The sequence below is a fragment of the Emys orbicularis genome, chromosome 10 (genome assembly GCF_028017835.1).
Source record: "Emys orbicularis isolate rEmyOrb1 chromosome 10, rEmyOrb1.hap1, whole genome shotgun sequence".
Classification (NCBI taxonomy): domain Eukaryota; kingdom Metazoa; phylum Chordata; order Testudines; family Emydidae; genus Emys; species Emys orbicularis.
The window spans coordinates 72,398,691-72,542,869 of record NC_088692.1 but is presented as its reverse complement, the minus strand read 5'-3'; the positions used below and the strand labels follow the sequence as shown (position 1 = coordinate 72,542,869).

At 41.9% G+C, this 144,179-nt stretch overlaps 2 protein-coding genes across 3 annotated transcripts in view; one reads left to right on the top strand and one right to left on the bottom strand.

Annotated features, from left to right (window-relative positions):
- The window catches only part of RAMAC (RNA guanine-7 methyltransferase activating subunit), a 3,310-nt gene extending 3,275 nt beyond the window's left edge, over positions 1-35 (bottom strand). For both annotated transcript variants that reach the window (XM_065412252.1, XM_065412251.1), the window contains exon 1: positions 1-35. This exon is cut by the window's left edge and continues 49 nt beyond it. The gene's annotated coding sequence lies outside the window, so the exon portion shown is untranslated.
- Positions 36-34,152: 34,117 nt separating this feature from the next.
- HOMER2 (homer scaffold protein 2) lies at positions 34,153-142,712 on the top strand. The gene is made up of 9 exons (XM_065412599.1): positions 34,153-34,265; positions 80,979-81,135; positions 104,546-104,677; positions 113,818-113,910; positions 120,298-120,437; positions 124,596-124,752; positions 127,708-127,818; positions 132,787-132,867; positions 142,524-142,712. The coding sequence occupies exons 1-9, from the start codon at positions 34,153-34,155 to the stop codon at positions 142,710-142,712; spliced, it is 1,173 nt and encodes a 390-aa protein (XP_065268671.1).
- Positions 142,713-144,179: the final 1,467 nt, after the last annotated feature.

Here is a 144,179-nt window from a genome sequence, read left to right as displayed (position 1 = left end):
TTCCTCTTCCGGGCCTGGGCCTCACCCCCCGCCCTGCTTCCAGCTTCCGCCGCCGCCGCCGCCGCGGGGGGAGGGGGCGCAGCAGAAGCGCTGCAGGGGTGGGAGGGGCTGTGACCCGTAAGGAGCGATGGGTTCTGAGGCTGGGCAGAGCAATGTTCTCCCGGGGCTGGGCCTCTGCGCTTGACGTGCCCGTAGCAAGGCCTGCTGAGTGTAGGTCATTCAAGACAGGTTAAAAGGCCTTTGGTTCGGGACACAGCCCAAGCCCCGTGTGTAGTTCCTAACATCCTTAGTCTGCAAACACCTGTGCAGGTGAGTGGGCGAGGTGACGCAGTGGGACTGCTAAAGCGCATGGCGTTACTGACGGGCATAAGTGTTTGCAGTTGCTAAAGACTTTCTTTGCAATTCGAGGTCTTGATTATTATTCAGCCAGGGCACCTAGACTAGTCAGCATCTGCCTCTGCTGTGCTTTACCTCCCGGTAAATCCTTCTTTTAAAACAAAGAACTAGTTAGTTGTTTCCTCTTCCTCTAGATCTCTGTGATGTGAAATTTCTCAGGCCAGTTCAACCAAGTGTGTTTCCGGCATGTGAAGGCTAGAACTGATGTGAGCAACTTTACATACTCTTTAGGAAAGGTAGTTTTCACTGTCAGAGCTTATTGAGTACTGCACATGCAACCTCCTCTGTATTTTAATGTATGGCTTTTATTTAGTATAGGATGTGGTATGCTTCTTACATCAGTGTAGTGTTAGTGTGTGTGCTTCTCTTCTGTAAAATAGTAACAATGTTCTAAACAAAAAAGCAATGCATAAGGTACCAGTATTTTCCAACTCTGCTTTGTAGTTCTCTATGCTGAGAATTTTGGAGGCTAACCCTTCTTAGTATCTCAAATTACATCAAAGGACATTCATTACTATTCAGAGAATACATATTTGAGGCTAAGGTGGGATGAAGTGATTTATCATGTAAAGCGTAGAGAAAAACGCTGCAATATTCGTTGCCTTGGCAAGTTTTGAAATCACACTAAATGAAGGGGAAAAAATAACTGGAGCCAAATCCTGCAAATGGTTATGCCCTTGATCACGGTTACCCACACGTGGAGTCCTACTGAAGTTAATGGGACTCTGCCTGGGAGTAACTACTCAGAGGAGTAACTTTGCAGGATTGGAGGTTATCTCCTAATTCTGTAAAGATTTATGTATGCGTTGTACTTTATACATTATGGGCTTGACTTGAAGCCCCGTGAAGTACAAGTAGGTATCAGAAATATGTGGCTTTTTCAGGGACTATTAGAGTGTATTTTATTTAAAGGGTAATATAAAATACTTGAGCTTTAACAGAAAAACAATATTCAAATTGATAAAATTCACACAGCACACTTTATGCTTACTGATACCATTTCTATCTAACTGCATATCTTTTAAAAAGTTGATCATTTTGCTCAATCCTACAGAGTTCAAAGGCAACTTGATTGCTTTATGTATAAAAGTTTTTGAAATTGTATGAAGTGTGATTCCTGTTTTATGGCTAATTTTGTGTTAGCACAGAAGGGTCTATTCTTTGTATTGTGTATACGGCCCTGCTTTAGCAAGCTACTTACACAACAACCTAAAGTTAAGCATTATGAGTATTGCATTGACTTCAATGTACTTAAAGTTAGGCACCTGCTTAAGTACCTTCTTGAATTGGGTCCTAAGTGCATAAATATTTCAGGCAGAAAGTTAAGCCTTGTCTTATTTACTAGCTGCAGTTCAAGTAAAGTTATCAGTACTAATTTATGAACTGCCATAAATTGACACTGGACTGTACAGCAGTTGGTCACTGCCACAATGATCATAGCTTCCTGTTCCTAAGGGTTTGCAATGTAGGGCTCTGATTTTGCTCCCATCTTTTAAGCATGTGATTTATTTGAGACTGTAAGAGACAAGAAATTGTGCCCGTTTCACTGTTCTCCACGCCATTCTGACAGTTACAATACAGTAACTCTTAGAGCATTTTCAGTGTTTACTATTAGTCATCATTCTTGAGCCCAGATTCTTTTCCCCCCCGCACTCTTTCATGCTCCATATGAGAAAGGGTTGGGTTTTTTTCTAGGACCCTGTTAGAAAAAAAGCAAGATTTTTTTTAAGTTTTATAAGTTCATAGACCCAAGAGCCTTATTATACTTGACCCTTTTCATTATTGCTCACAGACAGTAGTAAAGCATTGTTGCTTCAGCGACAATGATATTGCCACCTACCCTCCAGAAAGATCAGACTGTAGTAAAACTGTTCATGGTTTGATGTAAACAGAAACATCACATGTTGCTTTCCTGCATGAACCAAAGAAGGATTGCTCTCTCTGTCACAGAATAAAATGGATGACCAGGATCTTAGCCTGGGGTCTCTGGTTCTAAGCAAGGTGAATTTTCGTTTGAATCTGAAAGATTATATTCTTACTCTAGTGCAGGGGTCTCAAACTCAATTTACCTTAGGGCCCGTGCCAGTCCTCAAATCCGCCCAGTGGGCCAGTAATGTCACTCATGCCCCCCAGAACCCGCCCCCCCAACTCATCCCCCCCAAAACTCCACCCCCCACCTGCCTAAGGCTCTGGGAGGGAGTTTGGGTGGGGGAGGAGGTCTGGGATAGGGGATTGCAGTGCAGGCTCTGGGATGGAGTTTGGGGGCCGTGGGGGGTGTGGGGAGGGGGTGCAGGCTCTGGGAGGGAGTTTGGGAGCTGCGGGGGTGTGGGGAGGGGGTGCAGGCTCTGGGAGGGAGTTTGGGAGTGAGGGAGTGTGTGGGAAGGGGGAAGGGCACAGTTGGGAAACCATTGAAAAACTTGCCAGAAACAGACAGGAGTGGAGGAGCTTCATCACTGCCCTAAACACCAGAGATGTAATGGGTACTAACTAACCTTGATTAACCCATCTTCACACAGGAGAAAACATACAGATGATGGGATAGATCAGGATAGCACCAATATTTTAACACTTTATGTTGTATGTAGTTGGGCATTTGTAGTTGAATCTGCACTTCACGTGGTCTTGTTCTTCAGGCTACAAGAATCCATGAGAACGGACATAGCAGATGTGATCAAGGTGGCAGCAGGCACCTTAGAAATACCTTAGATAAATACACGATACTGATGCTCAACCTGTACATAGACAAGGTTTAAGGGCCATATTTTAAAGGTATCTAGGTGCCTACACGTGTTGATTGGCACCTAGTAGCATTTTTAAAATCATGAAGGTGCCTAACTCAATGGAAGTTAGATACCTAGGCACTTTTGCAAATCTAACTAGGCATCTGTCTGCATTTTGAGGTATCTAAATACCTTTAAGATCTGACCCTAAGTGTTTTCAGAATCAGGCCCTTGGCAATTCTCTTTCCATTCCTGCTATCGCCTTCTTCCTTGTAGTTGTCTCTAAATAACCTATGTGTTCTCTTTCTACAATCAACCTCACCTAATCAGCAATACTGCAATTTACTACCATGTGACAAAGCCCCCATCATTCCTGACTATTCTTTGAATTAATTTTAGCACATCAAACATCTCTTCTAAACTTTAACTAAGAACCGTTCCCTTCAGTCCATCTGTGCTTAATGGAACTCTTTCAGGAATGTGTTAAATGCTCTTTGACTAAACAGAGGAACATACACTGTAAAAAAAAATTAATAGTTCAGTTTATCCGGAAAATAATGGGGAAGGAAAATATTTCATAGAATGCCTAGTGTTGTTAACTCTTGCTATTTTATCATGAGTCTCATAATCGCTGGTGAGTCTCTTAAAGGCCCAGCTTCTGGAATCATGTGATTTCATGAGAATTTCAGTTTTCATTTAAAAGAAAAACTAAGTTGCTAACTCTCATGCTCGTGGAGAAAATCTTCAAAATGTGACCTAAGTGTGCCCTGATGACTCAAAAACTAAGAGGCAAATAAAAAGAACCTGAAATTTGATTGAAAATGTTATTTGTTTAAAATCTGATAATTTTTATGCCAATCTCATAAGTTATAATAATTATTATAATAATTAATGGAGATATCCTATCTCCTAGAACTGGAAGGGACCTTGAAAGGTCATCGAGTCCAGCTCCCTGCCTTCACTAGCAGGACCAAGTACTGATTTTGCCCCAGATCCCTAAGTGGCCCCCTCAAGGATTGAACTCACAACCCTGGGTTTAGCAGGCCAATGCTCAAACCACTGAGCTATCCCTCCCCCCAATAAGTTTTGGGGGCCTGACTCATGATTTTAGAACAATTGGGATGGTTAGCACAGGCATTTTAATGAAACGTTGACATGGTACCAAGAAAAAGGAAATTGCAATTTTTATATATTTCTTTAACTTCTAACAGGAGGAGTCCTTTTAATCAAGACTAATATGTACTTTGAGAAATCAACTAAAGAATTAACACCACTTGCAACTGTGTCCGCTCTGACCAAAGGAGAATGTGCTTATATATGGGCAAAGTCTATGCAAGCAGAGATTCCTCCAAGGAGAGCATCATAGATCATGTTGGTATGAGAAGGAGAAAGAAGAAAATGCTGCTTCTGTCAAATATTACTTTATCGTTAATTTATTTATTATGAAAACTAAGATTTCCTCTTGGTTTCCAAATCTTTTCACAGATTTCATGTTAGTTGTTTGAATGCTTTCATTTTCTTTTTCTCTGTTGTAGTCTATTTGATATTAAAGCTTTCTCTTTTTTGTAAAATCAAAAATGGACTGCTCAAATTATTTTACTATGGGAAAGGGTAGTGTCTAACATGTTAAAGAGAGCATGACCTTGTGCTCTGGCCAGAGGCAGGTAAAAGCGGTGGGAGTGAAAACTTCTTGCTGATTATGAGCTGAGAGAGGCTGGAGTTTCTGCACATGAGATACCATAAGAAGACCAGAGGGCAACTCAATGAGTAAATGACAATAAATTATAGTTAGCATCATACAGTCACAATGAAAGATAGCAGTAGTAAGGCTATTTTGTAGCCCAATACCACAAAAATACTCAGAATTGTATTCTTTCTTTAGAGCCTTCTGCACTTACAAAATCGGTTCTCATTGTTGGATGTTATTCTCTTGGCTAGAGAGGATCTTTGCCTGGATGATTCTTATTTAAGTAACAAGAAAAGCTGAGATATGGCAGATGTTACTGACAGATTTTTTAAAGTCTGTGTAGTAATTCTATCAGATCGCTACATTGTCTTCGTGTGTTTAAAAATGTTCTTTCCACACCTCCACGTGAGATTGTAATGTGGAGCACACTAAGGGTACGTCTATACCCAGCCGCTAGTTCGGCAGCTGGCAATCGAACTTCTGGGTTCGACTTATCGCGTCTTGTCTGGACACGATAAGTCGAACCCGGAAGTGCTCGCCGTCGACTGCGGTACTCCTGCTCGGCGAGAGGAGTACCGCGGAGTCGACGGGGGAGCCTGCCTGCCGCGTCTGGACCGAGGTAAGTTCGAACTAAGGTACTTCGAACTTCAGCTACGTTATTCACGTAGCTGAAGTTGCGTACCTTAGTTCGATTTGGGGGGTTAGTGTAGACCAAGCCTTAGGAACAGAATGCACGATTCCCATCAACTATGCTCAGCACAAGAATATTTCTAAAAGAGCACTTCCCTTAACAATGACCTTTTAAATGTTAATTGCCTTTAAAAAAGTTGTCTTTATAGTAAAACATACACATGCACACACACGCAAAGCAATTCCTGATGTCCGCTTTTGTTACAAAGTACCCATTTAGACTTTTGAGGGGACTGGTTCCTCTTACACTAGCTTTACACCAGTATAATTCTTGATCTGCAGTGAAGTTACTCCTGATGTACACTGATTTTGAGAGATGGATAAGTCCCTTCAGCTTCAGAAGTACTGTTTTCTTTATCAGTCTCTTCTAACATACCATCATAAAATTATATTTCTAGCATCTTGTTTCTGGTATTATTGCAGGGGTGGCCTTCCCCTGCTGCCAGTTTTTTATGAATATCACCAAAGTCTTGCTGCCGTCTCTAATTTTCACCTTTAAGATGACTAAGCCAGCTGTGCCCTCCTGGTTCTTTAAGAATGATTCATTTTTATTATTTTTGCTTTCTAAGACAGTAATTACGTACTGCAGCACACGGTCTTATTTTTTCTAAATATTATAGTGCCCGTTTAATCTCTGACGTAATACCAGTGACTTCAGTGGAGTTACACTACAGCTGAATTTGCCCCTATGAGACTTTTCCAAATGTTAAATTCTTTACTCAGTGGAGCTGTGAAGACAAAGGCAAGAAGATGGGTCTTTGACAGAAAGAACCTAGTTCAAACAGCATCCCTGTTGCTGCCACTCATGCTGCTCCATATGTTGCTCATTTGAGAGGGAGGTAGATTAGATCCAGTGCAGGCAGTGCTGATATGCACGCTGTGTCTGAAGGATAAGAAGAAGCATTCACCATAGCAAATCTGGGGCACGTTTCACGAAACAGATGGACTATCGACTGCTACTATATCTAAATGAAACTGAGTGGGAGAAGCATTCAGATATTCATGTAAGTATTATGCAGAATTGTTTGAAAGTTAGGAAATGAGGTAGCAGGTCCACAAACCAGACTTACCATATTTGTCAGAGATTTGCTCGAGTTCCAAAAATCAAGCTCCAGTTGCAGATTAGATTTCAGGAAACCCAAAGTTGGTTTTTTTGGGGTGGGGTGGGTGGGGGAGGGATGATCATGATATTGGATCAGCCCATTATAAAGATAGGAGACATTTGCAAAGGTATCTGGATTCATATTTTGTTCTTGCCCAATTTTTGGTTTTATTTGGAGTGTTGATTTTAGATTGGGCTTGTCTCTAATGTTCATATCCAATCAAATAATCTGCCAGCTCTGTTAGAATATGGAAATACTGACATTTCTGTTAGAGCCAGATTCATAGTATCAATCTGCATATATTATGAGTATTTAGAGAAAATTCCCCCTCATACTCCAAGAAGGCTGCTGGTGTATTTGAATGAGAAACTGAGTGGGAGGGCTCATGAGCCCAGATCTGTGGGCCTACAGGTAGGCCTCAGACTGCAGCCATGAGCCAGCAGCTTGCCAGTACTAACAGGGAGTGTGGACTGGTGGACCATAGTTCACCATAGGCAGAAGGAAGTTGTTTGCAAAACTAGGTGAGTTCCTGGATGGCTGCCACATTGGACCCTGCCTTCTCACCTGTAGCCTGATCTAGGGTGTACTGATAATATTAATTTGGATAATATGGGAATTTAATTTATTAATTTTATTTTATTTTAATAATAATATTAATAATTATTATTATTAATATTAATTAGTATGGGTTTAGGCTTGCCAATCTGTTTGATCAGCAGATAAAAGTTCTTGTCCTGAATCAGGCTCCACAGAATTTATAAAGGACCCTCGGGGGTATGACAGGAAGCTCACACTGAGACAGATATAGCCTTAAAGACTTTTTATTAAAATTAATAATAGTAAGTAAATGGTAAAATTTAAAAGAAATGTAGAAATCGGATAAAAAAAGTAATCCTAAAGCTTTCCAAAACAGAAAGAAAAGGATTGCTAACAATAGATCCTTTGTACAAAAAATATGCACCATTAAAATCTCAGGTGTATAAAGGTCCTTGGATGGCTTCGCAGATTGACTTTGTAGGTCCTTTGTCAAGGACTCAAAGAGGTAACCAATACCTATTAGTGGTTATCAATCCTTTTTTTTTTTTTCCAAAGTGGGTAGAGGCATTTCCTCTTAAAGCCAATACTGCAAAAGTCACCACCAAGGTCCTAGTAGAGCAAGTCTTCTCTCGATGGGGGATCCCTGCAAAGAAATCGAACCAGGGATCACATTTCACTGGACAGTTCTTTAGAAACTGTCTTAAATTAATGGAAGTCATGCAGAGACTACACATCCCATACAGACCAGTCATCTGGGATGGTGGAACAAACCTATTAGACTATAAAAGTGATGTTGAGGAAACTGGTTAATGCTAATGAACGTAACTGGGACACTCTCATGTCTCTAATTTTAATGGCGTTGAGAGCGACACCGGCTGCATCTACTGATAAAACACCCTTTGATGCAATTACCAAAACATCTAATTTGGTACACTAGTGGCACTCAATTAGAGGGCATCAAAATGGATACCTACCTGCAAAATCCGCAAAAACATTTAAATCGAATCCACTTGCAGGTAGCAGCCAAACTGGGAAAATCTAAACAAAAGGCAAAACCATACTTTGACAAAAACCAAAGAGAGAATACTTGGAAAGTTAAAAACCAAATAATGTTGTTATTTATGTTGATATTGTATAAATCACCCGAACATGGGCTGTGTAACCAATGAATTGGACCCTTCCGAATCATTGATAAACTCAGTTCAGCAGTGCATAAGATTAAACTAACAGGAGGCAAGTATAATAGACAAAATCTATCATATTAATCAGTTAAAGTTGTATAGATCATCCAGGTCGCAGGAGCAACTTCCTCCTCAGGACTTACGTGAACAGCATCCAACAGAATAGCGACAATTGGAGCCCAGCAAATTGCAACCATAAAATGGACATTGATATTTCTAATTTGCTACACCGTTATTGTTGCTCTAAGGGTAAGACTGAGCCAAAATCACAAATTTGGGACTGAACTGTTACAACCCCAGAAAACCAGATGACACAGTCGTGCTCAATTTCCTGAGCATGTGAAACAGAACATATCAACACAAAAGAAATGGACTATTATATTTAACCCAGAACTTATCCACAAAAAGAACAATTTACTGTTTATAATATGTATAACATAACCCAATTGTGTAATGAGACCCAATGTAAAGGTAATCAGCTGATCACTTTAAACAATGATCAGCACAGGGATCAACATTAAGGTAAATTATATGCTCTGCATATGGGGAATATGTCGTAAATGCAATCACTAATGCATTACGATCCTTAAAATTGGGAAAGGTTTCTAACTTAATTAAAAATGAACAACTATTAAGTTGGTACTGTCCCAAGTGTTTTCAAAAGCTGGAAAAGGAACAATCCACATGTTTGGATTCATGCCAGTATTTATCAGTGGGTGCTATGAGAAAAATGGGATCTGTGACACCTCACCCCAACTGAGACAGTTGTTTTCTTTCAAAAAATTGTATGATGGCACAATCCTTGTATGTCTCATTCACAGTCTTGTTACCAGTGTTTGACCCAGACAAGGATGTGTACAGGCAATTGGTTGCTGTCCATTCTATAGGTCACCTGGAAGACGACATCTATAGGGAACGCATTAATGCACCTCCCCTGGTGGTCTATCACACTCCAACTCAGACTTGAAAAGTGCCACAGATGTTGCTCTAAAAAGAGCCTTAGTACATCTGTAGGTGTAACGTGTTTGAAACAAACACTGTTCTGTGTGAACTACAGGGAGAGAGAGTACGGAATTCATCATCGCCATGCCTAAAGAGGCTGACCACGTGGAAGACTCCGATGTAGAAGATGACCTATGCTGGAAATAACCAATTTTGCATGGTTACCAAGCAAAAGAGGTACCAATATGGTCCCTTGGAGTGTCCTGTCACAGAACCAATTTTTGGTTTATTCAATAGGGAATTAAGTTATTTCACCTATTCCCACTTTTGAAAACATTACTATTATTCAGTCTAACCCAGCCGATCATCTTTATGAAAATGATGTTAAGACTGTTCCCATAAATGCTTAACCACCTACATCCTACCTGTGTGACGGGGTTTATTGGTGCAAACCACCCCGTCAAAGGGGGGCGTGTAGCCTATAAGACTAACCTGCTTGCTTGTATATATATCTATCTATCTTTTCTTATAGTTTAAGTATTTGATGTACTGTAATAGGTTTATAGATTTATATTAAAAGTAAGTTTGGCTGTAATGCAAAATCTACCTACAGGCCAAAACCCTGTATGTTAAGCTAATGTGAAGTTAACACCTTTTGAGACCCTCACCCAGAAAAGTAAAATTAGACAAAACACCCACGCAGATGTCTAGAGACCTTTACCTGGACCAATAGCCTTAAAGGGTGGAAACAGGGGTTTTCCCACAGATTTAACAAGTACACCACAAGAGACTGATGTGCGTACATACCTGTCATCAATACGCATATACATACCAGCCTATGGGGTAAGTGTACCCTAACATTTCTGTGGGTGAGGAATGAAATTTGGGCATAAGAGGAAGGAGGTCCGGCATTTGCCCTATAAAAGAGGTAACCCACCTCAATAGAGGCTCTCGCTCCGTTCTCTATTATCTCCATTTTCTCCGTTCTTACTTTACTCCATCTCTATCTCTCACTATCTCCATTCTCACTTTACTCTATTCTCATTTACTTCCTCCACTCTATCTATCTACGATGACTGCTACTATTTGTAGGCTATACTTGTTCTTCTTAAACGTTAAGTTTCAAGGGAACTAGGCTAAGTTTGGTTTCCCTAAGTTTTATTCTTAGTTTGTTTATTAGATTTTGATTTAAGTTTAAGTTAGTCAAGTAAACCCTAGTCAGCTTTGATAGCTCTTAGCATTTTCTAAGCACTGCATCTCTCACTCAAGAATTGAGAAACCTGAACTGCAAGGCTGGTCCTGTGTCTCTTACCACCAGGTTATCAAGGAAGGGTGTAAGTATGTTAACCAAAGCGTTGTTGCATATAATACTATATTATCATATGTATCTTTTGAATAGCAGTAATGCAATTGTAACTTTGTAACTCTGGGTATTTTACCATTTACTTACTATTATTAATTTTAATAAAAAGTCTTTAAGGCTATATCTGTCTGTGTGAGCTTCCTGTCATACCCCCGAGGGTCCTTTATAAATTCTGTGGAGCCTGATTCAGGACAAGAACTTTTATCTTCTGATCAAACAGATTGGTGAGCCTAAACCCATACTAATTAATATTAATAATAATTATTAATATTATTATTAAAATAAAATAAATAAATTAAATTCCCATATTATCCAAATTAATATTATCAGTACACCCTAGATCAGGCTACACACCTGACTCCTTATTCCTCCTGTCCTGTCCTGATCCAGGTATTTTAATGTCCCAGCAACAGTTATTTATATTCCATTTCTTTTTGTGTCAGCTGAAACTACATTTGCTTAATAAACAGGATCATTCATAAATGCCCGTCCTTGTTCCGAGTTCAGATACATTAGAAATGTGTGTACTGGACACCAATCAGTTCCCTCAGACACAGAGCCTGAATTTCAATCACTTAACAGTTTTCCCTCAGATTTTCACTCCACTGCTTTTTTATCCACCAAAGTGTTGATCTGAGGATTCAAATGTGGGATTTGATCATTGTATTAAGGGACCCCCTGTTTGAAAATAGGCCCTATAGGTAGATGAGTAGCAAGATTAGTTATGGGCGTACTCCAAACTGATATAGGCTCTAACCCCACCAAGTACTTAATCACATGCTTAAGTTGAAGACAATGAGACCTGAGCACATTCTTAAGAGTTTAACAGAATCAGGGCCTTACATGGGAGCAGGGCTGGCTCTAGGTTTTTTGCTGCCCCAAGCAAAAAATTTGCCGCCCCAAGCTTCGAGAGCGCAACTGCCCAAGCAAAAAAAAAAAATGAACGGGTGGCCGGAATGCCAACCCTGGAATTGTGCTGCCCTAAGCACATTCTTGCTTTGCTGGTGCCTAGAGATGGTCCTGAATGGGAGTAGAATTGGAATCTACATTTGCTTGAATAAAGCTGCCTACACTAACAAGTAAACATCACCCTCTCCAGCAGACTTTATTGGCAAATACTGTTAGCATAAGAATTTACTAGCTTCTTTTTGCTCTCCCTCTGTATGTATTTGAGGGAGACTTCCTGAGCATTTCCACAGAGTCTTTCTAATTTATAAAAAATAATAAGAGGACTGAAGTTGACCTGGTGTAGCTAAGGAAAGGTAAGTGTCTTCTGAATCTGAAGTAACTCCATTAAAAAAAAATAAATCATGTTTGTATTACAATACTCTCCAGAGGCACCAATCAGGACTGAGACCTCTCTGTGTTATATAAACACATTGACCGAGCTGCAGAGAAGCCTGTGGGGCTTCCATTGGACTGCAGATCACCACTTTTAGCAGAACCTAGGTATTTTGTACTGAGTAGAGCACTAAGTTTTTAAAAAGATGTAACTTTATATTTGAGCACAAGCAGTGAAGTCCTGGTGGAGCTGACTTCATTAAAAAACAAGCAGACAAAAGTGCGCGCACACACAAAATCTATATACTGGGGTTTTGGTGATGCTTTGAGTGTGATTGCTTCTTTGGATTATGCTGTAGCTGCTTATTCTAAAAATAATACAGGAACTTTTATCTTAAATGCTGCTTTGGGAGTATTGCAAACTTCCTGAGTAAACATTTCAGTTAGAAAGCAAATCTCAGAGCACTAGCATTTACAGCATATTACAAAGAAAAGACTTTGCCAACCTGAACAGTGAAGCAAAATTCTAATTAAATTGGAAAAAATGTTATAAACTAGTTATAAATTTTATTTAAGGATCTCGGTTACTAAAAAAATGACCAAGATCTCACAGTTCCTGTCAGATGAGAAAAGTTACTGTCAGATCCCACAAGCTACATGTTGGGCGTGAAATTCTTGAAGTCAATGGGAGTTTTGACATTTATTTCAATGGAGCTGGGAATTCCCTCTGGCACTGGACTTGGATAAGAGCAAAGAACAATTAGGAATTGCTGGAAGTGATGGTGATTCAGCAGTGAAATGAAAAAAAAACCAGCATGGTGTGAGCAGATGCTTTACTGCTAGCAGTGTCATCTTTCCAATTGGAGAGAAAAAAAACAAGGTCTTGACCATTTATGGTTATTAAAGATCCATGGCACATTTTGTAAAAGTGGAGCTGTTAATCCCAGTGTCCTGGCCAAATTCTATTTTGGGTCATTCCAATCTGGCTATCAGCATTCCCTCTATTGTTTCCATTGGCTATGGTATTTGCCGCCACATCCTGTTCTAAACTGTTGTGTTCATGTGTATTTTGGAATGGAGATATTTTTCAGAGACAGCTACTTTGCAGAGGTGGGTGAAGTGATTTCTATATATCCCTTAACTGTCTCACAGGAATGACATGAGGCTTAATTAATTATGGGTGAAGCCTGATCCTGTTGAAGTCAATGGGATTTTTTTCCATTGGCATCAGTGGGAGCAGGATTTGGCCCTGCATATGTGTAAAACGTTCATTCTGTGATGAGAGGTGTAGTGCTGCAGTGTTACCATATCAACATACCATCTATGACGGGTATCCAATCCACGGTTTATGAGCTGCATGTGGCTCTTTTACAGTTATAGAGCAGCTCACGCCCAGCACACACCTCCATTTTCCGCTGAAGCCCTGAGCTCCAGCAGGCGCCTCCCATGGGGCTGAAGCCCCGAGACGCCGCTCCCCGCAGGGCAGAAGCCCCTAAGCCCACCACCCTGCTGCAGGGCAGAAACACTGAGCCACAGGAGGTGCGCCCAGCTCTCGAACTTCTGAAGATTATCATATGTGGCTCGGAGGGTCAGTAAGTTTGGCCACCCCAGTCTATGACTTTGTGCAAGTGGGTGTATAATTAGAATTTCTTTAGCCAGACACTACATTGCACCCTAGAGGATTTTGTCCCCAAAGTATTTGATAAATATTTGTCACATGGCCCAGGACAATCAGTGAGGAAATCAGAGATCTTGGAATCAAGCTTTAAAGAACTGGTGTTAATTGGACTACTGTTTTGGCTTTGCATGTGTTATGCATTCAAATAATGATTCATGTTGCAGTTTAAGGGTCTGCTCCTGCTAGGGTGACCAGATAGCAAGGGTGAAAAATTGGGACAGGGAGTCAGGGGTAATAGGCACCAAATATCGGGACTGTCCCTATAAAATCAGGACATCTGGTCACCCTAGCTCCTGCTCTTGTCTCATTGAAGTTGATGCTGTCGGATCATATCCAAGAAGCCAAATTCTCTGCTGGTGTAACTCTTGACATAACTGAAGTAACACCAACAGAAACTTTGGCCTTACATGTTCTCAGAAAGCTAAATAGTAAACACCTATGGCTGTCAGGCTTGTTCTCTTAGATTAAGTAAAGGTGAATCCCTCTGGGAGAAAAAATATCTGGAAAATAGCCAGATCCCCTAACTCTGACAGACTTTGGCTAGATATGCAAGGAGAATATAATATATTCCTTGCTTACTTCTTCTGTCACATGCCATTTATGACTTGTGATATACCACTTGAGATTTTAGTCTGCTGACATGAGGATACAAGTTATATCCTTGAAATACAGATTTTAAAGGGTGGTCTAGCTTCTTCCATACAAATTTAGAAAAAAATAGCCCTGTAGTATTTTGGGGGGGAAATGCTAGCCAGATGCACATAGCAATAGGAGGGAAAAGCCAGGCAGCCACCAGATGGACAGAAGAGCTGGAATGAACATTCTTAAAGGTGAGTCTTAGTAAAGGTTAGTCTATTCCTGGGGGGGGGGAGGGAATATCAAATTAAACTTACAAAAATGTCAGTGCATACAATAATCAGATACCCTATATTTTTATATACTTTTCACTTGAAGAAGAATGTGACATTCATGCCTTATAAAATAGTCATGTTACTCTCACCCTTTTAAGTATCTAAGAAAGATTTTCAGTAAATGTGTCAGAATCTTACTCCATTGAATAAGGATTAATTTAAAGCAAAATAGTTGAAATGTGGTTAAATTTATGTTGTGCTATAGAATTGTATATATCTTTTGCCAGTGTTGGTCATAAAGAGAAGTTTAACTAGTTGATTAAAAATGTAGTTGTACTGAGAAGGAATCTTAGAAAAAAGCAAAAGCCGTATTTTCCTTTTCTTATTTATTGTTTATTCGAGACCAAAAATTTTCTGGTACACTGATGTAAATCTGGAGGAATACTAAATGGAAAAGTGAATAGAGTTACTCCAGATTTATATGAGTGTAAATGTGCAGAGTTTGACTCAATGGAAGTTTTGCCTGATTGAGGAGTGCCAGATATGAGCCTAATATATGAATTGCCTCTTTGAACAAAGGCAGCTTTTGAGTGGCACATTCAGCATTCTAAAAATAGCTCTTGTATTCTCTCTTTTAAAGGAGAAATCCCCATTTTTGCTGCCCATTCTGGGAAAGGGCTACTAGAGCTGTGATACCCTGAACCAACTGAAATTCAGACCTCACACCTCATGCAATCCAACTGGCTTCACTCTGCTTTCATGGTGGAGGTAAATTAGCATCAAATTTGGCCTGCTTAATGCAGAGTATGACTCCATCTCTGGCTATTACAATGACCCAATAAACTAGTTGTTGCCTGGTGTTAAAAGCAAAACATTGTCCCATGATTGACTGGGCACACTGACTATGGGATTCTTATGATGCCATAAACTTGCACTTCTGTCCAGCAGAGAAAAAACACAGATACTGTGCTTCTGAAGAATGGAAGATATTTTCTAGAATATTTATTCTAATTCTATTCTATTCTCGAATTTCTAGAATATGTGTCCTTTTGTGTATGTAATTTAATGTTTTATTGAGTTTTTGAAACTTTTTTTATATAGTTAGCAGAAAAAGAATAGAAAACCCATAACAATCTAGAAATCTAGGAGAGAATAAAACCATCCTATTGGACAGTAATTCATATCATTTTTCCACATTAGAGGAGAGAGAAGAAAGGAGCATGATATGGGAAACAAGACAGCAGGAAATGAATGAGGAAGAAAAGCATGACTATGTGGAACTTCACAAATTCTCATTGCTTATATGTTAGCCTCATATTTACTAGACCATTGTACCAGTCCTCCATGTTTTGAGACTATTATTTATTTATTATTATTTAGTAATGAGGACAGATATTATGGTAGCATCTAGAAGCCAACTATGTTGAGGCCCATTGTGCTAGGTGTGATACAATACATATAGGAACAACAAGGAGTCTGGTGGCACCTTAAAGACTAACAGATTTATTTGGGCATAAGCTTTCGTGGGTAAAAACCTCACTTCTTTGGATGCATAGAGTGAAAGTTACAGATGCAGGCATTATATACTGACACATGGAGAGCAGGGAGTTACTTCGCAAGTGGAGAACCAGTGTTGACAGGGCCAATTCAATCAGGGTGGATGTAGTCCACTCCCAATAATAGATGAGGAGGTGTCAATTCCAGGAGAGGAAAAGCTGCTTCTGTAATGAGCCAGCCACTCCCAGTCCCTATTCAAGCCCAGATTAATGGTGTTAAATTTGCAAATGAATTTTAGTTCTGCTGTTTCTCTTTGAAGTCTGTTTCTGAAGTTTTTTTGTTCAATGATAGTGACTTTTAAATCTGTAATAGAATGACCAGGGAGATTGAAGTGTTCACTTACTGGCTTATGTATGTTACCATTCCTGATGTCCGATTTGTGTCCACTTATTCTTTTGCGGAGGGACTGTCCGGTTTGGTCAATGTACATGGCAGTCCTTGTTGTTTTTGTAGATACAGACTAACACGGCTACCCCCTGATACTTAATACATATAGGAACAGTCCCTGTCCTAAAGCACTTACAATCTAAAAGACAAGACATAACAGGTAGATGGAGACAACTTTCAGATTTCTATCTTTATAAAACTAGAAACTTAGCCATCAACGTTGCTTGAAGTATCCAAAGTTTCTATTCCATGAAGCCCATTTTTACTTATGTTAGTCCCAATGGGTGCTCATCAACCCTGTGAAGATGATCAGTGCGAGGTTGATTCACCATTTGAGTTTTACTGGTGTGTGATTACCAGTGCTTATCAACACTATTTTTATACTGGGCTGACTCCATTGACTTTGAGGGAATAATGTCAACTTAAAACTGGTGTGGCAGCATAGTCAGTCCATCCAAAACTTCAGAATATGATTGAGACATAACTGGTGCATTGGCCCTGTGCTGGGATGAATTTCAGCCAGTATGAACATCTCAGATCTTAACAACATATATTTTTGCAAAATGAAATTGACTATAATAAGATACATCCTTCAAAAAGCCCTTTTACTTTGGGGAAAATCATGTTAATCAAGGAACCTAAGGTGTTCCTGGAAAGCCAGCGTTTATCATCACTTTTTGTACCTATTTTATATAAGCAGGATGGGTTCTTGTACAACCTAAATCTTTTGCTGGATGTAACGTAGGGCTCTGATCTTGTTCCCACTGATTTCAGTGAGAATTTTTCTATTGATTTCAGTGGGAGTTGGATCAAGTCTTCAATGCTGATCCAGAGCTGATGGCTTAGGGTTGTGTCCTATGGTATGACATTGTGAGGTGTATGGACATTCCAGGGTCAGCCTCCCAAAGAGACCTTGAGTCAGCTAAGTTCTCTTCAGAAAGTTTCATAAGATATTAATACATGACCTTGGCTGGCCTGTCTTATTTTTCTCTCTCTCCTAAAATCTGAGTAAGCACAATGGGGCCAAAGTGATGTTCAGTCAGACACTTCAGCTGCAAACATATCCAGAAAGCAGCTCTTGGACATTTGCAGAAGACTTAATGACTTTGAATCTTGTACATCTGCAAATGATTTAATGATATTGTGGTGGATTAATTGTGACAAAGTAATAATTCCCCCCTTCCCAGTTTTTTCAAAAGTAAGGGTTAATTCTGAATACAAAGTATGTAATTTCCCCATAAAACAGAAGTGTGGAACTTAAGTTTGGTGGTTAGGTATGTGACCATACTTGTCTAATAGTTACAATAGCAGGAAATTGGGCATAAGAATGTCTATAATAAATGAATCCTAAACAGCAAAAGATGGGGCTGGGATATAATAGTTTTTGTTCAATATGAACCCATCTGGGGAGGTTACTTGGTTTTCTGACATCAAAATATTGTTTGCATCTGAAGAAATGAGTAATATTATGCACCTGAATTAGGAAAGCAAAAACTTCCTTTGTATATAGGGAGGTAATTGTGTGTGTGTGTGAGAGAGAAATATTCTTTTTGGTAGGTTCTCACATTGACCAGCTCTCTAATGGATAGGTTGTGATATCCACATTGCTCTGCTTTATGAGCAGTTAGAGCACGTTTTCTTTTATAGACAGATTACCATTCCTCCCCTCCCACCGTCAATTGGCTTCTCCCTTGCTTAGCTGCCTCTTCTTCCCCCAGATTCGGGTGGGATGTTTTGGGAAGTTCTTGGCACCACTCGCCCTTTGAGAAGTGGGAGAAACTTAGAGTTGCTCCAGCTAAACTAATTTTGATAACCCATATCTAGGCAGGGTGATTATCTTTTGGAAAGACTTTTCCACTTCAAGAAGGAGCCCTTGATAATAGCAAAAGCTCCAAATATTCCTGGCATTTTGCCACAGATAGGCTGTCCAGGACATCACAGTCACCCAGAGAAAGAGAGAGAGGAAGGAAGACAGAGCTCTCACCTCCACCACCTGAGATTGCAGCCATCTGGGAGGAACTGGAAGTGGAGCTGCTCCCTCCCCCCAAAAGTAAGCCATATTCAGACCCTACTGTGACCATCATTCTATGTGATTTTTTTGTGTGTGTGGGGGGGGAAACAACAAAAACACAGGCAAAAGTAGCTCCAAATGTGTAATATACAGGACAAATACCAGCCTTTACAGGGGCTTGTGTGGAATTTGAACACTGAGACTTGCAGATCTGAAATGAAAATCATACTACTACGCAACAAGCCACTGTCAGGTGACTGGTTAATCACCATTTCACATGACTTTTGAAAAAAACACAGGCAAAACTAGTGCAACACAGGCAAAACTAGTGTAAGTCTACAGCAACAATCCAGGCATGTGTAAGGACTTGTCTGGGATTTGGAACAGGACCTGCTCAAACCTAAACCAAGAATCATACCCCTAGACCAACAAGCCATATTTGAATGCAGTGCATCAACCATTCCATACTATTTTTTGAAAAACAAGCAGGCAAAGGTAGCCCAAAAATGTAAAGGTAGAGGACAAAATCAGGCGTTTGCAAGGGCTTGTTTGGGATTTGAACCCAGGACCTCTCATGCTGTTCAGACAGAAGGACAGACAGTCACAATAGTATTACAGTTTGGTAAATGGGGCATCTGTGTCGGTATGGCAGAGTGCAGGGGAGTCCACTGAGAACTTGACTCCTGGTAGCACTGGCCCATGCACCATGTGGGCAAGAGAGAGGGGAGTCTCCCCAGCTGAGGGAGAGACAGGATCTGCAGAGACCAAAAAAAGGGTCCTTGACAGGGGACTGGAATTTGCCCCACTCCTCTCCCAATAAATATATGAACTGGAGCTACTGATTATTAGGTCTGTTTTTCTAGGTATTATGATTCCCAGATATCTGACTTAGTTATTAGGCCATTGGAATTCCCATCTAATAAAAATATACTTCAGCGTTCTCCTACAAATTGGGGGAATATCAGATTTGTCCCAATTCGTTTTAAATCCTGACACTGCTCCAAATACCTGTAAAGAAATTGTGGGGGGATCCATCTTACCAGATATCATTGTTCTGCATTCACACTGATGGATTTTGATTTCAGTTATATGTATAGGTGGGCATGAGGTGCCCTAGGCAGAGACTCAGGCAATATAAAGTACACATAAGAAGAAAGCATCTCTGTTGCATGACACAGGTTGGGGAAAAATATTTGAGAAGAGGCTACTTGTTCTGATGGATGCCTTGGGTCCTATACATAGTTTTAGACAAGATTCAAAGTAAGTAGTGAACCCATATTTCTCCAAGCCAAAGAAAGGGAAATCCTAGCCCACCTTATTGAGTGCTTCTTTGGCATCAAGTGATTTACTAAAGAATGGGTCTTGGTATAGAGTCATTAGAGCAATGAGGTTGGAGGTAGTTTGCTTGAATTGTATATGTTGTGGACAAATCACTCTTGGTTAGGGTGAGTGATATTAAGTGAAGTAATTTCTAGCCTTCATGACAAGACTTTTTCCCGTGTCTTGCAGGGTCATCTGGCTTTAATAAGACAGTAATCAGGGCCATTTAGAACATAGGAAGAAGTTCTCTCCTAGTCTTTGCTTCTGCTAGTCACCTTAAATAACAAAAAGAGTCTACTTGGTCTACACATGTTTGGTAAAATTCATCAAGGAAGCTATCTAAGGCAAGGACTTTGAGGTTTTGTGCTATTAATAGCATCTTTGTCTTCAGTATCAAAGGATGGCTCTAAAAATTCTTTTCATACTATGTTCATAAATTCAGTGAACCAGCTGGTTGAAAAGGGAAGTCAGATGTATGGTTCCCTGCAGAATTTTTTAAAATGAGTGCTTATCTGTTGGTGATGTGTGTAAAGTATTTCTGTTATTTGATTGTGATGCTTGTATCTTTATTGTGCTTTTGTCTATAAGATAACAACTTTCCTGCTTTCCCCCAGATTCTCATTATGACTGGTGAAGTCTAAATAGTGCAAATTCTGCTTGGGCTGCATGTAACTTATTGGCTTCATAACTATTATTAATTAGTTGTAGTTTAGCAGGGGATGAACTCAAAAATTGTTTAAGTCAAAGACTTTAATGTTATCTGAACAAAGTATAATATCAGCTGGGTAGGGTTTTTAAACTATTTTTTATTGGAAGCATAAAATATTATTCTGCCTCTCAAACCGGTCTTCATTGATTCCCATCAGACTGCCTGAGAGGGGCGTGTAGGAGCATGAGTCATCAAACAAAAATCAAGCCCTTCTTCAAAGAATGGTGAACAGCGTGGATCCCATAGCAAGGCAGTACTTAGCCTTACAAATCGGAGTTATTCCTATGCATGGAGGGTATTAAACTCCAGATATTCCTGAACTTGATGACTTTCCCCTCTTGGACAGTCTGAGAAGCCAGAAGTGGCTTCTCAAACTGTCCAAGAGAGGAAAGTCATCTTCTCGTGCTGAGGGCCCAGTCACATCCCCATTGACTTTAATCTGAGCTGTTGGATGCTGACTACCTTCGAAAAACAGACAGGTGTCTCAATATGGATTTTTAAAGCTGACATTGAAAATCCTGGCCATCGTCTCATTTTTCCATGGCACTACTCATGCATCACCTAATCCTGCAGGGAATCCATTCAGGAGTTAATACAGACTGGTCCCTTAATGGAGGGTTCCAGGTGCCACTGCCTAGAAGGAAAAACATGTTAGCACTGCGAGAGAGTCTGGAGATAGCTACAGGAGCCAGTACAAAGGCACAGAGTCTTGAGGTAGATGGTTCTGGCCCTTAGTGAATCCATGGGGATGCCATCCATTTTCTGTGAGGGGGGCAGGGAGGACAGTGACTCATAGACTCATAGACTCATAGACTTTAAGGTCAGAAGGGACCAATATGGTCATCTAGTCTGACCTCCCGCATGATGCAGGCCACAAAAGCTGACCCACCCACAACAGAATCCTCCAGCCTGCGACCCCTGCCCTATGCTGCGGAGGAAGGCGAAAAACCTCCAGGGCCTCTGCCAATCTACCCTGGAGGAAAATTCCTTCCCGACCCCAAATATGGCGATCAGTAGAACCCCGAGCATACAGGCAAGATTCTACAGCCGGACCCTCATTTTACCCGCGATGGCACGTTAATGCCTAATTGACTAAAATCACGTTATCCCATCAAACCATTCCCTCCATAAACTTATCAAGCCTAATCTTGAAGCCAGAGAGGTCTTTCGCCCCCACCGTTTCCCTCGGAAGGCTGTTCCAAAATTTCACCCCTCTGACGGTTAGAAACCTTCGTCTAATTTCAAGCCTAAACTTCCCCACGGCCAGTTTATATCCATTCGTTCTCGTGTCCACATTACTACTGAGCTGAAATAGTTCCTCTCCCTCCTTGGTATTAATCCCTTTGATATATTTAAAGAGAGCAATCATATCCCCCCTCAGCCTTCTTTTGGTTAGGCTAAACAAACCGAGCTCCTCGAGTCTCCTTTCATACGACAGGTTTTCCATTCCTCGGATCATCCTAGTGGCCCTTCTCTGTACCCGTTCCAGTTTGAGTTCATCCTTTTTAAACATAGGAGACCAGAACTGCACACAGTACTCCAAATGAGGTCTCACCAGCGCCTTGTATAACGGAAGCAGCACCTCCCTGTCCCTACTAGAAATACCTCGCCTAACGCATCCCAAGATCGCATTAGCTTTTTTCACAGCCACGTCACATTGCCGACTCATAGTCATCCTGCGATCAACCAGGACTCCGAGGTCCTTCTCCTCCTCCGTCACTTCCAACCTATGCGTCCCTAACTTATAACTAAAATTCTTGTTAGTCATCCCTAAATGCATCACCTTACACTTCTCACTATTAAATCTCATCCTATTATTGTTACTCCAATTTACAAGGTCATCCAAGTCTCCCTGCAGAATATCCCGATCCTTCTCCGAATTGGCAATACCTCCCAACTTTGTGTCATCCGCAAACTTTATCAGCCCACTCCTACATTCGGTTCCGAGGTCAGTAATGAATAGATTAAATAAAATAGGACCCAAAACCGAACCTTGAGGAACCCCACTGGTGACCTCCCTCCAACCCGACAGTTCACCTTTCAGTACTACCCGCTGCAGTCTCCCCTTTAACCAGTTCTTTATCCACCTCTGGATTTTCATATCGATCCCCATCTTTTCTAATTTAACCAATAATTCCTCGTGCGGCACAGTATCGAACGCTTTACTAAAATCGAGGTAAATTAGATCCACCGCATTTCCTTTATCTAGAAGGTCTGTTACTTTCTCAAAGAAGGAGATCAGGTTGGTTTGGCACGATCTGCCTTTCGTAAACCCATGTTGTAATTCGTCCCAATTGCCATTCACCTCAAGGTCCTTAACTACTTTCTCCTTCAAAATTTTTTCCAAGACCTTGCATACTACAGAAGTTAAACTAACAGGCCTGTAGTTACCCGGGTCACTTTTTTTCCCCTTCTTGAAAATAGGAACCACATTAGCTATTTTCCAGTCCAACGGTACCACCCCCGAGTTTACAGATTCATTAAAAATTATCGCTAAGGGGCTTGCAATTTCTCGCGCCAGCTCCTTCAATATTCTCGGATGAAGATCATCTGGCCCGCCCGATTTAGTCCCATTTAGCTGGTCAAGTTTGGCTTCCACCTCTGATACTGTAATGTCAATCGCCCCTCCTTTATTCCCCTCTGTCCTGCTCCCTCTATTCCTAAGCCCTTCATTAGCCTTATTAAAGACCGACGCAAAATATTCATTTAGATATTGTGCCATGCCTAGATTATCCTTAATCTCCACTCCATCTACATGCTTCAGCGGTCCCACTTCCTCTTTCTTTGTTTTCTTCCTATTTATATGGCTATAAAACCTCTTACTATTGGATTTAATTCCCCTCGCGAGGTCCAACTCTACACGGCTTTTGGCCTTTCTCACCGCATCCCTACATGCTCTGACCTCAATAAGGTAGGTTTCCTTGCCGATCTCTCCCCTCCCCTGGTCAAAGTCCACCTCCACTTATGGAAGAACTGGAAAGAAACTCTGCAGGGAGAACCTAACAGAAAATATTTTGCACCAGCATGGGTGTGTGATATAAATCATCCCCACAAATGCAGCCAGCTGAAGACTGTTGGAGGATAAAAGTGCTGTAACTTTGGACCCTTTACCCAGTAGGTACTGTAGCGTACACTTGAGCAAATGAATGGCCTTTAAAAAACTGATTGACTGCTCAAAGCTGTGGACCAAAATGTGACCGAAACTGGGGTTTGGCCATCACTCTCTCTGAACATCTCAGTGTTCAAAAAATTAGAAGATTACTTGCCTATTCAATTAAATATTAATATTTGATATCAATTAGACAATGCCTAATGCAGCATGGTGTCCAGTGCAGCCAGCACAACAGAATTTTAAATGCCCGTCTCTCATGGTTGCCAGGAAATGTAACCCAACTTTGGTATTATTTTAGAGATCAGTTTTTGAATCTAAAATTCTGTGTGATGGAAGAGAGGGGTATTTAAACAGATGTCTGCAATTTTTTAAGAAATAGAGACTGAGTTACAGATGGTGGTGAGGTCTGAGAATTAAAAACATCTGAGTTACATGAAAATTTACATGTGAGAAAAATGTTTTATTGAAACGAATGATCCTGAAATTCACTGTGTTTGAAAATTAAATTGCTTGCATCAAAAATGTGAACATCTTTCTCTTTCCATAGTATTCTCTATCTCATTGTTTCACTAAATCTTTGTGACTTTAAGACTTCACTAAAGTCTTGACTTCAGTAAGGCTTTTGATACAGTCTCACATGGACCTCCTCATAAACAAACTAGGAAAATACAACCTAGATGGAGCTACTATAAGGTGGCTGCATAGCTGGTTGGAAAACTGTTCCCAGAGAGTAGTTATCAGTGTTTCACAGTCAAGCTGGAAGGGCATAACAAGTGAGGTCCCTCAGGGATCAGTTCTGAGTCCGGTTCTGTTCAATATCTTTGTCAATGATTTAGATAATGGAATAGAGAATACACTTATAAAGTTTGCAGATGATACCAAGCTGGGAAGGGTTGCAAGTGCTTTGGAGGATAGGATTAAAATTCAAAATGATCTGGACAAACTGGAGAATTGGTCTGAAGTAAATAGGATGAAATTCAATAAAGACAAATGCAAAGTACTCCACTTAGGAAAAAACAATCAGTTGCACACATACAAAATGGGAAATGACTGCCTAGGATGGAGTACTGTGGAAGGGTATCTGGAGGTCATAGTGTATCACAAGCTAAATATGAGTGAGTGAACAGTGTAACACTATTGCAAAAAAAGCAAACATAATTCTGGGATGTATTAGCAGGAGTGTTGTAAACAAGACATGAGAAGTAATTCTTCCGCTCTACTTCACTCTGCGCTGCTTAGGCCTCAACTGGAGTAATGTGTCCAGTTCTGTGCACCACATTTCAGGAAAGATGTGAACAAATTGGAGAAAGTCCAGAGAAGAGCAAGAAAATGATTAAAAGTCTAGAAAACATGACCTATGGGGGAAGATTGAAAAAATTGTGTTTGTTTAGTCTGGAGAAGAGAAGACTGAGAGGGGACATAACAGTTTTCAAGTACATAAAAGATTGTTACAAGGAGGAGGAAGAAAAATTGTTCTCCTTAACCTCTGAGGATAGGACAAGAAGCAATGGGCTTAAATTGCAGTAAGGGCAGTTTATGTTGGACATTAGGAAAAACTTCCTAACTGTCAGGGTGGTTAAGCCTGTACAGTCCTATGATTCTATTTGTAGCCCTGGCTCTGACACCATCACAGTCAATCCACAATACTAGGGGTCTGTTTACAATACAGAACATCAGAATTTATTGGCTGTTACATTTTGCTTTTGACTTATAATACAGTTTGTTCTGACAGGGCCAAAAATGTGATCTCAACTAGGTTAAAAAGAAAACTATACTACACCAGCTGAAGAGCTAGTGCCTAACTCTGCCCTAACTTACATTGGTGTAAATCAGGAATAATTCCCCTAAAGTCACATGATTATAACATTGGGATGAAATCAGAATGGAACTCAAAATGCTAACTGTACCCTCCTCCCCCCCCCCCTTTTTGTGTGTGTCTATTTCTGTGGATTTGAAAATAAATTAACCAAAATAAACTTAGAGTAAAAATGCTGACAGCTTAAAAATGACACATGAAAATATAAAATGTGAAGTAATTCATGTTCAGGAGGAAAAAATTGAACAACTCATACACCGTACAGGGTTCTAAATTAAGTGTATCAACTCAGGAGAAGTACCTGGGTATCCTTGTGGACAGCTCAATGAAGACCTCTGCTCAATGTGAAGTAGTTGTTAAAAAAGCAAGAAAGAAGCATAAGAAGCAGATGGAGAATAATATGGATAATATTATAATGCATTATATAAATCAGTGTTGCAGCCTCATCTGGTGTACAGTGTGCAGTACTAGTCACCCCATCTCAAAAAGAATGTTGCAGAATTAGAGAGAGTTCAGAGAAGGGCAACAAGAATGAGTAGGGGCATGGACAATCTCTCATATGAAGAGAGATTGAAAAGGTTGGGATTGTTTACCTCAGAAAGGAGACTAATAAGAGGAGATATGATAAAAGTATATAAAATAATGATTGGTATAGAGCAGGTAGATGCTGAGCTTCTGTTCTCAACACACAAGAACAAGGGGGACATTCAATTAAATTAAAAGGTGGAAAATTCAAAACTGGTAAACGGAAATATCTTTACACAACACATGATTAGACTGTGGAACTCACTGCCACATTATGTTGTTGAAGCCAAGCATTTAGCAAGATTCAAAGAGGAATTGGACATTTATATGGATCAAAAACTCTAGTGTTATAATAGTTAATGCTAATGATTTTTTTTGAGGAAGGTTATTAGACCTCACATATCAGGTCTCAAATTAAACTCTAATTATTAGGGATTAGGATGAGACATTCATGGAGGCAATTTATCCCACACCTACTGTGGTGTTTTTTGCACCTTCCTCTGAAGGTGCCACTGCCAGAGACAGAATACTGGCCTAATTGGACCATGGATCTGAGGCATTATGGCAATTCCTGTGTTACTAAAGAAATCATAGGAGCTGCATGAGTCATTTCACATACAAAGCACCCAGACTAACCCTTGAATCAAAATCCTCTGGGAGCAACAGCTGAAGATGGACCAAGTAAGTTGGGAAACACTTTGTACTTTCAAATGATACTTCAGATTTTGAACAAACAAAGAGCTGAATTTGATAGCTAATATATTTATTACTATCCTTGCATGGAGGCTCCTCAGGATAGCCAGGGACAGGAGTGCATTGACTCCCCTGTTTTTGAGTCAAATACAGTAGTATCTTTAAAAACAGGTACTGAGCATGTCTCTGCCTATTGGTTTTGCCTAACCACGTTCAGATGCCATCAGCCTCCTCTGCTGTCTTTGGAAAATAGCATAACAGTAACATTTATACACTATGAATTTTCCATTGTACAGAGCCTATAAAGAAGAAATGACTTGACAAGAAGCTCGGAAACTCTCTCTGACCTCATCTATCTGTATTGTAGGGCACCCATCTCTGGCATATGAGCATAAACCACATGCAGAGTTAGACAGTCAAGTTCAGGGCACAATGCTTTCTCTAAGTATGGGACCACTTTTTAAAATGCTCTTTATTGATTTTTTTAACACCAGGAACAATGTATTGTAGAACTCTTTATATGTAGATATATTGCACATTTAGTATGCTTGGCTTTCTCTCGTTTTGTCAGGAATCTTGATCAGAAGAAATGGTCCTTTTCCCCCAACCTTCCCCAAATGTTCAAATGGTAAAACTTAAGCAATGTTCATGTTATCTCAAAAGAGGATACATTTCATAGAGATAAAAACTCTATTTGAAAATATTGTATCTGGCATTTCTGTAGCATCTTTTTAAAAGTAAAACAGTAGAGAAAATTGTGGCAATCCAGTTTCAGACTTACCAGGTTCAGCATGTACTCTATGATATGATTTAGTCTGGATTTCTATCAGGCCAAAGTATGGAGAATGCCTGGAGGACCTGTATTGAATTGTTTATTAATGCTGACAGCTGCTCTCTGACTATACTAGAATTATTAGATATTTTGGCAGCCTCTAACACTGTACTGTGTAGTTTCACTCCAGGGTTTAAAGACCTGTGTTGGACAATCTAGCATTATTCTGGCTCTACTGGATTATTTTGTGTGTGTGTCTTTTTTGTTTTGAACATCTCACTTTTTTTTTTTTTGGTCATAGATTTTCCTTCACTGCAAATGCATAGGGGCCCCAGGGGGTTACTTCAGTTCTTTATATTTACATAAAACTGCTTTGAGATGATATTTGCATATTTGTACATTTTCCAACATTACCTTTTGAACAGAGCTGGAAACCACTTTGTGGTAGCACTCTGAATTGGGAAACGCCGGGTGCCAGATGATTTTATATAAAGGATAAGATCTGAAGAATAATGAAAGAATCTCCTCAATTAATAATCAATCTCTACCCCAGGTTCCCTGAACTCTGACAAAAAAAGATGAGATTAAATTTTACAACACAATTAATCTTTAATTTGCTCTTTTAAGGATGACCTGCAAAGGGCTTTTAAAAAACAGGGTTGCCCTTTATTTATATATTTAATTTTTCTTTTATAGTAGGCCTGAATAATTGGTTTGTTTTTTAAAGTGGGGTGGTTTTTTTTCTGCTTGTTTTTACCTTAGAAATCTCAGGGATGTCAGGTCTGGTTTTCTCTGCTTTTGCTATAGGACTCATTGAAGGTCTCAGCTGTTTATTGTGAGCTCTGACATTTTAATTGAAAGGACAAGGCTGTTGAATCTTTAACAAATACATCCTTTGTCCAAAATATTTATTAGTCATTGGATTAAATAAATATTAACAAAACCAATCATAAACCAAAGTGTTTAAAACTATCTGATTTAAAATCCCTTCCTTTATCAGTTGCTTAGCTTTCAATCTTTTGTTTCTTATGATGTACTAATTTCACTTGTTCTCCAGTCACCAAAGAATCTTCTAGGAGAGACAAGAACTCAATTTCTGCCATAAAACACAAGAACTCTTCACCAAAACCTTTTTGACTAAATCTTTCAGGCCATATTTATACATCATAAATAAGGTTGGTTATTTGTCATCACAAAAAATCGGAAAAGGCATGGCTCTGGGAAATAATGAGAACATTTATCACCAAATACCTAAATAGACTCAAAAGCCTTAGCAGCACCTTTTATGGCATAAAAATATACATGTGAAGTAAAATAAAATAAAGCAAAACAGTAAAATATGGCAATAGTGAAAGCTAAACAAAAAAGGAGAGTAAAACAAATAGAGGTAGGAAAGGGATGAGCCATCTTTGAGCTCTGTGGAATGCAGACTGACTATGTATACTTATTTTTGCTAGGACAGTCTTGTGCAAAGGACATCTTTATCTTGGTTTACAGGAATCAGAAATAATATATTTTACACGCTCCCAGGAACAGTAGTTACTTTACTTTCCACTTGCAGAATTTGGATAAATTTGTTTCATAGTTTGGATAGCGCAGGGGGCTTCTCCACTTTTCAGCACCTGGAGTTTTCTTGAATCTTGCCACAGTAGTAAGGACACTCTTATGAATAATATATTGTGACTGAATTATCTCCAGCCTGTATAGGAGCCATATCAGAAGAGAAATATCGTGTCCTATGTGAAAGCTGAGGAACTAATTAATTATGACAGCAGATTTATAGTCCTTATTACAAGAGATCCCAAAGTGCTTTAAGAACTATGGGCCCAATTCTGCAGCTTCCTCCTCATGTGAGTAGTCTTTACTCATGAAAATAATTTCACCTGAAGTGTTTAACCCAGAGGTGGCTACATGTCAGTGTTGAATTAAATAATTTCTCTATATAGGGCCCAATCCTGCATCCCTTTACTCATCTGAAGAGTCCTTAACTAGATGTAGTTCCATTGACAAATTATTTTCATGAGTAAAGACTACTCACATTAGGAGGAGGCTGCAGAATTGGCCTCATAGTTCTTAAAGCACTTTGGGATCTCTTGGAATAAGGAAAGCAAGAATATGTTATCCAACTAGAATGATAGAAGGAATTTCAAGGAAAAATAATGCAATATCCCAAACTTAAATTTGGCCAGAATGCTGAAGTTAACTTCCCCTCTCAAGCAATATGTGTCATCGGACCTTTGAAAAGTCAGAACCACAGTTTTATATCTCTTCCAAAAGGGGGGTCTGAACTCTTACTACAAATAAAGCTTCATATTGGGGGAGATCTCTCCAAACCCAGTAATATACAGTACACTTGCTACCATTATGATAATGTAATGGCCAGCGGCAATCAGAGGGGGGCCCAGGAGGGCCATTTGGCCTAGTCCTCAAGCTCAAAGGGGGCCTCAAATTTAGACACTTGTTAATTTTTTGGCATTTGATAAGTTTCACAACTTGTTTTTATGCACATCCCTATCGGACCAAAATGTGACACAGTCTCTCAGCTTAGAGCTGCAAATTTAAGCAAATAAGAGATGTGATTTGGTAAAAGACATATTTTTTTTGTTAACTGATATATATTTTGTCATATTAAAGAGTTTAAAATGTTCATAAATATTAATAAAAATATATCTGTTCTGATGGCATAAGATTTGAATGTGTCCTCTCAGATCAGCTGATTATATAAACAAACCACTACTAGTGGCTGGTGCTGGATCAAGTGCGTGTTGAAAGGTAGAGAATTGTTACATTTTAGTGTCTTTATAGTTTTATGTCTAGTTGACTAAGGAATTATTTATGTGTGAGAATTCCTCATTATTATCTTCATATGGTAGCTAAAAGAGGTGACAGGTTGGTTGGTTGAACCCTAGCTTGGTAGCTTGGCCATCATCATTGGCTTTCATAGTCTATAGGCCCAGGTTCAAGGTGAAAATTTGTGGGGACAATCTTGTACAGTGAGTTTCGTGAGGACACACGTTTGAAATTTTTTGACATTATCCCTCTGTCTGTATCTGTGTCAGTGTTTACTATATATATGTCATCTCTTTGTCTTCAACTCAGCCTGTTATATTATACCTTTTGTGCTTGAGTTTTGATTCAGTGATAAGGATAATAACCTGTCTGACTGTTTCATTTTGTGTACTTAATTAGTATTCCTTCGTTTTAAGTCTTTTCAGCATTTGTGTACCATTCAGCATTTATATACGTTTACAGTACAAGATTTCAAGTGTAGATAAGCTACTTATTTACAGCAGAACATTTCAAATATGGTTGGCAACATGTTGCATATTTTTGTCAGTTTGCCTGCATCAGTGGCTTCAGGTGAACGCACCTTCAACGTGTTGAAGCAGGTAAAGAACTATCACTGTTCAACTATGGGACAAGAGCATTTGAATGGGCTCGCCATGCTTTATATCAACTGTGACATTGCACAAAAGCTAGATTTTTCCTCAATAATTAGTGCATTTGCACAGAAAAAGGCTAGAAAAGCATTTGTTAAATAAAAAAATATTCAGATTATGACTCACTCTTTTTTTGGTGCCTTATTTTGTTTTCATGTATCATCATTTTTTAAATTTTTATTATGGCTAGGGGCCTCAAAAGTGGGAAGTGGCCCGGGCCTCTCTGGACCTCTGAGAGGGCCTGGCAATGGCTGCCCTTTTGGCTAACACACCAGGGATTGAACCAGGGATCCTCTACAGATTGGCACCTCTAACACACACTCACCAGTCGGTTATATTGTCACACCCATCCCTTTGCTAAATTTGCTTGTGTGGCCTTAACATTTTTTACTGTAGTGCAGTAGTACCTGCTTCACACCTTATATTGTATTAGATGACAGGTTAGAAAAGGTGATAATTTTACATTAAGACAAATGCAATTCCAGTTTCCTTTTAATAGTGAAACACATAAAGCCTTACTCTACTTTAATAAATCTGAATTCCATTGGAAATCTGTAAAAGTTCCCATTAAGCCACCTATAACAGTAGCCCATAAAGAGTAACTGTTCACTGAAACAAACTCTTTGAATAGGGAGGGTGAATGATTGCATTGCTTCTATCATCTGCAGGATTATTCAGGGCAGGAGGGATATGAGCTGAAGGTTTAAAAAATAAATTGTGAGACAAGAATCTCAAAACTAACCTTGAATTGTGGTGAAAGCTGAATATCAGGATGAATTTAAAAAGTCTAATACTGTCTTCATGATTACCCAGGAGGAACTAGAGGGTTTCTTTTAATCTGAGATTGGGAATGAGGAGAAAAAGAGAGAGTGCAGAAAAGGAGATAGGAAGTTTTTAGGCTTTAGCTGTCAAATAAAGAGGTGTACAGCTTTCCTGTTAAATCTCCTTCAAGTAAGTTTAGTATCTGGCCCTCGCAAACTGGTAAAACACAATTTAAAATCTATAGTAGACATTTGGCTGTCATTATAACAAACCTCATGACAGTGAGAAAAGCCTTTGGAGTACAGCCATCCCGAAGTTTAGAATGATACAGCTGCTTATCTTTGTGACATTTTTAAAATTTGCTCTTAATTTTTTTTTAAACGTCCTTTTCCATTTTTTGAATGCTGGAAACGTCTTAGAAAGAGGCTCATACGGCTGTAATTCCATCTCAGGGTTTTAATGACATTAATAAATGACTCAAGTTTCACTTGAGTGGTTTATGATATCACCAGAACCCCTAGCTGGAATGTCAGCCTTATTTTGCACAGTTGGGACATTGTTCCTTATGTCATTGGTTAAATTTTTCTTCTTTGCTTGGTTTCTAGTTAATGCCAGATCGGCATTTACAATACAGCCATCATACAGAGCACCAAAACAAGTAAATTTAAATAATTTACCCACACCGCGAATCTTTAGGTTTGGGTTTTTTAAAAAAATATAAATTAATGTTCAGTAATAAAATGTTGAAGGTAGTCATTCTTGACAACAGTGTATATCTAAGCTGTCCAATCAATTATAATTCTGAATGGGAGGGGAAGTTAAAATTCAGTCGTCACATAGAAGATATCTTTGCACAGCATAACAATGTATGTGTGCAACACAGTGACAAAAAATGGAAGTGGGATAAACAGAGAAAATTAGCTTCAGAACATATTTGCAAACTTACATCTGCAAAATGAACATTTATTTATGGAATTCATAGAGAATAGTGTGTGTATGTGGTGATGGGGAGGTAAATTACAGTAACTCCAGTTACTGGAGAAGAGAAGTCACATTACGGTCACAAAATGACAAACCCAGGTAACTGAAGTATCTAGCATAATATAATTAGCAAATGTTAATGCAAGCAGGGTTGTGTATTTTTGGGATTGTCTTGATTTTAACAAGATGATCGTGTGTCCCACAAGCCATCCTAAAGCTGTTTCAGGGCCAGCAAAAGATCATCATATTGTGATTTTGCATCTTGATGATAGTTTGACACAATTTCATCAGACTATATTACGAAATGACAGTCAAACTCACAACAGTAGCACTCTGAAAGGACAAATATAGAGAGGAGGCGATAGACACGGCTAGAACTGTGCAAAACTCAGAAAAACTGGGAGGCAGCACTGTTAATGGAACTCCAGAAACCTGGAACCAAGTGGAAATGAGTGCAATTCCACAGAAGGATCAATTTGGACCATGGTGTCAGCTCCTGTCACTCACTGACTAATTAATAAGCACTTAGTCTATATGTGCTTTAGCTTCCCCATCTGTGAGAATAGTTTTCGAAGCTCAAAGCACATTCCCTGAATTTAGAAACCAACCTGCATGCTTAGAGATGGAGCTGAAACTTCCCCAAAATCTGTGGTGTTTGGTTTGTCCATTGGTACAGCTCGTGGAAAGGCCATAACTTTCAGAACCAGAGGGGATTGTTCCCAAACTTTGGGGTGCAGGGATCGGAGTGTGTGTGTGTGTGTGTGTGTGTGTGTGTGTGTGTGTAGGGGTGCAGGTGGCATTGGAGGAGGCTCCAATCCCTGGGGTCAGAGGTTGGCTCATATGGCGGAGCTGGCGTGGAGGGCTGCACAGTGGATCTCTCCCAGAGTCTTGGGGTTCTGGGGCCAGGGCTCGGCCTAGGCCGATCTCCGCCTGGGTTCCCTCCACAAAGCTTGGCTCTGGACTCGATTTGCCCCCGGTTCCTTTGGTCCAAGCCCACGTCCGCCAGACACTAAGCGGACAGGGTGTAGGGCTGCCCGCCGGGGGGGGGGCAAGTGGGGCAATTTGCCCCAGGCCGGGGCCCCCCATGAGAATATAGTATTCTATGGTATTGCAACTTTTTTTTATGGAAGGGGCCCCTGAAATTGCTTTGCCCCAGGCACCCTGAATCCTCTGGGCGGCCCTGGCAGGGTGAGGACTCAGGGCAGGGGCACGTTTGGCGGCAGGGGGCGCCTGGAGGGGAGAGGGAGCCCTGCCCAGCCGCTGCCGGGGGATCGCAGGCAGCATGGGCAGCAGCGTGTGGCTCTGCCCGCCGCCCTGCCGGTGGGAGGCGGCTGCGCGAAGCAGGTGGGGACTCGCAGCCGCCGCCTCCCCCAACTCCGCGGTGCGAGGGAGCTCCCGGGAGAACCCCCCAGCTCCCGCCTCCCTGCCCGGCGCGGTGTCTGCGGGAGGCTGGTCGCTGCCCCCGCCGCTGGGAGAGGAGGTTATGTAAGGGGAGGAGGAGGAGGAGCAGGACGGCTGCCGCCGCCGAGCAGGCACAGGGAGAAGCCGCCGCCCGCCCGGCTCTCGGGAGAGTCGCTGCAGCCGCCGGGGCCGGCCCGGGATGCGCAGGAGCTGAGCGCGCGAGCAGCCGGCGGCCGCATGTGCGAAGTTGGGACTCGCCCCGCGCCCGCCGGGGACAGAGGCGAGAACCCCGGGGGCGCGCCGGGGCTGCAGGCTGCGGGCGCCGCCGGGGACAAGTGCCGAGACATGGGGTGAGTGTCCCCGGGAGCCCGCGCCCCCCACGGCCGCTGCCTTCCCTTCCTGCCCCGGGGTCTCAGGTCGGGCTGTCCCCACCTGCCGCCACTCCCCCGGGGGGTCTCTAGCGAGCCGTGTTGAACTTGCAGCCCCGGGCGCGGCCAGACCCCGCTCCCGGGTGCCGCGGGGCGCTGTACTGCGTGTGGCAGTTTGTATCCAGGGCTCCTGTGCCTGGCTCCGAGCCGCCACCCTGCCCGGCTAACCGGGGGCAGCGCTGTTCCGGGCTCCTCTCCCGCAGGGGCGGTGAGTCACTCCACGGCACGGGGCTGCTGGAGGGGGCTCTCCGGGGACAGAGCCGGCTCTGCCACGGACAGTGCTGTCTGCACCCGCGGGGCTGGAGAGGAGCGTGGAGCGGGGGCTAGGGGAGCTTGCCCGCGGACGGGACTCGGGTGCGAACTGAACGAGCGGGGAAACGCCAGATCGAGCAGAGGCAGCCCAGCAGTGGGAGACGGAGTGGGGCTGGGTGGAGCGCGAGCAGGTCCCTAATACTTTGTGCGCTCTGGCTTCGGGGCTTGGTGGTTGTGGTTGAAGTAGCGCAGCAAAGATTCATTTCTGGCTGGTGGATTTAATCTGGTCCGGGGGCGTTTACACTAGTCCTAGGACTTGGCTTGGGCTATGTTTTCTTTTTGGTTCCTGTCTTGTTAGTTATTTTTGTTAAGGTTCTCGAGGCCTTTGTATGAGAGTTCCTAATGAAAATGTATTTGCAGTGTGGTTGTTGCCCTGCTGGTCCCAGGATATGAGCCTTTCTTTGTTGTTATTTTTTACGTTTTAAGTCTATTTTTAAAAAAGCGTTTCAGTTCATTAAAACACTTTCATGAAGTGCTTTGAGATCCTCAGATGTGCAAAGTATTATTATTCAGTTTAATGTTTTTAAATGGAGTTTAACTGATTTTCATGCTGTAAGTGATAAAATAGGATCTTGTACAAATAATATGGATAACCAAAAAATAAGCATAAATGTAAGAAGGGGGGCAAAGTTTTTTAAAATTTGAAGATGTTAGCTTTGCTGTTAGCTGTAGAATAAAACTTGAAGAGTGCAGAAATGTCCTTCTAGCAGATAAACACTGAGGTATGATTTAAATGGCTAAAATGACTGAACAGGTGCCTAAAATATAATGTGAAAGATTCTAATCTTGAAATGAGTAATCTGTGCATATGTATAAACTCACTTAAAAGCAGAGGGTTTATTTTCAGCGACTCCATGTTGTAATTCAGCCAGAGTACTGAGTCACAGAAAGCACACAATAAACTTGTCCAAACATTATTGTTTGTTATATTTAGATAATTGTTTATGAAAGTTTTCTCTGTTTAAATGCACAAGATTGTGGTCTGAGAACATGCCCCACTGGACAACTCAGTTTGCTATTTCAGAGAAACTAATAGTACATATTTTTCATATCTTGTAATTTGAACAAGAGGGTAGAAGGTAAATACTGTGCTTTAAGGAATTTGTAAACTAAAACCTTAGAAAACAAGAATATTTTTTTCATTAAAAAAAAAAAACATATATTTTCAGTGTGAACTATGCCTAGACTTGAAATCGTCTTAACAAGACTGGAAGGTGGTATGCTGAGGGGATTCCAAAACCCACACATCATTTAATTTGCTATATTTGCTGTATGTTCTCTTACATCTTTCCTCTTCTCACCCCCATGTGGTGAGGAATCATTCTTTAATTTCTCAGTTTACTTATGCCATTTTGTAACTATGCAAGCTCCCACTACAGAATTTATTACAGTATCACTGAAGTGGCATAATTTGCAGCAGTTATGCTAAAGATAAATAATATAAACATGAACAATTTAAAAATGCAATGAATGTGCCTGATTTTGATGTAGAGAACTTTTGGAAAGAACGTGGGAGGAGGAAGTAAGTATGAGGTGATATAAGTGGATATTGATCAGCATGCTACACCAGAACTTCTCTGATGGGCTCATCAGTTTCTTCATTAAATAAACATTCATTTAAAAACAAGATAGCATCTTGCCTTTCAAATTATAAAAGTAAGTTTCAGAATATGAACTGATGCAATGCTGTCTCGTTGCATCTATAGATGGACAGAAAAATGGGTCTGAAGAACTGCCCCATTCATCTCAATTGGGTGGCCAAACAATATTTTCATTGTCATCCTTGTTAACTAACTTTAGCGGAATATTTTTAGCTATTCTGGCATGAGAGCTTGAATAAAAATTAGAAAAACATATTTAAAAAAAATCAGTCTGACCTGGAAACAGGGAAGTCATATTCCACAGAAAAACTATTCTTTAAAAGTTCCAAAGGATTTGAAGTCCACTGATCCACTTGCAGAGTGCTATTTGTACTTCTTGTGTATTTATGATATTACCTAGGCTATTTTGCATTAGGCGAGCCTATAATAAATACAAGGTGTCTCCCCCAGTGTGCCTGATTCTCCACCCATTCCTGCACTAATGTTTACACCAATGAAGTTACTTCAGGCTTATACCAGTATAAGTGAGAGGTGAATCAATTCTACATTTTCATGGTGTTTGTGGGCTGAAGATTCCATCTGTATTATCAAAACCCACTGTCTTTGATATAGTTATTAGTATGGCCTCATGCACAGTTAAACTTCAGTTCACTTTTGTAGTGTAGACAGGATTGAACCATGTTATAAATAATGCTAAAGCAGCTGTGGCATACATAGTGCAGTGGTCTCTCCCCCCCCCCCCCCCCATCTGAAGGGCCAGTCCAACCCTGAGTGGCGCTGCGACTTCATGCACCAGGGGCCAGGTTCTAATGGCTGGAGTGGGGAGCCGAGCCTACTCAGCTCTGCGGGACAGTATTTGCTTCACTCAGGACGGGGTTTTGTGGGTCAAAATGAGATGGTCTTGTGACTCCCTAGGGGGTCACAACCTGCAATTTAGGAAATGCAGGTCTAGTGAAATAAACACAGGCTTGGGAGTGAAGACACTTTGATTTTATTCCCAATTTTGTCACTTGTATATTAAGTGACCTTGAGCAAATCATTTAACAGCTCTATGCCTCAGTTTCTCCATCTGGAAAATGGACATATTAGTGCTTTGAGATGTACATTTTTCCAATATAAAAGTGCAAAGTATTACCTTGCTGTTTATCAGGGTTATAGACAGTCTGTTTTGAGAATACTGTTCAGTTCTGTCTGTGGTGCAAGAACAAACTTCAAGTGCGTAGGACACTACTTGTTCCAGCTAGGTCCAGTAACATGGCAGGTTTTGATAAATTTACATGGGACCTAGTCAGGATCGTATGGAGGTGGAAGCTTGCTGTGAATGGGGGAGGGGAAGGATAGGAAGGGGAATGAAGGAAGCTACTGAGACTTGATGGGACTTGGGCGCGGAAGGAGCTGGTTGCAGGCTGGTATGGGGCATCCTGGTAGTTCCTACTGCTGTTCCTATGGCAGTTCTTTGGTGGCTGTTGCTAACTGCTTTGTGTCCGCCCCCCGCCCTCTGATCAAGTGCCAGTGCCTTGTCCCCCGTCCCAGTGGCCGGTGCACATGCTCCTGCCCATCTCCTGATCCAGTGTCTTGCCAGAGTGGCTAGAAGGTGGGTAGAGCAGAGGTGTTACTGCTGGCTCCCTTCCTGCCAGCCTGATCTCGTATGCTGCAACCATGGCCACTCCAGCCCTTCCTCTGGGTCCCACTCTCACCTCTGTGCGGTAGTGTGAGGGCAAAAAACATGGTGTGTGTGGGGGGAGGGGAGGGGAGGGCTGAAACACACATTGTCCCCTTCCCCATATATTGATTGCAAAGGTACTAGCACCATCTCACCACCTGGTTCCTCCGCCCCGGTTCCTCGTGTGTAAAGTGTGGGAAGAATTTGGCTCATAGCACTTAAAATAGTTTTTGTGTGGTTGGCCATTATTAATATGTACTGTCCCTGGGTTTGGCACTGAGTAACACTACAGAAGTATGAAAACTGACAGCTACCTGAACTGTGCAAAACTAGTTATTTAGCTCATTAGCGTAAATCTCCTGTGAAGTGAGAGATCTAAAGAAGCATGGGGTGATGCAGTTCAGCTTACTATACTGCAATACTTTTTTCAAATTTTACAAAATTACTAAAAATGTATGTTCAGTTAATCATGAGAATGCTGCTCTTGTATAAAATGTCCCCTAAACAAAGAGAATTTGACTCCGAAGCTCATGGAAGTCAATGCAAAGTCAAGTCTTGTTGATTTCCATGGGCTTTGGATCTGGCCCTAATGTTGTTTACGTTGAAGAAAAATAGTTCTTTTCCCCCCAGGGCTAATTCCCTATCCTTGCAATCCTACTGCTGTGGTACTATTATCTCAATAGTCTGGCCAATATACTTTAACTATTCCCAAAACACTGCATATCAGGCTTCCAATGTCCAAGACTTTTTAAAAAAAATCTAAACATACCTCTTGAGTTATGTCTTTTCACACCTCAGCAAAGAACTAACAAAGCAAAGAAAATGGCTAGCTTATCTGTTGCTCAGATTTCTAAACTATATCTGCTAATCTAACAAAGAATACCTGTTTCAATTTGACCTCAATTTTTTTAAACAAAAAAAGCTAACATTCTATTGTAGAAGTGGCACAATTTTAGTTATTAAAATGATTTTAAAAGGTATTAGCTACATTTTCCCCTTTCTGTAATCTAAGACTCTTTTTACCATTTTAATTTCCACAATACACTTGCAGTTCCCTTTAATTTTCCAGATCCCTCGGTTACAAAATGTTGCGTGTTAGTAGAGAAATGGCAAATACCCAGTTTGGATTAGAGTTGTATATCGATTCTTTGCCATTGAAGATGGTGTTGTTCATATTTGTTGGATTAAAATTCAGCTGGTCTAAACACCTATTAGCAATGAAACATAATTTTAAAGCCCTTTTTAATAAAGCATTTGTATCAAAATGAAAATTAACCATCCAAATATTAAAACACACTACAAGGAAACACCATACAAATTAAATGCAAAAATGTACATAGAAAATAAATGGTGAATTATCTTGGTGTGTGAATTAATGTAGTTTAGTTAATATGGAACTACTTGTTATACCCACTTCTGCGGACTGAGGGGTTGGATTTTGCATAGGGGTGAAGCAGGAAGGAAGAGTGCCAATTCTTCTTTCTTCCCTCCCTCCCCCCACCTCTGGAACCTTGTGGCAGTCCCTCTGTTGAAACTCTCTGTGGACTGAGATCAGTGGGGCTGTGGAGGTGAATGGAGGCCAGGTTGCATTTATTCAAGAAGGAGCTATTCTTCACAGCATGCTCCTCTCCAAAGTCCACTGATATTCAAGCAGATATCTGTGCCTAAGTAATGCTGCTTGAAGCTGTATTAATGTGGGCTTCATGCCTGCACCCATCTGGGAGAGAAGGCCTGGGATATCTGGCCAGTGGAGAGAGCCATACTGCCATGGCTGAGGCGGTCAGAGGAGTAAGAGGGTTGATGTCTAGAGCAGGGCGAAATTTTTCAACCAATTTTTTGTGTGCAAAATGTGCAGATTTGGGTCAACCAAAATATTTTGTGACTGTGTGTCAATTTCACCAAATTGTTTTGGCCAGGAAAAAATACTTTTAAAAAACACTCTGAAAAAATCAAAACGTTTTGTTTCTACATTTTTAAATAAAATCATTTGACTTTGATTTGAAAAAACTTTTTATTTGAAATTTCCTTCAGTTTTATTAAAATGTTAAGTATAAAAAATCCTCAATCTAAATGAAATGTTTTATTCAACCCAAAACTATTTTTTTTTGACCCTTAATCACCATATATTTTGAATTTTTTTGTTTTGGGTCAACCTGAAACAATAATTTTTCCGTTGTCTGGCCGTTTCAGAAAATAAGTTATTTCCCCATCTCTACGTGGGTCTACCATCAATGGGACTTAATGTAAATTCTGGTTCCCTGAAGATCCCCTGGTTTCATGAGGTTGGGATATGGCATGTCTTGCCCCTTTCCTGCTCCTCAAAAGCCCCCTCCCACTTCAGAGGATAACTAGCTGGAAACTCCATCAGGCAAAGCTCATCTAGTTTTTGACATCTCTCCCTCTCTTGTTGGTGCGTCTGCAAGAGGGTACAATTTGGTCCTGTTTTTCCCCCCCATTATTTGATATTTAAGAACACTGTGAAGTGATCTGCCTTTTTCCCCTCTGCTAGCAATATGCTCTTACATCTTCCTCCTAAATTATTCTTTAACTGATTAAAGAATGCCAGCAGAATGGAGGGAAGTGGCATGGGCAGCTGCCGCCTTCTTTTTTCCTTTTTGTCCTTTAGTAGTGTTGGATGGAATCCTGTGGGTGAGAGTGAATGGGTTGTAAAAAGATATAAATGGAAAAGGTACAGAAAAGGGCAACAAAAATGATTAGGGGTATGGAACAACTTCCGTATGAGGAGAGATTAAAAAGACTGGGACTTTTCAGCTTGGACAAGAGACCACTCAGGGGGCATATGATAGTGGTCTGTAAAATCATGAATGCTGTGGAGAGAGTGAATAAGAGAGTGTTGTTTACTCTTTCACATAATACAAGAATGAGGGGTCACCCACTGAAATTAATAGTCAGCAGGTTTAAAACAAACCGAAGGAAGTACTACTTCACACAATGCACAGTCAACCTGCTGAACTCATTGTCAGGGATGTTTTGAAGGCCAAAACTATGGGGTTCAAAAAAGAACTAGATAAGTTCATGGAGGAGAGATCCATCAATGGCTATTAGCGAAGAGATGGTCAGGGGTGTAACCCCATGCTCTGGGTGTTCCTCATCTCTGACTGCCAGCATGTGGGCAGCAGGCGATGGATCACTCGATAATTGCCTGTTGTGATAATTTCCTCTGAAGCATCTGGCATTTTCTTTTTGCGGATACAGACTAACACAGCTGCTACTCTGAAACCTGTCAGAAGACAGGATACTGGGCTGGATGGAGCTTTGGTCTGACTAGTATGGCCGTTCTTATGGTTGGAGGGTGGAGTTTGTGGCAGAGCATGTGAGAGAAATCACAAACAGGGTTTCTGTTCCAAAATGCTGATAGTTTTACGTTTGAGAGAAAGCTCCTCTGATCTTTATTCAACAGATGTACCCCACTTCCAAGAAACAGTGAGGTATCAGAGCTTGTTTCTATGCCATACGGTAAAAATTGCTGGTCAGCCAGACCAGAACCCTCCAATGAATTCTTCAATGATTAATGTTCTTCCAGCACTTATTAATAGCTTTCATATTGTTGCTGTAGCAGTTATTCAGACACTCAGCCAAATCCAAGAAAACTATCAGTTCCTGGACACAGATCTCTGATGTAGTCCAAATCTGTATGAGGTGTATGCCAGGAATAAGGCCCAAATCATTTCCACCCAAGTGAATCACTACAGTGTCCAGTAGATCATAACATCTTAAGTCAGTCGGTTAGGCACTGCAGAGTGGGCAAAACACGATGCCAATGCAGGTCACCACTCTCCACCCCAACGGCCCTGTAGTGAGCAATCTCCATGTCATGGTCTACTCCTTGCTCTCCCACAAACTTTTGCAACCTTGTGATTCAAGAATCCCACAGAATCCACATGTTGGCAACCTTGGCATTACACATATTTCTTTTCCCTCAATAGTCAAGGTGCCTGTGCTGTGAGTTCCAAAACTTTCCACCACGTCTCTTTGGAAACACCACATTAATCTGCATTGAGGTAAGGAAGGAACCATTTGCCCCCTTTCCTCCCACCTGGAGGCTAGTAAAATATAGATTTTTCTCAAACAAGCAATCCAAGGCTTGCCTACCAACTGTCCTCATTTCCTGTCCCCTCCGCAGCTGCAACCCCTCTTCCTGCCCCCCCCCCCAGGCCTTCCGCCCCACCTCCCCACACAAAGTCATCTGTTTCTGGCTCCTACCCACCCGATATAACAGAAATGTTGGTTACATTGCCTGATGATTATTCTGCTGTGTAAACCTCCCCATAAATAATCCATTATAACAGAGACAACTTGTAGCAAGCAACATGAGTTGACACATTCCCCTGAACTACCCAGGCAAGCATAAAGGGGCTGCATAGAAACCTTCTCATGTGGCTTTTTTTTTTATTGGTACGTGGACACTGTAATCCCTCCGGATTGCACATCTGTGCAAGTGAAGAACTGAACATGTTCTTAAATACCATTCTCAATTTGGGTCCCCCAAAGATTTAGTGGGTGCCATGAACTACCTTGGATAAAAATAGACAGATTGATACAACTTTGACCTGCATCACACTAATAGTTTGATCCCTAGCTCTGCACACAAAAATACCCACCTAGAAACTTTTTGAAAAAATGACTATTCTCTTCAAAACCCCTAACTCAAATGACCCCAAGTTTGGGACACTCACCTGATCTAGCATCCTCCTGAGGCACACCAGATTTAAAAGGAATCTGACCAAGCATGTCAATTTTAGAGACTTAGAAATGTTGACCTTTAAATTAATGTAGTGAAGCAATCTTAATTATATTGGTGCTGCTGTGCCACTTTAGTAGGGTATTGCAGAGGAAATTCACTTTGGCCCTAGTTTAGCTCCAACTAAAGTCAATTGGAGTCTTTTTTTATTGACTTCATTGGGAACTAGATTGGGCCATCCATCCATGTTGGAGAGAGCACCTTGCATCAGTCTTGAGCAGCCTTTTCTGGCCAACTGACAGAGCAGCATGGAGGTGCTCTTGAAGGAACCACATCCAGACTTCCTTTGGTGGAGAAGGAACATCACTGTGTGTTCAAATCCAGCCCAAGTTGGTAGTGAGTGATCTGATGGCTCGCTGGCCTAGGGGAAGTGAGCTGGTGGTTTTGGTTCAGGGCCTGTCAGTTCTCCGGGCCTGTCAGTGCTGCATCAAATGTCATCCCAGTTGGCAACCTCAACAGAGACTGAGGATAGAGTGGATATTGAAGCTGAATTACTCTCCGATTTGGGATGTTGGTTTTAGGCCAGAATTGAGGCATTCTGGTGGGTGCTGTGGGGACCTTACTACCTATACTGCACCTCTTATGTGGATACTGGTTCTGATGGTCCATAGCCTTGCATCTTGCATAGTCATTTGTATCTATGCAAAGTGGGTCTAAACTGCTGCCATTCTGATATTGAGCATTTTACACACATTTTGCACAGATATAAATAACTTACACAAAGTGCAGACTAATGGAGAATCAGGCCCAGAGAACTGTAATCTCTAGGGGTAAATTCCTGTCTCCATTAAAGTGAATGGGAAAACTCCCATTGTATTGAGTGGGGCCCAGAATTTCACCCCAGGATTATAGAAGCATTAAAATAGCTTTTTTTTTTTAAAAAAAAAAAGAGTTGGTAGAGAGGGAAACAGGAAAGTCTTAACAAAGGCTTGTCTACTTTTGGGATTTTGGCACTGGTGTAGTTACCTTAGGGCAGGGGTCGGCAACGTTTGGCACACGGCTTGCCAGGGTAAGCACCCTGGCGGGCCGGGCCAGTTTATTTACCTGCTGACGCGGCAGGTTCGGCCGATTGCGGCCCCCACTGGCCGCGGTTCGCCGTCCCGGGCCAATGAGGGCGGTGGGAAGCCGCGGCCAGCACATCCCTTGCCCACGCCGCTTCTCGCCGCCCCCATTGGCCCAGGATGGCGAACCGCGGCCAGTGGGGGCCGTGATCGGCCGAACCTGCCGCGTCAGCAGGTAAATAAAACTGGCCCGGCCCGCCAGGGTGCTTACCCTGGCGAGCCGCGTGCCAAACGTTGCCGACCCCTGCCTTAGGGTAGCTGCATTTGTGCAAACCCCTAGTGCAGATGCACTGCACCAAAGTGAAAACTGACTTGCACTAGTGCGGTTTACTCTTCTTTCCACTGCAGGCTACTGTTTGCACCAGTGCAGTACATCTACATTAAGAGTTTGTGGTTGTGCAGCTACACTGATGTTACCATATCAGTGCAAAAATTCTCAGTGTAGATAAGCCCTAAGTGAAAGAGAAACCTGAAATCGGGATGATGTTGAAACAAGAAAGCAGAAAATGAGCAGAAACAAGTGAAAGGGAGTGACTGCATACTATTCAGAGACAGAAGTGGGGGCGGAAGCACTGGGAGGGCAGAGTAGAGAGAGAACCGTAGCCAGCGTCTGCAGTAGAGAATTTCAGCAAAAAATTCCCACCGCTGGTACCACTGATTCCACTGCATTGGTGGGCAGTTCAGCAAATATTCCCACTATTGTAGACAAGGCCATAGAAAAAGAATGAAGAGCGAGAAGAGAGGAATTGAGAAATAATTTAATTTTAGAGAAGAGATCACAACTGAGTTTTTCAAGCTAATTAATTACCACTGTTAATTTGATTGACACCAGAAAGTAGCTCCTAAATAAAATATCCTCCCCAAAAGATGGAATATCCCTCAAATCTCTCCCCAAGTGTAGAAGGATGGAAGTGAGATGGGCCCCTGACAAAAATGAAACCTGGAATGAAATGCTGAAGACAAGTGGCCATTTAAAATATTAAAGCACTCCTTTCAGCAGAAAACAGTTTTAAACTAGGTCAAGCTTTGACAATGTCACTTTAATTTCTCAAATTATAGTCTCTCTATGACCAAGTTGGGCAAAGTGCAGCAATTTATTTGGAGAGAAATCAGGATAAGAGGACATTAGTCTGTTTCTGTTTATGGATTTTCTTTATCATTTTATATTATGTTCAGATCTAAACATTACTGTAATACCTAAAATAAATAGCCTTAGCCATGAAATTAAATTTATGAAATATACATATTTTTGAAACAGCTGCTGTTGTGTGGGAAGTTCTTAGGTTTTCTGAAGGCCGCTAAATAAATGATCAAATCTCCAACTCTTTTTCTTCCTGGAGTACTGTTAGTCATGTTTGTGGATATGGGTGTCCTTTCTGCAACTACAGTGTGTGACTTGAATTGTATTTTGGAATTAGCTTGTTAGGATGTAAATGTGCTTGAGGGAACACAGGCTGTTAGTACCAAGGAAGGTTATTGAAGCATCATCGCTTTATGTCATTCAGAACAGGCTAGATAAGGCATGAGTAGGGATTATGTGTAATACTTCTGCAAACTGTAGATGATTACACTGGATGATGCAGTTGGTCTTTTCTGATGATATTTTCTATGACTTACGCTAGCTGTTCTCTACCTGCTGTAGAATGAAGGTTTCTTCAGTGCTGCCTGCTGCAAAGTCACACTGCTTAGCACGTGTGATGCTAGTAGCCTTCTGCTTACCTCTGACCTTATCACTGAGGTTGAAACTGTTAGGGACCACTGTGCCCACTGCATCACTCAGAGTTATTTTGTAAGGTTAGTATTACCATTGGGATCAGGATTAAAAGGAAACAAAATATTTGTAACAATCCACATTTAGGAATGTTGGTGTTTTTTTAAAAAGAGGTGGATGGTAGATGACATCACTGTTGCTGGTCTGCTTTGATGACTCAGACGAGAGAACCAACCCTGCTGTGTAGGTGTGTAGGATTTGCAGGTTTGATGGTAATTTTATCCTTTCATGCTTAGAGCTGGCAGGACTGGGAGCTTTAGCTGGAAAACAACGACAGCTTTATCATGGAGAAGAGGGAGTGGATTTAAAACGGAGAAAAACAGCGTCTGGCTATGAAGGCAGGCGTAAAAGGGGCTACTGCTTATCATGCAAAACTCGCTCATTTCGCTGTTAACTCATCCTCCTTTTCCCTTCTAAATCCCCCTCAGTCTAAGTCTGATTGCTTTCAGCCATTTGTTGTGACTTGTCAAAATACAAGACTGTAAGCATTTTTGCAGAGGAACTGTTTTTTCGATTGTTTTTATTTTTATTTTGTCCAGAGTTTTCAAAGGCGCCTAAGGGAATTAGGGGTTGTTGTGATAATTGGGCCTACAAAGGTAACCTATTGTGAGATTGTGAATTCAACTGTAAGACGTGAGTCAAATGTTATAAAACGTCACAATAATCTATAAGAACAAAAGTTGGTGGAAAAAGGTACAAAAGGGAAACAGACTGGATTAGTCCAAACCAAAAGGCCTACTGATATAACTCAAGGACTGTGTTAAAATCATGCCTGGTAAACGAGAGAAGTGTGAGATCAGAAATCAATGAACCAAAATTGGTGTGTCTGGAATTAGGCTTCATTGGTAGACCTAATAACGAGGGGATGGGCTATTCCACCCATCAGTCCCTTAAAGGAAGAGACTTTGGGGAGAAAATTTGGCTATAGGAACAAGCTTCTCCATCATGGCTGCCATCTAGGGTTACCATCTGGCTGGTATTTGACCGGCCTGTCCAGTTTTTTATGGATTTGCTGGTTGCCAGAAAAATAATTTAATCTGCTGGGGGGTTTTGTGTGGGTCTAATGATTTGCGTTATCACCACAATACACTAGGATATCTAATGTTAAAAGTTTCCGTGTCCGGCTAAAGATGCTGCAGTGTTCCCACTTCCGCAGTTTGTGATAACAGATCGAAACAGTTGGAAATACAGCAGCCGTCTGCCCACTAACATGCAAGCGCACTAAGCGTGTGTGTGTGTGTGTGTGAGAGAGAGAGAGAGAGAGAGAGGGTTTGAATCACCCAAGAGTGAGGAGACTGCAATGTTATAAATCTTGTCTGTATGTTATATCTCTCTAGATACTATAAGTGGCTGTTCAAGGGGGGGAGCTGTGAAGTTGCTTTGTGGTTGGGGTTGCGATGGGCTGTCCGTGTGTGTGTGTGCGCACGCGCAATATTTGCATTTTAAAAGTGGTAATCCTCCTGCCACCCCCACCGTCTCTTGGGACCCCCGACCTTCTTCATCTTAATCCTGAGAGATGTCCTGAGCAGAGAGAGGGACCCAGATGCTGCTGCCACCTTTACCAGCTCTGGCTGAATCCTGAGCATCACTTGGGATGTGAGACTTTGCTCTCCGCCCTCCCCCCATGTGTTCTTTTCCTTCCTCCACCTTATTTCTTCTCTTTCCAATCCCTCTCCTTTTTCCTTCTGTCTGATAAGAGTCTGGCTTAACTGTCAAAGACTGTATATTTTGCAACACTGTTGTAAGCCTGTGACCAGACAGTGGCAGCTAAAAGCAATGCTCGAAACAGCACGATGCAGGTACGGAGTTTGCCAGGTCTCTGAATGGCTGATAAGACCGTGTGCTGTGCCTGTGTTTTTCCAGCTGTGAGATTGCAAATGAGTCAACAGCAGAGACAGAAATTGCATTTTCTATCTTAGCTGTTCTTTTCTTTTCCCTTTTGTGTGTTTTGTTTTGTCTTCCTGGAAATGGAATCTTACATTTCAAAGACTTTAACTGCTTTTTCTTTCTTCTCTGTATCTTTAATAAAAGGTTGAAAGGATATTTAGTGGTGTGTTTGCTATGGTCCTAAGCAAGCTGAGATCTCTGTATTCCAAGCTAGGTTTAACACTGTTTAACATTGGATAGTGACTGGGTTATGTTAACACCTTTGACTCTTTGGGCCCATTTATGCCATGTAAATTAGTACAACAGGGCTCAAACCCCCTTGAAATTCACTGAGAGTTGAGTGCCTAACTCACTGGAAAATCCCAGCTTTCATGTCCGCACATGACCTAGTACAAGGGGACCCTGATTCCTGACTCGGGCTGCTAGGTGTTGCTATAATACAAAGGACAAACAATAGTAACCGTGGTTCTGCAACCTATTCTGACAAGACCAGGCTTTTTTTTTTTTTTTAAATTAATTCAGGCAGTAAAGGCCTTTTTGGAACAGGTTCAAAAATATATAGCAGTCTTGTACAACATATTTTCATAGGCCATCCCTAGTCTTGTTCTGGATTCCTGGATGTGGACTATTGGAATGTTCTGTCCCTGATTAAGATTTGCTTTTTCTTTTTTTTTTATTGGACAAATACTTGTTTGTGCTATGTGGTGAAACAGAGGTATAGCTGCAAGTGGAATCAAATGTCCTCATATGGAACAATATACTTTTTTCAATGCTATATGCTTTAGAACTAGCATGTAGTCTAAAAGGAAACCACTAGGTTTATTATTTGGAGGTAGAGAGTATTTTTGTTTTCTATGCTGCTTATTGAATTATTTATTCTCAGAGATAGGACAGTAAGTGTGATAACAGTGGGGAGTATTCAGTGTATTAAGCCTTTTTCTATGAAAAAGTATTCTTCCAACAAAGTAGAATCCACACACTCTTGTTCACTTTCACTAAAGTTCCATGAAATTGAATCTTTGCTTTTGGGAAGTTACACTATAACAGGGGTAGGCAACCTATGGCATGTGTGCCAAAGGCGGCACGCGAGCTGATTTTCAGTGGCACTCACACTATCCGGGTCCTGGCCACCGGTCCGGGGGGCTCTGCATTTTAATTTAATTTTAAATGAAGCTTCTTAAACATTTTAAAAACCTTATTTACTTTACATACAACAATAGTTTAGTTATACACCTCTACCCCGATATAATGCTGTCCTCGGGAGCTAAAAAATCTTACCGCGTTATAGGTGAAACCGTGTTATATTGAACTTGCTTTGATCCACTGGAGTGCGCAGCCCCCCCCCCCCCCCCGGAGCGCTGCTTTATCGCATTATATCTGAATTCGTGTTATATCGGGGTAGAGGTGTATAATATAGGCTTATAGAAAGAGACCTTATAAAAACGTTAAAATGTATTACTGGCACATGAAATCTTCAATTAGAGTGAATAAATGAAGACTTGGCACATCACTTCTGAAAGGCTGCCGACCCCTGCACTATAATCTAACCACACACACAACTTGGACAGCTTGTTATCTCCATTACTTAGTCCCGCTCTCTTTTTCTTACCCAGATATGTGTAGTTCTGCTTCTCACTAGGAATGTGTTACACATATCTAAAGGTCTCTCTCTACAGTCATTAACCTAGGAGTGTGTGTCCTGTTTTGTGATTTTGCAAAATATCTATATCAGCCTTTGAAATAGGAGAAAAAATATTTTGACCGAAATTCTTCAGCCTTTAACTGAGCAAAATTCTTAGTGAAGCCAGTGAGAGTTCTGCTTCATTAGGAACTGCAGAATTTTTTTTTAAGTTATGAAACTGAAAATGGGGGAGAAATCCTGCATGATGTTGTTTCATATTGTGATGGTTGGGTCACAGAAACCCCTTTGGGACTGCCACCTGATGTGCTGGGACTACCTCTGAGCCCGTTTTCCCTGGCAGCTTGGGACTTCAGTACCTTGCCGTGTTTGAGCCAGACACACTTGCCTGTTACAAACACAGACCCAGGTCTGAACCATGTCCCGCACAAGCTGCAGGCTTAACTGAAACAGCTTTAAAAGTGCTCCTGTCTCCAGCACTCAGATACCCAGCTCCCAATGGGGTCCAAACCCCTAATAAATCTGTTTTACTCTGTATAAAGCTTATACAGGATAAACTCATAAATTTATTAAATATAAAAAGTAGGATTTAAGTGGTTACAAGTAATAGACAGAACAAAGTAAATTACCAAGCAAAATAAAATAAAACACGCAAGTCTAGGCCTAATACAGTAGGCAACTGAATGCAGGTAAATCTCACCCTCAGAGATGTTCCAATAAGTTTCTTTGACAGACTAGCCTCCTTCTAGTCTGGGTCCAGCAATCACTCACACTCCTGTAGTTACTGTCCATTGTTCCAGTTTCTTTCAGGCATCCTTTGGGGTGGAGAGGCTATCTCTTGAGCCAGCTGAAGACCAAATGGAGGGGTCTCTCTCTTGTGGGTGGAAACTCCTCTCTCCCCCCGTGTAGAATTACCACTACAAGATGGAGATTTGGAGTCACATGGGCAAGTCACATGACTTCTTTACAGGCCGACGCCATTGCCCACATGTTAGCCCGAACGTTCCCAGGAAAACTCAGATGTGAATTGGCGTCTGTCAAGGTGTGTTGTTGGCCAAGTACTCCCAATTACTTGAATAACCCCCTCACACTATGTTGACCAAATCTGCCTTAGGTGCTTTCTACAATAAACACTTTAAATACAAGCATAGAGCCAATGCTCATAACTTCAGATATAAAAAAGATACATGCATACGAATAGAATTAATATATTCAGTAGAACATAACCTTTGCAAAGATATGTTACATGGCATATGTAGCATAAAACATATTCCAATTATGTCATATTTACATTCATAAGCATATTTCTATAAAGCATTATGGGGTGCAACGTCACACACATAATTTCAATTGTGGGAACATCTGAAGACCCCAGTCAGGGACAAGGGCTGCAGTGTACAGGCAAATAATACTAGGATGGCCCCTTCTTCAGAGGGCTTTCAGCATTCGACCTTTCTGCTTCCTTACTAGCCCTATCTTATCCACTTTATCTCTCCCCACTGGGAGAGCACGACTCATACATTCCCCACTGGTGGCCTGCCCTTCCAGGAGAGGTGTAGGGCAGTGTGCCACAACTTCTAGCAGTTTATTTAAAAATTACACAACTCCATTAAGGGCAAATCACTGGCGAGAAGAAAGCTGAGACATTTCTCACTTGTCCATTGAGGTGCTACAGAACAGGCAAGGTATCACCTAGTATGTTTTAGGGGTGGGAGGGATGTGATCCCAGTGGTCACTTTGGGGAAGATGTAGATCTATATAAAATGTGTTTCTGGGGGCCTTTTATAAATTCAGTATTTGTAGTGATGATTCCTTCACTTCCTTCACCCATTGGAATTCCATTGTCCTTAAATGAAAGGACCAAAGGGATTTAATTGGTTAAGACATACACAGCACCTAATCAAATGAGTGCACTCTATGCCGTTACATAGCTGGAGGTTTAGTACCCTCTGATAAGCTTCACTTTAATCACCAGCAATGAGTGTTGATTATTGCAGTTAAAGTGACACTGCCAACATAAAACTCATATTAGTCCCAAATTTAGTACCATCCATAGTTATAAGCCACACCTAAGGTGACTGGACTTGAAAGAAGTTAGCAGAAAAATATTTTTCTCTATTTTTTCCAGTTTCTTTACTTTATGCATTTGATAGGCCTGGTTATATTCATTGTTTCTCATGTGTAACCCATCATGGGAGTTAGTTATTCCTTTATTGAAAACACCCTTGTAAACATCAATGAGGGAACTGAAAAACCCTTAGAAAATGTACTTAAAGGGATTTTCTAAAAATTTCCAAACAGACTATATTAACAAGTGCTAAAAGTGGACACTGTCCCTTTCAAGCCAAAAACAGAATGGGCTTGACCCCAAACTGAATGTGACACACCCCAAATTCAGGGAAAGTCAGATCTGAACTTGAACCGCTGTCCCATCTCCATATAAAAATAAGCAAAATAACAATGAAGTAGGTATCTGATTTGGTGCTCCTTGAGTGTTCAGGAATTGAGCCCTTGTTTGGGAAAGTCTTTCAAAAGAAGAAAAAGTTGCAACTACTTCAGGGTTTCAAAACCCATTCTTTGCACTTCATAGACAGACGTTGACTGATCAGGGAAAGATTCTGCCCTTTGGAATCCAAGCTTCTTCATGGTTCCTTGTGCCTGTTCCACTTTCTCCTGTGCTCGAGGTTCCTGGGGCAATGTCTGGGTATTTGTGAATGTTCTGCAGTTCCATGCTGTATCTTTTTGAGAAGCTTGAAGGACGGGTATCTTACTGGTGAATCAGTAGCTCAAGGCTTAGCCAAGTTTAAGCTTAAAATCCCCAAGTGCTCTCTTGGGTTCATAGACAGGATACTCTGGATTCTCCTCGAATGCTGCCTGAGACATTTCTACACGAATATCTTCATGTTGGATCCTTGGAGACTCCCCAACCCCAAGACAGACCTGAGCATCTACTCCCAGGATCCTCAGATTGATTCAGTAGGAAAGATAACAGATCAGCTTTCAAATGCTGAATTAAGATCTTGATCAAACAGCAGCTCATGGCTCTCCAGCTATCCGATACAGTGCTCAGCCCAGGGGCGGCTCTAGCTTTTTTGCCGCCCCAAGCATGGCAGTCAGGCTGCCTTCGGCGGCATGCCTGCGGGAGGTCCGCCGGTCCCGCAGCTTCGGCGTACCCGCCGCCAAATTGCTGCCGAATCCGTGGGACCGGCGGACCTCCCGCAGGCATACCGCCGAAGGCAGCCTGACTGCTGCCCTCGCAGGGACCCGCAGGGTGCCCCCCGCGGCTTGCCGCCCCAGGCACACGCTTGGAGCGCTGGAGCCTGGAGCCGCCGCTGGCTCAGCCACCCCAAACCTCTTCTGGAAACTATCTAGCTTTCTATGGTGCTATCAGAAGAGCTTTTAACATCCACTAGTTCAGAACCAGGGTATTTTAACGTCTTTCATAACGATTGTTGTAAATAAACCTCTTGAGGTCTGGCAGCTCCTCTTCCATACCATCATGGCTACTGCTGGCTGCTTTCCTCTGCTGAGCGGACCCGTTATGAGTTTTTCACTCTTAATGCAGTAAGCTTGCATGATTGTATTTTAGATTGATCACATCTTGGAACTTTTCTCCATGGCTTAGAGAAGAAAATTTAAAATTATTTTGGAGGAATAGTTTATATTTTAAACTTCATATTAGGGCACCAGAGTAAGAAGCTGAAATGAAATGTTTTGTTCATTTTGCATTCCCTGCCAGACCTCCTTCACCTGAATTTGTAATTGAAATCTTTCTGTCTGAAGGAAGTACAGAAACTCTGTGTAACCCATAAAAGACTTCTCTTGTGAATTGTAAATGTTACATTGCAGCGCTTCGCAACACATTTTCAAATACCTATTAACACAGCATAAATGACAGAGTATGACACAGGACTGTAACGGGAAGAGGTCAAGATGCTCTATTGCATGACCTCTAAATTATTTGTCAACAAAGCAAAAAAGACACATAACTATTAAAAATAATTTAAGATGGATTGGTAAATATCTACTTAAAAGCGTTGCCTGTTGTTTTTTTGATGTCATGAATGAATAGGCTCCATTAATTCATATACTAGATGGTCTAAAATATGGTTTCATACATGTGAAGTTCTAGACACAGTGATCCCAAAGACATTCCTGATGCAAGCAGACTAGTATAGCAGGGTCCAAAGTGTTAGAAAGATTTCCTATTCCAACTTGGCTCTTTCTGCAGGGCTGCCTTCCCATGCTTTTATTATTATTCTAGCAGAGAGATCCTAGAAGGTAGTTTTGGGTAATTGCTTTCCCTCTCCTAAGGGTTCTCCCCCACAAGATTCCATCTTATCACCCCTTCTCTTCAATGTGTCTGTGGACCATTGGGAGGGTTAGTGAGGAGGTGTGGGTTGAGATATTTTCAATATGCTAATGACACTAGGTGTGACTTTCTGCGTCATGCAACCCAGAGTATGTGTCTGAAAGCAACTGGGGTGTGGATGAGAACCTGTTTGGAACTTGGTAGGTGAGGGAAAACAGCCAGAAAATGTAGCAAACTTTATATTGGTCCCCTCTGATGCCATATGCTCACCTTTGGTCAGTTGAGTACACAGTTTTGGGACCTACTTAGACTCAAATCTTCTGTTGGACAACTGTGGGCTGGATTCTTTGGTCCAGAGAAAGGGGTTGTTTTGCTTCTGCTGTTCTTATCTCTCTTGGACTATTTTAAATTATTTGTCAAGAGCGCTGAGAGCCTGGGGCAGGAGTTCTTATGTTTTATATGTTGAAATCAAAATAAATAATACAACGTTAATGGAAAAGGATAGTATGGGTTTTAAAAATATTTAATCTGTACTTTTTAGGTTGCAAGTACAGTATTCTTTATTGAAACTCTCCCAAAAAAGTCTACTTAAGTTCATAAATTCAGCATATATTCTACTTTTATTTTTTTATACAATTTGAATTGCCATGGAAACTCAATATGTGAGTGTCAACCATGCTGGGTTGTTTTACTGTTTGTGAGCCCCATGTTCTTAATTTGACTTCTAGTAATTTCTTAAGTCTTATCATTTATTAGAAGAAAGACCAGATGGTGGTGATTGATTTTGAAATTGACAAAGATGTGATAAAAATGTTACATTTAAAAGGATGTGATTATGTACAGTATTTGTTTAGAGACAATGTACATTATGGGCAGTTCTTACTTGCTTAACCAAGACTTATGTTATGAGCTGGGTTGGGAAAACATTGGGCTGTCTCTGCTTCACCTGAGACATTTCTGCAAGGACATTATTTTATTGGACAGGTTTCTTTTTAATAAAACCCAAATTTTAAAATGTGAATCAAAATGTTGCAGGTATGGCATAGGAATAAAATCTCTCTTTCTGTTCATTAAACAGCTCATACATTTCTCTCACCTATCTTTTTTGGTGGTGGTTATCTACAAAAACTTTTTGCAGATGCCATTCAATGGTATCTGAAATAATCTGGGGAATGTGAAGAGATGACGGCTATTAAACATTGCAAAAAAAATGTGTTTTTATTGTCAGTTCTAAGAAGAAAGAGGGCTCAGGACAGTCGTTATGATTGATCTGTTCTCCGAAAAGCCGAGGAGGAGGAGGACTACACTGGATTTTTGTTAATAGCAGAAGTTGGTATTACAAAGATTTTTTCATGCTGTTGTTAAATACAGGCAATATGCTTTGTGCTGTACAGAACACAAAGGAAGCTGTGTCTTTTGCCCAAATAACTGAAAACCTATCTATCGAATAGCAGTGGTATTTAGATCATTGCCAATGCCATCCCGTAGTATTGATAGTAATCCCAGATATTAACTACAAAATTAGCAAAGTGACAGGCTGTGCATGTGATCATTTTGCTAATAACACCAGGGGCCTGATTCTCCTCTCACTTTACACAAAAGTTATGACCGCATCATTCCATTGATTTAACTGGAATATACTCTTGATAGATGCTGGTATAACTGAAATCTGAACCTGGTGCTCAGTGTTATCTGCAGCATTGTCAACATGAAGGAAAGTTGAGGCCACTGGGATGGTGATCCACAAGTAGATACAAAATCCCTGCTGATTCGGAGAGTGGGCAGCTTGGAGGAGAGCTACGAGGAGAAGATTTTAAAAATATTTAGTCTGATTTCATTTCATAAAAAAAAAAAAATCTCTGTAGCCCTCTAAAGTGTTACTAGTGACCATTGCAAATAAATTAACACATTCATAGTGGGATAGTGCCCGGATAGCTCCGAGAATTCTTGATGGGATATGGAGCTTCTCGTTTCTAGGTTGTCTGGTTTAAATGTGGCCCAGATTAGTAATGACTGATAACTGCCACCATCTGCCAGTTTTTCAGTGGTGTGCATAGAACGTGATTTTGAGGTCTTAGTTAATTTCCTAATGGATGTGTCCACATCACGACTGCCATTTTGTTAGCAATTCCAGCAGAGAAGCCACAGACTGAGTGGGCTACGGAGACTGACCTCATATTTGTAGAGGCGGCCTGTCTCTCAAGGACAGGACTGAGGCACGTCATTAAGATGGTGTGGGGAAACAGGCACTGCTACTGCCTATGTTGTATGTATCCAGTGGGGGGGGCGGGGCAGGGCGTGGGGGAGAGGAGAGGCCATTGAGTCTGTCGCTTGACACCTTTCAAGAGTAATGCAATCCACCTAAAAGGTGGGTAATGGTTTGTAATAGTAGAGAACTAAAAGTCTGAATGCACAGGACCATTCATTTCCATGTTTCTTGTCTTCCTTTAATTCTTAATTGTGGTGCCAAAGTGTGAACTTGCAAAAGCACAGTAAGAATTTCTCACCAATTGGTGCTTCGTCCTCAGTGACTGTGTAGTTGCATTCTAACACCAGGCACTAATTTTAGATTATAGTGACTATGATGAGTACAGATTTTAGCTCGTGGTTCGATAGAATTTACTGATAGAAGATAGGGGAAAATGGTGCATAAACTTTGCCTCTCCTGACAAAGAAAAACATCTGCTGCCACTTGTTGACTAAGTAGCAACGACTCTTGTATATGCTTGGCACTTTCCAAACAGATCATTGTTGTTACACAGGACTTGTGGAATTTCCAAATCTATTTCAGAAGAATGAAGCAAGCAAAAGTTTGTTCTGAAATGTTACATGGAAATTCTCTTGTATTCTATAACATGGCTTTACTATTTTAGCATGAAACAAGCCCTATTAAAAATTTGTGGGCCTGACTCTGCCTCGATGTACACTGATGTAAATAAGAAGTAACTGTAATGAACTGAGTTACAGCTGTGGAAAACTGATGCGAGAGGAGAATCAGGCCCTGCTTGTTTAGCTCTCTTGTGTTTAGGGGTTAAATTCATCCCAGTGCACGAGGCATGTAAAATGTCCTATGCACTATATAAGCCCCACAATAAAATCATAAAATCATAGATAAGGTCTTATGCAGGCCATCTCCTTTGGAATGAATATCACCCTGATGTATTATCCAGGAACGCTTTGCTTTTGGTAATATGATAAGAAAAACTCTTAATGCTGAAGTAGTTCTGTGGCTTATCAATTCTGCTGTGTACAGATACGGAGGTGTGCCTGAGCAGCACCTGAAGAAGAGAGGCAGGCATAGGTTGCTTTTTGCCACCCTTCTGGCCCCGTGAACCTGAAGGCATCGGGTGCCAACTTGATTCCACAGAGTGGCTGATTTAGCTTATGCTGGCAGTAACACCCAACTAGAGGCTGTTTCACTGGCCTAGGATTGCTAGAACAGTCCCATACCCTCTTGCTCCGCTCTTGTGCTGGAGGCAGAGGTGAAAGTAAGCCGGTACGGTACGGGACACCGTGCCAGATTGGACCGGCTTCTCCGGCGGTGATTTAAAGGGCCGCTGCGGGGAGCCCCGGGCCCTTTAAATCACTGCCAGAGCTCCAGCAGCCGGGCTCGGGCAGGGATTTAAAGGGCCCAGAGCTCCGGCCCCTGCGGGGAGCCCCGGGCCCTTTAAAGCACCTCCTGAGCCCTGCTGCCAGAGCTCCGGCGGTGCTTTAAAGGGCCCAGGGCTCCCCGCAGCGGCTGGAGCCTCTGGCCCTTTAAATCGCTGCCGGAGCCCCGGGCTCCTGCAGCCGGGCTCGGGTGGGGATTTAAAGGGCCCAGGGCACCTGCAACTGCAGGGAGCCCCGGGCCTTTTAATTCGCCCCTGAGCCCCGGGGCTCCCAGCCACCGCTGCAGCTGGTAGCTCCGGGGTGATTTAAAGGCCCTAGGGCTCCCAGCCACAGCCGGAGCCCCAGGGCCTTTATATCTTGAAAGGCCCCACCTTTTCCGGATGAGGCCCCGCTCCCACTCAGGACTCCGGCGTACCAGTAAGTCCTTTAAGTTACTTTCACCCCTGGCTGGAGGTGGCGGGGGCAGATGAAGTGGAGACCCCCATGCAAGAGGAATTTCCAGCTGGCTGTTCAAGCCAGCTTTCCATCATCTTTGCGCTGCTGAAGCAGCACATCAGTGCTGAAGATTTGGCCCTTAGCGCTTTTAAAAATAGAAACAGGACTGAAATAATTTGGTTGAGTTTGAAATCCAGTTCAGGATCAGAGAAGGATTTAGAAAGAGTTCTCAGGAAGAGAAAATAAATGTGCAGAGGACAGCATAAATACCATGTAGTAAATGTGGCAGCTAAACCAAAGGCAAGGCATCAGTGGTAAAAATGAGGCAACATTATCCTCTGGCTGCACCACCACTATTGTACTCCAGCTGAGGACCCAGTGTACAAAGCCAGTTGGATCAATAACAGTTTGTTGCCCTAAGGCCATGGAGTCTACACTAAACTGGGGGGAAACAGTCATTTCTAGTGTGCAGAAGGTTTGCTCATTTTTGCTCTTTAGCTTTTCATTTATTCTGGGTTTCATGGGAAAATTATTTTAGATCATCTCATTTTAAACATTTTTAGTTGTTAATATACTTTCAACAGAATGGAAATAATTACCATATGGCTGCAAAATTTGCCATCTGTCCAAACACACCAAAAAACAATTAGTCTATGTAGTCTGTTTATCAATCTATAAGTGACAATATTCAAAGTCCTAGTAATGCTGGTTGCTGATAGTATAAGTTTTCATTGGCCTACCTGTCTGTCCTTATTATAATCAATATGTAAATGAAATGGAGAAAATTCCTACAGCTATGTCCTTCACCCTAGCCTGAAGAAAAAAAAATCTGCATATATGTAAAAGGACTTGATGAAATATTGAAATGCTGACTCTTATCAATATTTGTTTGTACTAATGCATTTCTATTTTATAAAACAAATCCTAACTTTGTTTTCAACTTAAAGTTCACAGCCAAGAAATATCAGCAGGTCTCTGTGCTCTGTAGAACAATAGAATGTAATAATAGATTCTGCCCTGTTACATGCATGAATCAAATCTGAAAATCTACAAGTTGGAAACACATGGTCAGTAGCATCATTTATCTAGGGTTATTTTTAAGCTTGTTTTAGTCCTTCGAGGTTCCTTGTTTGGGTTTTAAACACTGAATAGATCCCTTATTTTTCTTACTTGAAGTACACTGATCTTTACCAGAAGTACATGCTGAACTATTTTTTGAAGCATATTTAACTGTAAAGAAGTAGGGCCAAGGTTTAAGAAAAACAACTAGTGATATTGTTGCCCAACTTGACACCTTAGAGTGGTCTGATTTTCAGAAACTGCTGAAAATCAGGTCCCTTTGGGTAAGTCTACGCTGTAGCTGGGTGGTGTGATTCCCTGTGTTGGACAGATTCACGCAGGCTCAAGCAGCTGCTTGTGCCGTAATATCTACATTGCTATTTTTAGTGCACTAGCTCGAGGTAAGCTAGTAAGCGTCTCTCTGTCCATGCAGGAGTGTCACCTCACAGCTACAGTGTAGACATACCCTTTCGGTGCCTAAGTTGGGCACTCAAAATCACAAGTTTATTTTTTTTAAATCTTGGGTTAGATTTCTGATGGATAATATGGATTTCTAATAATACTGTAACTTGTGCTCTCAGTTTTCTCCATGATACACCTAACTCCATTAGTTGGTATAATACAAATTAATGTCTTTTGTTCACTAATTTTATGTCAAGTCACAGTGGGACTCTACCAGCATAGGCATGGAAATCTTGCACATCTGACAACCCTATCCTTTCTGGAGGTCAGGAGAATGCCAGAGGACCCACAGTCATGTGCAAATGCTGTTGACAGTCCTTTATATTCCTAAATAAATCCGCATTTCAGAAATCTGCAGCACAGATCTGATGGTACCAGATGGTCTTACATTTTTAAAGTTTGTCATCTTTGAATAAGCTAATGTCTAGCAGCTTGAAGTTTCAAGTTATATTTTTTTAATATGTAACGGGGGAAAAAAAGACCCATCTTCTGTAAATAGAGTGCAATGTTGTAAGTTACTTTTTTTGCTGTATGGATGGGAACTCCTAACTGTGTCTATGGCTGGTTCTCCTTTCTCCCATCTCTCCATGTGGTAAAACAACCCAGAGTATGTTGTCTCATGTACTGTTGGTTCTGCTGGTCTCTGTTCCTGAGGCACCCTTTTTCACCTGCTGAGGCACTTGGGGATTGCTGCCCAGATTTTCCTAGAAAGCATTGATGCAAGTGCAGTTTGGCAGATGCACAAATAGGTCTGACACAGGAATAGTGTGTGGGAGAAAAAAAGCTGTTTTGTGGACATAACCATGCATTTTGTAACCAGGTCTGGCGAGTGCCATGAGTTGGCTACAGAAGCATGGCTGTATGTGTAGTATACCCAGGACCTTGCTCTCCCCTCCCCCTTTGGTATGGTTTTGTCTACATTATTTTCAGGAATTTTTGTCCTCTAGTTAAGGTGTGCTAGAAGAATCCTGCTAGTTCCAGCCCTATTTACACATGGCTGAACTGTAACTAACCTGGGTCTGCTTTCAGTGGTCATTATGTGCACTAAAAATCCATTCTGGCCATCAGTTTGCTCATCAGGACCACGAAATAGAGGAATTCCATATTTTAAATTATGATTGCTGGAATTCCTTATTTGGCGCTTTAGGCAGTAATTCAAAAAGAGGTATACAGCTTGTTCTTTAAACTGTGAGCTGGTTGAGATATTCAGTCATATTTTAAAATATAAGTGGAAGGCAAGCCTTGAGAGAGAATATTTGAATAGTGTATGGAAAAGGTATATCAGTAATTACATGCATGGGTTAATGCACCAAAGTACATCTTTGTTCAAGGCTCTGTTTAGTTTTATGGTATTTGAAATCGTTGAGCCTTTGATTATGCTATTTTGCAATAGCAGTACTTTGATTGTATTACTGATTAAAGTCAAGTTTTCAGATTCACTTATACAAAGGTAACATCTTCTAATGTTTTAACGTTTAATATGCAAAGGAACTAAAAAATTCCAAACATCAACACGTTGCCTTGGGGAATATCAGTGGATTTGTCCTCTCTCAAATGCCTCCCCCCATATTAATTTTTCAGACTTCATAAATGTTAGTAATATTTTTGGGTTCTGTTCTGAACTTTAATCTGGTTTTTGTTTGGCTTTTTAATAAACACCAAACAGTACATACAACCTGCAAACATTCCCTGCCTAGCATTCATCCGATTGGCTCAGCAAGCCTCCAGAAGAACATTCCTGGTGCTTAATGATGGCAAGGCATAGTATGCTGTGCCTATACTAGCCTTTTTGTTTAAAGTTTCCTACCATTGCTAACACTAGTTCAGCTCCACCAGTGGTAGTAATGGTGAGTGTGCAGATAAGGGTCTAGGTATTTAAATTGTCTGAATTTGCGCTGAGCTGGTCTACACTACGTTGTAGTAAAAATACTGGCAGTCACTGGCACCTTATCTACCCCAGCACTTCCACCATAGTTAACAACCATGGAAACATTTCAGAAAAAGTGTTGTGTTCTAGGCAAGGCCCTGGAAGGACTTTGAACTTCTATTGCTCTCCTTAGTAGAGACAAAATGGCAAGTGCTGTGAGAGATTTTTAGATGTCTCTCTCTGGCTGTTCAGCCCCTGTATTTGTGCCTAAGGCTTTGTCTTCACTACCCGCCGATCCGGCGGGTAGCAATCGGTCTATCGGGGATTGACTTACCGCATCTAGTGAAGACGTGGTAAAATCGATCCCTGATTGCTCTGCCGTCGACTCCGGAAATCCACCTCGGCAAGAGGCGGCAGCGGAGTCGGCGGCAGCGGTCGACTTTCCCGCGTCCTCACCGCCAGGTAAGCCGACCTAAAATACGCAACTTCAGCTACGGTATTCACGTAGCTGAAGTTGCGTATCTTAGGTCGGACCCCCGCTGTAGTGTAGACCTAGCCTAAGTAAAGTCCCAAGTGTGCCTGCATCCTAAAGATTCCATGATGGATGAGCGCCTAAAAATGTGTATGGACTTGGTTACTCTGCTTGGACATGTCGTACTTATACCTTAGGAGATGTGAGTGAGCTATGTTTAGGGAACTTAGTAAATCACAAATCTATAAACTAGCTTGCTATTTGTCTGTTTTTTTGTTTTTGTTTTGTTTGGGGAGGATATTACCAAGGGAAATTACTTGTTGCTCACTTGTTAAGTGAGGTTTATTGCAACGCTGAAGCATAGGCCCAGATTCTCTCCCCGGTTCTGGTTTCTTTGGGCTGCTCCAACAATATAAAGAGTTGGAATTTGGATGTCTGTCAACTGAGAATTTCCCTGGCATAGTGCAATTCCCAAATGGCATGAAGCTGGTATCGTCTGCTTGAGTCAGACAGAGATTCAGGCAACTATAACTGACTCCCTTGCGGACCCTCCTCTGCTGCCCTGAATGGATCTCGGCTGCAGCAGAGAACCAGACCTAGAGCATTATAGAGCAGCCTGCGAGGTGGAGAGTTCATGAATTGGAAATAATTTGTCCTCATCCCACAAATTAGTAATCCTGACAGATCATGGCTTTTATTTAGTGCATGCAATCAGCCTGCTGAGCCAAAGAGTTGTGGAACGTAGCAAAGAGGATGCTGTCTGGATTCTGTTTGGCTAGGGTTGTCTTAGCATCACAGCATCAATTACAATTAAAAGCTAGGTTCCTTCCCTTTTACTTCCTTGCCATATCAGGTTAAGATTTTATACTTCTAATTAACAAACAAAATACCCTGCAGTGAAATGTGACAATAGAAACCTTAAACATCAGAGTGCCACAAATGAGATTGTACTCTCTTAGGACTGAGCACATCTAATAGACATGAACATGGTTGCCCACCTACCATGGAATTGCAGATGCTCCTTGGAGTCCCCTAACGTGTTAACAGGACCTCAGTTGCCATTTATGACAATCTGGGTAGAGGACTCTGTATCTGCACTAATAAAGAGGGACGACAACCGTAAAGCCTAATCCCTTCTTCCTCAGCTGTCTGGAGTTTGAGTTTGTCTCCCATGTCAATGGAAAGCTGTGTGAAGATTCCACAGATCTGTACCAATGAACCAAATTTTAGAGCTTTTAAGGCAGTAGTTTGTTTTCTCAAGGTTATAAACCTATTGTCTGTAAGAATTTTCAAAGATACACACAACAGTTTCACAGGCTTGTTCACCAAGTAATAAAATTTTTTTACAATTTTTTGCTGTCACAGACTGTTCTTATTTTTTATTACAGGGAATCATACCTGTAGAGGATTTCTTTAGTTTCCTTTCAGCTCAGCTCCTCTTATTCATATATGTAATTTCTTATACAATCTATTCATAGAGCATCTTGAAAAATTAATAATTGTGTTAGAGATATACTGGCTTCACACTTAGCTAAATGCAAACATCTTAATTCATAGCCTGCTAGGCTATGTGTTTGAAGCAGGACATCACTATGCAGTGAGATCAGATGTTGCAATGATTTTCACCCTCTGATGATTTTTATCCTGAAGAACTGTGCTTGCTGATATTAAAAAAAAAAAAAAAAAAAAAAAAAAAAAAACAGTTGCTAACTTAAAATGCATTTGATTACCATTGCTTGCTTTAACAGTACATTCCTCTTTAGTTCATCTGGCTTTTCTCTTTCTATATTATTTCTTGCCTATACCTCAGTATCAGCTGGAGCTATTATAGTTCCTATGCATGCAAGGAGCTCCTATGCTAATTTCCTTCCCTCTTTTACAATAACACTGTCTGCTAATAAAAAAAAATGGAGCTGTGTAAATGTGTGTTTTGCATGGGTTTAATATCTTCAGCATGCTAGTTAATAGCAATTATAGTATTATAAAATGGTTATTTGAACCAGTCATATGACCCTGCAGTTAATGAACACTATTACTGTGTTTAGAACTTCTTTTCAAGATCGGGGTGGGCAAACTTTTTGGCCCAAGGGCCACATTGGGGTTGCAAAACTGTATGGAGGGCCGGGTAGGGAAGGCTGTGCCTCCCCAAACAGCCTGGGCCCCGCCCCCTATCAGCCCCCTCCCACTTCCCGCCCCCTGACTGCCCCCCTCAGAACCCCCAACCCATCCAACCCCCCTGCTCCTTGTCCCCTAACTGCCCCCTCCTGGGACCCCTGCCCCTAACCGTCCCCTGGAACCCCACCCTCTATCCAACCCCCCTGCTCCCAGTCCCCTGACTGCCCCGACCCCTATCACACCCCTTTCCCCTAACAGGCCCCCTGGGACCCCACGCCTATCCAACACCCCCTGTTCCCCGTCTCCTGACCGCCCACCCAGAACCTCCACCCCCTGCTCCCTGTCCCCTGACTGCCCTCCGGGGCCCCTCGGCCCACTTAACACGCCAAGCAGAGCATGCAGAGCAGCATCTCTGGCTGCCGCGCCGGCCGGAGCCAGACACGCTGCCGCTCTGCTCGGCAGGAGCACGCAGCTCCGCCACCCAGAGCGCTGCGGGGGGGAGGGGGGGGCGCTAGCCTCCCCGTCCGGGAGCTCAGGGGCGGGAAGGATGGTCCCGCAGGCCGGATGTGGCCCAAGGGCCGTAGTTTGCCCACCTCTGACATAGATCAATGCAGGAGATGCACTTGAATTTCAGCAGCTGAAAAAGTCACAAATAGGGACTTTCAAATAATTTTGAATTAAAATAATGAAAAAGTAGGTTCCCCCCTCATTAGGGTTACCATATTTAAAAAATAAAAAAAAGAGGACACTCCACGGGCCCTGGCCCCGCCCCTTTCCCACCCCTGGCCCCAACTCTGCCCTTTCCCCGCCCCTTGCCCAAAGTCCCCGCCCTAACTCCCCCTCCTCCCTCCCAGCCATGTGAAAAGGGCTGCCCGAGCGCTACCGGCTTTATGGTTTGCCGGGCAGCCTCCAGTCCCTGCACCCCCGGCCGGCGCTTCCCCAGCACAGCTGGAGCCCGGGAGGGGAAGCGCCCAGCCGGGGGCGCAGGGTCTGGAGGCTGCCCGGCAAACCATGAAGCCGGTAGCGCTCGGGCTTCGGGCAGCCCCCATGCCTCCGGACCCTGCGCCCCTGGCCGGGCACTTCTCCTCCCCGGCTCCAGCTGCTCTGCTCCGGCGGCTCGGGGTCCGGAGGCAAGGGGGGCTGCCCGACGCCGGTAGCGCTGGCTCGGGCAGCTTGGCTCTTAAACAGAGCCGAAGTCTGAGTCCGGGGAGGAGAAGTGCCCGGCCGGCGGCTGGGGTCCGGAGGCAAGGGGGCTGCCAGAAGCCGGTAGCGCTGGCTCGGGCAGCTTGGCTCTTAAACAGAGCCGAAGTCTGAGTCAGGGGAGAAGCAGAGCAGCCGCGGGAGAGGAAGTGCCCGGCCCGTATTTTTCCCGGACATGTTCGGCTTTTTGGCAATTCCCCCCGGACGGGGGTTTGATTGCCGAAAAGCCGGACATGTCCGGGAAAAACCGGACATATGGTAACCCTACCCCTCATTCCCCTTTGCTGTGTATTGTGTACCCTCTCTGCTTGTGGCCTTGATTTTTTTTCAAAAGCACCTCAACGTGCCCTCCAATTTTGCACCAATTGTGCAAATGTGCCATTGTGGTTACACTTTATAGCACATAAATGTCTAAGAACCTGTTTGCATTCACACATCATGTACTTGAATGCCTGTGTGCTATAAAATGCACTTTCAATATTGAGCTTGTATTTGTTTGTGGAGACAAAACTTGAAGCTGAAAATAGGCCCCATTTTTTATTCTCTCCCTAGCTGGTTGAGACACAGACCCTTCCTATTCGCCTCCCGAGTTCTTCACGTTACATCCTTCCCCTTTTTCACTCCCCATTCCCTCTGCTTAAGTGTTCTTTTTCCTTCCTCTCCTGCTTTGCTCAGGATTGAGTTTCTCTCCTCCTAGGCTACGCTTTTTTGTTATATAAAACTCAAATGGAAGATTGGTCGAGTTTCCAGACCAAATGGAATCTAATTGGGCCAGGGGAAGAGCCTGGTGGGGAAGTACTGGAGGGAGCTGCAGCCTGACAAGAAAACTTGAAGTAAAGAAAGAGGTTGTTTAAAAATGTTAGTGTCCTGGCCCAGTCACAGGTATACTGCTCACCTCCCCCGCTTCCCGTGTGCCTCATCAGTTTCTTTGCTTTGAATAAATCATGCTGGAGTAATCAATAGAGCTGCTGATTAGTAAAGTCTTATTTATCAAGATTCTTAGTTGTTTGGGTGGGGAACATTCTAATGGTGCTTTAGCCTGTGTTAAATTAACACAGACAAACATTTTCCTGGTTTATGGAAACATTTGTTTAAAAATTGGCCTGTAACCTTAGTAAGTATTACCAAGGCATTGGGAGACCTGAGTTGTATTTCCAGCTTTGCCATTGATTCTCTGTGTTCCCCTGAGCAGGTAATTTCACCACTTTGTGTCTTTTTCTCTCACATGTACAATGGAGATATTACCAACATTTAAGTGCTTTGAAATGAAATTAAAGGTGTGTTTCACGTTTGTCCCACCCATCCTATGTCCTTGACTGTTCTTCTTATTCTGTGCCATAGAATATTTTGCAATTTTACTCACAGGTTTAAACGTGCATTTCACTTTTGATTGTTAAACATCCTGGCAGCAGACTGTGTAACTTGCATGAAGAATCTGATGGAATCTGACTGAGCTGACTTAATTAGTGTGTGCCAGTTTGGGGCTGGGAACAAGCTGTTTACTTTCATAATGCTTGCATGCTGTTATTCCTGGTGGGAAGTGTATAGATTTCAAAAGTTTGTCATTATGCTGCTGCATTTTGCATTATGGGACTTTAAAAAAAAAAAAAAAATCTTACACTTAATTCTAGTGAGCTTTTTCATGTTGTTTAATCCAAAATATTACATATGTTTAAAATACAATTCAGTTTAGACATTGGACAGCTGAGTCTCTTCAAGGTGTGATGTCAGATATTTTTTTAAAAAGCAAGTCTCCCAAATCTGTCAAATAATCAAGTTAAGAAAGACACTCTTCCTTTTACTACCTAGGGTTGCCAATTTTGGTTGGAGATTTCATCCCATGACATAAACTTTCATTAAGGATTAATCTTTAATTCCTGGAGACTCCAGGCCAGTCCTGGAGGGTTGGCAACCCTACTCCTACTCCCTTTTGTTGTTCTCTAGTGAAGAGCTCTGTTGTGGATTTATGAACTTCAAGAGGAAGCAGCCATAGGTTTTCCCAGATATTCCTTCCAATATATCTGCATACTGACCAGACACACTTCCTGCTTTTCTAATTTTTGGCAGTAAACAGATAGTTGTGGTACCATATTGTGTGTTGCATTCATAATATCCATGAGGAGTAGGATGAGACCATTAAACCTCTTTAATTCATGACCTATGGCATAGTTGATCTTGCTGTCTTAGAAAGCAAGTAGCAGTTTCACTAATGATTTCAGTAAGCTTAGAGCTGGGCCCTTCAACCCTGGTTTCCAGAGGTAAGACTTTCTTCATTTCTTCACTGCACCATAAGAACCAGTGAAAAGGCTTGCACCATTTCTTAACTGTAGTCAAAGATTGAAAAATAATGGATTATCTCTTTCTTTTGAACAATGATTAAAGTTTTAGATAAACTTCAGCCAGTGTGCTGAATGCCATGTGTGTAGAAAAAAAAAGAAAAAAAGTTGTAGTCCTCCTCTCCTCTTCTCTGTATTAGGGTCAGTGCTTTGATCTTTAAAAAATTTAAAACTGGTAGCGGAGGGTGTGTGAGTATGGGAACATGCATCTGTACGTACACACACACGGATTATTATGCCTGGGTGAAATATGTATGAATGAGTCATGAAAATATATCATTGTGTGTGAATATTTGTCCAACTTAGTGTTTGATATAAGGGGATTTAAGTAACCGAAGATATAGAACCTGCTGCACAACTGAGCTCTTCATGAGCCCATAGTGCCAAATAAACCTGGGACAGAAACTAGAGGCTTTTGTTTAACAGCTGTTCACCAGCTGAACAGGCATGCAAGGCAGTCAGTATGCAGAGCTGGATAACAGAGCTCTGTGCAATATGTGGTTGGACTATTCATATTTTTCACAAAAACAACACAAACACATTATTTTAAAGAGGGAGAGAGACACTTACAGATGATTTGGCCGGAAGGTTTGTTATTTGCTGACCTCTTCATTATTATAACTATGGATACGTTGACAGGGAATTGGGAATGGGGCCTCATGCTGGGCACTGTTCAAACATAGATAAGAGATAATCACTGAGGTCAGAACACTGCATTTCTAGGATATTAACAATTCGTTCAAAGAAAAATGTTGTTCTCTAAAAAATATTACACAAATTGCTGCAGTTTTTAAATTGAGGGGAGTGGTGATCAGCATCAGGGTCAGATTTGGTGCCTTAATGGTGATTTCATGTTGGTGGAGTCTGACATTTTCCTGAATCACTTTAGCAGATCAACAACCTTTGCTAGTAGGCAAGCACATGAATTGAGACAATCAACCCTACAAGTCCTGCTTACCATGGTTGCGTATGGTTCTGTGTTAACAGCTTGGTAAATTAATATTTGTAGGCTTCAGTCCTGGAGCTTGTTACGCATGGGTGGATTACTGCAGCCATGTGCTGCCCTACTGATTTCAGTGGGTTCCATTCTGACTGCAAGCAACAATCTTCAGAACTGGGCCAGACACAGCAAATCATGTCCCAGAACTGGTAGTCAAGGTTTTATCATCGTTTTTCGGAGTGAAGAAATGAACACCGAGGTTGGTATTACTTGTGTAAGAATTTGCCATGCCTGTATCTATATACTTCATAATAAATTTGTACTTTGACTAGTGGGCAAGTGTTCTGAAATTTAGACCAGCTAAAGGTTTTTCAGCTAAATTTTGATTTTGCAAGGTGCTAACCAGGAGTTCTGATATGATTATCTGAGTTTCAAATGGCAGTAGTTTCTTATATACAGAAATCTGAACTGGATAAGGATGGTGTTGTATGGTGGGATGATGTGGAAATGGTGTATTTGTGTAAAGCCTTGCATAATAAGGTCCCTTACCTGATTCAGGCCTTTGGTTGCTATCAGAATGCCCAAAAAAAAGAGAGAGAGAAAAGAAATTAGGAAATCACCTTAGAATCCATATAATCTATAATCACGTCTCAACCATGCTGATTTCTGAATTAAAGGATTTGTGTATCACATATGTTAACTAATTATTTCTTAGCTTTAGTGACAGTTACCAATAACATCTAAAATATATTCTTTGAACAACAGGTGCTGTTTATTTGCGTACTGTGAAGAACATGTGAAGTCCAACGTTCAAAGATATTCCTTGCTATATTGCTTTAAAACACACAGCAGAAGCTTCAGTGAGGAAGGAATAAACACACATGACATGTTTACCAGGAAACATTTCCTTGCTCATCAATCTCTAAACAAAGAGACATTCTTATTGAATAAGAAGGTGGCTGTGTCAAGATGTACTCTATCTCCATTGTTTTCACTTTCTCTATAGATATAGCCTAGATTGCATCCTGTGGAAAAAGATTTATCTTGCACAAATATTTTCTTCCTACACTAATTTTCTGGGATAGTGGTCACTAAAGATGTGACCGTAGGAAAAGGTCAATAGCAGTTGATGACATTGCTAAATTAATACATCGTTAATTTTCTTAGAGGAAAGACACACTCCAAATAATTCTGTAGTGAATGTGATTCTTGTGAATGGAGGTGATTTGACAGAACTAACACCCCACCCCCCCCAAACTCCAAAGAACATATGCTGTATGGGCAGTCCAAGGCCTTGTCTACACCCAGCCGCTAGTTCGGCGGCTGGGAATCGAAGTTCCGGGTTCGATTTATCGCGCCTGGTCTGGACGCGATAAATCGATCCCGGAAGCGCTCGCCGTCGACTGCGGTACTCCAGCTCGGCGAGAGGAGTACCGCGGAGTCGACGGGGAGCCTGCCTGCCGCGTGTGGACCGCGTCTGAACCGCGGTAAGTTCGAACTAAGGTATGTCGACTTCAGCTACGTTATTCACGTAGCTGAAGTTGCGTACCTTAGTTCGAAGTTGGGGGTTAGTGTAGACCAGGCCCAAGACTCCTCATTCTACCTGCAAATATACTTCTCCCCAGATCTGGAAGAGCCACTTCTTAGAATGAAAAGTTAGTTATTCTTCACGTGCCCAATCTATCCTTGCCCTCTTGGCTGAGGCAGCCAATAAGCTTGTCCCAATTATGGTGGGGAATTTTGTGGGGCTGTGAGATATGGACACCTGTCCACTAGCCACTGCATTGAGGCCACAAGTTAATTTCACATAGGCCAGGGGTGGGCAAATCTTTTGGCCCGAGGGCCACATCTGGGTATAGAAATTGTATGGCGGGCCGTAAATGCTCATGAAATTTGTGTTGGGGTGCAGGAGGAGGTGATGGCTCTGGCTGGGCGTGCGGACTCCAGGGTGGGGCCAGAAATGAGTTCAGGGTGCGGGAGGGGGCTCTGGGCTAGGGCAGGTGGGGTGGGGTGAGGTGCAGGGGGGGAGTGAGGGCTCTGGCTGGGGGGTTTGGGGTGTAGGAGGGTGCTCTGGGCTGGGACTGAGGGGTTTGTAGGGCAGGAGGGGGTTGGAGTTGGTGGGTATGAGGGCTCCGGCTGGGGGTGCGGGCTCTGGGCTGGGACCGAGGGGTTTGGAGGGTGAGAGGGGGATCGGGGCTGGGGTAGGGGGTTGGAGCCCGGGAGGGGGTCAGGGGTGCAGGCTCCGGGTGGTGCTTACCTCAACCAGCTTCCAGAAGCAGCGGCATGTCCCCCTTCCGTCTCCTATGCAGAAGTGCGGCCAGGCGGCTCTGCTGCGCACTGCCCCGTCCGCAGGTGCCACCCCTGCAGCTCCCATTGGCCACAGTTCCCGGCCAATGGGAGCTGCGGGGGTGGCGCTTGTCGTAGGGGCAGCGTGCGGAGTGGAGCCCCCTGGCTGCCCCTATGCCTAGGAGCCAGAGGGGTAACATGCCTCTGCTTCCAGGAGCCACACAGAGTGGCCCCCGACCCTGCTCCTCGGCTGGAGCACCGGAGTGGGGCAAGCCCCAGACCCCACTCACCAGCGGGAGCTCAAGGGCTGGATTAAAACAGCTGGTGGGCTGGATGCGGCCCTTGGGCTGTAGTTTGCCCACCCCTGACATAGGCCATCAGACCATTATTGGATAGCAATATCTTTCCTTTATAGCTGACCAGGGACTGACTTAAGCTGGTGACCTAGCTGTGAAGAGCTATCATATACCATTACCTATCTGCTGAGCTAATCAGTCCACAGTGAGTCTCACTTTCATTAGCATGAACTTCAAATTTCTCCCCAAAAGTAAATATGATTGAACTTGCCTTCCCTCTCTTCCTGCCACATACTGCTGCAGAATAGGAAAGGAGGCTTGATTTTTCATAAACATCCTTCTACATAAGAATGGGGAGTGAGGAGAGCATTGGTTATAGTCTGACGCTTTCTATGATAATTTTCACAGTAACATTTAATGGCCATGTAAAATACTTAAAAGTAAACATGAATCCTTCTAAATCTTATTAGGAGAAGAACAAAAGGAAGAAATGGTAGTAATGAGGCTTGCAGATTGGAGCTATAGGGTGTGATTTTGTACACACCAGCAAGTGCTACTGGAAGACACTTGAGGTACATCTACACTGCAGCTGGGAGCATGCCTCGCAGCCCGGCTAAACTGACACATGCTAGCTGTGTTTTAGCTAGCATGCTAAGACTAGCAGCTTAGGTGGTGGCATGAGCTAACTGCCTGAATACAAGTCCACCTGACCCTGTGGGTCCATACTCAAGTTTCTAACCCATCCCGTTGCCCAAGACACAATGTTCACACTACTATTTTTGGCATGCTAGGTCAAGCAGAGCTAGCTTATGTCTGTCTAGTTGGGCTGGGAGGCACGCTCCCAGTTGGAGTGTAAACATACCCATATGTACAGTACTTCCAGTCTGTAACTGTAACTGTAGCACCTTTGTGCTCGAATAACCCTGACAAATTCCTTTTTATAAATTGGGTCTAAAAGAGGGTAATATACTCATTTTTGGGATTGTCTCCGTCACAAAACCACAGGATCCCATGTAATACTGAAGCAGTCTCTTTGCCCATCCAGTACTCTATTTCAGCAGTATAAAAGAGACCCCCATTTTAAATGGATGTCATTTAGAAAATAACTTTTCTTGAACACTCCCTGTTATATAATGCTTTTATAGTTTTATATTGAGCATAGCACAGCAAACTGTTGTGCATTTTATTTAAAAGAATCCTCAGCACAACATTAACTGTTTTACCAGAATGGCAAATGGAAGAATTGATTCTTGATTCAGGTGCCAGAAATCATTACTAAGAAAAAAATTACCATGTGGGTTTTCAAGTGTGGTGTGTGTTTTTCATTTTTTGCAGCCATGGCTACACATATGAATCCCTGATATGCTATTAGCTTCAGGGCCCTTTTAATGCAGTTGCTAGAAATCACAAGTAGGGAAATAATTCTTTTTGAGGCTTCTGGAATTGTAGTTGCAGCTGTCACTTCGCCATGTGAGAAACAATGTGATGGTGCGAATCTTATTTACCTCATGGGAGTTCTGTATATCCACAGTTAGTTGCGTGTTTGCAATGTTCAAACAATTTTTTCTTTTCAGTAATTTTGCTTCATAGTAGACTGTCATAAATGTGTGCCATTCCAGATGCCACAACATATATGGAGGTTGATTTGTTCTTTTCGTTTATCATACAATCAATAAGTCAGTGGGTAGTGGTACTGGAGCCAGATAATTATTGATATCAAGTTTATGATGTTATATTTATCAAAAGGGAATCCTTGTAAAGCACAAAGCCGTAGTAGTAATGGAAGGTTTACATTGTATCAGATGGCTTTGTGTTACTATCTAATTTTTCTTTCATGGAAAATCCTCCTTATCTAGTACTTGCTATGGTGCACCATTGCAAATCTTTTGGGATTGTCAGCAAATACAAGTACCATCATGTGCCTGGAGATGGCCTCTAGCAGCAAGTACTGTATTACAAAAATCCCAAGCTTACATGTTCTCTGGAGACCTACAAATTCTGTACCAAATGCAAATGATATAAACAGAAAATAACTATTTTAAATACTTTAATAGTATATATTTATCAATAGAAATCATGCAAAACTACCTAGAGTGTGATGGGAAACTAGTGAGCATTACCAATTCAGGTTCAAGCTTATTAAGTAATCAAAGAAACCTCAGATATCCAAGCTTGATTGGTATTTATTAATTATTAGTACAGTGCACAGCAGAAAGTCAGATGCATTACCAAGCATGTGGAACTGAAGCTTGCAGCTGATGGCAAATATGACACACGGGTCACAGTGCTGGTTCTGGTTGCCCATTCTCACAATTATGCTCCTAGGTTCTTAAGATGTCTGCAGTTTCTGTTACTACTAGCTTCCTTTTTCTGACCCAAATAGATCTTGTTTTTCAGTACATCTCCAGACTGTCTTTTCATAAATTTTCTAACTTCAGAATTAATATCTACTGCTTACTCATTATTTTGTTGTTGGTACATTATATTTATATATGTAGTCCCATCTATTGCAGTTAAGACATTGCTTGCTTAGTCAAAAGACCAGGGCACTGTGTTAAAAGATCACTGTCTTTCTTAACAAATTTAGCAAGCTTGTGTTTTTCCCTTCTTAGCCTGACCATCAATGATTATGGGAATCTGGTTCATGAGTGAGCTCTAGGCCTTATTAAAGTCTGGCTCATAGTTCAACATGAGTCTCCAGATAATGTTTTCAATGTCAGTGCAGATAAAATGCAAGTAACTATAGACCACTAAAGTGAAAATTTACTTGCTGTAAAAATTTGACTGACTGTATCTGATCCATAGGAAACTTTAGACTGGAACTCTTTTGCCAAATGTTCTTTTAGACATGCTATGTATTTTATGAACCTGAGTCCTGATCCTTCAAACAAACCTACGAGTAACTTTTCACTTGAGTAGCCTTATTGAGCTCATGTGCGTATAGTTACTCAAAACTGTAAGTGTTTGCATGATCAAGGGCGTGATACCTTCAGGTTCAGGCATTAAGGTGACTCCCTGCAGCCAGGCAAGTCATTGTGGCTCCCTGTGGGCACAGCAATTTGTTGTCACCACACGTAGAGTCAGTTGTGGGAACGGGGCTTTGTTTTCAGCTTCTGTGCATGGAATAAAACCACAGTTTGCACTCTTTCAGTATTACCATTAGGAAAGGGATGGATAAGACAGAAAATATCACCATGTCACTATATAAATCCATGGTAGGCCCACACCTTGAACACTGCATATGGTTCTGGTCACTCTATCTCAATAAAAATATATTAGAATTGGAAAAGGTATAGAGAAAGGCACATTCAAATTATTAGGGATATGGAACAGCATCCACATGTGGAGAGATAAGAGAGTACGAAGCCGGGGCATAATAGAGGTCTATAAACCATGAATGGTATAGGGAAGTGTTATTTACCTCTTCACATAAGACAATGAAATTAATTGGCAGCAGGTTTAGAACAAACATAAGGAAGTACATCTTCACACAATGCATAGTCAACCTGTGGAACTTATTACCAGGGGATGTTGTGAAGGCCAAAAATATAACTGGATTAAAAAAAGAATTAGATAAGTTCATGGACGATAGGCCCATCAATGGTTACTAGCCCAGCTGGTCAGGGATGCAAACCTATGCTCTGGGTGTTCCTAAATTCTGACTGCCAGAAACGGAGACTGGACAATGGGATGGATCACTCAATAATTGCCCTGTTCTGTTCATTCTTTGTGAAATATTTGGCACTGGCAGAAGACGTGATGGTGGGTTAGATGGATCATTGGTCTGACCCAGTTGGCCATTCTCGTGTTCTTACCAACCCTAAGCATTCAGAAGGCCCATAAAAGCCATGATGGTGATTTAAAGTTCATGAGACTCTATAATTTTAGCATCCTTTTGCCCCCCCCCCCCTTTTTTTTTTGGTTGAGGTTTTAACATTTTAGTTCTTCAGGCTTTTCTCCATGACCATGATGGCTAGAAATGTCATTTTTAATTAAAGTGGACATTTTCACATAACCAGATGATTTCACGCGCAGGGGCTTTAAGAAAGACACCAAATATCACAGGAGGACTCTCTCTAGAATCATGAGAGATGGCAATGCTGTTGCTCGTATTCAAATTTTTATAAACAGCAACAATCCTGACAATGAAATAAATCATCCATAACTGTAGAACCCCACCACCAATACACATACTATTTTTGCACGTATTTGTTTGTTCATTTATAGTTCATGAATGAAGGATGCAGTTACAGTGATCACAGCTATCTGTCACACAAGAATGCCTACTTTCTGGCCGAGCAGTTTATCATGAATTGCTGGGTTATGCCTCTACGGTATTCACAACTGTTTTCTTATATCTGATTGCAGATAGAGCCATCTTTGGAATTCTTTCTAGGGCACATATCCAAAGACGGGGGGGGGGGGGGGGGACTTGATAGCTATGATCGTGTTGAGCCCAGAGCTGTGGTCAAGTCTGTGTCCAGAAAGTATTCAAAAATGCCAATTATTTAAACACAGATTTGGTAATTTATTCACTTGATCTGATTCTGCTCCCACAGTGTAACAGGTCGGACTCACCTCTGCAGCGCCTCCTGCTGGTCATCCATGGGAATTAGCTCAATCCAGTCCAGAGCGCCCTCTTCAGGCCGGTGATCTGCCTTGTCGTTACTAGCCCCCATGTCCCTCCCAGGACCCCGGTGCCCCTTGCTCTGGTTGCTGACCCTTGCTCTGGGTGCTGCCCCCTGGCAGTACCCACACACACTGGGTCTCCCCTCCCAGGGGAACCCCCACCTCGCCTCAGTGTAAGGCTACTGCCAGTCACCATCTAGCCCCATGCCCAGGGGCAGACTGCAGTATCAGCCACTCATCACAGGCAAGGTTGGGTTTGGACCTGCTGCCTTGGCCTACCTCTGGGCTGCCTTCTGCAACCCCCAGTACCTTTGGCCTAATGCTAGGCCACAGCCTGGGACTTTCCAGGCTGGAGATCCCCAGCTCCTCAGCCTTTCCCCAGTCCTGCTCCACTCAGGTACCCTGTCACAGGCTCCCTGCAGCCAGGCCCTTCTCTCTCTAAGTGCAGAGAGAGACTGCTGAGCTCCTGGCTCCCAGCCTCTTTATACAGGCCAGCTGGGGCGTGGCCCAGCTGCAGCTGTTTCCCCAATTAGCCCAAGTCTTTCCTTCCACAGCCCCAGCCCTCTGCAGGGCTGGCTTTAACCCTTCCCAGGCAGGAGCACCCCGCTACACACAGCGTGTCTGGTTCATAATTCCCTGGGGTGTGGTTAGGTTAGTTATATTGTAATTTTGTTCTGAACGCAATTATTATGGGTCCGGCTCATGTTATTCCAAATAACTAGTGTACATGAATAGAGTATTTATTCCATCATCTGTGTATTTGTATATGTTGCTGTGCCTGTAAATAAATAAAGCATGCAGAAAGTAAACTCATCAGATTTCATGGAGTATGGAGAGAGATTTTATTTTAAACAACAACACAACGTTATAAAACAAGAAGAAAAAGAAGTTTCTATCTTGGAGGTATATGAGTTTTCATTTACATTACAATATGTGCTACGGAAATTGAAATGCGAAAGTAAGTAACCTAGCATATTTAGTCTTGGGAGTGTATTCAATAATTTACACACAATAAATGTGTAGTGGTGTTGAAATTCTTTGGAATTGAAAACGATTAAGCTATGCAAAATTAAACTGGTGAGAGTGAAGATATGGTGTAGCTTTGTGTTTGGTAGTCCTACGACTATTAAGGGTGAACTAGAGTATTAGACTATTGTAGTGCTACTTTATTTATCTATTTATTTATTTAGCTACTTATTAATAGGGATGTATCTTGTGAAATGAAAGCTCTGCCAGTTTGATATGGAAATAAGTTTGGCAGAGGTGGACTGGGCTTGCCTCTCTCCGCCTGCTCCCCCCGTTATCTGAGCAAACCTTGCAGTGAGACGAAAAGGAGAGCAGCAGAAGGAAAGGGTTACGCTCCAATGAAAACAGCAATACTACCTGGAGTTTTCCTATGCTTTCAGATGTCACCAGCCACTGCTGGAGTTTGGAGGGACTGCACATCTTGGTTTAACATACCGATTCCATTTTTAATAATCAGGAACCAAAGATGGCAAATTAACACTAAATGACATGTCTTAGAGATGTCTTCCTCATACTATGTTGTAGTGAGTGCCAGTGCTGCACTCTGCTGTTGGAAGCATTTTGTAGGGCACATAAAATAACTACATTTCACTCCAGTCTGGTGTTTGGTAAAATGGTGTCTCTATAAACTACAATATGTTTAAATAAAACAGATCTTGGTTTTGCACATTATTATTCTATGTCAGTTGCAGGGCATTTGCACTTGAAATGTGACTAATACACATTAAATATGCATGGAAAATCTGCGAGGGGGGGGTTAATTTATAATGGGACTGAATTATTCTCTTACACCTTTTGAAAGTGAAAGCTGTGTCATGGGTGCAAGTAAGAGCAGAATTTGGCCCTCCTGGTGTACTCCAAATTTGACTGGCTGGTTGTGAATGTGGCTTTTACTTGATGGTGCCAATTAGAAATTAAAACATTCATTGGGGAAGATGCATTGTTTTCAGTGTCTGTTTCCTCTTCTCTTTGTCAGTTGCACTTCTCTATATCTCCTCTTTTTTTCTTTTCCTTCACTGTGTGCTTTACTCACAAAACTAAAACTAGGGGTCACCTGATGAAATTAATACAAACAAGAGGAAGTACTTTTTCATGCAACAGACAATCAACCTGTGGAACTCATTGCTGTAGGATGTTGTGAAGGCCAAAAATAAATCTGGGTTAAAAAAAGAACTAGTTAAGTTCATGGGGGACCAGTCCATCAGTGGTTATTAGCTTAGAGGGTCAGCGTGCAGCCCCTTGCCCAGCACAGTTCTTAACGTCTGCAAGAAGCCAGAAGTGGAAGATGGGGTGGATCACTCCAGAATTGCCCTGTTCTGGACAGTCGCTCTGGAGCTCTGGTATTGACTGCTGTTGGAGACAGGATACTAGACTAGATGGACCATTGGTCTGAGCCAGTATGGCCATTATTATGTACCCATCCCCTTTATTTCTGTATCTTCCAGGTCTTTCCCCAGAATATTTCCCCTAATTCTGTTTTCTAAATTGGCCAATCAATCTCTTCATTCCCCCTCACCCCAACATCCACCCTCTTACACACCATCAGCCCTAACTTAATGTTGCATACACACCCTCTTCCATGGACTACCAGGCACCTTGATATGCAGAGGACTAAACTGCAGTGAGGGTCTCACTGCCCAGAAGTCAATACCACTTGAAAAGGAACGACCTTACCCATCACCCCAGTGGCTGGATTCCTACCAGGTTGCTGCCCCTGAACATTTTTTGGCAGCCCATTTATTTTTGTAGATGCCAGCTGGTGTAAGTGTTTTGAGTAAATTGGAATGCCCTCTCCCAAACTCAATCTGCCACTGCCACCGCCACCACACACACAGAGCATCCTGGGTGCTGGAGGAGGAGCTTTCTCTCTAGGCTTTCCCTCCCACCCCAAAGATTCCCGGCTACCTCAAGACTGGAGGTCATGGGGGTATCAGCCTCTGTTTTGGGGGTTTAACCTTCTCAGTAAAAAACTCCAGCGTCTGTTTGTGCTCAAGGCTTCTTTCCCAAGCTGCAAAAGAAGACTGAGTCTTGCTACTTTGACTGCTCCCCAGAGGGTTCTGAATAGCAGTAGGCAAGACTGGCGAAGCTACAAGCCACAGCAGAGGTACTGGAACTGTCAGTCTGCAGACTCAGGATGACAATGTTATGTTTGTTATGCCCACCAAACATACAGAGCAAGGCAAACAGGGTCGGGGAACATATCTATTCCCTGACTGCGGAGCTATTTAGTATTTTTTTTAAGAGCCAGTACTTTAAAGGGGAAATTTCTCTGACTTCCCCATTACGGATAAACCCTCGCTGCTTACTCAGGTGACATTCTGATATGTTTTAATATGAAGATAATTATTGGCATGGCAGCGAATAGACTCACTTGTATTTGCTTAATAAAAACTTGACATGTGAGTGGGCTTTAGGCCTCTTAACTCGAGTATTTTATGATTTAAGTAGTCTATGTATAGCATAGAGAAATGCCCCTTTTTTCCAGCTAAGCGCTGCACAAATATTAGCATTTGAAATGAGAGCCAAATTCACATACCTAGGACTGCATATAACATCAGTCTCAGAGAGCTACTGATAAGGAATAACTGGAATAATTTATATTTCTTCACTGACCTAATGAGAGAGTCCCATTGTATTTGAAGTGTCTTCCTCATGAGTATTGAATTTATTGAATTTGGCATAGCCATCCATCCAGAAACTTACTCAACAGCTCCTGAAAAATTTAAAACCTTGCATATGTCTTACAAGGAAAAAACATTACTACTGCACTTGCACGTTTTTTTTCATTTTTAGGCCTCATTAGGCTTTTCACCAGCAAACCACCTTTGCCAAGTTAATTCTACAATTAGAGTATCAGATATGCCCAATGTCAGTAAATTTACAGCTCCGGACTTTGTTTCATTTTGATTTGTATCATCATGTATTATCTAGCACCTAGAGACCTCAATCGGGATCAGGGCCGGTTTGTGCTAGATGTTGTGCAAACAGAGCAGACCACAGTCCCTGCCCTGAAGATCTTACGACCTAGAGGTATGTCAGCATTTTGAGCTGGAGGTGTAATTTCCAGATCCAGGACACACCCTCACTAGCTCTGATTGAGCTAGGGCACTAAAAATAGAAGGGTAGCTGCAGCAGTGGGAGGGGCTAGCCGCCTCGAGTAGGATCCTGTCTGAGATGCTAGCAGTGTACTCGGGGCTGGTAGCCCCTCCTACCTCTCTCACTGTGGCAGCTACATTTCTATTTTTAGTGTGGTGGGTCTGTCTCCTCAAGCTGGAAATTACTCCTCCAGCTCCAGGTGTAGCCATAGCCTAAGATAACACAACAAGTGGGTGTAAAAATCAGCTGGGAGGAGCAAAGGACTGAACATGATGGAAAACATGCAGGCCAGATATTTGCACAGATTGATGGTTTTGAGGTGGGTAAATTAAAATATTTATAAAACAAATATCAGAGATTCCTACTGGTGTTCTACCTAGACATCGGTAGTTAGCCTGGTGTAGCCTATTCAGTTTTTGTGTTGTAAATATCCTATTTCTCTGAGGCTGGTATGGTGGGTTGTACTGGAATAAACTGACATTTCTGCATCCTGTCATAATTATGTCAAGATAATGTCTTAATTATATAATATTCTATATGTGATATATTGAGTGGTGATGTCCTGTAATGTTCACTATTTTATATAATCCCTCAGACTCAGGGAATAAAAGATTATATAAATATAGTAGTAGAGTTTGCTTTACAGTTTAAAATTTAACTTAGATGGAAGGTACAATTTGAAGTGGAAATAGAATATTTACTGACATTACTGCCATAAGAAATAGAAATTAATGGAGATATCCCATCTCCTAGAGCTGGAAGGGACCTTGAAAGGTCATCGAGTCCAGCCCCCTGCCTTCACTAGCAGGACCAAGTACTGATTTTGCCCCAGATCCCCAAGTGGCCCCCTCAAGGATTGAACTCACAACCCTGGGTTTAGCAGGCCAATGCTCAAACCACTGAGCTATCCCTCCCCCCAAATAAGAAATCCTAACTGTAGTCTTCAAACCAAATAACTTCATGTTTATCACATGTATTGTTCTTCCAACCCTGCTTCTTCTCTGCTCTCATGTTATTTATACTGTCATCCTTAAAAACAAACCTGTACTTTGTGTGGAATTCTCGTGTTGGGTAAAATTGTCTGTGAATTGACTGTGTTATAGTTAGGAAATGAAGCTGTGGGGTGGGACCCCAAATACTTCACCCATAGATACAGTTTGTTGAACTAAAATGTAATACAACTTTTTTTTTTCATCGTGGTTAGCTACTTTGCAGCTGATTAAATTTTCATGCACATCCATAGAACAGAATGAATGGAAGGACTGAGATTTTAGTATGTAAATAGTGATACTGGGCATTTGGTTTGATAAAATTGTAAGGAGACTTTGCAGTGAGTTCTGACTCTAAGTAATGATTCATATGGCTGAGTGGTATGAGGAAGGAAAGCTGTGTGTTTTTAGAAAAAGCAGATCGTTTTGGCTAAGATATGTGTCAATGTAATTTAATTGAAATAATGTGCTAATTTGCAGAAAAAGGTGTTAATGTTTTAACAGTGTCCAGTTATAGCAACATGGGAACTAAAATTGCATTTGTACTAGTGGCCCGAGAAGGGAACAAGGTCAGTGAGTTCAGGAAGCTAAATGTCACATGGTAAGGCTAAGAATAGGGAGAACGCTGGAGTGCTGATTCAGATAGTAATTTTAGTGCACTGTTTTTCCGTTTAGAATTCCAGGGTTATCTCATTTGAACTGTGAGGTTAGGCCTGCTGTTTTCAACATGGTTGATCAAGAGCGGACTTCTGCAACATTTCATCTTCCACAAACTCATGCATCCATTTCTCCTGTCCCTCCCTATTCCAGAGAACAGCCCATCTTCACCACCAGAGCACATGTCTTCCAAATTGACCCCAGCACCAAGAAGAACTGGGTTCCTGCAAGCAAGCAGGCTGTAACTGTTTCCTACTTCTATGACAGCACAAGAAACAGCTATCGGATTATCAGTGTGGATGGAGCCAAGGTAGGAGGTTGACAGATACATCTGGCATGTTTATTGATTGGAGAGCATCGTATGATGCTGCTCAGCATTAACTGGTAATAGATATGGATGGGCCAGCCTACAGAGATAATCGAATAAATACTTAATTTGTATGTAATCCACTCTGTTTATTTGTACTGTTAAAGCTTCGAGTGCAGAAATGGAAGTGTGTGTGTGTGTGTGTGTGTGTGTAATAACAAGTGGCTTTCTGAACACAATCATGTTTGTGGAGGCAAGACTAGATCAATTAGAATAGCTTAACACTATTGACATCTTGGCAGACAAACAGGGGCAGCTCCAGGGGCCAGCGCTCCAAGCGCATGCCTGGGGTGGCAAGCCGTGGGGGGGGCGGCCTGCTGGTCGCCGTGAGGGCAGCAGTCAGGCCACCTTCGGTGGCATGCTTGCGGGAGGTCCACCGGTCCCACGGCTTTGGCGGCAATTCGGCGGCAGGTATGCCGAAGGTGCGGATCCGGCGGACCTCCCACAGGCGTGCCGCCGAAGGCTGCCTGACTGCCGTGCTTGGGGCGGTAAAATACATAGAGCCACCCCTGCAGGCCAATAGTTCTTAGTGCCAAATTTTGGCTAGTATTTGGCTGATTGTGTCTTAAAAGGTACATCCATTAAAGGTACATCTGAATTTTTGTGGCCATTTTTAAAGGGTTCAATGGGAGAGGTGCACGCTCAGACTGGAGCTATTAGTTTTGAAGTGAGAGGATTGTCTACCCCTTGGGATAAAATAATATGTCTTCAGTGAGTAATTATGCCCTCCAGCCTGCACCTTGATAGACTGTTGCACTGCTGGTCACTTTTTTCAGTCTGCAAGACATAGTCTGCTGTTGTAATTCCCAACCCTATGCAACATTCCTTCTAGAACAGTAAAAAACTGAAGAAACTCCACAATGCTGCAGCCCTTCTCTTCTGCCCCTCTCCTTTAATTAGTTTTTATTGTTTTCGATAATAATTAATTAGGGCCAAATTCTGCCCTTGGACGAATGTCTACATTGATTCAGTGGGCGCCCCAGATGTGCATTGAGGGCAGAATTTAGCCCCTTGCATGTTTCCTTTGTTAAGAAATAAACTGGAACAGCTTCCGTTTACCACTTAATTCAGTGGCTAATGTTAGCAAGGCAGAGTTCATTAGCCTGGGGTGGTATTCTAGGTTAATCTTTTTTCCTCCTTCATTTTTATATTAGTCTCGCTAAAAGCAGAACAACTTCAGTGACCATTTTATTTAAAATATTTCTCTCTTTAAAATAGATTATGAATAACAGTTTTATTTTGGACTTAATAGAAGCAATCTCCTGAGACACGTTCAGCAGAGAATGAATTGTTCACCAACCTCTGGATTGTCCTTCCTCTTTCCAGAATAGTGGGCCTGTGCTGGCTGAGGAGCAACAGAAAGTTTACGCTGGCCTCCTTGGAGAGTCCCTCATTACCCCTCCTGTGGAGTCCTTTCACGCTGGGAATATAGGCTGGAAAAGGAAGCCCGGGTATTGTGCTGCCAGATTCAGCCAGTACGCTTCACTTTTCTAGCAACTTTTTTCCATCCAAGAATCTCAACACATTTACTAAGATCAGTTAATTTAGCTTCATAACTTACCCTGTGGGTAAGTGCTGTTATCCCCATTTTAAAGATGGGCAAACTGAAGTATGGATTGATTAAACTAGTTGAGTGAGGAAGTCTGTGATGAAAAGAACTTAGATTTCATGACTCTTCATCTTATGCCTTAACTGCAGGACTTCCCTCCTCATAGGCCATTACTTTGCTTAGACAAGTCAATGCAGGACATGCTGAGACACTTGCATAAAAATCACATTGAAATCCCACTTCAGCGCATTTGGTATGGTTTTACCACATCACTCTGACATTATGTAGCAACAATAAAATATTATGAAAACTCTCTAGAGTGCAGTGCAATTCATTCAACGTTGGTTGTTACTTGGTTGTGTAAGCTTCATTTCCCCCTTTTTTTTTTTTTTTTTAAAGCCTTCATTGTTCCTCTGGGGCTACATGTTGAATTGCAAATATGGAAAAGAATGTAGGGTCACTCTAACCTCTTTGCTGCTCTTGTCATTCATAAAGTCAGGGGCTGGCTGCATAATGCTAACTTAATGAATATTTGTTGTCCTTCTGATGTGCCACCAGTCTGACAGGTCATGCTCCTTGAAAGAGTGGTTTGTTAAGGGGAAAAACATGATTTTCCTAATAATTACGCAGTGTTTAGGGAGCACTCAGTGTGTCTTGTGGAAGCAGTCTGTAGAGGGCTATGCAGTTTTCTCTGTATGGAAATGCATTGTACATTTATAGAGAACATAAGCAGTTAAGAAAACATGAAGTAAAACAGGTTTGAGAACGAAATGTGAATAGAAGGTATCTCTGGCTGTCTGACCAACATTTGTCTTCCCAGCAGAATGGTTACTAGAGGTAATGTATCACCTATAAGGATGGCATAGATGAGTTAAACTACATGGTGGATCAGTGATCCAAAGACACATAGACAAACCTTAGCCGCCAGAGACCAGGGTAGTGCCTTTGCTGTAACCGCTCACAGAAAAAACAGCTGACCTATTCCCCTTTCTGGATAGGCTGTTAGTATTTATATCAAGTGTGAACATAAGAATCTTTTAAAAGATACCATTACCAAGGAAAGGAATAGAGCAACATGTCTTTTAATTACATAATAACAAAAGGACTTTGTAACTTTTTCAAGAAAGTAATTTCATCATAATTCTTGAAGGAGTCATTCGCCAGAGGCCGTCTAACAGGAAGATACAGAAAGCTAAAGAAAGTAATATTGACAAATAGGTCTTGGAATGTTCCAGACTTAATAAGGCAACCATTGGCTCTGCCATATGAAAACCCCTAGTCTTTTAGGCAAAAGTCAGAGTGTGACTTAAATTGGGGGGAAAAACATGAGCTAATAAAAGTGGCTGGTTACTGTGCAGTGTGTGGGGGAAAGCATAGGCCAGACTCCTCATTAAAATCAACTTACATTATTCTACCTTTAGAAACACAGAGACCTGAAAGAATGCAAATTAAACAGAGCAATAACCTCCATCACCCTTTGGAGTTATGCATAGTACTGCCTGGATTGATTTTAAAACAATAAAACCTTCAAGTTGTAAATATTTGTTAAACAAGGAAAATTGAGGTTGGAAAAATAGGAACCTAACATATTTCCATAGAGAATCTGAGAATTAAAACTGTTATTTTCAGCCCCCTCCAAATATGGGGGCAGGGACAATAAGCAAGGGCTAGGTCTCTTCCCCCCCCCCCAATATTGCACTTCAATCTATTGACCCTGTGTAAGGCCGATAGACCCCAGTTGTCGGTGGGTGGGATTGAACCTGGGGCCTCTGGAGTTTAGTGCATGAGCCTCTACTGCATGAATTAAAAGCCATATGGCTGTTAGCTAAGGCTGTAGAGCAGATTCATTAATCTCTCTCTAAGTGGTCTCGGTACCACTAGACGGGATAGAACACCACACCAAGGAGGTGTGTGGGTTGCATACTTCCCCTAGCCTGAGGAGGTACGTCCCAGCTGAAATCCCAGACGAGCCCCCACTTGTAACACCAACAGACCCCGGTCGTTGGCGGGCAGGATCGAACTTTGGGTATTTGGAGCTAAATGCATGAGCCTTTACTGCATGAGCTAAAAACCATATGGCCCCTAGAGCCGACTCATTAATCTCTCTCTGTAAGTGGTCTCGGTGCCACTATATGGGACAGAGTACCACACTCAGGAGGTGTGTGGGTTACACCTGCACCAGTTAATCTTTTGAGAAACAATTCTATTCTGTCCTTGGGGGAAAAAAATTACCCTGAGAATTAAAATCCAGTGATAGTTTGTGATGGAACAGATATTTTGAAACCGGTCCGGCAGAGAAACCTGACATCTCATGTTGTGATTGTGACAAACTGAAGAAGATATTTCTATGAGAATGATTAGACAGATGGGCAGAGAGAAGAGCAATGAAGCAAGATCACAGAGGGAAAAGACCAGCATCTTGTAAGACTGGCTCTGGTAAATATATGCTACAGAAATGATAACCTTCAGTGCTTTAAGGAAAGCTTTCATTTCAACTACAGAGTGACAATTCATTTGCAGAGCCCAAGTTTTTGTTTCCATGTGATATAAAACAACATACAGCACAAGTTACCTTGAAAATTAATTGGCAATGGCCAAGTTGATGATAACCTTGTTAAAATACTATGTATAGTAAGGAAGAGTCCCAGGATACAAGGTTTTGTTATCTGGCAGACCTGCGGATCAAAGTCAGTGGGCCTGTTCGTGGAGTAAAGTGCAACTCAGTGTGATTAAGGGTGGCAGAATCAGGTCCCTGGGGTATATTCCTCAGAATGAATATAATAAAATGAATAAGCCTCTCTGCAAAATATTTGTCCTTCAGATTTCATATCCTGTCATATGAGAGATTAGTAAAAATAGCACATGTTGAAAAGGAAATTTCTACTGCTGAAGACAGTAGAATGATGCTTGGATTCCTTCAGGGTTTGTCTTTCTAATCCTTGCACCAGACTGCATTACTAGTTAATCCAATAGCTCAGCACCTCTGCACAGAATGTACATTTCTTTGTTGAATATTTGTTGAAAAGCGGGTGGATTTAGGAAACTGAACTCTAGAGTTACCGCTTTCAAGGAAACCAGCTGCATACTTTTCTTTGTGGATGAAAGTAAAGTGGTTGTGAAAGACCGGAGACTTTTTGTTTTTTTTAACATTTTGGGGATGTTCTGCCAAAAGGTGTGCCTTCAGATTTGAGGAATTTGCAGTTAGTGCTGTCAGAGGGTCTGAGAGAAACATGCCTTTCTCTAGATTTTGTTTTGGCTTATATATCTTTTTCTTTGGCCTAATTTCCGTTATTAGAACAGTATTGAATCTTTTTAAGAAAAATATTGAGAGTGACGTTGAGAAGCAATTCCATACTGCTACATTTTTTTGGCACCAAATAAAGACTTCATACCACATGCTATGAAAATACTTTGCTAGATGCTTTCATAGTCATCATAGCAATTAACGTTACATCTGAGAATTGATGGATCTGATTTGTAGCAAATATAATGCATGATTTGGTTGCAATTATTTCTATTTCTTGTGAGCATATTCTAAGTGAACATGTAGTGATATCCTGATTTAACAGATTAATTAGCTGGGAATATATATAGTATGGCTGAACATATCTGTGGGAATCGCTAATGGATTCCTCCCCTGCTACTCCCTGCTGTTGTGACTATGACAGTACTGACATGCATAAAGTCCTACTTTTCCATGCCCTTTATAGATTTCACAGCATTTAACTCCATTGTGAACAGATTGCCGGGAGGTAAATGGCTTCCCACCCCTGCTTTTGCTCCTGCTGACTTAGGGAAATGTGCGTTAGCTGCAATTATATGTTGTGCAGTGACTGCACATTTTGTCTACGTTTTCGGTCATGTCATCTACTAAAAACAAAATATATATGCTTGTAATCGGAGATTCACCTTTGTCAACCCTAAATTTCCTGTTCTGTTAGCATTACAATTAAATGACCATCAGATATTTTATAGTCATGAAATGCAGAGGAGGAGGAGAAAGCAGCTCAGGAGTCTTTAAAAGTGATCTGGAAAATGTGGTGCTTTGCCTTTTTTTGCTTGTTTTTATAATGTATAAAGAAGGCCTAGAAAAATATTCAAAAAGAGATGGGGAGGGGGCATCTGCATGGAGAGGGTTCTGTTTCCTTGTTTTTTTTCATTAGAAATTCAGGTTTTTTCTAGCCAGATTTTATTTGCTGTCATTATTTATTTATTGTTGTTGGCTGTTTATATTATAGTAGCACCGGAGTGCTGGTCAGGGTCCTATTGTGCAGTGCACTCTGCAATTGTGGAGGATGACATGGTCCCTGCCCTGAAGATCCATTAGTGACAGTAGAACCAGTAGGATTGTGACATCCAGAGAAGTTGTGCCAGTGAAACCTGATCAAATGAGCAGAAAATTATTCAGACTTTTTACAAACTTTTTGTTTGTTTGTTTGGTCCAACAACTCAAATGCCTGAATAAACAGTTTGGTGGGTGAGAATGTTCTCTTCAACACTCTTCCCACCTCTTTGGGTAGGAGCTGAGCTTGAGAGAGATTCCAGTCCACCTTTGAGTCCTCCAAGAAAGACCTCCAGCAAAAAAAAAAAAAAAAAAAAAAGGAAGAATTAACTTGCCACCACTTACATTTTTAACATAAAAAATTCAGCAGAAATAAAAATTCAGCAGGAAGAAAACACTACAGGCCTTCTTTATATTGCATAAACCTCTTTGAAGGTTAACTGTAAGGTGAATCAAGATATGGCTCAGTGGTAAGGTCAATAGCTTTTTCCTCTGGACACCTAAGTTCAAATGAAGGTTGACTGGTTTTCCTAGACTCCTGTGCAGATTTGTTCACAATGGAGAAACCTCAGCACAATTCTCTTGAGCAGAAATTCCCAGGGCTTGAGTAGCTGGGGTGCTGCAGTTTAGGAAGTTGAACATATTTGATCACCTTATTCTCTTTACCCATGAAATATCAAAACTGCTAACTTTGCCCTGGTTATCGACACAGGACTTTGTCTGCTTTATGATTCTAATATGTTTTCAAAATTAATTACTAACTAAGGAAAAGATTAGCATAGGGGTTAATACAGCATGTTTGGAACTTTAAAGTCTCTATATAAAGTGTAATTGTAGAACTCAGTTCTGTCCTCCAATGTGTATCATGCATCCCTATGTCTATTATTATTAACGTTTTGTTTTTATATTAGAGAATCAGCCATTGAATGCATGCATATTAGCTGAGTTTTTCTTAGGGATGTAGTGATGCATGCACTGTAAATACTGTTTGGGTTTAGAAATTGATATGTTAAGCTGCTGGAAGCCCACACTTTTTCTTATCATTGTAATCAGTCCTTACTCAGACTCATCAGAATAAGCAGTTTTGTTCTTTGAGACAGCTGTAACTTAGACTGTCGTAGCTTGAGACGTCACAGCATAGGTTAAAGAAAAATGCTTGAATATAAAGATCTGTGTCCTAGTAGCAGTGGCAGTTTAAATAATGTACTTGTAAAAGTTGTCTGGAAAATCTGGAGTTGCTTCTTGCAATCTTTTTTTCCTTTGTAAATAATGAAAATGGATTGGGCTTCAGTCTGAGAGGCAGCTGCTGGTTGTGTTATGAAGTTCTCCTTCATTTTGCATGATGAACAAATTGAGCTAAGGGGAGTATTTGTCCTACATCGGAGGCAGAGTCTGTTACCACCATCCAAAAATGGACCTTACTGTTTTTTAGCCTTATTTTCTAATTACATTGGAATAGTGGAATAAGTTACAATGAATGAAATCTACAGAAGACTGGTTCTAATATGCTCTTCGTGAGGTCACTGGAAGACACTGACGAATAGTTCTGTGGTGCACACTTGTTTTTAAAGGATATTGAAAATTGGAAAGGGCTGAGAAGAGTCACAAGAATGTGCAACTTATTAAGAACCTGCCTTAAAAGTGAGAGGTTTAAGATGAGGTTTTATCAAAGAGAAGGTTAAGAGGTGACCAGATCAGTCTGAGTACCTGAACAGGAGAAGATTTCTGATAGTAGGGGGCTCTGTAATCTAGCATACAAAGGCATAACAAGGTTGGCAGTGGCTAGAAGTTGAAACTGGATAAATTGAAACTGGAAATAAAGCACGGATTTTCAGCAGTGAGGGCAATTAAGCATTGGAACAACCTCTCCAGGGATGTATCCGATTTTCCATCACATGAGGTCTTAAGGTGCTTCTCCATCACAGAAGGTCATCAAGATATGATGTCTTGCTAAAAGATATGATACATTTCACCCAGAAACTTGACACAGGAGTCACTGGGTGAAAATCTTTAGCCTGTGTTATGCAGGAGGTCAGATCAGATGATTGTATTGATCCCTTCTGGCCTTAAAATCTATTATTCTAGTTCTGCATTGGGTTAGTAGGAGCTTATGGTTATCTGTATTTGTGGTACAACAGTATTAAATGGTATGGTAACCTAAAATAGCTTGAGCGCTCTCTAGCTGGTAAAGTTAAGCATAACTATTACAGGTCCTTGGCTGGTACCACCAATTAGCGCTTGAAATAGTTGCAGCAGCCTGTCTACACGAGGGCTTCCAGAATTGCAAATGCTGGTTGAGCTGAACTGGTGTGGGGAATGGAGGGAAAATTTTGAAGAACATTTTTGGCATAGACAAGACCTGAGGTTGTGAAGGGAACAGAAAATTGGTTAGAACTGGGAAATGAAACAAAGTGGGCTCTGTTGTGTCCTGATTTGGCTTCAGGAAACTTGATGGGTCCTTTGAGACTATGTATGTATTAACTAGGAGTTCCGACATCTGTGCAAGATGGGTTGTATTTCAGAATAAAATGTCATCATGTGGAGCTTTGTGATTTGAATGGACTGATCATTTGTACTGTAATCTCTTTTCACATTATTAAAATCCAAGTGCAAGATCCCACATCCCTTCCTTTGACTCGCAGGATATGAATTCTTCAAAAGCAAACTCGTAAACCTAGTCAGACATAGGTGACAAATTGTTGGCAGCAGCTGCATGGTGGTAAAAGTGAGCTGGACTAGCTCCACATTTGATGATTATCCTGTGCGGCTTGTGTCTCTGTTCCTGTGGACAGCCCAGCTGCTTCTCACTGGCTTTGTGAAAAGAGCACCCAGAATTGCATCCAGCAGATTGATGCTGCAAAAACCGCTTTTCAGATACAGTTTGTGGAGTATGTTGGTCACAAAGCATGTGCCCTACAGACACATTTTAACCATATCATTTTCCAATTAATAAGAAAATTGTTTGTTTGCTCAAGCTGGAGATCACATTTTAATTGGTGGAAACACCTATACTTTAATTAATTATGGAAAAACTAATGACAATTCATAATCACCTCTTATAGATTTTGATCACTAGCTTCAAGTGTTACCCTGGGCATTGGAATGTGCCAAGACCACTGGCACCAGGTGGTTTTCCAAACTCTGTGATGTTATGATAATGAAACCTGAAACCAGGCAAAGCGCCCTGATTTCTGATTTTTGTTACTCTCCTAAACTCAGGCCCGGCTCAGTGAGGTTAGTGGATCTTTCAAAAAATCCTGCCCAGGTCTCGGATGAGCATGAGCCGGTATGTGGCATCAGGTGAAAAATCACAAACAGTTCAGAGGCTGTTGCTGGGGTCGTGAAACCAGGCACAATCTGCTGGGGCTTTTGGCTTTGTTAGATTTCAAAGCAAAGCTTGCAGGGGCGTGAACTGATGAAGATGAGTGTCATGTAGCACTAGTGGTTAAAATGCCTCGCTTCTGCTCACCAGAATTCATTGACTGTGGGAACACTTGTCATCATGTATGCAGGGCCGGCGCTTCCACTAGGCGACCCTAGGTGGTCGCCTAGGGCGGCAGGATTTGGGCGGTGGGTCCTTCACTTGCTCCGGGACCCACCGCCTAAGCGCCCCGAAGACGCAGAGCGGAAGGACCCACGCCGCCAAATGCTCTGAGGAGGAGCGCTGCCGCCTAGGGCGGCAAAAACCCTGGCGCCGCTCCTGCATGTATGGATTCTGCATGCTCCTATCCAACCCTTCTTTTCTAACAGGAATAAAAGCCAGATCCCTTGCAGTTTATTCCCAGAGGTTTCCTTGATGAATCAGCAAATGCTTTATTACATAAGCCTTCCTCCCTTCAAACAGGGCATTTTTGCTTTAACGCATTTTTTTTGTTCAGCCACTGAAAGTAATTAAGAATAATCCACGTAAGCTGTGATGCTTTTTAGAGCTCTAAGGGTTGCTTGTCCAATGGAACAGCTATTTACATTTAGTTTCTCTTTTTTCCCCGGCTGTACTGCTGGAGGTGTCTAATGTTGGGAAATCCCCGCACAACCGCTAAAACAGTCTGAGAGTTAATGTTTCAGCCATACTAATCAAGTCAACAGTGCCAGATGCAATTTATAAACAAACTATTATAACATTCACTCCTTAAAATTTGTGCATCAAACGTAATTTGATGCAATAGTCTGGCCAATTTTATTGCCATATTATTTTTTAAAAGAGGAAAAACAAGTAGAATAGAAATGATTTTCCTCCATGGAGCACACAGATATTATTTTACACAATCCCATAGATGTATATGTGTATACACAGAGGCATACACCTTTGGCTGTGTGGATGTAGAAATTGCCAGGCTGGATCAGACCAATGAGCCATCCATCTAACTGTGGCCAGACCAGATGCTTCCAAGGAAATTGGCCAGGAGACATTCTCATCGCCTGTAAATAACTTGTCCATGTGCCTTCCTCTATCAGATATCAATTATCTACCCAACAGTACGACTTTTGCAACACAGAGAGTCTTTTTAGTAGAATGTGGTTACAAGTTCAGCCTTTGGGGGGCAGAGAGTAAGTTGCATTGATCACTCTATCGTGGATTCAAAGAGTGGCACCGAATCGCTTCAAAAGGATTTCCAGTTAATCTTCCTCTGAGAGAAGGGAGTCATGAGCTTGGGGGTGGGGAAAGGGGAAGAAATAGTAACATAAATTAAAAATATAATTAAATGTAAGAGCTCAAACCAGAATTTTTCTTTTTTATATGTGCAGTGGAGATGTGAATATATTGCTGCACTGGAGCAGGTTTAACTATACAGGGATGAGTAAATTAGCTCATGCCCCCTAATTATACCTGCTTCCCCTTTCCAGTTCCAGCCCATGTGATCAGTATGAAAAGTTTATGACCATAAACAACCAATTAAGTAGGGAGAGCCTGTGCAGATTGGAGACTCTCTAGTACGTACTTGGCCGTGTCTGTCCCAAGATAGGAATGTTTAGAACAGCAACATGGGGCCTTCATCTTGAGGCTGCTGTAATGTAGTTACAGGGGTGTAGAAAATGTTAGAGATTTTATAAGACTTCATACAAGTGTTTGTCTGTAATATGGTGGCTGCACAAAAGACAATGTGCTTTTATTAGGCACAGAAAATGTGGGTGTTATGTAACCACGAACTATTTTTGTGATGTATAATTATAGTGTTTTCATGTACTCATTTCCAGTCACCAGGAAATCCTTAAAGGGTTAGCTCCACAAAGGAAAGTTAGGCTCAGTGTTGCAATGCTGAACTCTAGGTGCCCTGCCAACTAGTGGAATCCACCGCCCCAAGTTGGCCACCCAGGCTCCCTATACAGTGCACGGGAACAGTTAGGCGCCTAAGAATGGGATCCACAAAAGACTGTGTGCTGAGCTAGCCAGTGGGAAATGCTGAGGAGAGGGGTGTGGCCTAAGCCCTGCCCTTCAAAGGGATTTAGGTGCCTATCTCCACCTGGGATTCACAGTCACGAACCCTCTCCTGGAGTTAGGAACATAAGCCAGATCAGGCCTTTTTTTTTTTTTTTTTTTTGGCAAAGAAGGAGCACAGACTTGAATGTGACTCCCCCACATCCCATTCTAGTCCAGTGAATAGTCTATTATTTTATACAAGTGAAACAGCTTCAACAGGAGAGCTTGAGAGAGCCCCCACCCAAAATACCCCATAGCCTAGTGATTAGGACACTCCCTCACAGTCCCTGCTACTCTCAGGCAGAGTAGGGATTGGAACCTGGGTGGCCCACATTCTGCATGACTGATCTAAGCACTGGGCTATAGAATATACGGCTGTGTTTTGTGCAGGGCCTGATCCATTAGGCTGGGAAACTCCTAGTTTGTGAATCTCACTGAGGTTTAGGCTTTGCCTCTGCCCACCAGAAGAAATGTAGGTGTCTTGGGGGCTTTTTTTGTGGGAATGTAGGCACCTACAGGATTTGGTGGCAGCTGAATGAGGGTTTTGAGGTTCTAAATTTTGGATTTTGGCACCTAAATCCCTTTACAGATCTAGCCCCAAGTATCCACTTTGTATAGAAGGCAAAATTAGAAGGTTCCCTTCCCAGCAAGCTGAAACAATACAGGAAACTTTGTTTATATTCCTTATAAAAATATTACATTAAATCTATAGGTAACAGTTCATATCAATGATTAAAAGTGCTTGGAAAGACAGGCTGTAGACTTCCTACATGAAACAGTACTCGGGCTTTTGAATAGTGTGGGTGGCAGGATGTGTGCACTGTGCCTTCAAGGGAAAAAAATTTAGTCAGATGTCAAAGCAGACACTGGAGATTTAGATTGGACAACCCCCTCCCCCCCACACACACACATTTGGAGTAGGTGTAGCTGCAAAATTACTTAGTAGAATTCACATAAACCAGGAACATTTTTTCATTGCATTTAGACATGTTTCTCAGTAAGGACTTCATCACAGAATTATTTTCTCAGCAGAAGACTGCTTAGTCTTTTTTTGTTGTTGTTAGTACTTTTACATCTATTCATAAAATGGGTTAGGAGCCATTTCCAAATGTAAATCATATGTGGGTTTTGTTTGATTTGTTTTAACTCGGGGTTTACACCCCCCCCCCCATCACTCAACTTGACTGTTTTGGCTGGATGCAAGGTAGATCCATAGGGCAAAGGGATGTGAAGAATAATCTGTATTGAAATACCAAACCTGCTGGGTTAGTTGCACGTACAACAGAAGTCCCCGAAAATAACCAGCCTTGCCAGATACATGGGGCTAAAATGCGGGGCTTTTGTTCAGCACCTGTAACTAATTATCTGGTGATAAAATCAGGTCTGGTCTCAAGTATTGTCCCACCAATGCTCTGAGCCCCTCAGTCATGTGTAAGTGATGTAGAGGAGCAAAGAGGAACATGAAGAGAGAGGAATTACAAAGCTCTTCTTTGAATTATGACCTATCTCTATCTAATACATCCTTATCTTCAACTCATCCAAATTAAAGCAAGTGGTATGTGGCAGGTTGTGCAGATGAATCAAGACTAATGCATGCACACAGCTGCTACATTCAATTTCCAGTGAATGGGTGTGTCAGATTGTATTTCTCAGGGTGTAGCAGCACTTAGGCTTGGTCTACACTTACCCCCCAAGTCGAAGTAAGGTACGCAAATTCAGCTACGTGAATAACGTAGCTGAATTCGACATACCTTACTTCGAACTTACCGCGGTTCAGACGCGGTCCACACGCGGCAGGCAGGCTCCCCCGTCGACTTCGCGGTACTCCTCTCGTCTAGCTGGAGTACCGCAGTCGACGGGGATCACTTCCTGGTTCGATTTATCGCGTCCACACCAGACGCGATAAATCGAACTCGGAACTTCGATCCGCAGCCGTCGAACTACCCGGTAAGTGTAGACTAGCCCTCACAATTTTTAGAAGCATCTCCCACAAAGACTTTGCAGAAAGGAGGAAAAGAAAACTTGATCACATTCACTGGTAGCTATTATAACAACTATAATTAATCCGCCTGCATTACAGGCTCACTGCTTGAGCCAGAGTACTGGTCTCAATTTCTGACTCCTTAGTTGCTATTGGATTGTGTTTCTTTGCTCTACTCCTGTGTTGTTTGTTTCTTTTTATAGCAGTCTTGATTAACAAAGCTTTTTTTAAATATATATTTAAGTGGACCATAGACAAGGAAGAATACTCTAGATATTCAATATGACTGGATTTGTAAGACTGGCAAGGAGATGATCCAGCATTGCATAGCTGTCGATAAGCTGCTTATTGGTGGCAATCAATATGCATGTGCCAAAATGGATTCGTTTGCTATGTCTTTGTTTTTTACTTGAAAAGACTGAAAGAGTTCTAGGCTTAGGAGCCATGCTGAGATAGGCAATGTTCCTCGCTTTGAAGTTTGAATTTTTGGAACACTTTGCCAATACCATGGGCAAGTGATACACTCCTTCCCCCACATTTCCCCTTTAATTCTTTTGTGCATGAATACCTTCTAAGATCCTTCTTCTCGTGTGGAGAGCCTAGCACCATATTCCTCTTCCTAGTGGTTTACTGGTGAAACTCCTAGGGAAATGACAGTCTATGTAGGTCTTGAAGCTGTCAAACAAGTTAAATATGATGTAACATCTTTATAAAATGGTCATACAAACTGCAGAAATATAGGACAGGCAGGGAAAATGCAGAAGGAAATTACTGAACATTTGAGGAGAGAGGGGGAATTTCCCTGCATATTAATTCCTGCCTAATCTTCACATACAGGATAGCAAGTACTTCTGGTTCTCATTTCCTTGATGACACAGAACCTACCTGCATCCAAAGGAATGGCTATTTCTTTCCCTTTTTCATTTGGTTTTCAGACTGAGTGCTTGTCTAGTTGGTGAGGTAAAGCGCTTTACAGGGGTGTGATTTCTAAAGCGCAGTAACATGTTGTGCATTAATTAGTCCTCATAGACCCTACTGGTGCACACTAAAGGTTCCATAGTGCACTTCAGCATAGCACTATGTTAAAAGGCATCATCAGCATATACCCAGACCAATTAATGCGCAACACATTGGTGTGCTTTAGAAATCGTATCCCTGTAGAGTACATTACCCCACCATCTAGACAAGCCCTGAGACTTACCCTTATTGCAGATTTGCAACCTAGAGGGCTGGGGAAATGAAATTTCAGTTGAGGGGGGACACGCACATTCAGCTTTACACCTTTGAGAGCGTAATTGAGAAATTATTAGTAGCTTGTTTAGGTAACCTTAATGACGTACTTAATGGTCAGTTACCGTGGCTTCATTATTTAGGGCATGTCCATGTTAGGGTTTCTCTGAGACCTCTTCCACTTGGTTCTGCAGGAGCTCAGTTTGACTCCAGTCTCATCACTGTGATTCCTTTATTTGGCATACAGGAAAGCTACGCTGAGCTGGTCAGGCTCAAGCATAGGGGGGTGGGAACAGGGCGTACCACACATCCAAAGTTACACAGCAGGCCTCTCCCTTTATATACATTTACAGATTACATTGCATTTACCATACATTGCATCACATATTTTTGGATTGGGTTGGTCTCTTTGTAAGAACCTGTACAGCAGGCTCTGTCCACGCACAACTTACTCTTTTTACCTCAACTTATGTTCCAGGCTTATCTTAGCCATTGTTATCTTAGCCATTGTAAATTGTTCCCTGGGTGTTTTCTCTTATCGTATCTTTTACAGACATTCTATTTTTGGCCTGCTGCTCCATTCAGCTGCCTAATCCTGTCTCCCAAAAAATAACCTCCCCTCCGCCCCGGTCCAATTACTCATGTCAAGCCAGGCCTACAGTCCATGTGAGGAAGTTATTCCAGACTAAGGATATGAATTTAAAATGCAATAGGTATTCTGTGTTAACTTCTGTGTGGGTACTCTTAGTGCCTTTTTCCAGTTTAGCTTAATCGACTTCCAAATATACTGGCTAAAGGACTAGCTACTTTGCAGCAGTTATTCCATTCAATTTCTACATGTAGACAAGCCCTTGGTTGGAGCAGGTGAATTGGATGATATTCAGACCTGGCGGATATTCTTGCGAAGGTTCTTGTGTATAGGAAATATTATTATATTGGAATATGTCCTGCTTGCGTGTTGCCCCACCCTATAGGTGTGCTTACCGCTCTGCCAAGGTCCTGCTGGGTTCTTTTTCCTCTTCCTTTGGGACTTGCGCCTCTGGGATCTTTACTCCTCCCTTGTTTAGATAGGAGCAATGGGGAGTGCTCATCTGGCAAGCAGTGGCTGATGCCACAGGGCATATGTTCAGCACCATGCCAACCTAAAGAAAACTAAATCCCAAAGATCCCTTAGCTCCAGTCTGTTGATATTCAGCTGACTGACATTTGTGCTGTTTTTAAATCCCCTGCACTATCCATGACTTCGTGAAATGGTGACAATACACAGTGTAATGAGCAACTCACAAATATCTCTTTATTTTTTTCCTTTAGCCTTGCTTTTGGGAAGTACGGTGGCATTTTTAAACCTGTTCTGCAAGTTGTACATGAGTAATACATCTATGAATCAAGAGAGCCACTTTCTGCCCAATGCAGTGCTATCACACAGACCTCAAACCTCAGACTTCTTAGATGCCAAAATCCTACAACTTTAAAAAATGTCTCTATGCATCTCACAAGCATTTTGACAACTTACATCACCCATAGTTTCTCTCCCTTTTTCTACATGTTTAAGCTTTCTTGTAGAGCCTATACTGTTTACTTATTTGGCTGAGTCTCTCTGCATGAAGGCTTTTCCATGGATGTCATCTGTTGTATATGTGTCTTCATAGTTTCCAGCATATTTATGTTAACTTTTATCCAACAAACATTCCCTTTTTCAAGCCATTCTGTTAAAGTATCTAGAGTCAAATATGACGTTGAGAACTTGCTGTCTGGGCATTGTAGCACTAAGCTTGCACTGAGATGGGTTGCATCATGTTTTTTTAATTATTTTTATTATACAGGGTATCCATTAGAGTTTTCTCTTTTGCTGAAGGAGGTGCAATTAATATACATTGTTTTATATAGACATTTCAGGAACAATAACTATTGATACACTATATGTACTATCGATACAATAACTATCGATAGTGACAGGATGTGGAAAAAGCTAATGTAATCAATGCTTTTTTTGCCTCTGTCTTCACGAAGAAGGTCAGCTCCCAGACTACTGCACTGGGCAGCACAGTATGGGGAGGAGGTGACCAGCCCTCTGTGGAGAAAGAAGTGGTTCAGGACTATTTAGAAAAGCTGGATGAGCACAAGTCCATGGGGCCGGATGCACTGCATCCGAGGGTGCTAAAGGAATTGGCGGATGTGATTGCAGAGCCATTGGCCATTATCTTTGAAAACTCATGGCGATGCGGGAGGTCCTGGATTACTGGAAAAAGGCTAATGTAGTGCCCATCTTTAAAAAAGGGAAGAAGCAGCATCTGAGGAACTACAGGCCAGTCAGCCTCACCTCAGTCCCTGGAAAAATCATGGAGCAGGTCCTCAGGGAATCAATTTTGAAGCATTTCGAGGAGAGGAAAGTGATCAAGAACAGTCAGCATGGATTCACCAAGGGCAAGTCATGCCTGACTAACCCAATTGCCTTCTATGACGAGATAACTGGCTCTGTGGCTGAGGGGAAAGCAGTGGACGTGTTATTCCTTGACTTTAGCAAAGCATTTGATATGGTCTCCCACAGTATTCTTGCTGGCAAGTTGAAGAAGTATGGGCTGGATGAATGGACTATAAAGCGGATAGAAAGCTGGCTAGATCATCGGGCTCAATGGGTAGTGATCAATGGCTCCATGTCTAGTTGGGAGCCGGTATTAAGCAGAGTGCCCCAATGGCCGGTCCTGGGGCCGGTTTTATTCAATATCTTCATTAATGATCTGGAGGATGGCATGGACTGCACCCTCAGCAAGTTTGCAGATGACACTAAACTGGGAGGAGTGGTAGATATGCTGGAGGGTAGGGATAGGATACAGAGGGACCTAGACAAATTAGAGGATTGGGCCAACAGTAATCTGTTGATGTTCAGCAAGGACAAGTGCCGAGTCCTGCACTTAGGATGGAAGTATCCCATGCACTGCAAAGACTAGGGACCGAGCGGCTAGGCAGCAGTTCTGCAGAAAAGGACCTAGGGGTTACAGTAGATGAGAAGCTGGATATGAGTCAACAGTGTGTCTTTGTTGCCAAGAAGGCTAACGGCATTTTGGGCTGTATAAGTAGGAGCATTGCCAGCAGATCGAAGGACATGATCATTCCCCTCTATTCGGCATTGGTGAGGCCTCATCTGGAGTACTGTGTCCAGTTTGGGCCCCACACTACAAGAAGGATGTGGAAAAATTGGAAAGAGTCCAGCGGAGGGCAACAAAAATGATTAGGGGGCTGGAGCACATGACTTATGAGGAGAGGCTGAGGGAACTGGGATTGTTTAGTCTGCAGAAGAGAAGAATGAGGGGGGATTTGATAGCTGCTTTCAACTACCTGAAAGGGGGTTCCAAAGAGGATGGATCTAGACTGTTCTCAGTGGTACCAGGTGACAGAACAAGGAGTAATGGTCTCAAGTTGCAGTAGGGGAGGTTTAGGTTGGATATTAGGGAAAACTTTTTCACTAGGAGGGTGGTGAAGCACTGGAATGGGTTACCTGGGGAGGTGGTGGAATCTCCTTCCTTAGAGGTTTTTAAGGTCAGGCTTGACAAAGCCCTGGCTGGGATGATTTAGTTGGAGATTGGTCCTGCTTTGAGCAGGGGGTTGGACTAGATGACCTCTTGAGGTCCCTTCCAACCCTGATATTCTATGATTCTATGATACACTTAGTATAGATGACAGTAAAGAGCGATTCTTTTTTACTACACATACAGAACTTAGTTTGTGTGATAAATGAGTTTATTATTCTTTAAGGTGCTTATTACATTACTTTCTCCTCTGCCCCGTCTCTAAGGAAAACTCACTAACTATCTCTGGTCTTGATCATATTTGATTAGATTATTCTGCCAAGAGCTGTATGACCATTGAACCTTCAATTCTGGATTAAAGGTCGAAAGATTATTCAAGTTTCTGGCACAGTCATAATTGCATCTAGTGCTTGTATTATATTAGTGCAGCACAAATCCAAAATTATTACATGTGTCTGTTGGATTTGCTGGGTCATCTTTTCTTACAGAATTAGAACAACAGATCCAGGAAGTTACAGATGGAAAAGTCCTGTCAGATTATTCTGTCCATTGCAGAATTTTTTATTGAAGTGAATTTGCTAATCTAGTGTATAATGTAGCTTTGAGTCCCAAGCAACAACGTTTCCATCACTTCCCTTCGGAGACTATTCCACAAACTAATGGAGCTAACGGTCAAAAAGATTTTTCATGATATTCATCCTAAATTTATCTTTTTAATGTGCACCTTTTATTCTTTCTTATAACCTTGTGTGTGTCTGTCCTTTCTATTCTTAGTGTTTACAGTCTTCAAATATTTATAGGCTACAGAAACATAGAAATTAGAGACGTTTTTCATCTCTAAATATTAAATGACAGGATTTTCCAGGGTTGTGGGTTTTTTTTTACTTGTTAGCTTTTTGTTTAACTAAATGATACTGCAGCTGTTAGCTGCAATGTCTGGATTTAAGAGATTTTTGACTCTCTTTACAAACTCGTTCAATACAAAAAGAATAAAAAGAGTGATAGTTCAGGATTGTCTGCTGTTTGAAATTGTGTCCTATGATATATTGTATTGTACGGTACCAAGTAATGTTGGAGCACTATTACATGACTGCTGCTCCTTTGTGAACCACATTAAAAACAAGCTGGCTATCTCATGAGGTTATCTTAGTGAGCAACATCTTAAGTAAACACAATTTCCCTCCTGCATGTAACCTTCAAATTCCAGTTCCCACTTTTATTTCAAAACCCAATAAAATTAACGGTCTTTTAAATCTGTTTTTCCAATAGAGATAAATAACGAATATACAAAATGTTGGTCCCAGCTGTGCGTTGCGTGGTATAGTTAGTGTAGTGGCAGAACAGTTTGGACACAACCACTCTTGCTCTAAGCAAGCTAGTAATGCAGGGACACTGAGATGGAGCTGTTAGGAGTATTTGTGAATACATAATAAGGCCTTGTGCCTGCTTCCTCTCCTGTGTGTGTGTGTGTGTGTGTGTGTGTTTTAAGTATACTCCCTTCATATCCATAGCACACTGGATAGTTCATTACAGGTAATAGCATCTCTGCTTTCAAAAAAAAACAGATGGAAGAATGTTCAGATAATTGAGTGAACCTGTAGGCTGAATATTCTTAGATGCTTTAACACAGCAATCTCTTCAAAAGTAGACTTTTCCAGATTGTTTTTCTATCAGAATCCTTCCCCCGGTTTGTCCAATTTACCTGATGGGTAGGCATAACAGGCAGGTAGTAAAATATTGTAGATATGGTTAAAATGGCCCCCTAACTTCTCTGACCCAATTTAGTGCATCTCTAGTTTAGTCTCTTACACCTTTTATTCTCTTACTTGTGCACAAAAGGAAATCTTAGTTAAGTAATTGATTGGCAGACTAGGGTGTAACAGTTAGAGCCAGCTCCCTAGTAGTTTCTTAATTGCAGCTTATTATAAATAGATGGCCTGTCAGTTTCTTGAAGATTTCTGATCGCTGTGCAACATTTCCTTGCGTTTTGGCTGCCAAAAAAGCTAACCTTTGCCATGTTTAACAGATAGCACCTAATGTTTTTCACTTCCTTTCCCAAGCAGGTGTTTTTACTTGTCTGCAACTCATCCTGTCTTAGTCCCTTTATAGCTTATTACATATTATCGTACACGATACATCTAGCTTTATAGTTCTAGGAAATGTAAATATTTATCGAAGGACCTTTTCAAAGTAGCTTTTTGAAATATTTTATTGCTCTTTCAGTTTCTGTCCAGTGAGTGGGGCCATTGTCTGTAAGTGGTGGCTGCCATTTTATTAATATTTTCCGGTGGGAGCCCAGTTTAAGATGCAGATTCGGATTCAAAGAATAGTTTTAATCACTTGAAAGCCCTGGAAATGTTGAGCATTTCTAAATTCTGAAGTAAATTCTATAATTGAAAAAACTTGATTTTATTTGCAGTTGGTTAACCACTTAGCATAAATGTTTTATGTTTAAAAAAAAAAAAAGTATTTCCCATAAGCAGTTTCTAAATGGTGGTTTTCGTGGCTTTCAGATGGTCCTATTCAATATCATCTCATCAAGATGGCATATTCCTGTTGCACTGACAATTAGTTATGTAGATCACTTAACTAAAATCTTTAGGGTTTTGCTCTTCTTTGCATTTAGATGTAAAGGCTTGAATATCTCTCATTACACTTGGATTTTCTTTTGAATTGCAGCTTCTGTTTCCTTTGCTACTTCTGTGATAGAGAAGAGTATATCTGGACATCTCTGTTTATATTTGGACCTCTGAGTCAGCCATTCAAAAACATGTAGTGTGAAAGATCAGTTACATACTATGTACATCAGCCACTGCCTTTGCCATTCTGATTCTTTTAAAACAAAACAAAAAGCCTCAGAAGAGTAGCATTCCCCCTTCCCCGGGTCTATTTTAGTTTGTTTGTCAAAACGCAGGAGAATATCGTCAAGCACATTTGTGTTTGGTTGCTATTTGGATCTGTATTGCTGTGCACTGCTTTTTTAAAATTAATTTTGTCACAAATCGCATGCCATGAAATAAGGTAATAATTATATCTATGCATATCACAAAGCATTATGGTATGTATTCAGAAGAGGAAATAGTAGAAAGAGGGAAAGAGTAAAGTTGAATGGATTACAAGAAAAAAATAGGAGCACTAATGGCAAGGTCATAAAACTTAAGAAAGGAGGGGAGGAGGAATCATATTGTGAATTGCATAAAACACTTTTTGCTCAATGTAAATTATAGTTTAGAAAAAAATTCTGCTTGAAATGCATCGTAGATGGTGTTGCCAGGATACTTCCTGATCGTGTTAATTAAACTGTCCTGCAGATATAGCTTAATTAGCGTATAATTTGCATATTGGACACAATGGTGCATGTTGCTAAAGAAAGCTCCTCTTCTACTAATAGACCATTGTATACAGATACATTTTCAAGGGGGGGAAAGTCTTTAGACATAACTATATTTTCTTTTTGCAACAACATGATTAAGATCTGTGCTAATGAACTGATATATATCTAAACCTGTGTAGTAAGATGGTATTTTATGCCAGCTCCAGTACATTCTTTACCAGATCCCCCTTTGAGGGCTGATTCTGATAGCTTTCCTCTTGTCCAATAGTACCTTATTTCGTGAGACGCCCCATTGCTTACAGTGGTTCTACTTGTGGAGTAAGGTACTAATCAAGAGCCAGATTCTGCCTCTCTTGCTCATTTTGAAGATATGATTATCTACAGTATTGATGCTACAGTTCACAACTCTCCCAGATCACCTAGGACAGTCCCGCAATTAAGCATGGCTGTGCTGCTCATTTGGGGCTCCCTTCTGTGGAGTTAACTCCGCAGCACCTCTGGATCAGCTTGCCATGTCTGCCTGAAGTGACATAGTGGGGAGCAGAGTGCTGATCGGAAGGCAGTTCCTTGCTCTGCCTACCTGTGGAGAATGCTTTTCTGATTGGCGTTCTGTGGCCTACTCTGCCCAGATGCTTCAGCAGTGGGGATCAAATGCTGCAGGAGCGGTTCCACTGCAGTGACAGAGGCAGCCAGGACAAAGGAAGAATGAGAGAAGAACCGATGGGGGCAGCGAGCATGCTTGCAGATGGAGGAAAAAAGAGCAAGGGAGTCATTGAGAAGAAGGGGACAAGGAAGGACAGGGAACAGGAGGGAAAACAGAAAGAAAATGGGAGAGAGGAGTTCAGAAATGGTGGGGAGGAGAAAAACAACAAGGTGGGAAAGGAGAGAGAAAAATGACAATCAAAATAGTGTGTGTGTGTGTGTGTGTGTGTGTGTGTGTGTGTGTGTGTGTGTGTGTGTGTGTGTGTGTGTGTGTGTGTGTAAAACAATCCCTACAAAGTACATCCTTCCCAGCCCTAGTGCCTGACTTTCCCCTGCCTAGCTCCTTATGTGGTCATTTATACGTGTGCTAAGTAGGTAAATGGCTACACAAAGTGCTAAGCAGTGAAGAATTAAGTTCCTAGTGCCTATGAAATGCTAAAAATGCAAGTGCTTCTGTGAGTTCCCAACAAAGACACTGCCCTTCATCCCAAAACTCTTGGCCTTGGATGCACCTGGCTCTCACACAAGGTATTGGAAGCTGTTAATAGTGTATGTAGAAGTATTTTTGACTGGCTATTTATTATAATGCTTACTGAAAGTTTTATGGGAGCATCTAATAAATGCATTTATTTACAAATATACCCATTTACAAAGAAGATCATAAAACAAAACAAAATACGGCAAAATACATGGGTCAAAAGAAATTCCTCGAAATTGGAAGATTGCAGAAAAAATCCAAACAAAATGAAGTTAGCAAGAGAGGAGAACAGAAAAAAGACATCTCTGTCTGGAATCTGTAACATTCCTATAGAAATTGCAGGGACTAATTTTATATTTTTTCCTTGTATGAATTATTTTTATGTCCAAAGATTTTTCCTGTAACTCTAAACATTGCCAGGCCAGCAGTCAATTAGTATTTCAGCTCCTCAAAGGAAGCATTTTCCTGATGCTCTGTGAGCTCTCGTTTAATAGTAGTGGGTTTGTGGATTCTCCCATCTACAGAGAGAGAAACATTTTCACTCATTTTCACCTTGCTATAGGAATCTACTTCCTCTTTGATTATGACAGAATTCTAATTTCAATGAGATAGTGCAGGAGTAGTAAGCTGTGGGACCACAGTGGCATTTTTTAAATAAAAAGTTATTGAGCATCTGAATCAAGCGAGTCAAGGTATTAACATATTTCATAAGTAGGTAAAATGCATCATGCCTACCGCAAACTCCAGATTTAGACTGGGAACCTGCTAATCATTCTGAATAATGATGCTAGAATATGCATTTCAGATGGTGCTTCTGTATCTAATTATTTTTTTAAACTTTTTTAAAACAGGTGATTATAAACAGCACAATCACACCTAATATGACCTTTACGAAAACATCGCAGAAGTTTGGTCAGTGGGCAGACAGCAGAGCAAACACTGTGTTTGGTTTGGGGTTTTCCTCCGAACAGCAGCTAACAAAGGTAACTGGGCTCATTTTATTTCTGAAACAGCAGTTGGGGTGGTTCTTGTGAATTAAGGAACTGCTGCACTGTCGGTACCAATCTGGTAGGAGTCTCACAAACTGAATTTCTTGGCAGCTCATTAACTCTTCTTCTCTACATGCAAGTTGTTAAACTCTTAACTATCCAGTGGTTGCTTATAGAGCCTCTGTGAAGGTTTACAAAAGTTCACTGACACAAGGATACATTTTAATTTGATCACTTGTGGCCCTCTATAAAAACAAAAGGCTATAAGATTTTGAAGCTTAGTTTTTTAGATGTTCTCAAATACAGTCTAAGCAGTTTCTTGGCATCTCTTTTCCTAGACTACATGCTAATTTTATACAAAAACTACATTAAAAGAACATTAAGGATACAAAGTGAAGCACTAAAATGTCAAAAAATGCCAAAGTTAGGCTGCCTATGCATATTTAACTCTACATCTGTGTTGCAGTGAAGTCTTTATCATTTTAGCAGTGACATCCAACTAATAGGCTTATCTAGAATCCAAAATTGTTTTCCTATGAAGTACATATGGCCTTGAATGTAGTGTAGCGGTGGACTGGTTTGGGTGTTGATGAGTGAATTTGACCCATAGTGGCTGGCCCTTTGATGTTAAGGGGACTTTACAAGTGACTATAAAGGAAAGTTCTCCTTTATCTCAGCTGGTGTAGGCCTGTGCTTTTGGAACAGAAGGCTGAGGATTGTAGTTCTAGCTCCCCCATGTCACTTGTCTGCAGAGCAGGGCTTGGTTACAATGAAGGCTTGTAAAATATCCAGCCAACTCTGGTAATAAATAACTAGTAGTGTAAACAATACGCTCTCGCAGTGATTCAATTAATACTTTGCAAACGCAAGTCAAGCAACCAGAATGTTTGTTCACAAAATAAAAGAAGGTACTTATCTAACTCATAGTTGTTGTTTTAAGCATGAACACACCGCCCTTATTGGCACTGTTTTATCAGTTAACCAAATATCATGTCCTTGGGCATTCCAAACAGTCTCCATTAATCTCCCTCTTGCATGTTTTGGTCTGAGAGGTACTAGTGTTGAAATTTTAAAAGTTGCTTCTTGGGTCTGAAAGAAGACTGACCATTGTAGGGAAAGGAAAAGCCTGTTGGATGTAATGTGTTTACTTTCAGTCAGTTGGGTGACTGAATTCTACATGAACTTGTTTTTATTAAGTTGGTCTTACTGAGTTCATGCATTTTCCACACCATTGCATTTTTTGCAAATATTTCACATTTGCAAAAATGTTCATGCAAAATTGTTTTTGCTCTTGGGGTGACTAGAAATGTGTCCTGGTAACAATCTGGTTCTCCTGGAATGTTACAGGACTAAACCATCCAGTAAAACGAAAAAATATTACCTGCTTTAAAAAAAGGAGAACATATCTGTGGCAATGCTTCAGGAAACTTATCTCAAAACAGAAGAATCAATCTTAAAAGGAATATGTACCATTGAATATCTTTCAGCTCCCATGAGAGAGGGGTGTGTGTATTAAGTAGAATGGGAATGTAAAAGGATTAAAACCTATCCAGAAGGCAGATGGGTGTGCAGAGGGCAAACATGTAACAATTATGCACCAAGTGAGGAATATACCTTTCTTCAGAAATAATTTTGGAGTGATTGTAATGGTCCAGAATTCAAAGGTAATAGTGGCAGGTGACTTCAATAGCTGTCTAACCACAATGTGGGATAAACTACCAACAAGACAAGGTCCATCTAAAGAAGCTCAAATGCTGGAACTAGTATATAAAGGACAGGACGCAATGGAGATTTGGATTTTGCTTTTTTTCTCTGAAACTGCCAAAACCACATACTAGAATAGATTTAATTTTAATATCAAAAGGTTTCCTACATGAAATCTTAATATTAGAATGGAATATCTCTGACCCTGTTCCTGTCTTCATGAAAATAAAGTCCAGTTCAGGATTAATAAAAGCTGGAGATTTAGTAATATATTGTTAAAAGACACAGACTTTGTGTATGAAATGGAAAACCACATTGATGATTATATTAAGGACAATAGCTCACGGGATATACCCGGGGAACTAGATGGGAAGCCTTTAAAGCAGTAATGAGGGGACATACTATAGCATGCCATAGTTATAGGGAAAAAAGACATTGGTAAAACCGGGAAAAGTTAGAGGAACAAATTTTGCAGAAGCAATGTGTCTAATAATGTAGACTTAGTCAAAGAGATTAAGAATGCGAAAATAGCATTAGAAGTACTGACAACAATAAAAAAAAAAAAAAAAAAGACAGCTCCCCTGTTTGCCAAAGGATCTACGAACTGGGGAGGAATCATACTGCAAGATATTAAAATGCCCAGACTGACAGAGTGAAAGGGAGGTACTAGGTGGCCCAATAGCATAGGAAGAAATAATAAAAGTACCTAGCTCTTACATAGCACTTTTCAGATGGAGAAACCGAGACACAGAGGTAAAGTGACTCACCCAAGGTCACCCAGCGGGCCAGTGGCCAAACTGAGAATAAAACCTAGTCTCCTGAGTCCTAGTCCAATGCTCTCACCAGTAGGCCGCAAGTGATTTTTTCATTAAAATCAGGGAGAAGTCCTGGGCTGGAAGGATATACCACTGAATTCTATAAACTGTTAAAACACAGGTAACTCCCTTGCTAGCGAGTGCACTTCAGTCTTCTGAGGCAACAAAATCCTTACTGGGCACCTTCTAACACACACACGTAGTTTTGATACCTAAACCAAACAACACTTATCCAATCCAGCATCGGATAGGCCTATCTCTTTTTAATAAAGAGAGCGTAAGATTCCACACCTAATTTGTGGAACACAGTAGAGTTATTGAGCGTGTGGCTATACTCCTCCCGTGCATGTACACTTTTTTGCATGGACCTTGTCATAAAAGGGTGACAGGAGAGCGCTGATAAGGAACTGTTTTTTATTTCTTGGCCCCAATGTCCTGACAATAGGCCACAGTTACAAAAGTTTTTAATAAACCTGTCACATGACTGGGGTCAGTGTCTAGGGTTTTTGACCGGAATGCCCAGTTGAACAGGGACCCTGGCGGCTCTGGTCAGTAATGCTGACCGGGTCGCTAAAAGACTGGTTGGCGGTGCAGCGGGGCTAAAGTCTGGCTCCTAGCCACAGGTGTGGCCGGGGGCTCCAAGCGCTGCCCCCGCCCCGAGCGCCTGCTCCGTAGCTCCCACTGGCTGGGAATCGGGGCCAATGGTAGCTGCGGGGGTGGCACCTGCGGGCAAGGGATGCGCACATAGCCCCCGGTCCCTCTGTCTAGGAGCTGGACAAGCCAGCTGCTTCCGGGAGCCGCCTGTCCCAGACCTCAGCCCCCTCCAGCATCCCAGAGCCCACACCCCCAGCTGGAGCCCTCACCCCTCCTGCACCCCAACCCCCAGCCCTGAGCCCCCTCCTTACCCCAAACCCCTCATCCCCCACCCCATGCTGAAACCTGCACCCCCTCCCACACCCGCACCCCCTCCCCAGCCCTGAGCCCCCTCCCACATTCCAAACCCATAGGCCCTAGCCCGGAGCCCCCCCCCGTACCTGGAGCCCTCACCACCTCCTGCACCCTGAACCCCTCATTTCTGGCCCCACCCCAGAGCCTGCACTCCCACCCAGAGCCCTCATCCCCTCCTGCACCTCAACTCCCTGCCCCAGCCCTGTGAAAGTGAGTGAGAGAGAGTGAGCAGTGTGTGTGTGTGTGTGTGGAGTGAACAGGGGCTGGGCCTCTGGGCAGGGGGCGGGGCAAGAGTTCGGTTTTGTGTGATTAGAAGTTGGCAACCCTATCAGTGGCCACTGACTTAGGTTAGCTGTCAAAAAACAGAGTCATTGTCCTCTGCTTTTGTTCAGCCATCTTTTGTTCCTGCTGTAAAACAGGTTTTCAGGCATGGATTATGTCATATGAGGTTGGGGTGGATAGTGTAGCTGTTGCTTTGGTGTAAATTGCCAGCTACTTTGTTTGGAATCTGATATTCTTGCCATCTGCATAATTTTGTTGTTCTTATTGTAGGGCTGCTTCAGTTACTGTTTCCTGACATACAGCTCTCTTGTAACTACTTCGGGGTTAATTGTTTGCCTAGAAGCTTATTGGCAATAGGTTTTTGCCTTCAGCCCAGTAGTTTCTAAGCTGGTGATCTTCATAAAGAACCATAGTGAGGTGTGTTGTGATATTTTAGCAATGGCTTTCTTCCGCCCACCAGAGCTTTTTTTTAATTGAATTCTTTGCTGTTTCTCCTAACTTCTCTGCCAATCCATTTGATGATAGAGACGTGACATGGCGTGCCTGAACTGGTATATCAAAAAAAAAACCAGGAGTACTTGTGGCACCTTAGAGACTAACAAATTTATTAGAGCATAAGCTTTTGTGGGCTACAGCCCACTTCTTCGGTTGCATATAGAAGTGGGCTGTAGCCCACGAAAGCTTATGCTCTAATAAATTTGTTAGTCTCTAAGGTGCCACAAGTACTCCTGATCTTTTTGCGGATACGGACTAACACGGCTGCTACTCTGAAACCTGGTATATCAAAGAGAATCGCCAGAATGAGCCACTCATTAATTGTGGGCCATTATCTTAACTCATTCACAAAACATAAATGGCAAATTTCATGCAGCCTAGTTTCCAAGAGCTTCCTGCAAAATGAGCTGGCAATTAAATATAAATGAGACTGGTTGGGGGAGCCCGGGGGGGGGGGGGGCAGCTGCTTTATAGCTCTGGCACTGGCACAACTTGTGCTTAGGAGGAATAAAACATAACACCAGAAATGTAAAACCTAAACATGTAAAATGTAACATCTACTAAAATATATATTTCTGTGGATGACTATCTGCAGATTCAAGTGACTTTCAAATAATTCATATTATGTGACACCTATTCGCACGTTCAATTCCCCATTAAATATCAGCAGGGGAGATTCATAACCAAATATAGCGTTTGTATGCTACGCTTTCCCAAGACCAAAAACACTTGTCAAGATTTGGTAGCAACAAATCCTTCCTTTCATGCAGACTGTGCCCACAGTTTGCTGGAGTGCTGTGAGATGTCATATATAATTCATAACTGGCTGCAGAAGCTGGGGCTGGCTCTGAAATGTACTTTCAAACCTGCAGCAACGATTAGTTGCTCTTTTCCCTTTCTCCCTTCCTTTGCTAATTTTGGATAGGTTTGTCAGCCCAAAAGAGTTCATTTGAAATAGCTACAGCAATGGCATTAGGGGAAAAGAAGAGTGCGGATGAGGAATGAGGCAACTTTTTGAAAGACTTTAAATAACTAAACATACCTCCACTCTCTAGAAAATCTCACTCACTCCTTACATTTCTTTATGTTTAAAAATACATTTAGTAGGATCTTACTAAGCTTACAATTAACCATTTTAATTACAAAGTACACATTAAAAACAACCAGCTGTTATGCTGGTTTAATGACTCATGGCCTGTCCAGATCACAGAAGTGACACACGGGTTTTAATACCAGTGGGCGGTGGTCAGGGGGCATAATATATTAACAATTCTCAGAAAATAGGATCCCTGTGATTCTGCAGCCAACAGTGGATTGGGTATACATGCATTACCAATGCCACAGAAGTTCCATAGACACTCTGTAACCTCCCTCAGAAATGTCTTGTCTGTTGCTGATGTAGCAATTGGCACTGGAAATGGTGCAGAAGTTTAGTCCGCCACTACAATGGCTACATAGTTAGAAGAGCAGTCAGGTGTAAGTCTTTCATTTCTCACAAGAGCTAAGTGCACCTATCGAACAGTGAAAAGCAGAGATTGTTTAGTGGAATCCAACAGGTATAAATTAGGCAGAAAAAAAGACATTTCTAAAGAGGAAACAGCAAAACTGTTTATGCACTGAATGCTAACAAATGCATAAAGTAACAAACTGAACAAATAGAGAATATTTTTCATTATAATTTCAGTTACAATAACCTTTAACTCTAGCCACAATAGTGGGTAAAAATAATTTAGAAATGTGACTGTTTGTTTTTAAAGTGAAGATGTCCCTTTAAGTTGGTGGACAATTCCTTTGTTGCTCTTTGCTGCTAGAAGCACATTTATTTAAATAAAATTTATTAGTAAACTTTAGCCTTGACTAAAAATCACACAACTAGACTGAGATCATTGTTGATTATACACTCTACCCCGATATAACCTGACCCGATATAACATGAATTCGGATATAATGCGGTAAAGCAGTGCTCCCGGGGGGGCGGGACTGCGCACTCCGGCGGATCAAAGCAAATTCAATATAACCTATATTTCACCTATGTTTCACCTATAACACGGTAAGATTTTTTGGCTCCCAAGGACAGCGTTATATCAGGGTAGAGGTGTATTTTAAAGAATGGGGGAGAGTGTTTCATATATTCACATATAATGTTTTTATATGGAACTGTGGAAAATGTTCTCTTCACAGCATACATTTTTCAGAGCGGTCATCTGTGTCCATTATGAGGATAGTTTCAGAAATCAAATTTGAAAGATTACTTTTTTCCAGTTTTTCATCTTTTTTTCTAGTGCACTTAGACTCATAGGAATTTTGATACAGAAGATTTATTGTAAGAGAGCGACTCAATATAACATCAATATAAACTGTATTCTGACTTAAAGATACCCAAGTTTGGAGCTTATTTTTGACACAATATGCTAGAAATAATCTTGTTGTTATAGATGTTTTGGTCTAACAACAGTTGCAACATAAAATGTATTTTACCTAGAAAGGTCAGGGTTTCATGACTCAAGGACAAAACATAGTGCAGTTGTATTCAGTGAGTTTTATAGGTCTACAGATATAGTTGAATCACATATATACTACCTGTACGTTCCCTCAAATAGTAAACTCTTTTCATATGCAACTCCAGCTGAAGGTGGCTGGACTCTGTAGTTCAGTGTTTTCATATGTACCTTCACAGATCATATTCACAACCCTCTCTATATTATATCTGAAATTCCCCTTGGCTTTAAGCACATGCATGCCCATCCAGTGGAATCCTACGATGACATATGTTTCATGGTAATTTCCACTCACTGTGTGTGTGTTTTATATAATGTGTTAACTACTGATATAATTTTTTCTAGGCTTGTATAATAGCTGAATTATGGTAATCGATAAAACTAATCTTCCAATGTTCTAGCAGCAATCTCCATGTTCATGTATGTGTGTGTGTATATATAATAGAATATGTGTATATGTAATATAATGTTGTTCAGGATAGTCCAGTATCCTGTCTCTGACAATGGGCACTACCAGAGAAAGGTGTAAGAACGCCATAGTAAATAGGTCAGCTGCTGAAGCATATATCAAATCCCTGTGTGGTCTTGAACAAGTCATCTCTCTCTCTGCCTATGCTACCATCCTTGTAAATTTGAGGTGACGGTACTTACTTACCTGATAGAGTTGTTGTGTGACTGAATTCATGAATGTGTGCAAGAACTTTGAGATCTTTGGATGGAATGTGTGATAAAAGTGCTGAGTGTTAACCATTGTAATGGCTTTGGATAGACTTGATATAATTTTGAAGAATTGAATCATGTGGTTTTATTAGTGGTGTAGTCTACGGCTATATTTGTGCCTCTTTTGACCTTCTTCCTGAGGGGTACTTTTGTTTTGACACTCACTTTTTAGGGATTTCACCATTGTACTTCACAGATGACTGAGATTTCCCTTTGGTACTCCCTCTTTATAATCCATCTCAGTCCATCCCTCCCTTCCTTTAAACATCTTTCTTGTCAAGATATATTTTTATTGTGACAACCCTTTTCCCCCCTGCTAACTCTTCCCTTGTCCCTTTCTCGGATATAGTTCTCCCTTCTGTTCCTGGATTTTAGTGTAAGTGTAGTTTTTTTCACATTTGAATGTTGGTTGTGTTTTAGTTGTTTTTCATTATATATATTCTCAACCATCGCTCTGCCATGCCCAGTTGTTTCAGTGGAGAGGTGCTTAATAAATTGATCTATTCAGGTGATTTAAAAAAAAATCACTATTGGAAGGAGGGGGAATGAGCTACACTGAAGTAATAAAATGTGGCTTCTACATCTTGGATGCTATTTAGGGAGGGAAATATACCTGTCTGGAAGGCAATATGGCATACCGTTGAGCAAGTTTCATGTTGTCTTCCCTTTCCAATATTAGAAATTTCTCCACAATAAATTCATGTATGTTTGAACTGCCTTTGGTAGAAGTGAAAGACACAGTCAAAGTGTTACAGACACCCTCCCTCATACTGAATACTTTTTATTTAAATGCCTCCCTACCCCACTTCCTGAAACTGTGTTTTTTGGGGCAGGACCCACAAAATTAAATGGTTGTGTTAATGATTGGGGTTTGCATATAAGACCAAAACAGCAGAATGAGGCCTTTGATTTATAAGGCCTTAGGATGGGCCTTTCAAAAGCACCAAGGTAATTCAGAAGTACAAAGCCTACTGGAACTTGGTTTTGAAAATCCCATCTTTAGATTTAACTATAGAACCTTTACTGCATTTTTACCTGGGGATTTGAATTAACATTTTATGTGAACAGAAACATCCAAAGCTTTTATGTCTTCAAACATTGTCTAATATCTTTATTTTTATCAGCCATAAGATAATGATAATTTTAAGAGAGAGGCCATTTGCTCCCACATTCCTGCTTTATTTTTGGGGTGGAGGGGTTACCTTAATTTCACCTTCCTGTTCCTTTATGACACCCTGTCCTCAATCCCCCAAATGTCTCACAAGCTCATTTATATTCTTTCCTTCAGTTGCCTTTCCCTTCAGAACAAAAGACATTTGATAACCCTTAATCTAAACCTACATATTTTATCCTCAAACTTTAATAGATGATGAACATTTAAAAAAAAATCACGTTCACTTTTCCCCCCAGACTTTTATTAGTAATTTCTAAAGAAACTATGGAGATATTGCCCTGCTTTCAAAACAGTGACTACCATCCCTTTTAAGGGAATCTGTTTCTAATTCAAATCAAGCACACACTTAATGTTTCATATCTAAAATTTAAAAATTGCCATAAGCGATTGTATGGTCATGGGGTTTTGCAGACTACAAAGAAACCATATAAAGATACTATTCTGAACAGTTAATGTGTCCTAAATAATTTTAATAAATATCCTTCATGCATTTGGCAGTTTGCAGAGAAATTCCAGGAAGTAAAAGAAGCTGCCAAACTAGCAAGAGACAGATCTCAAGAGAAAATTGAGACCTCAAGCAATCATTCCCAAGTAAGTCACTTTTCTGTACTATATATATACACGCGCACATGGAGAAAAATGATTTGAGACTAGCTTCAACAGTGGAATATACCTGCTTCTGGCAGCGAGTTTAAAGTGTCAACAAAGAAGATGGTTAAATATCATTGTTAACTACTGGTCTTTAACATTGCCGGAGGAATATTCTTTTTCTTGTGTGCTCTCTCTCCTTCTCTTTCTCATTTAAATATAATAGTCTTTTCAGGAAGTTACTGAGTTATAATAATTTTTAAAAATAACAAGGTCATCTATATATTCTTTGATATAGTTCTTCATTGTGGTGGTCACTGAGGACTTTGCCTCACTGCAGTATTTCAGCAATAAATAAATGGAATCTGTTGTAACGCTTGCTTGTGCCAGTTGCCCAACCCATTTTTGTGTGTGGTTGGGGCTGTGTTAGAGATCAGTTTGTACAATGTCATGTAGCTAGTGTAGTTTGAGTTCTCATGTATTTCATTATCCAAGTTTGGTGATTCATAGATGTTGGGTGACTATAGTTTGTCTGCAGGTAAGGCTTTACCATCCCTTATGGTGACTGGTGGAAAGGGAGTTTATAATGTATGTCCATGGAGTACACCTGTCTGGGACAGGTTTCAGAGTGGTAGCCGTGTTAGTCTGTATCAGCAAAAAGAATGAGAAGTACTTGAGGCACCTTAGAGACTAACAAATTTATTTGGGCATAAGCTTTCGTGTGCTAAAACGCACTTCATCAGATGCATGGAGTGGAAAATACAGTGGGAAGATAGATAGATATATACATACACACACACACGCGCACACAGAGAGAACATGAAAAGATGGGGGTTGCCATACCAACTCTAACAAGACAAATCAATTAAGGTGAGCTATTAGCAGCAGGAGAAAAAAACGTTTGTAGTGATAATCAGGATGGCCCATTTCAAACAGTTGACAAGAAGGTGTGAGTAACAGTAGAGGGAAAAATTAGCATGGGAAAATAGTTTTTAGTTTGTGTAATGACCTGTCCACTCCCAGTCTTTATTCAAGCCTAATTTAATGGTGTCCAGTTTGCAAATTAATTCCAGTTCTGCAGTTTCTCGTTGGAGTCTGTTTTTGAAGTTTTTTTGTTGAAGAATTGCAACTTTAGGTCTGTATGTCAATTTGCAAACTGGACACCATTAAATTAGGCTTGAATAAAGACTGAGAGTGGATGGGTCATTACACAAACTAAAAACTATTTCCCCATTCTAATTTCCTCCCTACTGTTACTTTCACCTCTGCAAGAAGGTGTGAGTAAGCCGGTACGGCGTAGCGGCAAGAGCCAGTGCGCCGTACCGGGGCAGCCCGGCTTCCCCAGGCGGCAATTTAAAGGGCCTGGGGTCCCAGCAGCGGCTGGAGCCCCAGGCCCTTTAAATTGCCGCCAGAGCCCCGCTGCTGGAGCCCTGGGGAAGCGGCAGCGGGGCTCCGGGGGTTATTTAATGGGCCGGTAGAAGCAGGGGGGTCCTGGGCCCTTTAAATAGCCCCCAGAGCCCTGGAGTAGCGGTGGGGCTCCGGGGGCTATTTAAAGGGCCTGGGGCTCCCGCTGCCTCTACGGCCCCAGCCCTTTAAACTGCTGCCGGAGCCCCCGGCTGCCACTGCTACCCCAGGGCTCCAGCAGGCTCCAGCGGCTATTTAAAGGGCCCAGGGTGGTAGAGGCAGGGGAGCCCCGGGCTCTTTAAATAGCCCCCGGAGCCCTGGGGTAGCAGCGGCAGCCACAGTCTCCAGCAGCGGTTTAAAGGGCTGGGGCCATAGCCGCAGCCGAGCCCTGGGCCCTTTAAACTGCTGCCGGAGCCCCCAGCTGCCGCTGCTACCCCAGCGGGGGAGGGGGAGGGCACTTACCGGTACAAGGCGGGCTGGGGCTGGCTCTGACCCCTCTATCCCCGCCCCTTCCGCCTGAGGCCCCGCCCCTTCTGAGAGCCAGAGCCGGCCCCAACCCAGCCCCGTACCGGTAAGTCCCTATTTCTACTTTCACCCCTGCCTTCTTGTCAACTGTTTGAAATGGGCTATCATGATTATCACTATAAAAATTTTTTTTCTCCTGCTGATAATAGCCCACCTTAATTGATTTGTCTCGTTAGAGTTGGTATGGCAACCCCCATCTTTTCATGTTGTGTGTGTGTGTGTGTGTAATATTCCTACTGTATTTTCCACTCCATGCATCTGATGAAGTGGGGTTTAGCCCACGAAAGCTTATGCCCAAATAAATTTGTTAGTCTCTAAGGTGCCACAAGTACTCCTCGTTCTGTCTGGGACAGTTTAGTTTAGAAAGATGCCACTATACCCACTGTTAATTGTTTTTGTTAGAATATGTTGAAATCAAGTTTTATCACAAGCTTTGTCATAGTCCCTTACAATAATTCATTATAATTCCATGAAGTCTACAGCTAGCTAAGAATTAATCCTTGTTTAATGGGAACTCATTCATTGTGTTTTGCATAATAGTGTTGCTTTGGAGGAAAGTTAGAATAACTTCTATTTAGCGATTACTTCAACTGCACAATCAGAAGCGCCTTTATGACATCAGTGAGAACTGCTTAGTGTTCATTTCTTCTGAAAATCAATCCCCTTGTTTAGGTCCCTAAACCAGACTTAGAAGCCTGAGATTAGATGCTTTAAAACCATGGCCATTGAGTCTAATGTAAAGCAAAGGAAGCTAATTGACCACTGCTAAAAATTGTGTGATGTTAATCTCTTGGGAGTAGGAAAGTCTTTTTTTTTTTTACTTCACAACTTCCAGTAGTGTTTCTTTGCTCTAGTAGCTTAAACTGATTTTAAAATATTCTTCTGGAAAATTTTGCGAACTACAATTTTGTAAATCATTATATTTTTTCTCTTTGAAAAGAGGCTGCCTTTTGCCCCCAGGGCACTTCATTGTGATAGTTTTTTATTACTGTTCTGTGTTTTAAATGTTCTTCTTTAAATATTACCTCTACTGTTACAATATGTGTTATAGTCTAGTATGCCATAAAGATGTGATGCATGTGAGAGCTGGTAAGAGACTGGTCTTTATTTCCTGGTCTCACTGACTTGACATGGGACAAGGTTACAAATAGCACAGATGTCAGGGTCACTACTCACCAGTCCCAGTGGCTACTGGTGCACACTGGTGGTGTCACTAGGCTCAGGTAAGGAGCGAACTGTCATTACTTAAAGTGAATCAGAAATATTCTTGCTTAGTGCAAATATATAACATGACATGGTATATAATGTGACCTCTTATGATACCTATATTTACTTGTACCGATAAAGTCAATGTGAAGATAAAGATAGGACTGCATTTTGATTGACAAGAAGAGAAACTTTTTTACTTCTTTGTCTGGGTCACAGACAGTGGCATCCCAGACAACAGCATTACCTCAAACAGGCCATGCCAGGCAATCTGCCATTGCATTTTGTGTCCCATACCTAGTATGTTACGTCACAAAAGTAAATGCTTACTTCCTTTCAGTGACACTGAGTATTTTTCGGGGGGGGGGGGGAGGTAGGGAAGTAGGCATGTGTTTAAAAAGGGAAACAAAGATGCTGTGTGTGGGGCAATTATAGACCAGTCAACCTAACTTTGATACCTGGAAAGATACTGAAACCAATTATGAAACAATCAGTTTGTAAGTACCCAGAGGGATAATAGGGTTATAAGGAATAGCCAGCATGGATTTTTCCAAGAACTAATCATGCCAAACCACCTAATTTCCTTCTTTGACAGGGTTACTGGCCTAGTAGATAGGGGGAAGAAGTAGATGTTATTTATCTTGATTTTAGTATGGCTTTTGACATGCTCATAAGCAAACTAGGGAAATGTGGTCTAGATAAAATTAGTATAAGGTGCACAGCTGGTTGAAAGACTGTTCACAGAGGTAGTTATCAGTAGTTTGCTGTCAAACTGGGAGGGCATTTCTAGTGGGTTCCCACTGGGTCTGGTACTATTCAGTATTTTCGTTAGTTACTTGGATAATGGAGTGGAGAGTAGGCTTCTAAACTTTGAGGATGACATCAAGCCGAAAGGGGTTGCAAGCACTTTGGAGGACAGGACTAGAATTGAAAATGACCTTGACAAATTGAAGAATTTGTATAAAATCAACAAGATGAAATTCAGTAAAGAGAAGTGCCAACTACTACAGTTGGGAAGGAAAAATTAAATGCACAACTTCAAAATGGGGAATAACTGGCTAGGTGGTAGTGCGGATTCTGGGGGTTACAGTAGGTCACAAATTGAATGAGTCAAAACTGTGATGCAGTTGCAGAAAAGGCTAATATCATTTTAGCGTACATTAACAGGATCATTTGTAAGACCTGGGAGCAGGGCCGGCTCTGGCTTTTTTGCCGCCCCAGGCAAAAAGGCCTCCGGCCGCCCCCCCCCCCTCTCGGTGGCCGGGGGCAGGGCGCCAGGGGGGAGGGCGGCCGGAGCCATGGGAGGACGGCGGGGGCTCGGCTCTCCCGCCCCCCCCCCCCCGGCGGCCAGAGCCCCGGTGGGGGCAGGGCGGCGAGAGGGCGGCGAGCCCCGGCTGGGGCTCGGCTGTCCCCCCGGCGGCCAGAGCGCAGGGCGGCGAGCCCCAGCAGGGGCTCGCCGCTCTCCCCCCGGGCGCGGGGGGGGAGGGCGGCCAGAGCGCCGGGGGGAGGGCGGCGAGCCCGGCTGTGGCCCCGCTCTCCCCGGCGGCCCGAGCGCCGCGCCGCCCCCCTCCAGGTGCCGCCCCAAGCACCAGCTTGGTTGCCTGGTGCCTGGAGCCGGCCCTGCCTGGGAGGTAATTGTCCCACTCTACTTGACACTGGTGAGGCACAGCTGGAGTGCTGTGTGCTGTTCTGGGCACCACACTTCAGGAAGGATGTGGATAAATTGGAGAGAGTCCAGAGGACAGCAACAAAAATAATAAATGGGTTAGAAAGCCTGATATATGAGGAAAAGTTTTAAAAAAACAGAGACACACTTCCCCGGGGGTTCCCAGGATTGCAAAGCTCCTCATTACTACCTGCCCTTAGCGTGAGGCAGGCTTGTCTGTGCCTGCTGGGGTCCGCTCCCCAACTCCAGAGGCCATGGACAACACAGGCTCTGCTCTTTCTCTTCTGGTTAGGCACACTCTAATCCTATAGCTCTCCGAGAGTCCCCCTGGAGTGACCAGCCGCTGGTCTACTACACACAGGATTCACAGATTTGCTAGTCCCAACGAAGCAGTCCACACCAGCTTACTAGCTTCCCTTCAGGTCACCACTCGATTTGACACACAGCACTTAAATAACGTTTATAGTGAAAACTAGTAAGAATTTACTTCACGAAGTACAGAGATTTGAGAAGTAGCAAGTAAAATATTGGAAACAAATAGTTGCATGTAAAATAAAATCATAACGTGCATTTTAAATCCTAGACTTAACTACCGAGATACTGTTCTGTCTAATTAAATTTAGCTCATCCAAAGTCTTTGCAGTATTTTCCAACCAGGTTGGCCATGACCCTCCTCTCACAAGGCAGAACAAACATCCATTGTCTTTACTTGTAAACGGGATACCCTCATGCTTTTTTTGTTTTTTCCTGCAGCTTTCCTCTCTTGTTGAATCTGCAATCTTCTGCTTAGCATCAGGCTCAGTAATGCAAATAGGCCTCCACTGCAAAGCAGACAATACAGAATAGACGCATGAGCAGCCAGAGAGAGAGAAACGTCTTTTTTTCCCTCCTACATGACAGAAGCTTGTTTATCACCTTCTGGTGACATGCTTTAACTCACATACCTTACGATGAAAATTTTCAGTACTGATACATAATTCCTTAAACATTATGCATACATATATTTCACAATTATGATGATGACCCGTGGGCTCTTGGTTCTCGGTATATACCTCACATGCCACCTTCTGGTAAATTTGATATACATACATCTGCCACAGGGGATCCTGGTAAAACTCTATAAACATCCTTATGCCCTCTGCCAGTTGGCACCAAGAGGTTTCTGGGTCACACTGGGCACGCTTACTCTTGAAAAAGAAGATTGAAGAGGGGTCTGATGAGTCTTCAAATATGTTAAGGGCTGTTATAAAGAGGATAGACTCAGAGATCAATTGTTCTCCATGTCCACTAAAGGCAGGAGAAGAAGTAATGGACATACTCTACAGCGAGGGAGACTTAGGTTAGTTACTAGGACAAACTTTCTAACTATAAGGGTAGTTAAGCTCTGGAATAGGCTTCCAAGGGGATTGCGGAATCCCCCTCATTGAAGATTTTTAAGAACAGGTTGGACAAACACCTATGAGGGATGGTCTATGTTTATGTGGTCCTGCCTCAGCACAGGGGCCTGGACTTGATAAACGCTTGAGGTCCCTTCCAGCCCTACATTTCCACGATTTTATGTTGACACTAATTTGTGGATTGTGCTGCAGGAATCTGGACGTGAAACACCATCTTCTACTCGGGCATCCAGCATAAATGGAACAGATGACGAGAAGGCATCTCATGGTGGCTCTGCTGATGCACATCTGAAAAGTGAGAATGACAAACTGAAAATTGCTCTAGCCCAAAGGTGAATCTCTTGTAATATCTAAATTGCATTGAATGCCTGTGCAGTAACTCTTCGGGGGTGGTTACATATACATATCCAGGGATGGCTCAATAAGGAATCAGCTATCTGACCTAATTATTATACTTGTTAAAAGGCAAATACCAAGGTAGATACAGTAACAACTTATATAAAAAATTGGAAGGCGATTAAAAAAAAGTGGTAGTGGGATCTGTGTTATTGCCTGCCTATTACCCACGTTATTGTAAACGGAAATAAAAATAATCAATGTCCTATTTTAGCATAGCACATACAGTCATGTGTTATTCCTATAGCAATAAGGGGCTGTAACAGGGTTCACTCACCACTCTGGCATCTCCTGCTGGCTGTCATGGGAATTAGGTCTGCATGTTAGTGTGCCCTCTTTGGGTGGTGCCTCACCGCCGTCACTCCTGCTCTAGGACCTACGTCTCTCCAAGGACTGTGGTGTCCTCTTCAGCGACACAGCCCTCCGGGAACCTGCAGTCCGCTGTTCAGCCACTTCCCTTAGTGACTACTACAGTGAAATGTCTGGCCACTTCCTTGTGGCCCCAGCATCCTCTTTGCCCTTGCCTCAGGACCTCAGCCTAAAAACCCCAGCAGCCAGCCAGAAGATCTCTCTCACTCCTCTGGTCCCTGCTAGTAGCACTGCTCTGTCCAGGGTGCTGGCAGGTCTCTCAGCCCTACAGAGACACAGTCCTTCCTCCCTGGGCTCCCAGCAGAGAACTGCCCTTCTCTGCCTTATAGCTCCCTTTTTATATGGTCCTGCTTGGCTGCTCCCTTCAGCCCTTCTCTGATTGGCTGGCTCCTGCGCAGCCTCCCTAGGGCTTTATTAACCCTTTAGAGCCCAGTGTGGGGCAGGTGCCCCATCACAGGGGCATACACATACCAGAGTGAACTGCATGTGGCTCTCAAACCTCTTCATTCATTTCTAATTTTCTTGTGTTCCTAAAAAAAAAAAAAAAAAAAAAGCTTTTTTTCACGTGAACTTTAAATTGCTGACAGATTAGGAGTTTTGATATACTGCTAAAATGTCTCCTCTTTAAAGGTTTAAAATGTATATATGTTTCTCTTACATTAATAAATCATCAAAGGTTTGCTTATACAGTTTAGACTACTGAATATTAAATACTCATAGCTTATAATATCTAGGCTAATAGTATTAGCAGAAATTATTCAAATGTTATTGCATCAATTTAAAACCACATATTAGATGATTGAATGAGCTGACTTTAGTAGTACTTCTTTTGTCAAATTGGGAGATTTAACACTTTGTTTCTTTCTGATTTGGTGCATGATGAGGTAAAATCTTTTATGCTCGTGATACCAGATCACATTGCCAACCATCAGCGTGGTGATGCAGATAACATTTAGGCCATAGGGGAGCAATTACTGCTGATATTGTGTGAAGCCAATTTTCTCTTCTTTTGGTTTCAGTGGGTGTACTTTATCTGTGAAAACAGGTGAGGGTATGTAAAATTACAGGAGAGATTAGTTCATCATAAAAAATTAATGAAAAAAATTTAACTTTATGTAGCTTTCTAAAAAAACTTTGTGCACCACTTTAAAAATGTGCCCTATGTGCCTTGAAATCACATTTTGTACCAGTTGATTTAATAAATTATTTGAAAAGGCAGATCACTGTAATTTGTAGCCCTAGTAAAATAAAAAGTTGGAATGTTCTAAGCAGTGACATTAATATGCCGTAATTCTCTTCTTGGAACTTATTTGCCACATCTGCCTCTAGCATATGAATATGCCCATGAGTGAAAAGGAAAAAAATATCAGGGTCACAAGTTGCTTTTTTAAAAGTTTTTTTTTAAAAAAAGCAATATAAGCCATATGATACATTAAGCCAGGGGTCAGTAACCTTCAGCACATGGCCCATCAGGGTAATCTGCTGGCGGGCCGTGAGACATTTTGTTTACGTTGACCGTCCACAGGCACAGCCCGCCGCAGCTCCCATTGGTGTGCTGACTGCCGCTTCCCGCAGCTCCCATTGGCCGGGAACAGCAAACCATGGCCACTGGGAACTGTGGTGGGCCATGCTTGCAGACGGTCAACTTAAACAAAATGTCTCACGGCCCGCCAGTGGATTACCCTGATGGGCTGCGTGCTGAAGGTTGCTGACCCCTGTGATAAGCAATTCAAAGGTTATATAAGAACATAAGAATGGCCATACTGAGTCAGACCAAAGGTCCATTCAACCTAGTCTCCTGTCTACCGACAGTGGCCAATGCCAGAAGCCCCAGAGGGAGTGAACCTAACAGGTAATGATTAAGTGATCTCTCTCCTGCCATCCATCTCCACCCTCTGACAAACAGAGGCTAGGGACACCATTCCTTACCCATCCTGGCTAATAGCCATTAATGGACTTAACCTCCATGAATTTATCTAGTTCTCTTTTAAACCCTGTTATAGTCCTAGCCTTCACAACCGCCTCAGGCAAGGAGTTCCACAGGTTGACTGTGCACTGTGTGAAGAAGAACTTCCTTTTATTTGTTTAAACCTGCTGCCCATTTATTTCATTTGATGGCCCCTAGTTCTTATATTATGGGAACAAGTAAATAACTTTTCCTTATTCAGTTTCTCCACGCCACTTGTGATTTTATATATCTCTATCATATCCCCCCTTAGTCTCCTCTTTTCCAAGCTGAAAAGTCCTAGCCTCTTTAATCTCTCCTCATATGGGACCCATTCCAAACCCCTAATCATTTTAGTTGCCATTCTCTGAACTTTTTCTAATGCCAGTATATCTTTTTTGAGATGAGGAGACCACATCTGTACGCAGTATTCAAGATGTGGGCATACCATGGATTTATATAAGGGCAATAAGATATTCTCCATCTTATTCTCTATCCCTTTTTTAATGATTCCTAACATCCTGTTCGCTTTTTTGACTGCCGCTGCACACTGCGTGGACGTCTTCAGAGAACTATCCACGATGACTCCAAGATCTCTTTCCTGATTAGTTGTAGCTAAATTAGCCCCCAATCATCTTATATGTATAGTTGGGGTTATTTTTTCCAATGTGCATTACTTTACATTTATCCACATTAAATTTCATTTGCCATTTTGTTGCCCAATCACTTAGTTTTGTGAGATCTTTTTGAAGTTCTTCACAGTCTGCTTTGGTCTTAACTATCTTGAGCAGTTTAGTATCATCTGCAAACTTTGCCACCTCACTTTTTACCCCTTTCTCCAGATCATTTATGAATAAGTTGAATCGGATTGGTCCTATGATAGAACTGGAAGGGACCTTGAGAGGTCATCTAGTCCAGTCCCCTGCACTCATGGCAGGACTAAGTATTATCTAAACCATTCCTGACAGGTGAAGTACATCAACCCTCCTTTTAATTTTTAATGGGATAATTTTTTTATTCCTAGTGGCTGTAGTCACTTCTACAGGCTAGTAACTGAGATACTGGGAGCTTTCAGTTTCCTCCATCCATTGTCCCTCACCTCTTTAAAAGGCACATCACTCACCCTTTACTTCAGGAGCTTGGAAGGTCCGGGGACATTTAGTTCTTCAACAGTAATATTTTATAGCTATATAGATATTTAAAATCAAACAAAAGAAGTGAAAGTATTTTACCTACAGAGTATATATATTTTTCTTGGCTTACTGTATAAAATACTATAGTATTATCTTTCATCCTGAAAGATCCCAACATGCTTTATAAACTGATATGTACACTATGTGTAGGTACCACCTGAAATGCAGCCACTGTTTAACAATTCACAGCTACAATTCAGTACAGCTTAGGACAGGAAGTAAAGAATGCTATAAAAATCCATGACTGCAAACACCACACATCTAAACTAAACCTCACATCTGGCACTGACAATAGTACTTTTGATTCCAAAAGCACAAGCTCCTCCTTCTTGAATTAATGGAGTATCTATTATGCTAGATGTAGTAGCTTTAGGACTTGTATTGTCTGTGGACTGTTCATTAGAGACAAGTGATCTATACACTTGAGCAGGTCCGATATTCTCTGACAGGGTCAATGTGCAGTGGTCATTCCAGTAGGATACTGTATCTAATTCAGCTTGCCACCCACTGTTGCAATCAGGTGTTCTCACAGAGTACTAAATGGAACTAAAGCATTAGTGAATCTAACTCTAGCCTGTTGTTTTCAGTTCTTCCAATGTAAAGAAATGGGAAACAGAGCTGCAGACTCTGAGGGAGAGCAATGCCAGGCTGACCTCTGCACTCCAAGAATCTGCTGCCAGTGTAGAGCACTGGAAAAAACAGTTTTCAGAATGCAAGGAAGAGAATGATCAACTCAGGAACAAGGTAACATGAGTGGGTTAGATAGAATAAAATGAACCCCAGAGCACCATTTGAAATGCCAGAGAACCCTGGCTTGGGGACTCCTCTCCTATTTCTCTTTCCTTGCCCCAAGCCAATGTCCTCACAAACAGCCCATGCTGTATGATATTTACAAACATAACCAGCAGTACTAGGCTGTCCAAATACTAATCAAAAGCTACTGAGGACTCTGCAGCCAAGCACTGAACAAAGCAGAGGAGGGCAGTCAGCAGCAGCACCAAAGGTCAGAAGCAAAAAACAAAGTTCAGATTCCCACCAGTTATAAAATCCAGACCCAAACTCTTTGCATTATCATTTTGAAATATATATTTATTGTAATATTATTAATTAAGCTTTAAAAATCCTTAATATGGTTCTTTCTAAACCTTTTCCGATGCGCCTCTTCTCTCAGCCTAGGCAGAACAGAGACGGCAATGGCATCTCTTTTGTACTCATGTGTTGTTCTTCTCTGTCTATCCTGGCTTCTCTGCTGCTTTGTTGTATTTTCTTGTGCTAGAAAGTAAAAAGAGAGGAAGAATGGAGTAGAGGAGACTGAGATGGCTACTTCTTGCTTCCAGCATGCAGGAGGCAAAGAACTGGGAGCCAATAGGTGGGCTGGGACTTGCATATCACCCAAGATTCCATGCTCGCTGGTTGGTGGAACTATAATATTGTCTGTCCATGCTGTTGGGCAGGATGCAAGGAAAGAGAACTCCAATGAAGACGATTACCATAGTGTACTCTTCTCATAAGTTATTTAGCTATAGTATATTGATGCCTTGAGCTCACTTATTGTGGTAAGATGGCTGATTTAACCCTGTCAATAATGCTAATTAAATCTCAAAATCAGACAGCTAAGTGATGACATGAGTTGTACCCACAATACTGTAAGTACAAAAAGGGAGGAGGAGGAGGAGCCAGGCTGAGAATCAGGCCCACCAGCTTAAAAGCCGCGTATTTCAACTCCATAAGCCTGTTGGAGATCGTTGCCAAAAGCCTTTTTCCCTTCCTTACCGAGCGTGTAATTTCACAGCACTGTAGAACAGGGATCGAATGAGAACCACAAGAGAGAACACTTGGGAGATGTAAATTTAGATTTTTAAAAACCCTGGCTTAGAATAGTAGCTTGTACTGTCACTAAAATAATATGGTGCTATCTATCAAAAGCTTGTAATTGGCCCACGCACTGGTACAAGTCTGCTGAATACAGTGGAATTCAGTTTCCGTGAATACTGCTTGTAGTGATAATTTCAGCCTATTGATCTTAAGCTACTTTCCAAAAAGCTGGGGCTGTTGTTGCTGCTGTTTTTGCCTTTCACTTATACAGATCTCTGGGGCATTCAATGTATAGCGCAGATTGCAAGTGATTTTTGATGTTCTATTGTTTTCAGGGGTAGGTATGACTTTCATTCCTTTTTGCATGCCATTTGGCTCCCAGTGAAGAATGCTATAGCTTGTGGGAGTGCCACTGATAGACAGATGTAACCTGACTTACCTGTCTGTCAGGGCACTAAAATGCCTATTGGAATTCACTCTGTTTTGCAAGATGGAAATTGTATATCTGTTTGTGTGCAGTTTGGGGACGTCACTGTCAGAATGTGGAGATAATTCCCATAGAGTAAATCAGTGCTTCACAACAAGCTTTCACTGTATTTAGACTACCACTTAACCCATGCTGGGTGTCAAGATTGCCTGGCACTAATTGTTAGCATCAAGGTAATATTAGGTTGTTAGATAAATCTGGTTCCTAGAGCAAAGAGTTAATAGTTCATTGTTAAGGCTAGCAGTGAAGGTTTCTTTTATGTATAAGGGAGAAATAGCTGATCAAAATAGTAGATTACAGTTAAATAGCATAGCATGCAACATAAATTATTTACTCAATGTTTGCTTTTGTGTAATGTTACATAGGAAAGTTGCTTTCATTGACATGACCAGGTGCAAATGTGCCACTTCTCTCTAAGTGTAGTCAAAAATTAGCAGGTTCACAAAAAGCTTCCTTATTCTGACGCAGTGGTTAAGGTACCTATAGCCCAACAGTCAGATGCTTTCTGTGGTTCATATAGCCCCACTGTCTGCATACAATGTCATTGATCTTCCTGCAGAGAGAGAGAGATTCTTCTTTGTTTCTTCTCTCAAGTAGGTTTCTCAATAGGCATTGGTGCTGCACCAGTATGGGGTGCTGGGAAATTCTTTCTCCTGTGTTAATTGGGTTAGCCAGTTTTGCACATTGGTCTACCTTAAAATGATGCCAAGTACAATCCCAGAGTAACCCAACACTGAGAAAAATACATTAATGAGAGAGCCTGGTGGCCTAGGAGCAGCGCAGCACACAAGATCTGAGTCCAGAGGTGGCTAGAAGAAATATAGAATCAGCAAGCTCATTCCCTGTCTGAGAGAACAAAGCACCATCTGTCACACTGTAGTAATCCTTCTGGCTAAGTTTTAATGCTATATCCAGCCCTCTTATTCCTGCTGGAATAATAGACAGGCCTTGAGGAGATGATGTTGGGAACTCCAGAGAGCTTACTTCCTCATACCATATTTAAAAAAAAAACCCTATCGATTATTGGCTCATACTTGCATAAAAATGGAAGTGCGAATGTATCCCATCCATTGCTCCTCATTACTTATTATGACATTCCAGTGCTTTGCACAGTCCCATGTAATTACATAAGGCACTACGTGAGATACAATAAATGCATCCTGTGAGGCTGCCTAGTATGTGTGTAAATGGGTTACTTTGTTGTTTGTAATTTTAAATATAACAATGGTAACTTTGATCTGTTGTACTAACTGGTATACTCTAGGGGGGGAGATCCTCAACTGATGTGAATTGTCGTACCTCCATTGATTCCAGTGGAGCTGGAACGGTTTACACCAGCTGAGGATCTGCCCCTAGATTTGCAGAGAATTGGAGTTTGCTATGATCTTTTTTTAAAGATTGAAGAGCTAGAAGAACAATGCAATGAAATAAATAAAGAGAAGGAAAGAAATGCACAGCTGAACAGGCGCCTCCAGGAACTGGAATCAGAACTTCAAGACAAAGAACTAGTAAGTAAAATAAACTTAGAAATGGCACAAATTCTTTAAAGTCAGAGTGGGCCCATCTGCTTTTCACTACACACAGCAACATATACAGTGTGTCACCACAGGCAAAGGGAGCCCAGCGTTTAAAGTTACTGCTCTTTCTAGCTGCTGTAAGACTCTTTAGATCTCCAGTCATGTCCCCTAATCGCTTGTTTACAACACTGTAGGTTCTGAATTTTTAATCTGATTTGGCATTTGAGTTTGACAATTGTTGTTAACAAAAATGCTACTTCACACTTCTGAGGATCTCAGTGCCTCTTAAAACCATTAATTGGTTAAACAGCATAACACCTGCTGAGACAGGAAAGTAGGAGTATTCTCATTTTACAGATGGGTGAAATGAGCTGGAGAGGTTCATTGCCTTGCCTAAAGTCACACAGCAAGTGAGTTGAAAATAGAATCTCAGAATCACTGCTCTCAGTCCCCCCTTTACCATATGGGAGATTGGGAGCTGTTTACTTTAAGGTGCTTGTCAGTAAAAAGACATCCCTTACAAGAGAATTTAGTATCTTTGTTAAGACAGGTGAGGCTCTCTTTCAGTGGAATCTTATATTTTACTATTTTGCCACCCACACCTTCTGATTTTAGGAATTAAGTCCAAGATGGAGATTAAGATTAGAGGATGTTACTGACAGATTCATTCACAATTCCTAAATCTCTCATCTTAGCTTAGAGGGTATTCATTTTGCTAAGGCGAATAATGTTGGAAACTTATAGTCCCTGACTGGGGGGGGGGGGGAAATAATGGAATCTTTGAGGTTCTCCCCCTCCCCCACAGTAGAAACCAAATGTTCTGTGCCGACTCAAGAGCAAATGCAGACATCAGGTATAGTGAAGCTTGCCTAGTGCCATTATAACTTCTCAGCTGGTGCTCCTAAAGAGCAGTGCTATTAAGGAGTTTTAAGATGGTACAAGTTTCAAAGGAAAATGTCATGCTTTTTTCCCAACCTTTCTGCTCTAATAGCATATGTAATAACCCCCACTTTGTGCTAGCATTTTCCTTGAGGTTCACATTCTCCAGACACCAAATCAACCAGAAAAATGATTGACTCATGAATATTACAGACCTAGCTTCCATTCATTTTTGAGAATGAACTGCACCCCCAGCCTGATTTCAGACTGTTTCTTACAGTAGTGGATTTCTGATTAGCTCTAAACCACCGTAAATAAGCTGCTTTGGGCTTTGCAAGGCAAACCAGCGTGGAGCCTGCTCACAAATGCAGCCATGAAAGACGCACCTCTGAAATTCTGTCCATTTGGGGAACAGTAAAGGGAGGACAGAAAAATGAAAGGATGGAAAGAGGCGCAGAGGCTTTGGGAAAAAGAAATATAAGCCACAGATCTATACAAGGCATCAGAATGCTTAAAGATGTATGGGGATTCTCTTCTCAAAATAAACACAGGAGGTTACTGTCTCAGAGTTCTGGGGTGTAATCCAGATCAGTAAGGATTTGTCACTACTTGCCCTGTAACCCTTGGATGCCTCACAATGCTTTGTTGCTGTAGCTTCCAGCCTCAGATGCTCACAGCCAACCTACAAGTATGCAGGTGATACCCTAAGTGTCTGTGTGCTATACAGCCCTGGTTAGCAGCTCTGACCCCAACCTGTCTACCACCCCGCAGCCCCCTCTGGCTTCCACCAGCCTTGCTTACAACCAACAAGGTGACCCCATCACACTCCTAGTCCTGCGCCTTGAAGTATCTAGCCCTCTCCTGGACAGCTCAGAGAAATAATGTTTATTTCTCCTTTAAAGAGACAAAAGCACATTACAGCTTATTAAATTAACTGAGGTAAATTCACCTTTCTTTCAAACACAGCACTGAGTTAATTTATGGTAAAAATAAAGCGAATTTATTAACAACAAGACATAGGTTAACTGATGCCAAGTAAAAGGAATAAATTTGGAAAGGGTCACAAGCAAATAAAAAAAAGTGAAAATATGCACCTAAAACTCTAAAAACTTAAACTAGCAAAGTACAGGCTTTGTTCAATATTGTTTCTGTCACCAGGGCTTCTTTTCAGCCAGGGCTGACTTTCCTTCAGTCAGGACCTTTTACAGAAGTACAAGATGCTGGCTTCCCTTGTCTTCCTTGGTGAAAGATTTTTGCCTAAGCAGGTTTCTATAATTCAGCTCCCAGAGACTTCAACCCCTCTTTGGTAGAAGGACCCATCTTTCTCAGCTCGCAAGAGTTCTGTTCCCTTGTGTCCACCTAGTGATGGATGCTAAAGATGGCTTCTGTCTTTGCTTATAACTTCCAAAGTTCAACAATCTTATTTAAAGAGGCAGGATGACCTCATGCTGTGGGGCTTGCTACTCCCCGGCATGTGTATAAGACTTCCATTGTTTTGATTCCACCATGCTTAATTTACATAGGAGACAGGTAAATAGCTGCTATGTTCCCTCCTGTCTGGGAAAAACCTGTTTCTCCCTTTGTGTGGATATACTGTAAAGCCTAATATCAATAAGTATCCATAATTCCTTATATAGTGTTAATACATACATTTTACAATGATATTAATCACCAGAGAATGTTAGGCTTTCATAAAATAACTCGATAAACTTTTATAGTACAGTGATATTGTTTACTATCAGTTGATTCAGTTGGTTATCATGTGAGGTTCAGATCCCTTGTCTTTATAAACCAGTAAATCTCTGCAGTGTATTCTTTGAAAAATAAATCCTGGACCAAGCTTCTCTCGGGCTGGGTGTAGATGCCATACTGTCTCCTCCCCTATTTGTTACCTTGATAGCTTTGTTTACCTAATATGTAAATTGGACCTTCATTATGTTTGTCTGGTGATGGGGCTGGTCAGAGAAGCAAACATTCCTTTGTCTAGGACAGACTTGTTTACCAACTCCCCCTGACATGCCTGGCTTAAACATATTTTAATAATCATTCCAACATAGATCCATAACTCTTAATACACACTGCATACATCCATCACACAAGTATATTAATGATCAGTGAGTTATTAGTTTTCCAATGACACATTACTTGACACGTTTTAGATACAGATTATAACCATAGTTGGGGAACACTGAATTGGTCAGGCCAACTGAAACTCATCACCTGATATCAACACAAATCCTTGTCCTTTGGCCCTGGGATGCTTGTAGGGTCACTCCTCCCCCCCCCTTACAAAGCTGCAGCAGGGCTAGCCACTCGCTGCCCAGAGGCAGCAGGTCAGAGTCCTCTTTCCTGACAGGGAATCTGCTGCCATATTTTCATTGTCCTTTATATAAAAAAAACCTGTTTTGTCATCTTTGTTTACAGTTTCCAGGACATAATATCAGAGAGTATACATAATTTCATCTACAGAGTTGTTACAAAGCTTTCACGGTGACTTTAATAATCGTTGTGCTGTTAGATTTCAAACGATCTATTACATGTCACCTTTTAAATCAATATCATGACCCCACAGTGGGAGGTGCAGTGATTGTCAGGCCTGACCAGACTTGCTGACACAGAGTAGTAGAGCCTCTGTGTCACAGTTAACAGCTTTTTTGCATTAGAAGCGGCTTTTAATTGATTTCAACGTGGTGGACAGAAACAGTCCATGCTAACAAGCAATTTGACCCTTTACATTAATGCTGTAAAGTAATGGTCACAAAGTTGGAGAAGATTACACACAAAATATTGGAGATGTCCTGGATAATAGAATCACTCATCAAGAAAGCTCAGTTTCTGGGTGGGGTGGTATTTTTGGCAAAAAGTTTGGAAGCAAATAAAAAACCATTCTGGAATAGACCAGATTCTTTTAAAAGTTGGGTGGGAACTGAAATGTGAGAAATGGTATTGTACCTGGAGGAACAGAATCTGGAGATATTGAGGAAATGTTTTTTGTTGCACAATTTTATGGTAGAGCATGGGGTACGTATTCCTATGTACTCTTATTCTGCTGTGAGATCACCAGTACCTGGAAGAGAAGATGTCACATATCCCACCTCTCTACTTGTGATGTGTGATATGGCTTGGCTATAGACTAGACTCAGGACTGCCGAGGCTGGACACATTTTATCTTTATTTATTTATCTTTTTAGAATATCTGAGGAAATAAAATACATGTTTGGAGGTGGATCCTGTAGCCTGCTCCACAGATTGCAGCCTCCCTCCTCCTGGACTCTAGGGGAAATCTCCAGGAGCAGATCCTTGTGGGTGTTTTCACCTAGAAAGTCCGTTTCTTCAGCTTTAAATGAGGGAGGGGGGATGATTTGGCCCTTGGTATTTACATTCTTCAAATATGTTCCCCACATCACCACTGCCTTTGCTGTTAGCAGAGCAACAAACTCTTTATAACTTTCCTCTTAAATCCATCTCTCCAGCCACCTACTTGTCTTGTTGCTCATTTCTAACTCCCTTCTGTTTGTCCATATTATTCTAGTAATGTGGCGCTCAGAGTTGAAGACAGTATCCCAGGTGGTGTTGCTCAGAGCTCTAGATGTATATGCTCAGGCCTGTTATCTCTGTGCTCTGTGATGTTTTTACATATACAGCTCAAAATTCCAGTGACCTTTTTTACTGCCATATATCATTGCAAACTCATATCTAATTTGCTGTCTGCTAGGTCTCTTTTAGCATTATTGCGTTTTAGAGTTCTCTCTATCTCATTGAATATGTGTCTATGTGTAGTGAGAATTCATAAATATAACTAGCTGGAGATTAGATTATGCTCAGGTGTAGAAACTGTAGTCAAGAAATGATTAAATGTGGTGCAAAAATGAATATTATCATATTTAATTTATCAAATTAACAACTGCCATTTATAAAGCGAAAACATTATTTTCAGTTATTTTAAATCCCAGTGTTGTGTGGCATACAATATACTTGTGCAAAGTAATTTCACAGCTTCAAATTACTTTTTTTTTTTTTAAACTGAAGTTTGTTATAATTTTCCCATTTTTGTTTTGTTTTGTTTGTTTGTTTTTATAGGAATTGGAGGATCTTCGAAAGCAGGGTGAAATTATACCCCAGCTAATGACAGAATGTGAATCTGTATCTCAGAAATTACAGGTACAGTTCAGCAAATAAATTGATCTAAACACAGTGGAAAGGACATTTGTTTCATATTTCTCATGTTTATATATTTTTACCTGTTTGTAGTTTAACTGATAAAGAGACCCCAATTCAGAAAAGTGAATGCTGATTACATGCAAAATGTACTGTGGCTGCCCCAGAATTAGAAGTAATTCTAGATAGCTTCTGGCTCTGCCTGGTTATCTGAAGAAGTTGCTACTCTGGGATCATGTTGCAACTGTCACCTGGCAGACTCCAGGATATTCTATATCCGGCATTTATGCTGCTCCTGCCTTGCATTGCCTCATGTGCAGTGCTACTAGAAGTGACTGCTTCACATACAAGAGCTGGCAAGCATTCACCAATCTCCTTCCAAATGGCCATTTTGAGTCATCAAGTCAGTTATACTAACATCATGATGGCAGCTAAAGCTAATTATTATAAAAGAAAGATAAAAGAAGAAAAGTTATTTGTTTAAAAAAAACAAACAACTAGTTACGTAACATTGGGGAGAAGTTCATACAAAAGGTATTTATATGGTGGGTAGTCTTTTTCAACACAATACATTGTCTGTATTTTTATGTAGATATTTATATAGCCCCCCATCACCAAAGTATTTGAATCTGGTTGGTTTTAAAGCTTTTGAACTCTGACTGTATATATCAAAATGATGCATTCAAGAATTTGGACCTGGGGGGTCCCCATCATGGATCGGGCCTCAGTGTGGTATGTACCGTACTAACACAGAACAAAGAGACAGTCCCTACCCTGTACAATAAAAGTCTGAATTCAAACAACAGCTGTATAAGAGTTGCCATACTGGGTCAGACCAATGGTCCATCTAGGCCAGTATTCTGTCTCCAGCCCTGGCAAGTACCAAAGTTTCAGGGAGAGTTTATAGAGCAGGACAGTTGTCTTCCCCATCATCCCCTCCCTGCTTCTGGAAGTCAGAGGTTTAGGGTTGCCCAAGCATGGGGTTGCATCCCTGACCATCTTTGCTACTGGCCATTGATGGACTTCTCCTCCATGAACTTACTTATTTCTTTTTTGAATCTAGTTATACTTTTGGCCATCACAACATCCCATGGCAATGATTTCCACAGGTTAATTGTGCATTGTGTGGAAAAACTACTTCCTCCTTGTTTATATTAAATCTGCTGCCTGTTAATTTTATCAGGTGATGCTGGTTTTTGCATTGTGGAAAGGAGTGAATACCACTTCTCTATTCAGTTTTTCCCCCGTCATTCATTTTATAGACCTCCTATAATATCGCCTCCTAGTCATCTCTTTTCTAAGCTGAACAGTCCTAATCTTTTTAGTCTTTCCTTATATGGAAGCCACTCCATACCCTTCATCATCTTTGTTGCCCTTCTCTGAAACTTTTCCAGTTATACTATATCCTTTTTGAGATGGGGCAAACAGAACTGGACACAGTATTCAAGCTGTGGGCTCACCATGGATTTATGAAGTGGCATTATGATATTTTCTGTCATCTTTTCTTTCCATTTCCTAATAGATCCTAGCCTTTTTTGACCATTGCTGCTCATTGAGCGGAAATTTTCAGAGAACAATCTACAGTGACTCCAAGATCTTTCTTAAGTGGTAACAGCTAATTTAGACTCCATCTTTATTTATGTGTAGTTGAGATTGGAAAAAATAATGTGCATTACTTTTCACTTATCAATGTTGATTTTCATCTACCATTTTGTTGCCCACTCACCCAGTTTTGTGAAATCCTCCTGTAGCTCTTCACAGTCTGCTTTGGACTTAACTCTTGGGCGGTGGGTATAATAGACCCAGGAAGGCTTTGCCTTCCCTGGCACAATCACCCCCCGAGGGACACCTGGACCGCGGTGACCCTGCCCTTTCCCCGAGGCCACCCCCCCGCTGCGCCACCTACCTACATGCACTCCAGGTCCCTGCTGCTCGCCGTGTTCCTTCTCCTCAGGAGCGGGGGAGTGAGGAGGGATGCTGCGAGCAAGCAGCGGGCACTGGGGCCGCCAGCTTGGACAGGGGGAGGTGTTGCCGCCTCTGCCTGGCACTCGGGTGGGAGGCAGCTTGGCCTGGCGCTGCGAGCGGCCTGGCCCAGCGCTGGGACTAGGGGGGCCGGCCTTGGGTGGTGGCTGGGGCGGGCTATCCGCGGCTCTTCTGGTTGCGGGGCGGGGGGCCTCAGGACTCCTCCTGTTATGGGGGGGCGGGTTTTGGGGGGCTCCAGCATGCGGGCAGATGGGGCCTCGGGTGGAAGGGGCAGGGCCAGCGGCTCACCCGCCACCCATGACTTAACTATCTTGAATAATTTTGTGTCGTCTGCGAACTTTGCCACATAACTGTTTATTCCCTTTTCCAGATCATTAATGATTATGTTGACCAGCACAGATCCCAGTACAGATCCTTGAGGGACCCCATTGTTTGCTTCTCTCCATTGTGAAAACTGACCATTATTCCTACCCTTTGTTTCCTAGCTTTTAACCAGTTACTGATCCATGAAAGAACCTCCCCTCTTATCCCATGACTGGTTAGTTTCCTTTAAGAGCTTTTGGTGAAGGACCTTGTCAAAGGCTTTCTGAAAATTCAAGTACACTACATCCACTGGATCCCCTTTGTCCACATGCTTGTTAATTCCCTCAAAGAAATCTATTGCGTTGGTGAGGCATATCTTCCCTTTACAAAAGCTGTGTTGACTCTTCCCTAACAAATCATGTTTATTTGTGTGTGTAATAATTCTGTTCTTTGCTGAAGTTTCAACCAATTTGCCTGGAACTGAAGTTAGACTCCCTGGCCTGTAATTGGCAGGATTGCCTCTGGAGCACTTTTTAAAAATTGGTGTTACATTATCTACCTTCCAGTCATCTGGTATAGAGGCTTTTTTCAGTGATAAGTTATGTACTACAGTTAGTAGTTCTGCAATTTCATATTTGAGTTCCTTCAGAACTCTTGGGTGAATACCATCTGGTCCTGGTGACTTATTACTGTTTAATTTATCAGTTTGTTTTAAAACTTCTTCTACTGACACATCAGTGTGGGGCAGTTCTTCAGATCTATTGCCAAGAAGGATAGCTCTGATGTGGGTATCTCCACTACATCCTCTGCAGCAAAGATTGATGCAAAGAATTCATTTAGCTTCTCTGCAGTGGCTTTGTTTTCCTTGAGTTCTCCATTAACACCTTGGTTGTCTAGAGGCCCCAGTGACTGTTCATGAGGCTTCCTGCTTCTGATGTACTTAAAAAATTCTTACGGTTAGTTTTTGCATCTTTTGCAAATTGCTTCTCAAATGCTTTCTTGGCCTGCCTTTTTGTACTCTTACACTTCACCTGCCAGTTTGAGCACCTTCCTATTGCCCTCAATAGGATTTGACTTCCAAATTTTAAAGGATGCCTTTTTGCCTCTGATAGCCTCCATTATTCTGCTTTGAGTCATGGTGGCATTCTTTTGGTCCTCTTATTGTCTTTTTTGATTTGGGGTATGCATTGAGTCAGAGTCTCTAATATAGTGTTTTTAAATAGCACCTATGCTGCTTGCAGGCATTTAAACCATGTGACAGCTTCCTTTAATTTACGTCTAACAAGCATCCTAATTTTTGTGTAGTTCCCTTTTTTAAGTTAAATGTTACTGTAGTGGGATTTTTGGGGTATTTTTCTGCCCTACAAGGACAGTGGCATCGGAGCAGTTTTTATAGTGGGGATGCTGAAAGCCATTGAACAAAACTGTAAACCTTGTATATGATGGAAACCACTTCAAGCTACTGTACCCCCAGAACCCCTACTTCCTGCACCCCTGTACAAGGATGTTAAATTTAATTATATTATGGTGACCATTACCAAGCGATTTAGCTATCGTTATCTCTTGAACCAAATCATGTGTTCCACATAGGACTAAATCAAGGATGCAACAAACAGATGGGGCAAACCCAAGAAAACAGTGAGACAATACTGATCAGTCTGATAAACAGAGGTAACAGGACATCAGCTGTCTAACCATTAGCATTTTGGCAAAGGAAATGGCCAGGGAAGGTTTTAAGGAGGGATTTGAAGTAGGATGAAGTGATCTTTGTGAGTGTTTCTGGGGAGCTCTCTCTATGCATGTGTGTTCAAAACTTAAACAAATGGGTGATGAAGACTGGCATCACTGGTGGAGCAGATGCGATATCTCAGTAGCATGTAAGAGATAGGGCAGGGATCAGCTGTGTAGGACCTTTAAAAGCAAAGACTAGTAATTTGTGTTTATGCAGCAGGGATGGGAGAGCCTGCGGGGCGGGGATGCAAAGAGAGGGGTAATGTGGACGAAGCGAAAATCCGGGGAAATGATTTTTGCAACAGTTTTGAATGGATATAAGTGAGGTGAGAAGGGACATGTCAAAGCTGGAGAGGAGGTTGCAGTAGATCAGAAGTGGATGAAAAATGTAGCTGTTTTGAGGGAGAAGAGAAGTCAGATCTTAGAGGTATTCTACAGGAAGAGGTGACAAGATCTTGACATGGCCTAGATGTGAGGATCTAAAGCAGGGGTCTCAAACTCAATTTATCTCAGTGCCAGTCCTCAAATCCTCCCAGTGGGCCAATAATGTCACTCATGCCACCCAGAACCCGCCCCCAAAACTCCACCCCCACCTGCCTAAGGCTCTGGGATGGAGTTTGGGTGGGGGAGGAGGTCTGGGCTAGGGGATTGGGGTGCAGGCTCTGGGATGGAGTTTGGGTGCTGGGTGCAGGCTCTGGGCTGGGGCCGGGGTAGGGGTGCAGGAGGAGGGGGGAGAGGTGCAGGCTCTGGGAGAGAGTTTGGGGGCTGGGGGGTATGTGGAGAGGGGGTGCAGGCTTGGGGAGGGAGTTTGGGGGCGGGAGGGGGTGGGGTGCAGGCTCTGGGAGGGGGTCAGGGATGCGGCACATACCTGGGGCTCCAAGGTGAGGTGGGGCAGGCCGGGGGGCCTCCACGTGCTGCTGCCCCCATGCACCGGCCCCACAGCTTCCCATTGGCCGCAGCGGCGCTCGGGGCGGGGGCAATGTGGGGAGGCACAGCCCTGCCCCGGGGCCGCAGGGAGATGAGCAGGCAGATGCCGCTCAGCTCCCCTGTGCTGCCAGTGGTGAGCAGGGCCCCAGGCCATTGTAAATCGCCCGGGGGATGTGCGGGGTGGGGGGGGGGGCGCCCGGGGGCTGCAGGTGGGGGCAAGGGAGAGACCCAGCCCCAAAACTGCTGGAGCCTGATGGGCCACATTGGGGAGGTTCTCGGGCCGCAGATGGCCCGTGGGCCGGGAGTTAGAGACCCCTGATCTAATGGGAGGGGTGAGTAAAAGACTCTGTTTAGAACTGATTTGGCTAAAGAGTTTCTCCCTCTTCCCATCTCTCCATATTCTTCAGCGCCTCCAGCTTCTTTGCAGAGCTCAGAGACAGTGGTATGGTTCCTTGGTTAAACATACTATGTCCAGATTTTATGAATAATTGGGACAGTAAAACTAAAAAGCCTGTGGCCATGTTTTCAGCAGTGAATTATTTTTCAACATTTGACACCCTGTAAATATGGATAAGCAAAGAGTGAAAGAGGAGATCAGTTTTGTTATTGTTTGAACAAAGCGTGTAGAAATATTTTTAATAGTGAAATCTCACTTTGTAGTTAGTTCAGTGATACTAATTTTTGATTCACCAGTCACCCTCAGTGCTCAGCCCTGTACAGAATGCAGAGGAATGTCAACAAAATCAAATCTGTTGTAGTCGTGAATATTATAATGGAGAAATGGCTTATGCACTGAACTAGTACTTCAGCTGAGACTTTTGTGTTTTGGCCTTTCTTAAATAGGTTTTACTTTTATGGAAGGATACTCATCCCTCTTGGTGTCAGTTAAGTTGTGATGGAGGCAAACTTAGCAGAGCTCACAACAAAGGGAACAATGGCTAAGGGGTAAATATACCAGAAAAAGTAAGAACCAGAAGCACTTTATAGTTCCAGGGTTTGAGATAGGAAGCATCTAGGTAACTGCTATGGGTTTGGTATAGGCTGGTAGTGACCAAGAAGGCATTGCAAGTTGATGGTTGTTTTTGCCTGTGCTATATAAGTGAGTGCTTTCATTTGAAGCCAAGTCACCATCATAATTAGCAACCTGAGCAGCAAAATCAAGAACTGCAAGGGCATGGAAACTGAACCACCCTCTCACTTGGAAATGATTACTTATCGTTGAGGCACCTTGGTAAGGTGTTGGTTGGGAGCTGTGCCCTGCTTGTGCTATATCTCTTCTGGGTATAAATTAGGGTGACCAGATGTCCTGATTTTATAGGGTCAGTCCCGATTTTTGGGTCTTTTTCTTATATAGGCTATTACCCCCCTCCCCCATCCCAATTTTTCACACTTGCTGTCTGATCACCCTAGTATAAATAAAGGTCTTTGGACTCTGGGACTGTCAGTCTGGCACTTTCACAAGCTTAAACCACAATAAACATAACACATGAAAAAAGAATAAATGAAACAAGGTCATCTAGGTGAAAATAGTTGAAAGACTATTGAAGAGGTGGGAGGGAAATGTGTGCTGTGGGAATAAGATATTAACATAGGCCATTTCTACATGGTAAAGCTCATTATTTAAAGTTTTAAGAAGACTTAAGTTTAGATATTTACATTGTCCTGAAATGAGGAAAAGCAGAAGGAAAGCTAATGAAATAAGAGAACGAGGCTTTCTTCCAGCAACTAACAGAAGTTACTAGATCACAGGTCCTGGTTCTCATGGGAAACCTCAGTCACCCTGATATCTGCTGGGTGAGCAATACAGCGGTGCACAGACAATCCAGGAAGTTTTTGGAAAGTGTAGGGGACAATTTCCTGGTGCAAGTGCTGAAGGAACCAAACAGGGGCAGAGCTCTTCTTGACCTGCTGCTCACAAACAGGGAAGCAAAAGTAGGGGAAGCAAAAGTGAATGGGAATCTGGGAGGCAGTGACCATGAGGTGGTCGAGTTCAGGATCTTGACACAAGGAAGAAAGGAGAGCAGCAGAATACGGACCCTGGACTTCAGAAAAGCAGACTTTGACTCCCTCAGGGAACTGATGGGTAAGATCCCCTAGGAGAATAATGTAAGTGGGAAAGGAGTCCAGGAGAACTGGCTGTATTTTAAAGAATCCTTATTGTGGTTGCAGGAACAAACCATCCCGATGTGTAGACAGAATAGTAAATATGGCAGGCGACCAGCTTGGCTTAACAGTGAAATCCTTGCTGATCTTAAACACAAAAAAGAAGCTTACAAGAAGCGGAAGATTGGACAAATGACCAGGGAGGAGTATAAAAACATTGCTCAGGCATGCAGGAGTGAAATCAGGAAGGCCAAATCACACTTGGAGTTGCAGCTAGCAAGAGATGTTAAGAGTAACAAGAAGGGTTTCTTCAGGTATGTTAGCAACAAGAAGAAGGTCAAGGAAAGTGTGGGCCCCTTACTGAATGAGGGAGGCAACCTAGTGACAGAGGATGTGGAAAAAGCTAATGTACTCAATGCTTTTTTTGCCTCTGTCTTCACGAACAAGGTCAGCTCCTAGACTACTGCACTGGGCAGCACAGCGTGGGGAGGAGGTGACCAGCCCTCTGTGGAGAAAGAAGTGGTTCAGGACTATTTAGAAAAGCTGGACGAGCACAAGTCCATGGGGCCGGATGCGCTGCATCCGAGGGTGCTAAAGGAGTTGGCGGATGTGATTGCATGGCAATCGGGGGAGGTCCCGGATGACTGGAAAAAGGCTAATGTAGTGCCCATCTTTAAAAAAGGGAAGGAGGAGGATCTGGGGAACTACAGGCCAGTCAGCCTCACCTCAGTCCCTGGAAAAATCATGGAGCAGGTCCTCAAGGAATCAATTCTGACGCACTTCGAGGAGAGGAAAGTGATCAGGAACAATCAGCATGGATTCACCAAGGGCAAGTCATGCCTACTAACCTAATTGCCTTCTATGACGAGATAACTGGCTCTGTGGCTGAGGGGAAAGCAGTGGACGTGTTATTCCTTGACTTTAGCAAAGCTTTTGATACGGTCTCCCACAGTATTCTTGCTGGCAAGTTAAAGAAATATGGGCTGGATGAATGGACTATAAGGTGGATAGAAAGCTGGCTAGGTCGTCGGGCTCAACGGGTAGTGATCAATGGCTCCATGTCTAGTTGGCAGCCGGTATCGAGCAGAGTGCCCCAAGGGTCGGTCCCAGGGCCTATTTTGTTCAATATCTTCACTAATGATCTGGAGGATGGCATGGACTGCACCCTCAGCAAGTTTGCAGATGACACTACACTGGGAGGAGTTGTAGATACGCTGGAGGGTAGGGATGGGATACAGTGGGACCTAGACAAATCAGAGGATTGGGCGAAAAGAAATCTGATGAAGTTCAACAAGGACAAGTGCAGAGTCCTGCACTGAGGACGGAAGAATCTCTTGCACTGCTACAGACTATGGACTGAATGGCTAGGCATCAGTTCTGCAGAAGAGGACCTAGAGGTTATGAAGCTGGATGTGAGTCAATAGTGTGCCCTTGTTGCCAAGAAGGCTAATGGCATTTTGGGCTGTATAAGTAGGGGCATTGCCAGCAGATCGAGGGACGTGATCATTCCCCTCTATTCGACATTGGTGAGGCCTTATCTGGAGTATTGTGTCCAATTTGGGGCCCCACACTACAAGAAGAATGTGGAAAAATTGGAAAGAGTCCAGCGGAGGGCAACAAAAATGATTAGGGGGGCTGGAGCACATGACTTATGAGGAGAGGCTGAGGGAACTGGGATTATTTAGTCTGCAGAAGAGAAGGGGGGGGAGGTTTGATAGCTGCTTTCAACTACCTGAAAGGGGGTTCCAAAGACGATGGATCTAGACTGTTCGCAGTGGTACCAGATGACAGAACAAGGAGTAATGGTCTCAAGTTGCAGTGGGGGAGGTTTAGGTTGGATATTAGGAAAAACTTTTTCACTAGGAGGCGTGGTGAAGCACTGGAATGGGTTACCTAGTGAGGTGGTGGAATCTCCTTCCTTAGAGGTTTTTAAGGTCAGGCTTGACAAAGCCCTGGCTGGGATGATTTAGTTGGCGGTTGGTCCTGCTTTGAGCAGGGGGTTGGACTAGATGACCTCCCGAGGTCCCTTCCATCCCTGATATTCTATGGTTCTATGAACATGGGTTTCTAAAAGAAAGAATACATTAGTAGAGCAAACTGCAGTGTGGAAGAGCATTAAGTTGTTTTCACTGACTATATGCTTTAGTATTCATCCAAAATATTCACTGACTATATGCTTAAATATTCAGCGAAGGAGTTTAAAAGAAATCCAGCAGAACCTAATAAGGCGACATTATTTCTCAGGCAATGTTTTGTAAAAGCTTATTTTTCAAAGCTAAACCACCATAGATAATTTTGTGGCACAGAGACTAATTTTGCAACTGTCGCAGTGTATGTACAGTGCACAATTTAAATCCAGCTGAATTTAAAGATATCAACCAAATGACAAAATCTAATGCAAAGCATCTTTTCCACTTAATCTGTATCCTTCCCTGCATTAGTCAGATTTTAAATAATAGCCCTATCATGTCAAAATTGCTTCCAGAGGTGTCTGTCTTAGGCAGACTAAAAGGAAGTCAAAGCAAAACATTTAAAGTCTGCGTAACATTGTAACATCATCCATCTTCTCTGAGATTCATGTTATTTTTTCTTTTTTATTCTTTTTTTTTAAGGTTGCTGAGAAAAAGAACAGAGACCTGGAGGAGAAAGTCAGAACACTAAGGACAGATGTTGAAGAGAGCAAACAGAGACAGAACAGCCTTAAAACTGAATTAAAGAATTTTTTAGACATACTAGATGGGAAGATAGATGAACTACATGACTTCCGACAAGGACTGTCTAAACTGGGAGTTGACAACTAGACGGCAACAGATTTTTGTAATCTAGGGTCTGAATGTTTGGTGTTTTGTTGATCCCAAATGTGTATTTTACAAAATTTGACTAGAATGTTCCACTTGTTGACATTGTTTCTGTACATACAGGCTGAAAATTTGCTGTGTTTTTTCAAACCAGTTGTGCTGCTCACTGAATTCTGTTGGGAAGAGAAATGATTTATATGGCTGCTCTGGGTTTGTGAAGAGGTGGAGGATTCTGTCTCAGGAATCTGGAACTAGATCTACCTTATATGATTATGCAGTTAGTTGTTGCAGGGAAATTTATATCTTTCTTAAGGGCTGTTGCAACCATAGAAACAGAAAACAAATATTTTCTAGTCCTGACTCTCAATACTCCTAGCAACATGCAATTTTATTTCTTTTGTTGAGTGGAGTGGAGTTAAGATTAGAGGGGGCTCCTGCCGTGTGTAAATCAGTTGGGTAAAATGTGTCTGAGTTGAGCTACAGTCAAGTGTAGCGAATCCCTCCAAGTAAATATTAAGATCCTTAGGAACAAATCAATAAAGCCTAATTCACAGAAAGAAACCAACTGATTTTATACTTGTGTGACCTCTGTAAATGTATGTGCACATACAGCACATAATCTGCTGCAAAATTGCAGTCAGTCTCAGCTCTTGTACTTCAAATAAATCGTACAACAGCTGATGAGAACTTGTCTCATTTAACAAGAGCATCTTTTTCCTCAGCCCTAGTGTTTAAATTCGTATAATTAAGTTAATCTTTACATCTTTGGGGGGGGAAAAACCACTCTCTTCCTGGGACCAGATATACAGCAATAGGGATAGGTTATTGTTTCACATATAGGTCTGGGTCCTCTAATTATCTATATAACTTAATAACTGCTGTGAACGTCCACTGAAGTGATTTCAGAGAAGTTAATCTAAAAAACATTAGTTCATTTCACAGAACCGCTGGGGATGGCTTTGTACAAATGCGAGTTTCTGTTCAAGAGACATCCGGGGCTGAGGTAACATGAAAGCAAAACCCTTTTCTTTGAAGTATACGTTCCGATCTCATGACATATTAGAAACCAAATTGCCCATTTAGAATGACAAGAAGAAAGGCATTGCAGAAACACATTGTAACTTGTATTTGATTATTCAGCAGCTCTAAACACATTCTGAGTAAAGCAAGAGAATGCTTGGGATTCCAGGACCATGAGAATAAGAAGCAAGCTTACTTAACTACAGGCGGTGACATAAACAGCAACACTGGTCCAGAATTCAGTCTAACTCTGCTTTTGTCTCCATAACAACCTTCAGGGGCTATTTTTTTTTTTTTAAAGAACTGTTAGGGAATAGCCTGCTCTGAAGTTATTCTGAAATCCCATGCAAATAGAATTTGGGCAAGAATTTCTGTTTATGTCTGATACATTGATGGTATTGCCTCTTTTTTTTTAATCTGGCAAAGGCTACTGAAGTGTGAAATTAATGT

Excerpts from the sequence above, each read along its gene's own strand:
- HOMER2 (XM_065412599.1), top strand. The coding sequence starts at position 34,153 with ATGTGCGAAGTTGGGACTCGCCCCGCGCCCGCCGGGGACAGAGGCGAG. Across the intron at positions 104,678-113,817 it reads CCGAACAGCAGCTAACAAAG|TTTGCAGAGAAATTCCAGGA; the intron begins GTAACTGGGCTC and ends TGCATTTGGCAG. Across the intron at positions 113,911-120,297 it reads CCTCAAGCAATCATTCCCAA|GAATCTGGACGTGAAACACC; the intron begins GTAAGTCACTTT and ends ATTGTGCTGCAG.